We start from the raw sequence: 144179 nt of genomic DNA on the forward strand, positions 1-144179 counted from the left end.
CTCTCTCTCTCTCTCTCTCTCTCTCTCTCTCTCTCTCTCTCTCTCTCTCTCTCTCTCTCTCTCTCTCTCTCTCTCTCTCTCTCTCTCTCTCTCTCAATGTGCTTACATGCAAGTTAAGCCACATGTTACTTCAATATATTTCTATGTATGAGATGCAAGTAGAGTAGTAGGAGATGAAGAGCTCCAATTGAGGTTCCATTGGGAGGAAAAATTTTGCTTGTAGGTTCTATCTTCCTATATTTGGTTTAGAGAGGGAGAGTTCAAAATTGCACTTGCCATAGAGGTAACATGAGATTGAGCTTAGGGTGGTGACTAAGTGAGATTGGATAATTTTCATGCATATCTTCATTGGAGCACACATTCTCATGCTTTTCTGGTCGCCACAAGTTTAGATTTTGTATCCTCTTTATGCATGCATGTGTACTACTAGTTGACACAAATGCTCAAGTTGTTCCCAATCTTATGTGCCAACCTTACAATGATTCCAAACCCTTTTTTGTGTGTGTGTTTTAAGTGCACACACAATCTATGCACCTCATGCTCTTCTTGATGTTAGGCTATGCTCTCTCTCTCTCTCTCTCTCTCTCTCTCTCTCTCTCTCTCTCTCTCTCTCTCTCTCTCTCTCTCTCTCTCTCTCTCTCTCTCTCTCTCTCTCTCTCTCTCTCTCTCTCTCTCTCTCTCTCTCTCTCTCTCTCTCTCTCTCTCTCTCTCTCTCAAAATGGTGTATGATCCTAGGATCATGGCCGCTATTTACTATTTACTATACCGATATGCTTGCAGAAGAACTTGTTGCCTAGGGTAGGTGTTGTGCACCCCCTATTTCATAATATCATGAACTGAATGTATCCTTTTGAATCTTTTGCAACACATGAACCAATAAATTGGACTATAACCCCTAAGTAAATAGCAAACACAATAGCTACAATGCAAGCAATGTCATGAGAAGGGAAAACCAATCACAGAGGAGGCATGAACATCTCACCAAGCAGTAGTGGGATCCAAGAAAAGTGTCAACAAAGGGGTTGTGATGTGGCATAATTACACATGTCATAATTGGCATGTGGAGCTATCCTAGGTCTTCTACAAAAATCCAAGAAGATGTGTCCATGAGAAGAAATCTTAGCAGATAGGCATCTATACTTCTTTATAATTGTCACACATACTAGGGTTGTTCCCAATCTAATGTGGTTCCCTTAAGTGATTCCAAACCTCTGTGTGTGTGCGTGTGCGTGTGCGCGTGTTTGGTGGTGGTGCATGATCCTAGGATCATGGCCACTATCTCTTTTAGCTATATGCTTGCAAAATAACTCATCACCTAGGGTAGGTGATGCGCACTCCCTATTTCACAATATCATGAACTTAATCTATCCTTTTGAATCCATGGTAACACATGAACCAATAGATTTGACTGCAACCCATAAGTAAATATCAACCATAATAGCTATAGTGCAATAAATGTCATGAGAAGGGAAAACCAAGCACGAAGGATGCATGAGCATCCCAACAACAAGTAGTAGTGGGATTCAAAAAATAGAAGTGCAACAAAGGGGTTGCAATGCAACATAATTACACAGAGGCAACAGCTCGCATGTGGAGCTATCCTTGGTCTTCAAGAGAAATCCAAGAAGATGTGCCCATTAGAGGAAATCTGAGCAAATATGCATCTATACTACTTTATAATTAACACAAATACCCAAAATGCTCCCAACCTTACACTAATTCCAAACCTCTCTCTCTCTCTCTCTCTCTCTCTCTCTCTCTCTCTCTCTCTCTCTCTCTCTCTCTCTCTCTCTCTCTCTCTCTCTCTCTCTCTCTCTCTCTCTCTCTCTCTCTCTCTCTCTCTCTCTCTCTCAATGGTGTATAACCTTGGGATCATGGCCATTGTTTATTTTAGCATTGTCGTGCCACTATGCATACACCATGTGAAAAACTCTAGAGTGCAGTTTTCTTATTGTTCTAGAGAGCCAATGCAATTTTAGACATTAGTGTTAGTGTCCATGGTTCAAAAATATTATATTTTGGGACAAGTTTAGCCACTTTTTGAAATTTTAGATATTATCTCTTGTAAAAATCCAAGAACTATAGACAACTAGCTTTCAATCATTTTGAGAGAATTTTATATAAAAAGAGGGCTTGACAAAATCGTGTGACGCGCGATCACTGTTTTCAAGCAGTGAACAACACTCCGAAGTGGGAGATGAAGAAGGAGTGATCTGTCAGAATTCTGGTTAGGTGTTCTAGTATTTTACCCCCCTTTTGGAGCCAATGGAAGCATCAGATTGGCGATCTAAGCACCATAGAGAAATGTATTTTTTTATGTATGTTTTTGTCTAAAAAAGTTTTATCTTCTCATAATGCATAAATAATTGACAAGCTTCATCTCTGTGGGTATTCTTTTACATCTTCTATTTCTTTGAACCCCTCTCTTCCGTCTACTCCTCTCCCTGAAGCTCCCTTCACCCTGTTGTCTCTTACCCTTGCACTAGACTTTTGACCCCAAATGCTCCGCGATAGTGGTGAACCCAACGTTAAAGTGGACAGTAGAGGTGTGTAAAAATGGGGGATTCTGCTACATCAAGTGGTGGTGATGCTTTACAACATATGTTTATTGCTTTTTTGCAACAACAACAACAACAACAGTAGTTGTTATTACAACAACAGATGCAAACTCGACAGGAAGTAGAAAGAATTGATTCCTTAGCTGTGAATGCATTGCAGGCAGTGGGACAAGAATTGAAGTAATTTAAAGGTCAAAATGTTTAGGCCATCATCCGATTGTATGAAGATAAGATGTTGTTTCATGGAGTACCGCAATATGCATGGAGTCAGTATTTCTCTCGTTTGGCCATGTATGCTTTGCATGATTGGATTGATGAGTTACATAGAAGAGATACTGATTGGGAAGCTTTTAAGAAAGCTTTGAGAGAAGAGTTTTTCTTGGAAGATGCAAGATTGGTAACTAAAAAAGCATTTATAGATTGGATTGAAAAGCCCAATAAAGGATTGGTTGCTATAACTTTGCTCCATGAATTTGAAAGTCAATATGCGCAATTGGATGCTGATGAGTAGCAATCATTGGAGAGTCAAAAATTTGATTTGTTTCAGAAGGCTACAGATCTTGTCTTGCAGGAGAAGCTAACTGATCATTTAGAAGATGGCTCTTTTGAAACAACCAAGCTGAAATCAAATTGGGCTAATGTAACTGAAGCAATGCATATTTTGGTAAAGAGAGAGTATATGAAATTAAGATGGTGGGGTACAGGCACCACACCTGCCAGTGCTTAGAAGGGGACCAAAATTGCAGCCAAAGACGCCTATAGCTATGGTGGAACAACCAACTATACATGTTGGTTCTGCTCTTAAAGGTGATGCTCTGGATGAATTAATCAAAGGTATGTGTGATTTGAGGCTAAATTTGACAGAAATCTATGCAAAGGTCAAAAAATTGGATGTCAAGGTAGAAGAGAAGGGTCGGGCAACAGCCCAAAGGCCATATAAAGAAGGATACAAGAGAAGATGCATTTGTGTGACAGTTTACATCATGAAAAGCAAGATTGTACAACTTACCATGAAGCAGAAGCAAAAAGAATAATCTTTTGGAAATATGGAAAATACATGCAATAGAAACTGGTCTTCTGATAGAGCCAAATTTTGGAAATGGTGGCATGTAGAAGAGGTTGAAAGATATGGATGCAAAGACAGCATTTATTACCATAGATATAGCCACACATGGGTTGAGAATTGAAAGGATTCATAAAGCTCATAAAGGAAGCATTGCTGAAACAAAATCTCGCATTTGGATACAAGCATTAGGTTGCATGGAAAAGTCTAACTTGGCTGATGCAAGTCAGAGTATACAAGAAAGAACTGGATGGAGTGCACCAATGGATTCATTTTTAGCCTATGCTTATTTGGCTGAGGTTCATAATCAAGAAGCTCTTGTGGAAGAAAAGAGAAGAAGAGATGAGGATACTGCTGGTCCTTCCTCGTCATGCCCATCTAAACGTATAATACGAAGTAAAATGGAGCAACAAAAAAAAGCTAAAAAAGCCATACATGAGCATGTTATGGAGGATGCATCTCAAGAAGGAAAGAAAAGGGGCAAGCATCTCGGTTATAGGTTACAATCGGATCTTGAGACTACCATAAACCTTAAAAGGATCTTAGAAGATCACATACTTGGTAGTAGAGTGGAATTCGCACTTGGTGAAGTTTTTAGAATCGCAAAGTGTGAATTTCATGATGCAATCATTGATATGTTGAAATGAAAAAGATAGTTTGATGGTGAAGTTTTGCAAGCATTGATGCAGGTTGACAAAGACATAGAGAATCAATTTCATAGGGAATATGATGATGCATGTGATGCTGATTTGAAGCACCCTGATGTTGAAAATAAGGACAATATAGACAACAAGCTTGTTTGGTCTTATGGTGGGTAGCACCAAGCATAGAGAGAAGGCTATGTATAATGGGGATGTCCATCAACAAGCACATGAAGAAGAAGATGCTCATTTATTCCAAGCAGTCATTATTCACGAACGCATTGGGCTTGTGCTACAATAGAGACAATTATTAAAGTGGGAGAAAGAGAGATGCCTTGCATAGCTCTCTTGGATCATGGTTTTGAAATCAATGTTATGGCACGCAGTTTGTATGAGAATGGAGGATGGCTGCTTGATGTAGATCCGAGATGGCACATGCGGGAAACAAACAATTCATCAAGGGATCTTTATGCGGCTTATTCGAATGTACCGGTGACTATTGGAGATGTTAGGGATGAATATCATTTTTTTGTGCAGGATTCATGTAGTTATCTAGTGATTTTGGGGTAGCCCTATATTTCAGAGCTTTGGGTTGTAGTGATAGCCCTTAAGTGTGATAGGCAGTATTTTATGGGAGCTCATGTAGTGGTAGAGACTAATTGTCTATCTCTATTGGGCATGATAGTGAATTGCTCAACTCCTAATATTGCCATGTTACGATGGATTGCATATATAAAGTCACTTAACCTTGATTTTCAGCATATTGTAGGTAGAGAAAAACCTGTGCTAGTTGACATACTTTCACAAGCAAGGTTTGAAGATGAAGAGGAGCTAATGGAAGATGAAGAGGATAATGTGATAGGTGTTGAAAATGACTTTACAACAGCAAGAAATAAGCATGTTGTTATTGCAGGTACAACTATTGTAACAGGGATTTCAGCAGTAAAAAAAAAACTTACAACCATGAAAAAGAAATGGGCAGTAGAGAGAAAGCATTGTCATTGTTATGCTTCAGTGAGAACACAATTTTTGGAAGAGTTGTATGAGGATGATTGGCTGAAAATAGGCCAATATCTCAGTCTCATGACAAAGAAGACTGAGTGGTCTAAAGCTTAATTCAAAAGGATTAAAAGAAAAGCTTGTGGGTTTTTCTTGAAAGACGGATATTTATGGAAGCATGCAAAGAAAAAGAAAGGAGCTCTAGTACATATATTGGGAGATACAACTTCTCAACAACAAGTGATGCAAGAGTTTCATGAAAGCTTATGGGCTGGACATAGAGGAGTTTGGGGGACATTTGCCAAGATCAAAGAGAAGTATTGGTAGCAAAACATGTATAACTATGTGAAGCATTATGTGGAATCATGCAGTGTCTATCAGATGTATTCCATGGTAAAGCATAGAGATGGGTTGCAACCAACCTATCCATTGTCTATGCATTACAAGTGGGTAGTTGATTTCATTACTATGCCTACAGGTTTATGGAATATGAGATATCTTGTGCTTGCACAAGAAGACTTGACAAATCAAGTGGAAGGTCAAGCTCTTAGTACAAAGACTACTCAAGCAGTTTGCATGTTCTTATTGAAGAAGTCTAAGTGATTTCAAACCTCTATTTGTGTGTGTGTGTGTGCGCGCGCGCTGTTGTGTTGCTACGCACACACCGTGTAAAAAAATCTAGAGTGTGGCTTCCTTTTAGATTTAGAGAGCCAATGCCACTTTAGGCATTAGTATTAGTGTCCATGGTTCAAAATATTAGTTTTTTTTTTGGACAAGTTTTTAGTCAATTTTTTATATTCTAGATAATATCTCTTGTACAAATCCATAAAACTATAGATAACTTCTAGATTAGGAGGACATGTAAAAGAAAGCATGTAGCTTTCAGCCAATTTGAGAGGATTTTATGTAAAAAAAGATATTAGAGAAATCGCGCGGCCCAATCGTTGTTTTCAAGCAGTGAATAGCACTCCGAAAGTGGGAGATGAAGGAGTGATCTGGCAGCATTCTGGCCAGGTGTCCTAGTATTTAATCCCCCTTTCAAAGCCATTGGAAGCATCAGATTGGCAATCTGAGTAGCATAGAGAAATGTATTATTTTGTACACGTTTTTGTCTATTAGAGTTATATTTTCTCATAATGCTGAAAGAAACTGACAGGCTTCATCTCTGTTAGTATTCTTCTATATTTTCTAATTCTTTTTGGGAGTATTCTTCTACATCTTCAATCTCTTCAAACCCCTTCTCTTTCGTTTACTCCTCTCCTTGAATCTACCTACACCCTGCTATCTCTTATCTTCAAGAACTTGGCTTGAAACCTTCAACCCTTCTCTTATCTCTACCATCTCTAAAGTCTAAGCTCTTGAACCCCCATACATTCTTCTCTTGCCAAACCCTTGTGGTGACCTTCAACCCTACGCGCTGCGACATTGGTGAACCCGACGTGAAGATCGGTGTAAGAGAACTCCAAGATGGGGGATTCTTCAAGAGATACTCTACAACAATTGGTACGCATACTGCAGCAGACTCAGCAACAATAAATCCAAATATTACAACAACAACAACAACAAAGGCAAGACAAAGAGAAGATTGATTCCATAGCTATTAAGGCCCTAGAGGAAGTTGGGCATGAATTAAAATAATTTAATGGTCAAAATGTCTCTGTTTTTATTAGATTATATGTTGGAAAAATGCTCTTCTTTGGTGTATCACAATATGCATGGAGCCGTTATTTTGCCAAACTAGCCAAGCATAGTCTTCAAGAAAGAATCCATGGTCTTTTTCAACAAGATGCGGATTGGGCTGCATTCAAAAAAGCCCTACGCGAAGAATTCTTCTTAGAAGACTCTGGCTGTGGGAGCCTTCGCTCTACCGGCAAGACCCACTGACCGCTTATTGTTTCAAGCATTCCAAGCGAGCTTTAATGGCTATCTCTCACCTAGCCAACGCGCCGTCAATCCTACGAGTGTAGTAAGCTTACCTTAGTGCCGATATGAGTTACCTCCTCTCTCACACATGCCGGTAGCTCCACGATCCTAGATGCAAGCTCAAGCATCCTCAAGCCTCCACCTCCAAGCTCCATCCTCTATAACCGAGCACGCAAGAAGAGAGAAGAGAAGAGAAGAAGAGAAGAGGAGATGGTGAAGAGCTTCACCCTCTTGATCCCTTACTCTCACACACTCACTCCCTCACACTCTCACACTCCCTCTCTCAAGAGCACACACAAGCAAGAAGATGAGAAGGAGAGAAGAAGAAGAAGACTCTTGTTGCCACACACCAAAGAATGAGCTCTTATTCACTTTTTGAACTTTATATATACAAACCCTAAAATCCCATGGGCACCCATCCCTTTTTTACATGATCGGCCATTGTGGCAAGGTCATTTTTTCCATTTCCCTCTTCTAGCCTTATGCCTGTAGCCTACACCCATCTAATATTTTACAATTGGCACAGAAGGAAGCTTGGCGCTCTTTTACAAGAGTTTTTCGAGTTTTTTGAGGCGCCTTTTCATTTAAAGTTGCGCTTTTTGCCTTGGTTCATCTTTAGAGGCTGCCTGCGTGTCTTTGCTCTTTTTCCATCTTCCTTTTGCTTTTTCCTTCATTTTTCCGCCATCTCGACTGGCCTAATGACAAAGAAAAGTTTCACTGAATGGGTTGAAAAACCCAACAAAGGTTTAGCTATAATAGCTCTATACCATGAGTTTGAAAGTAAATTTGAACAACTTGGTGCTGCCCATGAGAGAAGGCTTTAAGAGGCGCTATATTTGGTGTGACAACCAACAACATGACAAGAGGGAGTGTTCTGCCTTCCGTGAGGTTGAAGCACAAAAGCTCGTCTTTTGGAAAGACAGAAAAATTCATGCAGCTGAAAAACTAGTCTTTCACTGGAGCCAAATTTTGGCAATGGTGGAATGAAGAAAAGATTAGAAGATTTAGTTGTAAAGAATGTCTATGTAGCAATTGATGCAACTACCTATGGGCTGCAAATTGAGCCAATCAAATCAAGTTTGAAAGCATGTGCAATCTAAAGTATGGATGTAGGCACTAGATCAAATGGAACGTGATAAAGTAGCCAAAGAAGATTTAGCTAACGCCAATCAATATATTCGAGGAATAACTGGTAGATTCTTTTTTTGCCTTTGCACATTTGGTTGATGTCAATCATAAAGAAGTCTTGATTGAAGAAAAGAGAAGAAGAGAAGATGAACCAGGGCCTTCCTCTTTTGGCTCTCCGAAATGGGTAACTAGAAGAACGCCTGAACAACCAAAGCTTGCTGAAAATATAACCCCAGATCAAGAGATAGAAGATGTGCCACAAACAAAGAAGATTGAAGGAAAGAAGAAAGGCAAGCAGCCAGGCTACAAATTCCAGTCTGACATAGAATTCGCAACCGATCTCAAATGAGTCCTAGAAGAACAAATTCTAGGAAGCAAAATTGAATTCATCTTAGGCGAAATTCTTGGAATTGCCAAACGTGAATTTCGTATTAATGTAATCAAAAGAAAAAGACAATATGTTGGTGATGAAGCTGAAGAAACAGTGCATGCTTTTTTGCAAGTTCTTCGAGTTTTTGTGCAGGATGAAGAGAAGCTGACTTCACAAGGAATTCAACTTGAAGCAGTTAAAGAATCAATTGCAGCAATTGAAGCTAAAGATAAAGAAAACATGAATGCAAAAATTAAAGAAGTGAAAGCTGAAAATGTAATGGTCGGCTGGTCCAAACTAGTTGGGCAGCCCACCTCTCAAAAAGAAGGCCGTCTACAACACATGCATAAGGAAGAAGAGGCTCGGTTCATTCCAAGCAGTAACTACTCCCGTACACATTGGGCAAGAGCAACAATGGAGACAGTCGTCGAAATTGGAGAAAAAGAAACACCGTGTATTGCACTCTTAGAACATGGCTCGAAGATAAACGTCATGGCAGGAGTCTATGAAAGTGGTGGATGGCCCATAGATGTTGATCCAGGATGGTGAATGAGAGCTACAAACAACTTTTCTAGAGAGTTATATGCTGCATGTCCTAATGTGCAGGTAACATTGGAGACATAAAAGACAATTTTCATTTTTTTGTTCAAGACTCTTGTAGGTACCCTATCATTCTTGGCCAACCTTACATTTCTGAAGTCCGCATGGAAACGATAGCTCTTGATGATGGTTCTTCTTATGCTTGAATCCGAAGCAAGGATAATAATGAGCTATCCAATTTCTTACTGTGTGTTATAACCATCATCGAAACAGAGATCGACTGCATGATTATCCTGTGCCTCCTAATCCCCAAGAATTCAAGGGTTTTCAGGCTATACTACTATAAAGGAGGCTATGGTAGTGCATCATGTAAAAAGATTGAACCTCCTTATGCTACAGAAACTGTGTCTCTAGAAAATTTGTATATATGTACAGCCAATAGTATGGGTTGTTATAAGTCTCTTCCGGCCATGACTAAGGCTGAAAGAAAATATTTATGTCATGTAAAAAGGGAGCTGAAAACTTATGAGATGATGGGTGAAAATGAAGATTTTGGGTTTTTTTTAAACTGATTACTACTGACACATTGGCTGAAATATATGCAACTGCTCATGTAGAAAATTAGGCTGGAAATCAGTCCATAGAAGTATGTACATTGAATTTTTATCAAACAATTCAAGAATTTGTTGAACAGGAAGACAATGGTTTACTCAACAAGGCTGAAGCACAAGTGGAGACAAAATACAAGACAGTGGATAAGAAAGTCAAACCTGTGGTAGTCCCGCTACCTCCTAAAAGTGAAGGGCTCGCTGATAGGGCAGCAAATCAGCCAAGTCTTCGTGATCCTCCCAACATTGGTCACAAGTTCACATTTGAAAGTATAAAAGAGCTCAAAATAGGTGAAAATTATTTCCTTTCATCGGCTGAAAAACACTCTTTTATGCAAATGCTAATGAAACATGGAAAAGCTTTTGAATTTCAACCAAGTGAAACAGGTTGTGTAGATCCAAATATTATGGCTCCTATGGTCATTTTTACGTTCCCGCATGTGCCTTGGAACCTCAATCCCATTCCCGTTCCAAGGCTGCATCTGCCCAAATTATTGGAACTTCTAAATGAGAAGATCAGAATGAAGATTTTAGAACCTTCTTCAGCACCTTACCCAAACCGATGGTTTACTGTGCCTAAGGAAAATGGATCTTTACGATTCATTCAAGTTCTACAACCTGTCAATCGTGTCACAATCCGAAATGTTGGTTCGTGTCCAATTGTTGATGAGTTTGCTAGAGCTTTGGCAGGTAGAGCAATTTATTCTACGGGTGACCTATATTCAGGATATGACCAATTTTAGCTTTCATTAGAAAGCCGAGACATTACCACAATGAAGACACCTCTTGGATTGGTCCTCATGTGCACTCTACCACAAGGTGCAACAAACTCTGTAGCCCATATGATGAATGCCATGCACAAAGTCGTAAGGGACTTTATTCCACAACTTACTCTTCCATTTCTTGATGATGTACCTATCAAGGGATGTGAAGTCAATGAAAAAGAATAAGGACATCTTACCCTTTCTAGAGCTAAGTCAATTTTTGGAGTAGAAGAAGTCCTAGTGGTCGGTCATCTATGTTGCCCTTATGGATGCAAACCTTCTCCAATCAAGATAGATGCCATCAACAGAATGCAAGAAAAATACACAAATATTTCAGAGGTGAGAAGATTTCTTGGTGCATGTGTATTCTATCTCATATGGATACCACATTTTTCTCATGTAGCCAAAAATCTTTATCAATTATTAAGAAAAGGCCAAAGATTCTCTTGGAATAAAGAGCATACTCTCACTATGCGTAAATTAAAGAAGCTATTAATTTTAGCCCCTACTCTCAAAAGGGCTGACTATTCAAATGGTCAACCCATCATCCTTACTGTGGATACAAGTCCCATTGGGATAGGATGGGTTGTTGGCCAAGAGGATCTTGAAGGTAACAGGTATGCAATTCGTTTTGGAGCAAAAGTTCTCAATGAACATCAAAGAAGGTATGCACAAGTAAAAAGGGAATTGTGGGAAGTTGTAACAGCATTAAAGTGTGATCATGAATACTTTATAGGTGCTTTCGTAGTGGTAGAAATTGATTGTCTTCCACTCTTGGGCATGATTGCCAACTTCTCTACACCCGACATTGCTATGCTAAGATGGATTGTATATATTAAGTCTCTCAACCCCGAATTAAAGCATATTGTAGGAAAGGCGAATCCAGTTGCTGACATACTATCACGTGTAAGATATGACAATGAAGAAGAGCTGATGGAAGAAGATGAAGCTGAAGAATCTATACTTGCTAAATTTCATTCCATGGCTGCTAAAAATACATTTTCAGTTACTGCACATACTGGTCCAAAGCTGAAAACAATAGGATGGTCAACTACAAGCCAACATGCTCATTGCATTGCTCAAGTTCTAGTTCATTTCCTTGAAGAAGATTGGCTATTTAAAGATCGGCCAATATTTGAGCACAATGAAGAAGAAGGAGACTTGGACTGATGAGGAGTTCAAGCATATCAAGAGAAAAGCTTATGGCTTTTTTCTTAAAGAATGACATCTATGGAAGCACACAAAGAAGAAGAAAGGAGCACCTCCCTGAGTTTTAGGTAACAAAAGATTGCAACAATAGGTAATGAAGAAATCTCATGAAAGCTTGTGGGTTGGCCATAAAGGCATATGGGAAACCTTTAGTAAAGTTAAAGAAAAATATTGGTAGCAAAACATGCATCCGAACATAGCACATTTTGTTGAAACCTGTTATGTTTGTCAAATGTATTCTATGGTCAAGCATCGAGATGGGTTACAACCAACTTATCCTTTGTCTATACATTATAAATGGGTTATTGATCTTGTAACCATGCCTACAGGAATATGAAATATGCGGTATTTAGTGCTTGCAAGAGAGGATCTAACCAATCAAGTTGAAGGAAAAGGCTTAACAACCAAATCTACTCAAGTTGTTTGTCATTTTTTGCTTGAAGAAGTGTTTTGTAGATATGGTTGTGTGGGTAAAGTAACTGCAGATAGAGGAGAGTTGGATGTTGATGAGGCACACAACTTCTTTGCTCAATTGGATATTAAGTTGGCTTTAACATCATCCTACAACCTTGATCTCAAAGCTCTAGCAAAGTCTTGTAAAGGAAATATCAAAGAATGGCGTAAAATGCTACCTTTTGCATTATGGGCTAACCAAACTACTCACAGTTTAGTAACTGGCTATATGCCAGTTGAACTTATGCATGGACAACAACCAATTATGCCAATTGAAGAATCTATTCTCACATGGAGTCTTCTACCTTGGGAGGAAGGCATCAGTAGAGAAGAGTTGCTGACTTTGCGCATATGGCAGCTAGAAAGAAGGCCTAAAGATGTTCAAGCAGCTATTGAGAAGCTAAAGACAGCAAGACTAAAGAACAAAAGAAGATTTGATAAGTAACATTGACTTTGGTTAAGAGCAATTCAAGAAATGACTAGGTGCTTATCTATGACAACAGCCTAGACAATCAATACAGTGCTTCTAGGAAGATGGTAAAGCATTGGTTTGGCCCATATGTGGTAAAGGTCGTTCATGACAGTGCCACATATTCATTGGCTGAATTGGATGGAACAAGCATGAAGATACCCATAGCTGGAAAAAGAATCAAGCTCTTCAAACGAAGAGAAAGTTCAACATATGAGCTAGAAGACTTGAATATAATTCAAGGGCATGAAGACATAGAGGAAGAAGAAGAGGCAGAAGATGAAGACATTGACATGGCAAAAGATACTTCTTCTGACACTGCAAATCTGCAAGACTTTGGCACATGCCAGAGGATATGCAGGTTAGGAGGGGGTGGTTGTCATGCCGCTACATGCACACCGTGTAAAAAAATCTAGAGTGTGGCTTCCTTTTAGATTTAGAGAGCTAATGTCACTTTAGGCATTAGTATCAGTGTTCATGGTTCAAAATATTAATTTTTTTTTGGTTTGCTGTTTGTAAAGGAGAAAGGCTGTGTTTTCAGCCTTTGGTAATAGACTTTGAGTTTTCAATGCTTCGGGCAATTGGAACAAGTCCAAGACACGTAGAGCAACGGTGTTCGAGACAAACATGAGATTTCAGCATGACAAAAGTTTGCATTTTTAGTATTGGAAGGTTGGACCCAACAGTCAAGTATAGGAAAGGAGAGCTCTTGTAAAAATCCATAAAACTATAGATAACTTCTAGATTAGGACATGTAAAAGAAAGCATGTAGCTTTCAGCCAATTTGAGAGGATTTTATGTAAGAAAAGAGATTAGCGAAATCACGCGACACGCGATCACTGTTTTCAGGAAGTGAACAACACTTCGAAAGTGGGAGATGAAGAAGGAGTGATATGGCAAGATTTTGGCCAAGCGTCCTAGTATTTACCCCCCCCTTCCCCCCCCCCCCCCTTTCGGAGCCATTGGAAGCATCAGATTGGCGATCTGAGTAGCATAGAGGAAGGTGTTATTTTGTATACGTTTTTGTCTATTAGAGTTATATTTTCTCATAATGCTGAAAGAAACTGACAGGCTTCATCTCTCTTAGTATTCTTCTATATTTTTTAATTATTTTTTGGAGTATTCTTCTACATCTTCAATCTCTTCGAACCCCTTCTCTTCTGTCTACTCCGCTCCTTGAATCTACCTACACCCTGTTGTCTCTTATCTTCAAGAACTTGGCTTGAAACGTTCAACCCTTCTCTTATCTCTACCATCTCCGAAGTCTAAGCTCTTGAACTCCCATACATTCTTCTCTTGCCAAACCCATGTGGTGACCTTCAACCCTACGCGTTGTGATACCACGTGTGCACCTGTGTGTGTGCGTTTGTGCGTGCGTGCGTGCGTGCGTGCGTGTGTGTGTGTGTGTGTGTGTGTGTGTGCTTGTGCATGCGTGTGCGTGCGTGGGTGGCAATGGTGTATGATCTTAGGATCATGGCCACTATCTATTTTAGTTATATGCTTATAGAAGAACTCATCGCTTAGGGTAAGAGATGTGCACCCCTTATTTCACAATATCATGAACTTAATCTATCCTTTTGAATCCATGGCAACATGCGAACCAATAGATTTGACTAGAACCCATAAATAAATAGCAATCATAATATCTACAATGCAAGAAATGTCATGAGAAGGGAAAACCAAGCACAAAGGATGCATGAACATACCATCGAGTAATAATGGGATCTAAGAAACAAAAGTGCAATAGAGTGGTTGCAATGTGACATAATTGCATAGAGGGCATAGCTAGCATGTGGAGGTATCCTTGGTATTCTAAAGAAATCCAAGAAGATGTGCCCATGAGAAGAAGTAGCTATGCAACTATACTACAACATAAATACTGAGGATGTTCCCAATCTTATGCTGCAACCGTATAGTGATTCCAAACCTCTCTCTCTCTCTCTCTCTCTCTCTCTCTCTCTCTCTCTCTCCCCCCCCACTACTGCCACTTAAATGTGCCCTTCGTGTCAAATTGTTCTATGTGTGTGTCTACATGTGTGCACAATTAATACACCCCTTCTTGATGCCAAGCTATAGTCTATGTGTGCATGTGCGTGTTTTTGTGTGTGTGCATAATTAATACACCACACCCACACACATATACATGTATTTATGGCAATGGTATATGATCCTGGGATCATGGCCACTATCTATTTTAGCTATATGCTTGCAGAAGAACTCCTCACCTAGGTAGGTGTTGTGCAACCCCTATTTCATGATACCGTGAACTTAATGTATCCTTTTGAATCCATGGAAAAATGTGAACCGATAGATTTGACTACAACCTTGTTGGGGTCTAAAGGCCACCTTTTCCCACCTATATTTACTTGTATATAGACCCACACACTTACACACTGCAGGTGGTGGGTTCACTTAATTATTTATTCTTTTAGTGACAAATACAATAATGGAAGGCATGTCACACATTGTGAATGTTGGTGTTCCCACACATTGATCTCTCTTCTTCTTGCTTAAACCTCCATAACTCTTGCACTCTTCTCAATTCCACTCATGCTTCCACCTTTTGATCACCTTTCAACTAGTTTCAAAGCCTACCATTCAAATAACTTTTTCTTTCAGTGGCTTTAGTCTATGACAAAGCGTCAACTCAAGGTTTCATGGCAGCCATTGCTTCTTCTTCTTGAGGTGTGCATTGGTTCTCAGTTCACTCTAGCCTGCTCAAGTCTTGTTCAAGCCCTTAAGGGGGACCATTTGAGCTTCAAGAAGTGCTCCATTGAGCCATAACCAACAAGCAAGAGTAGCAGCACACTCAATTAGGTTAGTATGAATTGAGCCTGCTTTTTTAGCCCCTATCCCTAGCAATATAAATCATCTACAACCTTTGTTTGAGTTCTCAAGCACTTGGCTATCATTAGATATCTCTCCAACATTGGGTAATTTCTTTTGGTGTATTTTTTTAAATCTCCCTAACCTCTATCATCGGTGTTATATGTAGCAAACCTATTGTATACAAGTCTAGGATAGTTGTCCTTGGAGCTCACCTATGCTTCTATCGGTACTCATATGCTCATGTATTGTTGTTACTCGGATGCTTGGATGATGTATATGAGGTGCTTTGGGGACATATTTGCACTTGCTTGGCTCAATTTTGTTAGGGTACTCATTGTTGTAACTATGTGAAAAACAAGCTTTTTCATTGAAAAGGTTAACACCTATTGTGTCTACTAGTCCTTCAGGTATGCTACATGTCTACAAGGATGTTCAACATTGATGTATGCACCCAAATATACTCATGGCATGCTTTGGAACTTTGATTCAACTTATCTTTGATGAACTTAGTCTTTGGTTAGCTACTTTGAGCTTCATTGTTTACTCAATTATAGGCATTGAAGATACTTATACTCCCAAATGTTTCTTTGATGCGCTTGGGCTTCTCGAATGGTTTGATGTATATGGATCGAGCTTGGTTTGCTCACTTATCATTTTGGATTTACTTCTAGTGGGAGATACTTTACTTGGCAAAGCTTGGTTCCTTAAGATAGTGGGACTCGCATTATGTCTACACTCTCATGTATACTACTTGATGCAATTACTCTTGCTTGTGGGCTGATTTGATTCCATATGCTTTGGACACCAACACTTATCTCTATCAATATATGGTTTACAAACACTTGAGCTCATGATAGTCTTTGGTGCTAATGGTCTATGCCTATTCACTACTAGTTGTATTTCATATATCCTAGTTACTACCTGGATATCCTTGGCAGTGGGAGCTTGCTTTCTTATTTATTTTCTCACAATTGGACTGACATAAACTACTGCATTTATTACAATAGTGCTGTAAATTCTATTTTTGCATTCTTTTGGAGAGTAGATACTTTGTTTTGTACTCTTTTTATTGCACTGTGTGGACAACTATGCCCTCATTTATTCCCAACGTTTTGCATGCCCTTTTGGATCAATTTTGGGCTTGTTTTATTGTGATTACAATAGCCCACACTCTTTGTCATTTGCAATCATTTGGCAGGTACTTCTCATGCATCAGTTTGATGGTGCTACTTTCAACGTTGAGAAGCTTGATGGTAACAACTTCCAATACTGGAATATGCAAATATGGTAAGTATTGATGCAAAAGAGATATGTTAAGCCATTGAAAGTTAGAAGGTAGATGATTGGGCAAAACTTGATGAGCTATGTAAGTCCACTATAATTTTGTCATGATCAAAGCAGGTGTATTTCAATGTCATTGATTTTCGAGGGTAGTGCTTATGCATCGTGAAAAAAGATTTGTGACCTTTATGATAAGCAGAGTCTTACATATTAGTTGTATTAGTTAAAGAAGCTTGTGGACCTTTGCATAAAGGAGGGCACATCTATGTCTACTCATTTGAATGAGTTCCACTCTATTTTCAACTAGCTTATCTCGCACAATATCAAGTTTGAGGATAACATAAAGTATTTGTTATTAGTTATCACACTATTTAAGTCACGAGATACTTTTTGTACTGCTATGAGTGCTTATCCCCTTTAAGGGTGGTTTTAAATGCAGTGATGTAGAGAGTGCTCTACTGATAGAAGAAGTAAATATGACGAATATTAATGCATCCTGCACTTCTCATGTATTAACTATTGGAGGCGTAAACAATGGAAATGGCAATAACAACCATGGTAGAGACTCCTAGCCTAACAAGGGCAAGTCTCAATCTTATGAGCAATCTTGTAGTAAGTTTCGCAGATGTAAGTCCTCTTTGACATGTCATTGTTGTGGATTGCATGGTCACATTATGTCACAGTGCCATAAAATACACGATGAGAAAGGCAAGAGGGGGGGGGGGGGGGGGGGGAGGGTTTACAAGAAAATGCAAAGTCCGCTATATATTGTATCTGCATTTAGTGTGAAGACAGAGGAGATAAATGTATTGGGAGTATAATCAGATGATTATATTTTTGCAACTTTATCTCTTGATGCTACCCAATTGATTGATGCACTCTCCGCTTATTATCAGTGTTGGCTTCTTGATTTGGGGGCTTCATTCCATGTAACCCCGCATTGCCATTGGTTTTATAGCTATCATACTATTACAGGTTTTACATAAGAAGTCTGGTTTTACATGTGTGGATGAGCCTTTGGCTTTTGTGCATTTAGATATTTGTGGTCCCATGTCTTGCCAGTCCTTCGGTAGTGTAAAGTACTTTGTTACACTCATAAATGATTTTTTGCATAAGGTTTGGGCCTATCCCATTAAGTAGAAATAGGATGTTTTGCCTCCGCTTTAGTGCTTTCTTGCCATGGTTGAGCACCATTCTAAGTATAGGCTAAAATGCCTATAGTCTAACAATGGGGGCGAATATATCTCTATGGCTTTTGAACAGCTGTGTGATGAGATGTATTAAGTGTCAGTTGACAATACACCCCACTCCAGAATGGTATTGTAGAGTACATGAATGGGAATATTTAGGAAAGGATCCGTTGTCTGAGGTTTTAGTCGAAAGGTTGTATCTAGTGGGGATTTGAGAGAGAAGGAAGTAGAGAATATGAGATAGAAGAGAAGAAAATAATAATAGACAAGAGGTACACAAGATAAATATAAAGCTCAATGAATCAAAGCACTATGTATTGATAGAACTTGAGAATATGAACAAAATCCTTGTTTGGGACTACTTGGAAGCAATTTCCAAGCATTAGATCTATTGGAGCTCATTGGTAAACGAAAAATGTGCACCAAACATTAACTTCTTCTCAGATGCTCATACCACAAATCTGATGGTTCTGTTGGCTCCAAAAGGGAGATAAAACTCCAAGACACTTGTTTAGAATTCTTCCAGATCAATTCTTCTTCTTCTCCCCATTTGGAGTGTTGTTTGGTGCATGTAAACTGCAATTGCGTGACATGTGAATTCGCAAGCCCTTCTTTTTGCATGAGATCTCCCAAATTGGTTGATTTGTCCAAGTTTGATTTGTTGTAGAATAACCGTACATGGAATGTAGTCCAAGTTTGATTTGTTGTAGAATAACCGTACATGGAATGTAGTTTCCTTGCTTGATGGAAAGTGTGCATTGCCATGCAAATGGGTTGACAAGTTGAAGAGTATCCTTGATCACCACCACAAGCAAGTATATAAGACCAAATTGATTGCTAAGAGCTTTAAGCAAGAAAAGGAGGTAAATTTCAATGAGATTTTCTCTCTTGGGGTCAAGATGACTACCCTACACCTGGTCTTGACCTTGGTTACTTTGTTGGATTTGAATCTTTATTAGATGGATGTTAAGATGGCTTTTTTACATGGGGACTTGCATCATGATTTTTATATGCAACAACTTAAGGGTTTTCTGGAGAAAGGCAAGGAATGCCTAGTATGCAAATTGAATAAGAGTCTTTATCGACTTAAGCAAACACCTAGGGAGTGTTACCATAAGTTTGATACTTTTTATGCATTTGCAGACGTATTCCCACAATGATATGGATCCGTGTTTATACACGAAGAAGGCCCATGGTGGTAGCCTTATTATTTTGATGAATTATGTTGATGGTACGCTTATAGTTGGGAATGCTCATGTTGAACTAGATACCTTCAAGACTTGGCTCAATAAGAGCTTTGAGATGAAGAACATGGGATAGGCTTCACACATACTTGGTATGCACATTACGCACAATCACTCTGACTTTTCTACTTACCCTAAGAGGAGTTCATACATAGAGTACTTGAGTGATTCCATATGTAAGATGGTATGCCTATAGCTTATTCTTTACCTTCCCATATGAAGGCTAGTCAGGCCGATTGTCTACAATCTATTGATGATGAGGGGCTTGAGATGGCCAAGGTTCTATATGCATCTGCAATGGATAGTTTTATGTATGTCACGATAGCCACTTGTCCCGACATAGCATTTGTAGTGCGAGTTGTGGTATGTTATATGGCTACACTTGGTAGGCAACATTGGGATGCCATAAAGGGTATCATGAGATACATTAAAGGCACAATAGATATGTGCATTTGCTATGGCAGATATAGGATACATGAGTTTTGGGTTACACTAACTTAGATTATGTAAGACATGTGGACAGTAGGAAGTACAAAACACATCGAGGTGCACTATCACGAAGGTGGTAGAGGACAAGTCCATTGAGCTTGTCAAGATCCCTGTGGATACGAATCTTATAGATTTGCTCATAAAAGTGTCCTAGTGTAACAATATGCCCTCCTCAGGAGGCTGATGGGCATAGGATGGGATAATGCCTTTTCTCATCTTGTTGTGCCCTATCTACATGTTGTGTTTTTCTCTTTTTCTTTTACTCCTCACTAAGGCGCATTTGCCTTTAAGTGGGAGGTTGTTGGGGTTAAAGGCCACCTATGCCTAGCTGCCTATGTTTACTTGTATATTGACCCACCCACATGTACATTCCAAGTGGTTGATGCCCATCACTATCACTTTGCTTTTTCTTCTTTTAGTGACAAATAGAATAAGGGAAGGCATGCCACACATTCCACACACTAGTCTTTCTTCTTCTTGCTTGAACCTCCATAGCTCTTGCACTTTTCTTTCTTCCACATAGTTCTCCTCCTCCTTTGACTTCCTTCACCTTAGACACAACCATCACTCTCCTCGACCACATCAATCAATGAACACCCTATCCCATCCTAATACTACAATTGTCATCTCCATCATCATTAGCTTTATTACCATATTTCTATTGAGAATCTATACATTGGTGCTCAACTCTTGCATCTCTCACAAATGGAATCTATTGTTTATCTTCCATTTAAGTTATTTGGCCGATTTCACTTTTTAGTTGAATATATATCAATCATATTTAGAAACACTACTCTTTATTAGGTAATTGAACTGATGTAATGTTTAGTTGTTGGCTATCATAATATATAGAAGCTTAACCTTTGCTTGAAATTGCATGTGTATACTAGAATTTTGTGGTCAAGTTATCAATTCGCCACATTGCTTTCTATTGCTTGTGATAGAATTATCAACACCCACCTCCACATTCACAATGAAGTTGGTTACAACTTATTAAGATAAAGTATTCCCTTCTCTATATTGCTTTTGTTTTCTTTGTGAGTTATTTTCAATGTTTGCTAATTGTTAGCTGTTGTTTGAAGTAAGGTTATGTTGATGAGACTTCATCAACGTAACATTATTAAATACAATGACACAAGTAGGATACTTTAATTGCTTTAAATAACTACTCATCCAAGTAAATGTATGTGCTAAGAAATACCATCACATTTTGGAAGATTTACAATTTCAAAAGTTACATGAACACATTGATAATTTGAAAAGTTTGAAAAGTTCATAGGAGGTTGAGGAGGGAGAGGGTAATTTGCACAAGCTCACATGTTATGGATTTACTACTCAGGTAAATGTTATGTACTGATCATATGGATATTTGTTATTGTGTGTGTGTGTGTGTGCATAAGAGGAAGAGTTTGCATCTTTTAAATGTCTTCATTATATAACATTGATGCATCTATACAATGTAGCCCCCAATGTGCATGTGTTCTTATGGAAAGAGATTGTCTTGAAGTTGATGGGATTGACTCATTTGAGCTTTGGCTATTGGTTGTAAAAGATTGTAATAACTTGTGGATCCTTACGTATATAAGAAACTCATTGTGATCACACACACACACACACGTGCGTGCGCCCACGCACACAGAGAGAGAGAGAGAGAGAGAGAGAGAGAGAGAGAGAGAGAGAGAGAGAGAGAGAGAGAGAGAGAGAGAGAGAGAGAGAGAGAGAGAGAGAGAGAGAGAGAGAGAGAGAGAGAGAGAGAGAGAGAGAGAGAGAGAGAGAGAGAGAGAGAGAATCAATATGTTGCTATGTGGTTGGTGGAGTTAAGCCACTAAGCTTAGTATTCATACATTATGTGGATTGGTTTCACTTAGGCCAAATGGATAAAAGAGAAACAATGAAAAGAGATGAAAGATGAGTGCGAAAAATAGGACCATGAGTTATAGGTATTTAGGTATTTTATGGTACTTTTTGCTCTTATTAAGAAACATATAACAAGGCTCTATGTGTGCACATGCATGTCTAAAATAGTAAATACTTTATAGTACATATTTCTAGGATGATGAAATAGTTCAACATGAGTTTTTTTTTCACATAATATCAATAGTCCATTCCTACAAAGCAAAGCAGTATGTCATGGAGTATCGTAGCATACTATTTCCTGGATGTGAGCTCTTATGACTTTCTAAAGTTTAGAAAAGGGGCTACAAATTGCATGACTTATATGCATGTGAGTGTGAATCCACTTTGCCATGATGGCTTCAAGTTTCTAAACTTTTAGACCTAGCAATATGAGTCAATAAAATTAATAAATATCTAGACCATACCATGAAATGAACTTTAGAGTTAAGCCATGTCTTATAGGATATGGGCTCTTCTTTATGTCCTTGTTGACCCTAATATTTATCGCATATATGCAAGCTTTTATGACTTTGTGAAGTTTAGAAAAGGGACCACAAATTGCACAGCTTATGTACGTGTGAAATAATATTGTGCATCCATTTTGGCATGGTGGCTTCACGTTTACGAAACCATGAAAGATAGTGTGTGTATTACACCATCAAAGTATTTGGATGATGCTAGGTGTATTCCATATAACATGTAGCACTTTCACTTTTCAAGTGAACCTTAATTTTTGCATTATGTTTTATTGCGTGCATTGCATGATCTTCGTAATGAGATGCCAATAGATCAAGTCCGCTTTTCAAGTGAACCTTAACTTTCACAGTGTATTTTATTGTGGGCACCACACGATCTTCATAAGATGCTAGTAAATCAAGTCTACTTTGTATGGTAACCATTCACTTGCGGACTAATCAAAGGTACATTACTAATCAAAGGGAAGCATACATCAAAGTTGTTTCTCTTTGCTCACAAAAATAGAAGTGAGTGAGGCATAGCCTCATGCGCTTTGTAATGAGCCAATCACATGAGCATGGTTTGAAACATTGTGTGTAATAAGATTTCCAAGGTTGTATACAAGGACAATGGAAAAAGAGTAAATATTCAAAAGATACTAGATATATCAAAACATCTTGCATTGTATCCCAATTCATCCCAATTGTTTGTCAACTTAGTTCATCTTCCATGTGTGGACTTGTTTATGTTTTCATAAATTGGTGAAATGGACGCGAGGCCAAGCAACCAATTGACAAAAATCACGAGCAAGTAGCAAAACCTTTTGATGTATTGCATGCTAATTAAAAAAGGCACAATAATGAAATAAAGCAATGAGCTAATTTTAAGAGTTGGTACATGCAAGTTTCTTTGTGCGCATGTTGCTAATGTGTTAGGTTGCCACCTAGCCAAACATGTGCATGTGTGCACAAGAGAGAGATATATAAAAGTGAGAGGGAAGAGGTATTTGCTTCAATGTAACCTTGTTATGTAAATGTGAAAGAGTGAGAGAGAGACACACACACAAACAAAGTATAGCATTTCATAGAGACTACTATGTATGTATCCACATAGAGGTGTTTTTCAACCACATTATTATAGAAATGTGTGTCTGCACGTGCATGCATGCACATATGCACACACACAAAGGTTCGAATGATGTGTTTATGTAGGTATGAGAGATGAATTTCACCATTATTTTATGGCACAAGAAAACTGGAGCTACTATAGACTACTAAGGTGGGCCACTTGCTTCCATTGATTTGGTTCACCCTCTCTCCCCAATGGCATATGTATTGATGTGATATATGGGTTTATTGCCGAACCCCTTTGTATAGCATGATTGCATGAAATGAAAAATTTCATGACCTCTCTCTCTCTCTCTCTCTCTCTCTCTCAGACTATAAACAATGGTCTTAACCATTGTTGGTAGGGCTAGCTTGATCAACGCTATCTTCATTAAGGTTTTGAGCCCAAGTTGGACTCATTAGAGCATGCTTATATGTCAATCCTTTGAAAGCATCATTTATGTTAATGTCTATTTGGCCTAATTAGAGAGTTTGCAATTGTGAAACTATAACTTTTTCTCTTGAGTTTGGTGCTGTTTTACATAACATTATAATTTGGAGTGCGTTGTTTGTTGTGTGCGAAGTGCACTATATTCGTCTTGTTTCTCTTTGGTCTCAAAGCGCAACTTCTTTCCTTTGCTCACAAAAAATGTGAAGTGAGCAAGACATAGCCTTGTGGGCTTCATAGGCATGCAAAATCATTTAACACGAGGTTAGTAGGCCAATCGAGTGAGCTAGTGTGAACCAAGGGTCATTTCAGACTTTGCCCCTATAGTAAAGGTGCATAGTCCTTCTAAACAAGTGGGATAGGTTGAATAAAAAATAAGTCGGCATTTAGATTTGTTGGCTTGTTATTGGTGGGTTAGTTATTACAAGGTCAAACTATCCCAACAATGATCTTATCCGCACATTCATAAGATCTCTTTAAGCTTGGGCATGGGAGCTATGGTGGATGAAATTATTCTCATGCAGGCAATTTAGTAGCTTCCTATGCAGGTGGGGTGCATGTGAATCCAGCCTAAAAGTGCAAGTGTATTTTGGTAATTTTGGATATTGGAGATGTAGTTTGAAATATCACATAACAAAAAGGAGGGGGTATGTTGGTAAATTTCCATATTGTTAGGCTGGATGAGAGACATCAATAATCAATAGTTGGATCTGAAAGTGTTCAACAGCCAAGACCAGGAAAGTGTCTGCGTGGAAGTAAAGCTTTGTTAGGGGACCATAGAGGAGCTTCTGTCCTGTGTCGTCCTCTCCCCTTCCCCTCCTCTCTCTCTCTCTCTCTCTCTCTCTCTCTCTCTCTCTCTCTCTCTCTGTGCCTGTGTGCGCGTCTCTGTCTGTCTCTCTTTCTTTAGCTCACAGGCTTTTTCGCTCATCGATATGTCGGGAGGAATCGCTCGAGGCCGCCTCACAGAAGAGCGCAAGTCCTGGCGCAAGAACCATCCACACGTAAGCTCTCTCTCTCTCTCTCTCTCTCTGTGCGCTTCTTCTTTCTCCGTTCAGTTGTTTTCTGTCGCATGATTAGGTCTAACGGTGGATCAGACAAAAAACAAATTTTAGAGAGTCTCTCCCGTCGACCCCTGCCCTTGCTTCTCGGTGTCACATTTTTTGCCCTTATTGCATTTGAGCTCCGTATGTTCCATCGTTATGGGCTGTTTAATGCAGTTATGTGGCCCCTGATTCGTGTACGTTCGCCGTTGGCAGGGTTTTGTGGCTAGGCCTGACACGCAGCCCGATGGCTCCGTCAATTTGATGTTGTGGCAATGCAATATACCAGGCAAAGTTGGAGTAAGTGTAGAGAGAGAGAGAGAGAGAGAGAGAGAGAGAGAGAGAGAGAGAGAGAGAGAGAGAGAGAGAGAGAGAGAGAGAGAGAGAGAGAGAGAGAGAGAGAGAGAGAGAGAGAGAGAGAGAGAGAGAGAGAGAGAGAGAGAGAGGTTATGTCTCGCTTCTCAAGTTAGTGATAAATATTGTGTCTCTACTATGAATATACATTGAATGGTGATGCTTTTCAAACACGCAAAGCATCAAGATGCCTTCTGTTTGGGCCCCTCCTGCATTTGGAATGGGACTTTGACTCAGATGGTTGACACCCTTTAAGGGGGCCACTTGACATTGGAAAGCACCGACAAAGTGACAGAAGTTAGAGCAGCAACACCTTGTCTTCTGACATTTAATCTTTTTGTAGAAGGGTTGCTGATGCAAGTGAATCACATGGTAATCGCTGTTTGCCCTTAGGGTTGTTTGCACAGGAAGTGCCCCTAGATGAATAGTGATGCCCTTGTAGATGCTGGTGTGAAACAACGCCAGGGCAAACACAGAGAAATGCAACAGTACAATAACACGATAAACACAATCTGATGAATGCTCAAATAGGGTATAGAGATGATGATGATACAAGGAACCTTAAACCGCTATGTCTAAAGGACTGGGCCAGAGCTGAGCTGAGAGTACTGTTAGAGATTCTGGGAACAGCTTGAAGAGTGCGTTGTGCTTGAGATGGATCCCCAAACACAGCTGCAGCAGCCCACCATGTAGGTTGATGGTACGGGCAGCAGTGGAGTGAGTCAAACACAGTCTTTTGAGCAGTAGGATGTCATTGTAGACTTCTGGCAGTGGTATACAAGGCTTAATAGTTGAAAGATAATCACATCAGTTGTCAGTCCCTCAGGGCCAGCAAAATGCAGGCTGCAGTAATTCAGGAGTGACAGGGCTTGAGAAGATCAGCAGGGCTGTAGCTGGGTGGTTGGAGTGATATCTCCAGATGGCTAGTGATGGCTCAGAGAGGCTGGCGACAGCTTCAGTAGGTGGCAACAAGGCTGGCAGCAGTCCAACAGTAGGCAATGACCTCTAGATGACAGTGACTGCACCTCCAGATTGCATGGGCAGGATGGAGTCTAGGCGATGGCTGATGGCTGAAGTAGCTTGAAGGGATCGTGTAGGATGCCCACATCATGTCCTTTTGTAGGGTTTTGGACATTTGATCTACTCAGTAATATAAGTACCCTTGTCATAAACAGAAAATTTTGGGGTGGTTTTTGAGAAGTGAAATAATGTCAGAATGTACGATTATTTAAAGAAAATGTAGGCATCAGTTTTTATGCCTTAGTAATTAGTTGCATGTAGCTGTGATGTGATATAGGCTTTTGGAAAAGTGCAAAAGAAAGAAAATAGAGAATTACGATATTAATGATTGTGTTTGCATGGATGGACTGTTTCCATTTGGGCAGGAGATGTTGACTATTGGAGGCTGACTATGGGCTAATGTTTTGTGTTGGGTTTGGGTGCTGTTTCATGGGGCAGCAAGAAGCAACCCATGATGGTCCTTTCTTCTATAGAGACGAGTATTGTGTGGTGTGTATTACCTCATGAGGCAGTGTGGCTTTATAGATTACTAAGTGAGCTTGGTTGTTCTTAGAGTCATGCTACTATCATTCTGCATAGCTATTGCTTGGAACGATTTTCCCTGTAGGACCAAGCATATAGAGATCCAATATCATTACATTTGGGAGAAGATATTGGATTTTATAGTCATGGTGGAGTATTGCAAGATTGAAGACACCTTGGCAGACCTTTTCACTAGGGCTCTTCCTCCTCAGGCTGTGTTACATCAGCACTCCAAATCCCTTAGTCGCATGATCCATCTAGGATCTGAGAGGGGGTGTTGAGGAACTGTTCCTATTTGGATCAATCGGGCAACATTTGTGAACAGGCAGATAGCCTTGCTGCACAGTTGGACAACATCTATGGCAATCAAACAAGTGTGCAGCAGGTTGGCAGGTCAGTCTGCAGCATTTATGATTACTCAATTTCTGCTGCAGGTTGGACCGGTTTACAGGTTTGACCTGATCATGTTCATCCTGTATATAGCCTGCTTTTCTGTGGCCAATCTACTCTATACATTTGTGATTCAGTCTGTGAGAGATTGAATAGCTGTGTGAGGCTCTTAGAGAGAGAGATTGTCGTACTCTCTCTTGTACATATTTTACTCTCATTATTCAATATGGAGCTTTCATCTTTTCAGAGTTCCCCCATGTTTCATCCTTTGTCCCAGCTTGTGTATCGCTTTGTAGCACTCTTGACACACACTGTGCATAGACTTGCATACCCCCACACCCACATCCAAGTTCTTAGCATTAATATTAATATTTTGATAATGCTACTTCTAATTTTCAATAGTTTCTTTTAGCAATTGGATATAGAAACATACATTTTATTATATGTCAGGATCTTGTGATGATGCATCTTTTCCTTGCTTCCCCCTTTCAAAAATTACCCTTTTTGTTTTCTAGTTTTTCATACTTGTTCTTTGGTTGCAATGCCTATCAAGCAATGAATCCAAGGCTGCAAGCTCTTTGACTCTGCACACGAGAGGCAATCATAAATCAAAATGTGCTATTCCACGAGGTTTCTTTCCTACCTCTTACCTCTTCTTATTTTGATGGTGTATCTTCTTTCAATGGTCTCTCATTTTCTTCTTCAAATTCCTCTCCCCCACTAGACCTCTTCCTTCTAGGTTACTTCCTTATCTCTTGACTTTACAAGTTTCTTTTGACTCGTGTCTTACTTCGGAGCGGGATTTAGACTTTGGCGAGGAGATCTTCCTAGATATAGAAGATTTAAAGGTTCTTGAGGATAGTCCATCTATAAAGAAATACTCAAATGAAGAGAATGAACTCAAAAGTGTGTGATAATAACACAATGGAAATAGTAGAACTCAAAGGTGAAGAGTAACACAGAGATAATGGAAATAAATAAACACACACACAGAGCTAATTTAAGTACAATGACATCAAACCTTTGTGTCTTGGATGAAGGTGGGCAGAGATGAGCTGAATAGTGTGTTGTACTCTAAAATAGATCCCGAAACGCTGTAGGCAGCCAATGGACGTAATCAATTGTTATAAATGTAGATTGTGAGGTCCAAATGGTTTGAATCAGGGAATAGGCCAACAAGACTATGTATAGTGCAGAAATTGCAGGGTAAATCTGCGCTCCACAAGATGGCTGCAGTCAAAACGCCACAGCTTCAGTTAGGGTGACAGCTCTACGATGATGATAGATGGCTGGGCTGCAACAGTATGCTGCAAACACAGCTTTAGATGACTCAAAACAGGCTGTGTGGCAGCATATAGGATGATATCAATACAAAGAAACTCGAAACAAGCTGAAAATGCAGTCCATGTAGGTGAAAACTTTTGGATGCTCTTGGAAGTGTGCTGTTAGGTTGAGTAAATGTAGGTTGAAGAGCAAAGCTGATTAGGTTGCCAAAATTGGAGGCAAGATGGACTACACCATGAATTGAGATGACCATTGGGAAGGGGTGTGAACAATAGTGGAATTAGGCACTAGCAGGAGGAGTGTTGGAATTGAGATGACCATTGGGAAGGGTTGTGAACAATAGTGGAATTAGGCACTAGTAGGAGTGTTTGAATCTCCAAAACAAGGATTGTTGATGGCTATGCAACCCCTTTAATTTACAAATGAGAAACTAAGCAAAGCTTGTGGGTTTGCTTATGGGACATAGAAACTTTTTAGCATTTTGAGTTTTAGGGCTGCTTGAAATAAGCTAATTAAGGTTTAAACGAAAATGTAACTTTTTTAGTTTAACATCCCCTATGAGGCCCAAAATTGGAACCTAGGAGGGATTGCAAACCTAGCTCACCCTAGATTACCTCAAGAGGTTCAACCCTAGAGTAGCTTGGGTGTTGCTCGAGGGGTGCACAATGGATACCCTAGAACCTACCAAGACTATTTGGAGTCCAAAGGGCCAGCCCAAAGAGGCCAAGGCATTGGAAAAAGGGTGCTTATCAGTTTCTCAATGGCCTCTCAGGACCTACAAATGTGATGTGAAACCACAATGGATACCCCTAGAATCTACCAAGTCTATTTGGAGTCCAAAGGGCCATCCCAAAGAGGCCAAGGTATTGGAAAAAGGGTGCTTATCGGTTTCTCAATGGCCTCTCAAGACCTACAAATGTGATGTGAAACCCCTTTAAATTGTCAGTTCTTTCCTTTTTTTTTCGGTTGCTATTTTCTTATAAATTTATGTACATTGGGGAATAAAGGGATGGTAGTTCCTGAATCCTAACATTACAAAATAGATAGGCTTACACAACCATTGCTAAGGTGTTGGGGATCCAAGAATATATAGGTATATGCTGTATATTACCGTAGGGATTGCCATAGGATATGTCTTGAATATGGTGGATCTAGACCACTTTGAGATTAAGGAAAAGGAATAGTATACATAAATGCAAGGAGATTTATATCCTTGGATGGGCACTTGCAATTACAGGTTTTCCCTTATCCTAAGCTCTTTGTTCATAAAAATACAATTGCAATGCAAGATTTATGCAAGGGGTAAGGCAAATTGTCATGCTCAAACAGAGTGCTTATGCAATGGTCTCACTTGAACAATGTCCTTATTGAGGCATCGTTCACTTGTCCAAGGGCCCCTTTTACAATCATGATCATTGAGATGCAAATGGATAATTATAAATGTAGTTGAATGAACAGTGGCCAAAATTTATAATCACCAAGAGGGCCTATCATTGATGATTGGACGATGGAAGGGAAAGCTATGGGAATCTCCTCGCCCCATCATGCTGATGTCAAAGGGGAAGAAGCATCCCTTTCTTGTGAAAGGAGATATTGAAGGATTGGGGACCCCCATATACTTCATCTTCGAACTGATGATGGAGTTGCTAGCAAGTGCTATCACACACCATAGGTGCTTGTGGAGCTTTGTTGTGATCAGCATAGAGTGAGCCATGTTTATCACAGTCTCATTTCTATGCTGTACTACTTTGTTCTGAGAGGGGGAGTTGGTAGAGGTGAGTTAGTGTTGAATGCCATGTTCTCGTAAGAATTTAGAGAACTTATGGAAAACAAACTCACCACATTGTCACTTCTTGGTATCTCAATATGAATACCCATTGATTTTGTACTTATTCCACCCATGAAGAGAAATATGAGAAGACTTCAGATTTAGCCTTTAGAAAGTACACACGGATATCTCGAGTAATTGTCCACTAACAGGAAGAAGTATAACACAACATTTAAGATTGCAACGGATGTTGGTCTGCTAAGGTCAACATGAATCATTTGGTGTCCCTCAACTTTGTTTGTTGAGGGTATGGTGACACACACAATGTTGTTTTTCTAGTTGGTATGCTAGCATAGAAGCTATGCTTATCATGGTCTCATTTCTATGCTATACTAGTTTGTTCTGAGAGGGGGATTTAGTAGAGGTGAGCTAGTACTAAATGCCATGCTCTTGTAAGAATTTGGAGAACTTGTGGGGAAGAAACTCACCACCAATGTTACATGGTATTCCCATATGGACATTTGTTGATTGTTAGGTTAGGGTTGTAGTAGCACGTGCGTGTACACACACTTATAGTGAACAAGTGAACAAGAAGAGAGGAAAGTGCTTAAATGTCACACCCACTATTTGAGAATGATATGAAAGTACAATCCCTGAGGAACCATGAAACCGATCTATGACTAACATAAAGCGACAGTCCCTTCAATTAATACTTGGTCTTTTCTCACACACACAAACAGAGACCTCACTCCTTCGCTCAACATCAGATTGGCCCCAAAGATTGGCGCCCCTTTCGGTATTTCTTTATCGATTAAAAGATGGAAGGTTACCAAAAAAAAAAAAAAGAAATGTTCCAAAGTATAGAACTTGTGAATAGTTGGCTTTCATCTTATCTGAGTAAATTTCAGCTGCATAAGGACATTACAGCATATCTAGAACAACATCTCAAGTAGAAAAACACTTTCTGTGACCAAAACTGAATAATTGAAGTGTAGAATTGCAATTTGTAAAACTATGTATTTATTGTTTTTCACTTGTTTCTTGACCTGTTCTCAGCCTTATTCAATTCCAGATTTGTTCCATATGAGTTGGACTACAAACCCTTTGATCGTGGCATCATTCCAACAATAAAACAGTTCCACAAACAGCACTAAATCAGAGCTGAAAACCCTGTTCCTGTGTGGCGTGGTCATCACTTTCTTTATTTCCTGTATTGGAGAAGCAATCAACTGCTCTTGAACGTGGACAGTGAGGCTCTTGCCTCAGCAGAAGAGCAAAGAAAAACAGAATTGTACATTCGATGGAATCAGCCCATTATGCAGAGTATTTTCTTTGAGAATAGAGAGAGAGTTGACTCAAGGGTGCAAGCTCTACCTCCGTACATGAGTCAAAGACTAAGAAGTACTCTCCATAGCAGATGTACTTGCAGCAATCTGCTCTCAGCCCTTGAAACTTCACGCTCAGATCTGTCTCTCTTACATATTACGTTTTTTTAAAATGCTCTCTCTTTTGGGAATTTGTGCCCAAATTGTGACACATGGCATACATGTAACAATTTTTGCGTTTAAACCTTTCGATCTAAAATTCTCCATGATCGGTGCAAAATTTGACCTCTACATAGACTAGAAAATTAATCCTCCTGCAAAAACAAAGATAATGATGCGAACAGATTCTCGGGTCCTAAAATAGTAACTCTCTAAATTTCAGAGATGGTGACCCTTGCATTCCTCAAGTTGTTCTGAGCAACTTTTATCATTGCAACCACATTAAAAAGTGTAAAGTGGCTTAGTTACGGTGACTTTTATTCCGCGAGCATTTTGACATGTGCATCTTCTGTCTTGGTTAGGCTCATTGCCCTGCACTATCTCCAGTGGCTAAGCACACAGTCCCAAACCATTGGCATTCTATTCTTCAATGCCCATTCAATCTGGTCCCAAGGCTTAGACAAACTGTTAGTCGAATTTGTCCAATGGCTGTCTCTTCTGGCCATGCAAAGATCCTAGCTTTATGCAAGAGAATTCTGGGGAAAGATCCTAGCACAACTAAAGAAAATAAAAATAAAATATTTATATAAGTAAATAAGAAAAGCAACTGCAAAAAGTATCACTACATGGTGACATACTAAGTACCACACTGATGGGTGTTTCCATGGGAAAAAACCCTTCTCCAGCTAAAGGTAAAAATTGCTCATAAGGGAGCATTCACACCAGAACTTAGCAGGAATATTATAAGTGTATTAAACCATTCTTGAGTGAATGATGTGAACTTATATGGGGGATAGACAAATCAATGATTAATCCCCACATGGTATCAGGCCTAGAGCCTTGTGAAAGTCTTCAAATCTCTCTCTAGAGAGCTGTCATAAACACATCTTCCAAGTCATCTTGTGTAGGGACATAAGCCAAGTCAATCTCCTCTTCATGGAGTCTCTCTTTGACATCATTATAATATACTTCAATGTGCTTAGTGAGAGCATGAAAAATTGGATTCCTCGCAATTGTCGTGGCATATATGATTATCAATAGGGAGAAGTATTACATGCCATTTAAGACTACAATGGATGTCAGTATGCAAAGGTCAATGTGAATTATTTAAAGGGGCTTCTCAACTCCATTTATTGAGGTTATGATGTGTGATGTTTTTTCAGTTAATATGCTCAAGGTATGGAAGGTCTCTAACCATTGGGCCGTATGACAGCTCAAAGTGTCATACCTAGGGTGTTCTAAGTCGAAGCGTTGAAGCAATAGCTCATCTATAGGATTCCTGGTAGTAGCTAAGCCATGAAGTTGATGCAATGCGGCATAGTTATCTTCGTAAGTTTTACTAAAAAATGAGCAATTTTTTACCAATTTTGTATCAATTATCATGTTTATTATCATAATTCCAAGCCTCTCTTACACGCACGCGTGTACACACACACACCCACACACACTCTGTGTGTATGTGTGTCTCATCTTCCAAGCCTCTTTCTCACACGCATGCACATGTACGCGCGCTTGCACATAAAAGAATGAAGAACCTCTCTCTCCATCCATCTTACATTTCACTTTTTTTGTATGATGTATGATGTATAGTCACACGGGTATGTAGAATTTTGAGATGCTTTAATCTTGTTGATAACATTTGATTAATATATTAATCAAATGTGTAAGGTGGTTTAGCACATGTGATACATTGGTAGTTATTTCATGGTGCAATGTCGGATCTGGGCCTAGACCTATTTATTGGCCACTAATATGAGTGGTAACATTAGAGACTAGGTTAATCAATTAATGCCAGTCCAAGGGTCAACAATTGCTTAAGGATACTTGGGAGACAAATTGGCCTAGCCAATTTAATTATTGGCTAGTAAAATTAAAATTTTGAGCACTAGAATAGTTGTTAAATTAATTTTCAGAATTAATATTTTAAATATTAATTTAATAAGCTGAATAATGCTAAAAAACGGGATTAGAAGACTGCCACTTGGCAAAACTTGCCCATGTAAGTGGAAAAAATGTTTCTAGGAGCTCGTGGTAGTCTATTCCAGCAATTGCAAGAGAGGGGGAGGTTGTTAGAGAGTAAGGAGAGTATGCTAATGTGATTTGCAGTCATGAGGGATTAGTCATACAACACGTGACATTCTCTCTTATTCCCTAGCTATCTCTTAGGTTATCTTACCAAAATCCAAGCATTTAAGTTATCAGATGTGGAGATATTGAAAAATCTCTGCTATAAATTCTAATTTACAGCAGAAATTAGAGTTTGACAGCTACCTTAGGATGTGCGCTTAGAATTGAGAGCCTAGGACTTAAATTCCAATAGTTAAAATTGAAGAATTTTAGGGAGATTCAAGAGGCCAGCCAACCAATATTAGATTTGGGGTTGATTTTGTCTTTCAAGGAGTAGGGTAAAGGCGAATCCTTGAGCAAACCAAGGTGCAAATTGGTTTGGAGGCTTGCTGGTCAACATTTCTCAAAGTGGCTATGATTGTATTGCCTCAATCTTTGCAGGGTCCATGCAAATACCATCACCTGATATTATAAAAGTGGGTTTTATGCTAAAAAAATTTACTTCTCGTCATTGATAACTGCCTATACTTATGTAGTTCATTGAACACGATGGACACACAATGTGTATGCATTTTCTATGCTCTGCCTTATTCTTTGAATAGATAATCATGTCATTAAAGAAAGTGCCCATGAATCCTCTATGTGGTTTGAAAATGCAATCCGTTATTTGATTTAGAGTGACAGGAGCATTCGTAAGCCCAAAAGGCATGACAAGAAACTTATATAACCCAAAAGATGACTTGAAATCTATCCTAGGCACATCCTTCGGTCTAATGCACATATGATGATACCTACTTTTCAAATCTATACGGTTGAATATGGCTGCTCCATGCAATCTATTCATTACATCATCGATTCCAGGAATCAGAAAGAGATTCTTTATTCTGATCTTGTTCAGAGCACGATAATCAATGCACATGCACCATGAACAATCCTTATTTTGTACCAAAAGCATTGGAAAACTAAAAGGAGATGAGTTGGCCTGAATCAGCCATTTTTCTGACTGCTTATTCACTTGACTCATAATCCCCTCTTGCTAGGCTGCATTGACTCTGTAGGGTGGCTTATTAGGTGGGTTACTTCTAGGGATAAGATCTATGCCATGATCTTCAAGCCATGCAAGTGGTAGCTGCCTTGGAAGTGATTGAGAGAAGCAATCAATGTACATTTTCAAAAATGACATGCGATCTTTCTCTAACTTAGTGATGTTTCTAATATTCTCACTACTATCCTTAGTAGAAACCAAGTATGTTGAAAGATGATTATTTATTACTTTAGAAATGATAGTTGTAGATGCAACAGGGAATATGTACATGTGTTTGTTGAAATTGCAACTCCATTGCATTTTTTACAAGAGAAGAATGTGCCATTTAGATAGATAACAATATAAATTCAGCATTTAAAAAGTTAAAGGAAAGACGAGCTTAGATCCTAGGCTTGTGTTGCCCGATCTAAGAAAGTCATTTGTCGTGCAATGTGATGGATAACAACATTGGGGTTCTTTTTTATGTAGGATGGTTGTGTTGTGGCTTATGAGAGCCGATTTCTCCACGGTGCAGAGAAGAATTTGTAAGTCTATGAGAAAGAGCTCTTGGCTGTGATTCATGCACTATCTACGTCGAAGCATTATTCGTTGGGGGTTGATTTTACAATGTAGATAAATCATTAGACTACTGTGAGGTACTTTTTGACAAAGAGAGAGTTGTCAAAGAAGCATACGAGATGGGCAAATTTTCTCTCAATGTTTTATTTTTAGATTGTATATATTGATGGTAAAAAGAATGAGATGCTGATTCAGTGTCATGTAAGTCACAAATTTCAGCTGTCAGCATGGTTTATCACGTTGAGTTGGATGCCGTGAAAGAGCAATATGCTATTGATTTGGACTTTGCTAATGTTTAAGATAAACTTTGCAATGGCTAGAGGCATGAGCACTTTGTGCTTAGAGATGGATTTCTGATGATGCATGGATGACTATGTGTAACAAAGCAGTTGAGGCCTAGAGTTATCATTGAAAGTCATACTTCTTTGTAAGCAAGACATAGAGATATTGATGCCACATTCAAGGCAATGGAGCATTTCTTTTATTGGCTAGCTTTGAGGCATGATGTAGAGCAGTTTGTTAGGATATACATCATATGTCAGAAGGTAAAGCATGATAGGCAAAAGATGTCGGGCTTGTTGCAGCCCTTGTCTATTTTAGATAGGCCTTGGTATAGCATTGCAATTGATTTTATATTTGAGCTTCCTAGGACGTCTATAAGGAGTTATGGGGTATGAACTATCATTTGTAGGTTTAGAAAACAAGCCCATTTCATTCCGGCGAGGAAGAAAATAAAGATTGATCATATGATACGATTATTTTTGTAGCATATTTTTAAGTATTATGGTGTACTAGAGTCGATTGTCAGTGAGTAAGAGTCTCAAATGACTAGTTTATTTTGGAAGGGGTTATTTGAGAATATGGGTATCATGTTGAAATTCTTGTTATTCTTCCATTTGCAGATAGATGGTTAGTTTGAGGAAGCCAATTCTAAAGTGTTGGATCTTTTGAGGTACCATGTTTTAGATCACAAGATATAGTGGGAGTTATATTTGTCATTAAGTGAGTTTGCATATAACAATATAACACATAGTTCCACTGGCAAAGCGCCATTTAAGGTGGTTGAGGGTGGCAAGAAGGTACCACCTATTTTATAGACTAAGGATAAGATCTTTGAGGCTGATCCTTATGCGGGAAACTTGGATGCAGCCTATGCAAAGATAAAATATGCACTTCAGAGATAACGAGAAAAACAAAAGAATGCATCTAATCGCCATAGACATGCTTTGTAGTTTGCAAAGGGTAATTATGTATTGTTGCATTTGAAAAGGTAAGGCTGAAAAAGATAAAAGAAAGAGAGAGGTTGTATCCGAAGTTGAGTATAAGATACTATGGGGAAAAGATTAGCTATTTGGCATATTGGTTGAAATTGCCTCCACATTGACGGATACACAATGCGTTTCATGTTAGTTTATTGAGGCCTTTTCGTGGTGATGTGCCAGAGGATAGGTTTGTTGAAATTCAGCCTGAGGTTGAGGAGCTAGATGAGATGTTGGTACTTGAGTTGATCTTGATACATAAGGAAAGAAAGGTTAGAGATAAAAATTTCAGAAGATATTTGGTGAAGTTTTTAGAATTATTCAACAATGGATGTACAATGGATGGGCAAGGATGGCTTGGTAGACCATCCTCAATTATTGTAGCTTTATCTAGATGCCTTTTAGTTAGGTCAACTTTAGTTGGGTTGAGTTAGGTTTAGTAGAGTAGGGGTTTGAAGTATTGCCTGATGTTGAAGGGAAAGGTACCACTTTCACTTCTCTAGTTGCGGATAGCTCTCATAAGTTGTGGATCTCGGATGTTTACAGTATGTGTCCGATGTACAATGCTGACATTATGTTTGCCATGGGCTTACTATTGAGTGTGCTAGTCATTGTGAGATGTATGGAGATGAGTATCGTTGTTACCATAGCTTTGAGACTGTACTTTTGTATCAATTTGGGATTAGTTCATGATTAGTTGGGCATGAGCTTTTGCCTCAGTTTTGAGATCAAATTTTGCTAAGTTTCAGTTTAGTTTTTGATCAGTTTGATAACCATTTATGGTCACTTTGGTTTCAATTTTGGATCAGTTTTTGCATCAATTGTTGATAAGTTTTTGCAATGAGTTTGCGATTAGTTTGGGATCACATTTGCAATAGTTTGCGATCGGTTCTCAAATTAGCAAATGATCAGTTTATAATTAAATTATGCTTTGTTTTCAATAGTTTATAGCTGGTTCCATGGACAACAGCATGTTAGTAAATGCCATTGATAGTTTCAGCCATGGTTTATGTTGAGAATATGCTTTACTATGGTTGTGAAGTTAGAATAATTGAGAAGCATGAGTTATGGATGCATCCAATTGGTTTCTAACAATAGTTCCAGGTTGTTTTTCAGATTTATATCATGTTTATGTTGGTTGGAAATTTTCAGCAGGTTTGGGGCATGTGGCATAGTTAGACAAGAATGGCCAATGTTATGATTGTGATGCCTTATTGAAATTGGTGTGTAGTATGCTTTTCCTTGGGCACAATGTAGTGCAATTGAGGATGATTGTAGGGATTTAAAGAGGGAGTTTTGTCATGGGGGTATGTGAAATATACAAGGTTGTTTAGCACGTGATACACATGGTAGTTATTTCATGGTAACAATACAAGGACCTCGAGGATGCAATGGGTATTAAAGGCAAAAATTGTGATAAGTTATGCCAATTGGGTTTTGGTGGTTAGTTGGTGTCAGTTTTATCCCTAGGATAGTTGTTTGGTCAATAAGTGACAGTAGTGACACTAGGGACTAGCATTAATTAATTTATTAATACTAGTCTAAGGGTCACTAGAGATTGGGGACTACTCCGAATTGCAAATGGCCTAGCTAATTTAATTAGTTTTGGGCAGGATCAGAAGGGCTGAAATTTAATTTTAGGATTATTTAATTTTCAAAATTAATTAAATGATTGGATAATGCTGAAAAATGGGTTTAAAAGGTTGCCACCTAGCAAAAATACCTATGCAAGCTGAGAAAATGTTTTTGAGGGACATTTAGTCAATTTGTAGCTTGAGAGAGAGAGAGAGAGAGAGAGAGAGAGAGAGAGAGAGAGTTCATTTTCTAATCAAAGAACAATAATTGTAAAAGATGGTCATCTAGGGGCCTCAACAAGCAAGGCACAATAGGAAGACACCTTCTAGGGGTTGACAATAACTTTGTTGATCAGGTGACATCATTTTGGAGGTGCCTCACAGTTAGTGATTGTATTAAATGCAAGCTAGAGGAGCCGTCAGGCAGATTTTAGGGTTTTCTTTTGAAAAAAATTGGATTTCTCTCTCATCTTGGCTTTCTCTTACGTTTTCCAATCCATTTTAAGATCTCAACATTTTCAACAAGTGAAAAAATCTCCACCAAATTTGGTGGACAACAGAGGAATCTCTTTTGTAAACCTTGAATTTTTGCAAAAATTAGGGTTTAGGTGAAACCGATCTATAACTCACATAAAGCGGTAGTTCCTTCAATTAACACCTGGTCTTTATACACACATATATAAGCAGAAACCTCGCTCCCTCGCTCAATACTAGATTGGCCTCGAAGATCGACGTCCCTCTTGGTATTTTTTAATTAATTAAAAGATAAAAAATTACAAAAATGATAATGTTTCAAAATACATACTCTGTGAATAGTTGGTTTTTATCTCTTCTGAGTAAATCCCAGCTGGGTAAGAATAGTACAGCATGTCTAGATCTACATCCCTTTTAGGAAAGCATTTTTTGTGACCAAAACTCAATGATTCCTGTGCAGAATTGCAGTCTGCAGATCTCTGAATACACTGTTCTTACTGTCTAGTATGTCTAGAATTCACTGTTCTTACTGTCTAGCATGTGCAAAATTCATTATTTTTACTGTTCAGCATGTGACCAAAACTCAATGATTCGTGTGCAGAATTACAGTTTTCAGATATTTAAATTCAGTGTTCTTACTGTCCAGCATGTCCTACACTTTCTGTGACCAATGTTCAATGATTCATGTGCAAAATTTCAAAGAAAACATAGAATTGTACCTTCTATGGAATCAGCCCATCATGCGAAGCATTTCCTTTGAGAATAGAGAGAGAGTTGATTAGAGGGAGCAAGCTCTACCTCCGTACTTGAGTCAGAGACGTGAAGTACTCTTCGTGGCTGATTTTTTTGCAGCAATCTGCTCTTAGCTCCTTAAAACTTCATTCTCCCATCTGCCCCTTATGCCTATTACGTTTTTTTTAATGCTTGTACCTTCTATGGAATCAGCCCATCATGCGAAGCATTTCCTCTGAGAATAGAGAGAGAGTTGATCAGAGGGAGCAAGCTCTACCTCTGTACTTGAGTCAGAGACGTGAAGTACTTTTCGTGGCTGATTTTTTTGCAGCAATCTGCTCTCAGCTCCTTAAAACTTCATTCTCCCATCTGTCCCTTATGCCTATTACGTTTTTTTTAATGCTCTCTCTCTCTCTCTCTCTCTCTCTTTCTTTTGGGAATTTGTGCCACATAGCATACATGTAACAATTTTCTCGTTTAAACCTTCTGGTCTAAAATTCTCCATGACCGGTGCAAAATTTAACCTCGGCACAAATCAGAGAATTAATCCTTGTGCAAAAACGAAGATAATGACGTAAAGAGATTCTGGGGTCCAAAAATAGTAACTCCCTAAATTTTAGGGATGGTGACCCTTGCATCCCTTAAGTTGTTATGAGCAACTTTTATCATTGCAACCACATCAAAAAGTGTAATGTGGCTTAGTTACGTTGACTTTTATTCCGTTAGCATTCTTACATGTGCATCTTCTGTCTTGGCCAGGCTCATTGTCTTGCACCATCTCCAGTGGCTAAGCACACAGCCCAAACCACTGACATTCTACTCTTCAGTGTCCATTCAATATGGAATTGGTCCTAAGGCTCAGACAAACCATTAGTCCAATTTGTCCCTAATGGTTGCCTCTTCTGGCCATGGAAAGATCTCGGCTTAATCCAAGAGAACTCTAGAGGTAAAAAGCAACAACAACTAGAGAAAATAAAAATAAAATATTTATATAAGTAAATAAGAAAAGCAACTGCAAAAAGTATCACCACATGGTGACATTAGTAACCAAATCGAGACCCATGTCAATGGGAGAGGATATCGTACACTAAAATCAACACTTGCGACTTGTTGTATTGCCAATGATTTTAGATGCCTAGCTACGCATTGTAAATTTTGGGCAGTATTTGGTGGGTTAGGGTCTAGCTAGTGCAAGTCTTGGGTGAAAATCAAGGGGTAAATTGCCCAATTTTTTTTGTTGGTCATTGGATCAACAAGAGGCTTTTGGAACAGCCAAGGAGATTGTGGAATCTCAACTTGTAGTACATCCATTGGAATGAAGTAAAAGAAATACTGAAAGGGGCGTCAATTTTGGGGCCAATAGGGTATCTATTGTCCAAGATTTTTAAGGTAAATTGTGCATTTCAATTTATATTTATTTGATGATTTTTGTAATTAAGTGCTTGATCAATGAATCACCACCCTTTCCAAGAAGAAAGACTGGTTTTATATATCCACTTTCATCTATCTATTTGTAGCGTGTTGTATATGAGGTTTTGGCTTGTTAAGCTTATGCGTTTATGATATAAACTCCAGTAGCATTGTCATTTCGATTGTAAACATGTATTTTATCATCTGAAGTGGGCAAATAAAATTTTTTGTACTAATATCGTACCATATCTTATAAAATCTTAAGGTATCAATTAGTATGATATTTCTATCATACTCTATAGTATTGTATCTTTTGTACCTTACAACTATAGAATGTGGAGCCCTCAATTGTCGGTTGGGATAGACATTATGATATTAGATAGAGACCATTAGGTTATACCTCATTGCGAGCAATGATTAAACTAGTCTTGGCATCAAGAACCTTGACTGTGGTTGCTTTAAAGAAAATTGTTGTCTCAAAGCGGCAAATTGAATGGATGGAGTAAACATTGTTCAATGAAGCAAGATATGAGGCTTTGCCAGTATCAAACTCCACACAACCAATGTCTTGGATCTTGGCAAAGGAGTTGCTACTCTATTAGACATTCCTAGCCATAGGGCTACGGGAGAATAAGACGATACCAAGCAAGGTCATGTGATACATAGCATTACTACTCGCAATCCAAAGGGTTGTATGGCCCATTGTGTCGAGTGGGTCTATATGGTAGGCTTTATTTGTGGGCAACTTATGGATATCGACCAAGCTCTCAACCTTGGATGTCTCTACATAGATGAGGTGGGCCTTATGAAGGTATATTAGGGTTTGCACAAAGAAAATGTGAATATAGGAACATAACTAAAACACAATAACTTAGACAATCTTGCAATAAACGCAAACCCAAAACTCAAAACACAAAACACAAGTAGAAATAGAGATAAAAGATAACTTTAAAGTGAATGGATTGATGCCGTAAATGAATGGAAGAGCTTACAAAATGCTCAAAGGCAAAGTAGTAAAGGAGGTTGGAGAGTGACGTCTACTAGAGACGAATCCCGAGTATTGTTGCCACTAGTGAGAGCTAAGGGAGTGCTGAATGTGGAAGGGTAGCAGAGTGGTCATCAAAAGAAAGCATTTTGGAGGTTGAAATCTAGTAAACATAGTAGTGTACTACTCGAACAAGCTGAGTATTGATCACCAAGGTAGAGAATCGTCAAGCGACAATAGGAGATGTGTGTGGTGATGTAGGCTTACTGGATAGCAAAAATGCAGATACTACTACACTTTGTAGTGGAAAAGATGATAGTAGCATGCCACATAGCAATAGATGCTGAAAACGCTAGTTGATAAGGTGCTATGATGACACAATGAATGGACATCTCCAAATGATAGAGTGATGCTTGGAAATAGACTACTTGGGGCTAGATGGCGATGGGCTGTAGTTGATGATGGTTGGATTGTAGATGACAAGTGGTTGTTGGGTTGAATCGTGGGCAACTTGTCTATTTATAGATTCAAAAGAATCCTATTAAATTAGGGTTTTGCTAATGGAACACAAAAACTCTCTACGACAGCTCACAATTTAATGGAACTTTTGGTTACATGTTTTGGGGTTGTTTCAAAGAGCTAAAAAGTTTATAATGCATTTTTAGCTGAACATCTCTCTATCAAGCCCAAATGGCGGATGGAACCACATTGAACTTTTTTTTGGGGAAGGGTTTTAAATCATAGTGTTTGTCCTATTGAGTAACTCCACCTGGAAGGGAGAATGAGAGAGATGGTTAGATTCAACATATCACAAAACAAACAAGCTATTTAAAAAAGAGTCGATATCACGTTGAGAGGGAAACTAGCCCCTTTCCCTTTTTAGGAATTTATTGAAATAAAACCATGGGCACAAAGTGCCTTAACCATATACAAAAGGGCTTACTTGTTACAATTCTGAAAATTAGGGTTTTGAAAACCTAATTTCTGCGAACTTCGGGTAGCAAGTTGATATTTTTCTTTAGTGCTTGGATTAGATTAATCTAAGTAGAAAGTGTCTCTTGGATGGGAGATAGATAGGAGAGTGCAAAGCATGAGGCTGAAATTTCAGCATGAGAGCTTCTTTCAAATGAAGAGAGAGGCCTCCAATATATATAGGTGTGGGACTTTGGTGTTCAAAAGGAGAAAGTAGAAATTATAAATGACAAGTGTGTGTTGAAAATGACAATTGTAAGGACACTTGTCTCTTCAAAATGATACGTCCTTTTCTAGATGCCACATGTGGCTTTTCTAGAGAAAGAAGCTTCTAAATCTTCTACTCAATAAATCTCTCAAATGGTTAAGAATTTGAGATAGCTACTGAAGATAAAATTGTTCCTTGCAAAATTTTGGAGTCTTTGATGTGAATAGAATTTCCATTTGAGCAACTTTAAAAAATAGAAACCTTCTAAATTTTAGGAGTTGCTAAATTTAGCTTTGGAAGAGCTTCATTATATAGGTTTATGGTTCCATGGTTTGTCCCTTTAATCATGAACATTTGATTTCACTTTCTGAAACCACTCATTATATAGGCTTCTAGTCAATGTGACTATCTAAGTGTAAAAGTCTTAGTCATTTGAGCTTTCTAATCAATCTGAGCATCCAACTAAACTTTTTATTTCTCTTAGACGTCTCGTTAATTATAAAAAGTATAATTATAGAAAGATGAACATTTAATCATATTTTGAAACACTTAAATAATACAATTCACCTTTCAAAGTACATGAGCATCAAATTAATTTGGAATCATTGAGCCAATATATATTGATAACAATTGATATATCAAAGGTTTGTTAAATTTCCAATGAGCTGTGTGATGGGCTCTGCATGGCTTTTACATGCCATTCTAACTTCCCCTGTGGGTCCCATCTCATTCTCTTTGATGCCTAGATGGGTCGCCATGCTTACAGAGATGAAGTTGCTCATCACTAACAACATTAGGTACCAATCCCATTGATGTTTTGTGCTTTTTTTCTTTAGAATCTCCTTGATTTTTTGATTTTCCAACTTGCTGTCTATTGGGAGAGTCCCTTGCAATGTGATCCTCTTGTTCACAAATAAAACATTTATTTGCAACCATCAATTCTCTATATTGTGCCAATGTTTTCGGGCCCTTTCTTTGTTGTTTTGGTCTCTTTACAGGTTGATTTTCAGATTTGCCCCTTTTCTTAGCATTTTTAAACTTTTTATTCGGCTTCTACCCCTCTCTAGGGAGCTTGAATCCTTTCCATGCATCAAAGCATTTGCTGTAGCAGTAGTCTCTATGAGCTGAGACATATTAGAGATAGTGGATTTAATACAAAAATCCTTGATTCCTTTAGGCACTCTCATAAACATTATTTTTCACTTGCTCGTGAAGAGATACGGGGCAATAAGAAGTGATGGGCAGCAATGCATTCCAAAACTTCTTATTGTATTGCTTCAAATTTTTACATTCCTTAGCATCTAGCTTATTCCAAGCTGCCATGATGTTCACCTCAGAGGTACTTGTCAACAAATTCAATGCAAACATTTGCTTGAATTGTACCTACATTGATGGTGGTTTAGCTTGCATCAAATGAGTAGACCACCACTCTAATGCATTCCATTTCAAGAAAGTAGCTGCCTTTTAAACCTTTGAGTACTCGATGAAGCAACACTCCCTCCGCGTGGAAATAGGATGCATCAAACTGCTGAATGAAATTCAAAGCTTTCAGTCTATCTTGTGCACCATTGAAGAACTCAAACTTGATTGCATTTCCACCCTCATCATAGTCTTTTGCCGCCCCTTTGGGTGTAAGTTGTCATACATCAGCTATTGGAAAAAGGGTGCACTTGCTGAATTTACATAAAAAACAACACCAAACGGAGCATTTGCCTGACCAACATTCATTCCTTGCCCCATAAGCATTCATGGATGCATATGCATTACCAAACATGCTACTTTGTGTCCGAGGCATCAAGTCAATGTTGCTATAGATAGGGTTTTGCATGTATCTGAATACATTAGGCCTTGCCAATCCAACAAAGAGATTTCCTGTTGTCCTCATTCGATTCTTGAATTGGTCATCAAATTTCTTTTCACTTTGTTATTCATTAGTCTCATTATGGTTTGAAGGCTCTACAACTTGCCCAACAACAACATTTTTGGCTTGCTGTCTATAGTTTGAGCTTTGTTCAAGATCAAGAATTGCATTTTCTTCATTTCCATGTGAATGCTCATATTGAGAGGCATCATCACTACTTGATTGCATCACATTGTATGAAGACATATTGCTGTAATTTTTCAGCCAAGAGTAAATGTTAGCACCAGCACAAAGCTTTGGCATGCAATCAAGCGCCTCAAGCCCGCCAAATCAAGAGATTGAGTGCTATCTTGGCAATGGAGCTATGAAACTAGCTTGCCTTCTTGGAAAGGGTGGTAATTTCTTGATTAAGTACTTAATTACAGCAATTAACAAATAAATATAAATTGAAATGTACAATTTACCTTAATAATCTTAGACAATAAACACTCAGTTGCCCCCAAAACTAGCATCCCTTTTGGTATTTTTAAAACTTGATTATAATGGAATGAGTACTAGCTGAGATTCATAATCTCCTTTGCTATTTCGAAAGTCTCTAATTGTAGCAAGAATGAGCAATAAATTCGGGCCGATTGCCCCTTGATTTTTTACCGGAGACTTGTACAAATGGAACCACCAGCTGGCCAAATGTTGCCTCAATTCCCAATGGATGGCTTGGCATTTGAAATCCTTGTTATTTCCATGAATTTTAGGTACTAATTTTAGTGTATCATACTTTCTCTTATTGGCACGGGCCCAAAGGTGGTTGCTAAACTCTAAACAATAGAGCTTTCTTTGGTGTCCATTAAATTTTGTTGAGATCTACTTAAAATGGTTGAGAAATGCTGAGATCTCTTGAGAATGGTTGGAGAAGGTTAGAGAAAGCTAAGATGAGAGAGAAATTTGATTTTCTTAAATTCTACTTGTTACTTGCTCCAGCTTGCATTTAATGTAGTTGCCAGTTACTTGCAAAATGCTGTCACTTGATCAACAATATTGCTGCTGTTGGGAATAAAGGCCTCGTGCCTTTTAAATGTGCTCGATTGTGAACACACCCTTAGTACTTGTACTTACACATATATATCTATCTAAAAAACATAAAGGTACACAGGTCATTGTACTTGAAAACGTACTCACTCTCTACTCTGCTCTCGCGTACTCTGTCTCTCACTGCGCGTAACGATTGTTTGCCTCAATCTCCGTGCCTAATTGGTCCCTACAAATTGGTATCAGAGCTCAGAGTGCACGCTCCTCGAGGTCAAAGGCAGCTTACGTACAACAACTAAGGCAGCTCACGTATAGCAGTTGAGTGTGTCCGTTTTAAGACAGGACAGAGGAAACAATCGTAGGTGACTAATGATACGAGTAGAACCATGCGACTGGTCCAGCGTGGACCAGTTGGACAGAGCGGGCACAATGGGCAGTAGAGTTGGCGAGGAATAGCGGAATGTGATGAGGACAGAGCGTAATATGACAGTCGGGTGCAGGCGTGGACCAACCGTTGCGACCAGGTCAGGCGGCGTGACGGTCGGGCTGCACAAGTGACAAGCCGTCACGCGACGCGACCAGTGGGCGATAGGCAAGGCGGGACGACTTCTACTGACGGCGATTGTAGCGACTTCTTTTGATGGTGACTGCAGCGGGCCGTTAGTCACGCGGCGTTTGGTGGGTCAACAGATCCGTCAGAATTTTCTGAAAAATTCAATCTTTTTTTGAAATTTCTTTTACCCGTTTCTTGACGGGGTTTTGCGTGTGCAAGCACAAAATCTTAGATTTGTGCAAAATTGGCCTTGAAATTTGGGGCTTTTCCGGAATTTGGGGATCTTAACGCAGAATTGGACAATTCGACTCAGAAATTGCAAAGGCGGTGCACATTTGTCCGGGAATTTTGGGGCTTTTTCACATTTTAGTGAAATTATTGAAATTATTTTAATTTCACTGACTTGGAAAATTTGGGGATTTGTCCAGATTTGATGCGAGTAAGATGCAATAGTGATATTTGTCTCAGAAATTGCAGGAATTTGTGACATTTTGTCCCCGACATTTGGGGCTTTTAATGTACATGCGCAAATTGGGCTGAAATTTACCCAATTTCTCGACATTGATGCACATTGGATCCCGTGCAATTTGGGGCTTTTGCAGTTTGGGCAAAATTTGTGCAACATTTGGTCATTTTATGTATATGTAGGTTGAACTCCGTACAATTTGGACATCAATACTTGGTAAAATTTGGGGATTTTGCTGAAATTGCTATATTTTGGCAAAACTAGCTTGTCCTATGCATGACAGAGGCAATGCAGATGTGTGTTTGATGCTTTGAGCACAAAAGTTTGGGGCTTTTGACCGTTCATGTCAAATTTTAAGCCCGTGGATACATGTACATCAGAAGTTGCAGCTGAAATTTTGGGATTTCTCATGTAATGTGATGCATATGCCCTTGGAACAGCTGTAATTAGTTGGATAATGCTGTAGCACATGGTTTGGTGCTCCTGAAAATTTAATTACAGATATGAAATCTGTACTTTTGCGTGGTCATTTATTGCTGATTGGTACTTGTTTGTACCTTGGTCACTTGGGTGACAGTTTGGGCCTGCATTTGCTGGTTTTTTGGTCACATTTGGGCTGAAAATCATGGCTAGCAGTAATGACAGCAGTAATTTGATGCACATAAAGAAGCTTGAAGGGGCACATAATTTTGCAGTTTGGCAAAAGCAGTGCTACAATATCTTGTTACAAAAGAAGTAGACAAAGTTGATCAAAACCAAAGGGGCAAAGCCCGCGGACATGGATCAGGATGATTGGGATGAGTTGAATGAGCTTGCACGCTCAACCATAGAGTTATCAATTTCTGATGCCTTGCTCTTCAACATTGAAGGTTTGGATTTTGCATATGCTATATGGACTAGACTGGAAGAACTGTATGCATAGAAGAGTGCTGCAAGCAAAGTGTATTGGCTGAAAAAGCTTATGGATTTGTGTATGAAAGAAGGTACAACAATGTCTACTCACTTGAGTGAGTTTAACTCCATTTTCAGCCAGCTGGTTGCCTTGAAGTTCATGATTGATGAGGAATTTAAGGCTACTTTCTTGCTTTGCACTCTACCAGAGAGTTGGGATACATTCAGGATTGCTATGAGCAATTCTAATGTAATCTTGTTGTATGCTGATGTAGAGAGTGCTCTACTTATAGAAGAGATGAATCGATAGAACAATGCATCTAGCAAGTCTTCCAGTGCTTTGCATACTAGGGGCAGATCACAATAAAAGGGCAAATATGATGGCAAGGGACGCAGTAAATCACGTGGCAAAGATGTTGAATGCCATCATTGTGGAAAGAAGGGTCACTTTAAATGTGGCTGCTACAAATGGAAGAAAGAGAAAGGAAAAGGCAAGAAGACAGATGATAGCAAGGAAGAGAAGAATGCCAGTCAGCCTAAGAAGAGCAGTTTAAAAATTGAAGAGGTGAATGTAGTCACTCATGACAGTGACAGTGGGAGTAATGTACTCTTTGTCTCTTCACACTTTGGTGCACATGTTTTACTTGCAGATACAGATGATGACATGTATACTTGGATTCTTGATTTAGGTGCTTCCTTTCATGTCACCCCTCATCGTGAGTGGTTTTCCGCCTATACAAGGGATCGACATGGTGTTGTCCATCTTGGGGACAACTATGCATGTGAGATTGCAGGTATTCGCAGTGTGGAGTTACAGTTTCAACATGGCTCTGTCTTTACACTTTAGCATGTACCGCATGTACCTCAGCTCAAGAAGAGCTCGATTAGCACAGGGCAGCTAGATGATGATGGTTTTCATACCACCTTTGGTGATGGAAAATGGAAGATCTGTAAGGAATCTAGGGTTATTACCAGAGGTTGCAAGAGTGATACTTTGTATCCACTTCATGTATCTAGTGTGCATGACCATGTTGTTGTGATCAAGCAGCCAAGCATTTCTTTGTGGCATGGCCGGTTGGGACACATGAGTCAAACATGAATGAAAGTGCTTTCTCGTTTGGGCTACTTGTCTTGTCTTCGTTATGCTGATTTTGAGGATTGTGATCATTGCATTTATGGCAAACATGCACAGACGTCTCACAAAAAGTCTATTTCTTTGAAAACTTCTTCTCTAGAGTTAGTACATTCGAATGTATGTTGAATGCTAGGATTATCTTTAGGGGGAAAGAAATATTTTGTCACCTTTGTCGATGATGCTATACGGAAAGTATGGGTTTACCCTATTTGTAGCAAGGATGAAGTGCTTGATAAGTTTAAAAAATTCTTGGGATTGGCTGAAAATCAGACAGATAAGACACTTAAGTGTCTTCGCTTTGACAATGGTGGGGAATATGTGTCCAAGCCCTTTCAGGCATTTTGCGACAGCAAAGGGATAAAGAGGAAGCTCATTGCATCTTATAATCCGCCCCAAAATGGAGTTATAGAGCGAATTAATCGGACCATACAAGATAAGGTCCGTATGATGCTGTCTCATGCTGCACTAACCCATAGTTTTTGGGCAGAGGCTGTTATGTCAGCTGTTCACTTAATTAATCGGTCACCAAACAGGCCTTTAGGGGCGGGGAGTGTCCCAAGAAGCGTGGTCGGGCAAGCCACCTTCATATGCTCATCTGAAAGTGTTTGGCTGCGAGGCTTTTGTGCACATTCGTAAAGAAAAACGAAGCAAACTTGAGCCAAAGTCCTGCAAATATATTTTCCTAGGATATGGTGACGAGGGTAAAATGGGTTATAGATTGTGGGATCTCGAGAAAAGGAAAGTAGTACGCAGCAATGACGTTATCTTCCAGGAAGATCGCATGCACAAACAGTCTGAAAAGACCGAGGAGGTCTGTAGGGTTGTATTCCAGGAAGAAATACCTTTTGGACAACAAAATGTGTCCGTTGTACAGCAACAAATACCTGCTGTAAATGAACCCATAAATGCAGGAAATGATGCTGGAAGTGATCAGCCAGCTATTGCCCATGCAAATGAGCCATTACATGTGTAGTAACAGCCAGGACAACAAGCTGTTAATGCTGATTTGCAAGTTGAAATGCCAGGACAGCATGCTGAAAATGGAAATTTGTAGGAACAACCAACAAATAATGACCATCGGGTTAGGAGATCGTCTAGGGCTACTAGACAACTTGATAGATTTGTTCTTGGTGCAATTGACGTGGCTGATTATGTCATGTTGACAGATTGTGGTGAACCTTCTTGCTTTAAGGAAGCAATGGATAGACAGGACAACCAAAAATGGTATAAAGCCATGTTATCAGAGATGGAATCTCTTGAAAAAAATGGCACTTGGGACTTGGTGCAGTTGCCTAAAGGGTAGAAAACCCTTCCATGCAAATGGGTTTACAAGATGGTTACTTCTGGTTCCTCACTAAAGTACAAAGCAAGATTGGTTGCAAAGGGGTACAAGCAGGAGCATGGAATTGACTTTGATGAGATTTTCTCTCCTGTAGTCAAGATGACTACATTGAGAACCATTTTGGGCTTGGTTGCAGTTGAGGATATGGAGCTTATATAGATGGATTTAAAGACTGCGTTTTTACATGGTGATTTGTATGAAGACATATATATGCAGCAGCCTGAAGGGTTTGTTGAACAAGGAAAATAAAAAATTGTATGTAAACTAAAAAGGAGTTTGTATGGGCTGAAACAAGCACCAAGAGAATGGTATCATAAGTTTGATACATTCATGCAGTTCCAAGGCTTTCATAAGTCAAGTGGATCATTGCTTGTACACCAATAAGGCAGCAGATAGCAGCTTGATTATCTTGGTTTTGTATGTTGATGACATGCTGATTGCTGGCAGGGATACTCATGCCTTGGATTCATTGAAGCAAAGTCTTCATGGTAGCTTCGACATGAAGGATCTTGGTGATGCAAATCACATTCTTGGCATGCGAATACTCAGAGATAGATCGAAAGGCTTACTCTATCTATCTCAGCAAGAGTATATCTCCAAAGTTTTGCAGCGTTTCAATATGGAGGGGGGGGGGGGGAAACAATTGTGGTTTCATTGCCTCCATATGTGAAACTTAGTGCGGAGGACATCTCTACATTTGATGATGAGAAGGCTGAAATGGCCAAGATACCATATGCTTTAGCTGTTGGCAGTTTGATGTATGCTATGGTTGCCACATGTTATGACATTGCCTTTGCAGTGGAAGTGGTAAGCAGATACATGGCAACCCTTGGCAAGAAGCATTGGGATGTAGCGAAAGGTATTATGAGATGCCTCAAAGGCACAAAGGAGTTGTGCATTTGCTTTGGAAAGCATAAGGCATTTGTTGTTGGCTTTATTGATGCAGATTATGTTGGTCATGCGGACTGCAGGAAGTCCACTTCTGGGTATACATGTACTTTCATAGGAGGAGCAGTCTCTTGGATCTCTAGGCTACAAAAAGTGTATTGCATGGTCTACTATACAGAGGCAGAGAATGTGGTTGTTACTGAGGCATGCAAGGAGGCTTTATGGCTTTCACGTCTGGTGGGAGAGCTTGGCATCATAGAGTTACATGTTATCCATTGTGATAGTCAGAGTGCTATCATGCTAGCACGGAATCCTGTCTTTCATGCAAAGACAAAGCACATACAGGTGAAGTACCACTTCATAAGAGATGTACTTGACAGCAAAAGCATTGAGCTTGTCTAAGTGCATACAGATGATAACCCTACAGACCTTCTCACGAAGGGTCTTTCAGCAGAGCGGTTTGCTCATTGCCGACAGATGATGGGAGTTGGATAGATATATATATTTCAGCTTTGTACATACCTAGACTTAGCTGATTCTTTTCTCCTCTTAAGGCACATTAGCTTTAGGTGGGAGGTTGTTGGGAATAAAGGCCTTGTGCCTTTTAAATGTGCTCGGGTTTGAACACACCCTTAGCACTTGTACTTACATATATATATCTATCTAAAAAACCTAAAGCTACACCAATCATTGTACTTGAAAACGTGCTTACTCTCTACTTTGCTCTCTTGCACTCTGTCTCTCACTGCGCATAATGACAGTCTACCTCGATCTCCGTGCCTAATCGGTCCCTATAGTTGCTAGCCCTTGGAAGGTGATTTCTTGTTGGCTCCTACCTACTTAGGTCCTTGGATGGTTGTGTTTGTAGCAAATTGGTGTTCTTTAGTTGAAAAATGGACTAGCAGCTCTCTCTTTCTTCCTTTCCCAAGCTGTAAATTGATTGAATGGTTGAGACCTTGTCCCCAAAAACGTTTTCTTAGTTTGCATAAACCTTTTTTGCAAGTGGTAGCCTTCTAAACCCAATTTTTAGCATTATCTATCCAGTTAATTAGTTTTTAAAATTAAATAATTTAAAAAATTAATTTTAGCTCTTTTGACCTTGTTCAAAATTAAATGTGTCTATCCATAATTAAACTGGCTAGGCCATTTGCAACCTGGAGTGGCCCCCAACCTCTCTAGATTGTGTCAACATTGACATTTATTGAACAAATAACTGTCCTAGGGTTAAAATTAACACTGAATGATCCTCAAAATAGTTGATATAACTTATCTTAACTTTTGTCTTTAATATTCTTGCATTTTGGGCTCCTTGGCTTGCTACTATGAAATAACTGCCATGTGTGTCACATGTGCTAATAGAACTTTGCACATTTGATTAATAACTTAATCAAATGTTATCAGTAAGATTAAAGTATTTGAAAATTTCATGTCGTCGTGACAAATCTCAATTGTAAGAGCAAGGTAGATGTTACTTTAATGATAGCATTAAGAAAGTTGTTGTACAATCTGCCTTGGGAGGAAAAGTATCGGTTTGTTGTGGTTTCTTAGGTGAAAGATCTCGGGCCTTAATGTGACACTTTACGTCCACATGATCTAATCTTTGGTAGCATGTGCAAAACTTATTCTTTTTAGGAAGTTACTACAAGAGGGGTTTGTTTTCTTTGGTTTTGCTTGATGAAGGGGTGCCACTCTTGTTTTGAGTTACCTTTGTACCTTGAGAGTTCTTGCCCCCTTAGTTTTTTCCTTGAGAAGAAGATGTGATTAGACTCCTCTCTAAATAAGAATGTGGGGAGTTTTTTTTGTGGACTTGATCATATAGTCTCGTGTAATGCTAGAACTGATATAGAAGGTTGGCAATTGGGGCAGTGAGATGATGTGTTGAATGAAGAGCAGAAGCAGAAGCGGAGGCAGAGAGAGAGAGCATGTATAATAGTCGAGGTGCTTAATAGTATTGAATTGAACAGTGTTGAACAGTGAGATAGTGTGAGAGTGAGTCGACGGATAGATGTGTACCAGTGTGGTATACACAAAGAATAATAGAATGTATTTATACTTAGGGTACTGTACACTTACACCCGTTAGGGTGGGTTTACATGTGTAAAGTAATATATGCACAAGAGAGCACGTAAAGGGCCTTTATACCCAACAACCTCCCACTTAAAGGTCCGGAGTGAACATTTAATCAACTCCCACAAGTTTGATGCAATGCTTATGTGGAGCCTTTGCAAGACTTTTAGTGAGAACATTTGCAGGGTTATCTTGTGATTTGATCTTAGTCAGGGTGACTAGACCATTATCCAGAACCTATCTGATAAAATGATACTGAACATCAATATGTTTGGTACGTGCATGAAACATGGCATTTTTAGCCAGGCATACAACGCTCTGGCTATCACATCTAAGTACAGGTGTTTTGGTAGGCAGCCCAAAATCCTTGACCAAACGACCAAGCCAAACAGCTTCTTTTTAAGCTTCAGTCGAAGAGTGGTCATTTTGACAACAGGAGAAAACACTTCTTGAAAATCAATGCCCTCCTTTTGTGTATAGCCCTTAGTCACAAGTTTGGCTTTGTATTTGGGTTTGCTATCCATACATTTGATGTTATAGACCCATTCGTTAGGAATGGCTTTTCTATCCTTGGGCAATGTAACCAAATCCCAAGTATCATTCTGATACAATGACTTCATTTCTCCATGCATAGCTAGATCCCACTTTTTCTTTAACTCACATGATAAGGCCTCTTTATACGTAAGAGGCTCACCTTCATCTATGAGTAAAATGCAACCCAAAGAAGGATCGATTCTATAGGTCTTGTGACACATGTAGACCTTCTTACCCAATGATCTGTGTTATCAGGTAATGGATCCACATCCAAGGGAATGCCAATGACCTCAGGTTGCTGTAATACAATTTCAAGCTGTTGTAATTCATTTTCAGCATGCTGATTTTGGTGCTCAAGCTGATGTTTAGCATCCCCTTGCTGCCCATTTTCATCTGGCTCAATAATGATATGTTGATTGTCATAATCAGCATCAAAAGGAGCTGAATTTTCAGTGGTAGATGGCTGCTCAAGGAACTGATCATGCTGAAATTTAACTTTCTTTGTGTTTGAGTCATTAGATGTGACATTTTTCAGCAGCTTTGACTCGTTAAATACCACATCTTGGCTGGTAGCACCTTTTTTATGCTTGGAACCCAAACTCAATAGCCCATTTCACCTTCATCTCCATAACCCATGAAGATGCCTCTATGAGATTTTCTTGTCAAGTTTGGTTTTGCTATCAATAGGTACATGTACATAGCATTTGTACATGTACCATAGCATTTGTAGCCAAAGACTCTTAAGTAGTCATATGAAGCAGGTTTGCCAGACCAAACCTCTTCAGGGATGCCACTTTTAGGTGCATGATGTGGAGATCGGTTGCAAATATGCACTGCGGTTTTAAGTGTTTCTTCCCAAAACGATTGCGAGAGATTAGTTGTGGATAGCATGCACTGAATCTTCTCACATTATGTGTGATTCATTCTCTCAACCACACCATTAGATGATGGATTGTAAGGAGTTGTAAGCTCTCATTTAATCCCATTGTCATCACAAAACTTATTGAATTCTTTAGACACATACTCTCCCCTATTATCTGTTTTTATGTATTTTAACTTTAAGCCTTTTTGAGTATTAACCAGTGCATAAAATCTTTTAAAAGCATCCAATGCCTCACTTTTGTGCTTAAGGAAGTAGACCCATAGCTTTCTAGAATGGTCATCAATGAAAGACACAAAATAATGGAAACCACTATGAGTTTTTGCATAGTGCAAACATCAGAATGGACTAAATCCAAGATACATGCCTTCCTAGAGGCTCCATGAGAGTATGGACTCTTTACATGTTTACCAAAAACACAATCGTCACAAAAGTCAAGCTCTAAGTTTTTCACATGAACTCTTTCAAGTGAAGAGAGTGCTTGCAAACCCTTTTGGCTCATATGTCCAAGACGCTTGTGCAATAACTCCATGTGTGATTGTACTTCAGCAACTACAATAAACTTTCCAGGAAGTGCCTTGCAGTAGAGATAATACAGAGTCCCGTTTTTACCACCTCTAGTGACTAGCATAGATCCTTTTTATATTTTCCACATACCACCATCAAAAGGAGTGAAGTAACCTTTGCTGTCTAGCTGCCTAACAGAAAGCAAGCTCTTTTTGATGCTAGATACATACCTAACATCATGAAGAATCAAATCCTAACCATTTTCTAGAGCCAAGTGTATGGTGTCCATTCCTTCAATATCACATGCACGATTGTTGCCAAGGTGGACTTTTCCAAGATTACCTTCTGCATAAGTAGAAAAACACTCCAAAGATGGAGTTACATGAAAAGAAGCACCGGTGTGAACAATCCACGATTGTGACGAACCATCATGAAGAATCAAATCCTAACCATTTTCTAGAGCCAAGTGTATGGTGTCCATTCCTTCAATATGACATGCGATTGTTGCCAAGGTGGACTTTTCCAAGATTACCTTCTGCATAAGTAGAAAAACACTCCAAAGATGGAGTTACATGAAAAGAAGCACCGGTGTGAACAATCCACGATTGTGACGAACCATCATGAGCTGACAACAAAGCATCTAACACATCTGTTTTAGTGATATACATGTCCTCCATTGTCATAGCAAGCGGATCTGAAAATGCAACCAGCAAATTAGCATCTTTATCATCTTCTATTTTCTTAATAACAACACTAGATACCACATTTATTTTTTCTATCTCTTTGGAGTCAGAGTTGCCATCCTTGTCATTCTTTTTGCCTTTTGCATTAACCTGCTTCTTGCGTTCTTGTTTCTTTTTAAAGTACTTGCAATCAGGCTTTTTATGCCCTTTGCGACCACATTGATAACAAGTTACATCTTGCTGTTTTTCCTTGCTTTTGCTGCGATTTTTGTTTTTATTTGTAGTATTATATCTTTTTTTAGTTCTTCCTCTTACATTGTAGACTGATCCATTGTTTTCCCCACTTGCCTTGCGTCTAATCTCTTCATTCAGAATAGAACCAGACACACCATCAAATGTCAAGTTGGGGTTATTGCTCAATGACACAACCAATGCTTCCCATGAATTAGGCAAGGTCATGAGCAAGAAGATAGCCCTCAATTGAGGATCAAAAGCTATGTCCTGTAACTGACTCAAAATACCAGTGAAAGCATTCAAATAGGCTTGGACTCATCAAGCTTCAAGTTGACAAACTTCCGCATGAGATATACCTGGTTGATAGGAGTTATATTCTCATAAGTAGCCTTGAGTTTCTCCCAAACTACATAGGCAGTATCAAGCCCCTTTATATCAATCAAGTTATTATCTATGATGGCCATTTTAATGTAAGTAATGGCCTTTTTATTCATATTGGCCCAATCCTCATCTGACAAAGTAAGATGCTTACGTTCTTCTAAAGCATCATCACAATCCATCAGAAAGAGTATACCCTGCAGATGATCTTTCCAAAGATCAAAACCATTTCCGTCGAATTTATGAATCTCAAAGAGATTCTTTGTGTTAGATGTAGATGCATTGCCAGCCATCTTCAGCAATACACAACTGCAATAAGGGCTGAATGCTTTCAGCCAATAGCAAGGTTTCTGAATTGTAACAATAGTACACACTCTTATACTTCCAAGGTGTCCAAGAAGCTGATGTTTAACTGCAAATTTGAGTCTCAAGTACTGATTACAGCATATGCACGAATCAAATTTGATACATTTACATTAAGGATAGCTCCCACTTTAGTAATACATCACCAAAATTCCCAAATGCAATGATCCAAATGTTGTATTTACCACTGTTTCACTGCATAATGAGTATTCAGCAATACATGTACCAAGAGAAGCTGCCCTTTTTCAACATTTGAAGCATCCGGTACTCAAAAGACTCCCACTCAGTTGTGAATCTACTGCAAATTTCACTGTCCAAACTCAAAACGACTCAAAAATACATCACCAATGTGAAAAGTCCCAAAATTTCTGCAGGAGTGAATCTACTCCAATCACATAAATACATCTTCCTAAGCATAAAGTACGAGTAAATGTTGCAGAAAGTTCACGAATTCAGCAAAAACCCCAATTTTCGGGGTCCAAGAATGCACAAATTTCCAAGAAATTGGCTCAACCAAGCGAAAATTTCACTTGAATTGGAAAATCCCCAAAATTTCTGAGACTCATGTACTCATTGTCTGCAATTTATGGTTTAGAAATCACTAAATCATGTGTCATTAAATTTGGGAAAAGCCCCATATTTTGAGAAACAGATTCGCACAGATTTGTACTTTGTGCTTGTATGTGTGAACACCCGGTAGAGAGGGAAAAATAAGATGAAGTAAAAATAAGAAAATGAGCCGTTGACCTTTTGCTCGTCGTCTGTGTGGTGTGATGGCCTGTTGATTGTCACGCGGTAGTCTTTCGTCGTGACGCTCGCCTGTCGAATCTACTGACATGCCGTAAACCTTTGCGACGTATAGGTTCGTCCGCATGCCACGCCATGAGTTGATAGCACACTTGTTCACAGCGTATGTGGTCCACTTGTTGACTGAGTTTGCCCCTTTTGCACTTGTCACGAAGTCAGTCAGCACTTGTCGTGAAGCTGGTCAGGCCGCCAGTCTGTCCATATGCACCTACAACAACACCGTCGCCTCTGCAACTTGGCATGATGACTATTTTTGATCACAACTAGTGCCTGTGCACCGATTGTGACTGTTTGTGAATCAATGTCTCTAATACCAGTTTGAAGAGCACGAGCAAAAGCAGAAACGGAGGCAGAGAGAGAGAGAGCATATATAATAGTTGAGGTGCTTAATAGTACTGAATTGAACAATGTTGAATAGTGAGATAGTGTGTGAGTGAGTCGATGGATAGGTGTGTACCAGTGTGGTACACACAAAGAATAAAAAAATGTATTTATACTTAGGGTATGATATGCTTACACCCGTTAGGGTGGGTTCACATGTGTGAAGTAATATATACACGGGAGAGTACGTAAAGGGCCTTTACACCCAACATTGGATGAAGTGGAAATACATTTTAGGTAGCTTGACAGTGAAAAAAGTAGTTTGATTGTCATTTGACTTCGATGAGGTAGTAGTGGTAAACTTAGTGAGGAACCACCCATATTCGGCCAACTTGACTCTCAAGTAATCTCTTCTTGCAATGGAAAACTTTTGAAGTTCGATGTTAAGATTGATACATTGTGTGCAATCTTGTGCTGCATAGCGGGTAATGAGATAACTCTAATGCTCAAGTGCAAGGGGAAAACGCTGTAATAGAGAGTGGAAATAAGAAAGAAATCCTTGCATTAGCTCAACATTAGTTGTAGCATTGTGGGCTCTACATTGATGGATGTGATTAGGGTGAGCCAATCGAGGGTCTAATAGAGGTTTTAGACCAATTGGACCCTAGGACCTTGAGATTCAAACACTTCTTGGATGAAGTTCGACTAAGTGGTGAAAGTCAATGCGTTAGAATGAGCTTTATTGGTGACGGCATTCTTGGTTGTGGCAACATTAGTAGTAGTACTTAGGGTGGGGGAGTCCATGGAGTACACTCGGAAATTAATCCTAGAGTGCAACCATGCATGCATGAAGTGTGCACAAAAGTGAGAATGCATTGACCAAGTATGGGCATGGTGATTAGATGAGTAGCCCATAGAGGAGCAATAGGGATATGTGCGGCAGAGGATGGAAATCCTTGGATGATCACACGAGTAGTCCAAAGGAGAAGAATAAAGATCAGTGGAGCAGAGGATGAAAATCCTTAGCAAGGTGTCACGAGGACATGAAATTTTAATGCTTTGCTTAGCATGTGATTAACAATTAATCAAATGTGCAAATGTGACTTGCACATGTGAGGTGCAAGTTAATTGTTTCACAATGTGTGACCTAGGACCTCAAGATATGATTTGGTGCCAAAGGCAAAAAGTTGTAATAAGTTATGCTTGATAAGCAAGCACTAGGTGGTACTTGGTGTTAAAACTTGGCCTAGAAGATTTAATATTAGCCACTAGTGTTAGTGGTGACACTAGAAAATTGGCTAGGTTTGGACTAATGAGTGCTCAAGATCACTTGGGTGATAAATTTACTTAGCTAGTGTAATTGTTGGTGAGCTAGGTTATTTTTTTGAGCCATGAATAAGTATTAAATTAAATTTTAGCATTAATATTTTAAAAATTAATATAATAAGTTGAATAATGCTGAAAATTGTTTTGGAAGGCTACCACTTGGTAAAACTTGCTCGTGCAAGTGGAAAAGAGATTTTGAAAAATGTCCCCCTAGGATCCAACTTACACATGAGACATGATGTGAACCAAACTCATCGTAAAAGGGAATGGACATCAGACTCACCTCTTAGTCGTAGAGACAAACTGACTCACCTCCGAGCTTAGGAGCTAGTAGCACTTTGGGTTATGGTCGCATTCCAAGAGCTGGCATCCCATACCACTAGCCTATACCATCCAATAGATGTGTCGACTTATAGGCCAAGAGTCCAAGAGTGGTGATCACACAATGAATATATACAATAGAGCCTAGAGTTCTATAAATAGGATTTGGTTTTCCTAACCTTGAAGTATCGTTATTGCATTCACACTTAGTTACTTTGTAACCATACAGACTAATGCTACTAGTGTCCATTTGGATGTCCAAGAATGTAACACTTTCCCTTGATGAATAATTATTATTCTTAGGAATATCCTTAAGAACGAAGTGAGAAAAATGACTCTTTAATGAATGCATCGATTCACGTAGATGGTTTTTTTGCTTGATTAAATACTCTAGATAAATGGTGTGATGGGATTGTTTAGTCCTAAGATCAAGAATCAATTCGGGTTCGAGTGGAATATAATGAGCAATATTCTCAAGCCATAGAACTTTCTCAATTGAAAAAGCTTTGCTTATCTTACCCCAGTTGTTCTTTCAAATGACTCACGTGGAACACAAGTGAACTCATAAGATATGCTACTTAGCTTCTTGATAATTTGAAAAGGATCGCAATACATCGAAGACAAATTATAGCACTTGTTGGTAGTCATTGAATCAAAGTTTTTTTCAGACTTCAAGGTAAACCGCATGCCTTCTTGGAGCTCCCTTGGAGTATGATGTTGGTTAGCATAAAATGTGGCACGATTTTGGGCGGTTTTAATGCTTTTCCTAGCAATTGTCAACATTCCCTACATATCGTGCAAAAAGGCGACTGTGAATAATATTTTTACCCCCTTGAGCTTTGTGGCAATTGGTGGTTTCGTCTCATAACCGTACATAGATATAAACGGACTAAAACCAGCAGCCCAATGCTTAGCATTATTATAAGGAAACTCAGTTTGAGGAAGAGAATACTTCCTATCAAGTTGTCTATAAGAGACATATGCATGGAGCATATCCTCCATGGTTTGATTTGTCCGTTTGGTTTGCCCATTGATTCCAAGTACGACATGGACAATTGAGTTTTCAGTTTTTGAAAAACTTGATTTTTATAATCAATATACAAGGAAGAGTATTTTTCAAAGAACCATGGCATGGCAAGAATGACATCAACATGGTCAAGGTTCATAAGTTGAAAATCCATGATCTAATGATATTGTTGGATGGAAAGTTCCAAGTTTGGTACAAGGTGATCCCAACGATTCACCATAGGGTCCTCTGCATGTTGGACACGATAAACTAAGTTAGTGGGTACTGCGTGGAGTCATAGTCTTTGCATCAAGTGACAAGAAATAAATTACTAGTTAAACAATTATAAAATAAAACTGTAACCTCTTGGCTATTTATATGTCAGTGACCTTTAGAAGATCATACATGCCAAAAACAGTTTTAGTAATGAGACTATTGTTGCTTTTGTTATCATTAAAAATATATTCTTCGAATAAAATTTTAAAAGAAATACTTGAGCTTTAAGAGTATTTATCGAAGTTCAGGAAGTAGACTTCGCCTTCTTATTTTAGAGGCACTCGCAAGACCACTATGAAAATGACCCTTTAGATGGTAGATGAAGTAGGAGCCCTTTGAGTGATCCTCACTGCGAGTGACTTTATGTGTGTTGTCCTTTTCCTTATGTAACTTTGAAGATGGTGACGAGTTGCTGTTGGGGTGGACAACTTCTTTGACTTAAAGATTGAGGCTGCTCGATGGAAATTCCTAGTTGATTGGCTGCCTCTACATGCAACCAATGTGTTATTAATTTTTTTATAGATACATATAGACGTCCTCCAATGAATGAAGAGGATTATAAAGCCCTCCATTTTGGTAGTTCTACGACAATCCAAAAAGGTATCACATGTAGGGTAGTGCTTGAGGATCGTCCAAGGCCTTTGTTTTATGTATTAGACCTTTATGTTCTTGAGAGTACGCATCCAAGCTTTTTTTTCCTATATGAAGCTCAAATAATTTTCAGAAATTTTCAATCCAATTGTTGACCACATGAAACATTTTGAAAAAATGGATTGAAAATCTGCCCAAGTTAGTGGCTTAGGGCATAGGCTTGCTACCAAGCATATGTTTTCCCTTGCAACATGATTTGTATCTTCCCAATGTGTTGGGTGTAATCAAATTGATACAAATCAAAATATGCTGTCCATTTGGCTAGCCGTGAATCGATGCTCGTCTCATCACATTCCTTCTCCCGTTTAAAGGGATCAAGTTAGAATTCAAGAGGCAATGTCCTCACGGCTGTGGGCACAAATGGAAAATGGGGAGTGCTGAGCTTGACTAATTACTTTTGTACTTTTTTTCTTTGAGCTCGGAGACTCCCCATCTGGGACAAATCTCTTTTTGATTTGAACGAAGATGAGGCTTCGGAATGTTGCTTGTGTGTGTGTTCAGGCTCCGGGGGAAGTTGAACATGCATCCTTAAATCAAAGGGAGATACTTCGCGAGTAGGCATGATATCATTAAGAGGGGAGCTTCTGGAGAGAGAGAGAGAGAGAGAGAGAGAGAGAGAGAGAGAGAGAGAGAGAGAACAATCTGGAGCTCAAGGAGTGCAAGAGAGGAGAGTAAAAGAAGTAGAAATAGTCTTGATTTAATCCAAAATTGGATCTTTTTCTTGGGGGCGATAGGAAGGCAGCTGTAAGGCCTTTTCAAAAGTCCTTCACAAAAAGAATGATTAGAGAATGATGTTTTCGTGGCTAGGTTAAAACAATATTAAAAAAGTTAAAGAAGAAGTGGGATGCTTCACGTGCCATGCTGACTTGCTAGACGGATGGATCAATCAATGGGAAGGCTCCCCCCCATTAAAAAAAAAGTCGCCACATCGACTTGAAAGCTACTACACCAAGCGATTTGAAAAGGTTGAGACTTCTATGCAAACAAGGAGTAGTCTATTTGATGCAACCATAATCCGTTTGATTGATGGAAGACTGTTCGATTGCCGTGGTTCTTCGCTCACTGCTGATGGCCCCCCTTCACCCAACAATGATATGTTTCTCTAGTTTTCCATCTCTCTCTTTCCAATTGATTGCAGAGAAGCAATAGCTCTCTAATTGCAATCATTTTTCTCTTTGTCAAAATTGTTTTTTTTTCCATGATTGCAAAGATAATATTTTCTCTCTCTGTTGCAAGGAATTGGAGTTCTAGGCGATCATGGACAGGAAGGTGCTTGTTCTATCGGCTCTTCCATTAGATCGGACGCTTGATGGTGACAATTACCGCATCTGGCGGGTGATGATCTTGGTATTCTTGAGTTTTATGATTTGGCGGAGCTTGTGATGGAGGAGATTAATAGGCCCTCAGTAAGAGATGAGTTCAAACTCTCTTCCAATGCTCGTGCGGAGTTGACCAAGGCCCAGTCTCATTGGGACAAACTGAATGCCAGGATTCGTTCTTTTTTTTTTTTTTGTCTTACACTATAGTTGTGATACCTCACATCGAGCACTTGACGGTGGCTCACGAGATATGGTTGGAGCTCGACTAGATGTATAACCAGATGACCTTGATGAAGAGGGTTTCTTTAGAGGTGCAGATGCGGACCTTTTCGGTAATGAGTCTTCTTCGCTTCGGGAACACATTAACAAACTTCGGCAGCTTCAGATGCAGGTTCAAAATGCGGGGAAACCTATTTTCTCCGAAGACATGGCGATCACTTTGTTGTCCTAGTTATTGCTATGATTCGGTATCTTTTATGCTGCTCTTATTGCATCATGGTGGGAGTCGACTCTTCGGTGGGAAGAGTTGGTTTCTATAGTCTTGGACTAAGAGGAACAATTGAAGGGATAGAATGCTTCCAAATCGGAGGCTTTGGTTGGTCAAGCCTCTTAAAAGAAGGGGAAGGACCAAAAGAAGAAGAAGGAGGATACCAAATCCAAGAAGGACAAGGAGAAGGAATCGACTTGCTATATTTGTGGTAAGACCGGTCATTGGAAGAAGGATTGCCCCGACAAAAACAAGAAGAATACCAAGAAGAAGGTCACGAAGGATTCTGGAGTGGTGGTTGCATCCTCATTAGCTGCTTTTCTACACTTAGTAGTCATTGAGGACTCTACATGGAAGACTTCTGATGCTGCGCTGATAGCTCCTTAGGCTTGCGAGTGGATCGTGGACAGTGGTGTCTTACAACACATGACTTCTCCTGCCGTTGGTGTTGCCCATTTGCGACTTTCACATGGGCAGATTCTCATTGGAGATAGCTCTTCTGTGTTTATATTGTCGCGCGGGGTGAGATGTAGCTAATTTCAGATGGACGTGGTGATACCCACACTTTCGAGGTGTTGCATGTGCCAAGTTTGGGGTATCATTTGCTTTCGGTTCATAAGATTTGTGCTCTTGGCCTCTTGGTGGAGTTTGATAGTGATACTGTTTGAGTCCTTGATCGTGGATCGAGGAAGGTTCTCTCTGCAGGGTATGAGGAGAATGACATCTACAAATTGAAGTCTTCTACAGCTCTTACCTCTCTTCTTCTTACCTGTCAAACACAGTCCGAGCTATGGCATGCTCGGTTTGGCTATATGAACTATAAGTACCTTCGGAAGGCGTTGCGAGGATCATTTGTCCAAGGTTTGTCGGACATAGTGGTGAGCCATCAGCCATGTGTTTCCTATATTTGTGGGAAACTACATCAGGATGCGATTTCCAACAAAGCTTCGAGGTGGTCTACTTCACCTTTGGAGCTTGTATCTACTGATTCGTGTGGCTCAATGAGGACCGAGTCCTTGCAGGGGAGCTTGTACTTCACGTTGATCGTAGATGACTACAACAGGATGACTTGGGCCTATTTCTTGACATTGAAGTCGGAGGCTTTCTTCCACTTCAAGGATTGGCTTCTCTTTGAGGAGAACCAATCCGATCGGCAACTGAAGACCTTGCGTTCAAACAAGCGCGGAGAAATTATGTCTAACGAGTTTGCTTGTTTTTGTGCAGATAGGGGGATTCACCAGGAGTTTACTAACACCAACACTCCTCAAGAGAACGACATCTCGGAGCGAAAGAACAGAAGTGTGATCGAGATGGCGCGCACCATGATGGAGTATCGACAGACAGCTAAGTTTCTGTGGGTTGAGGCCATGGCTACTGCAATTCACATCCTTAGTTGATCTCCCACTTTGGCCGTTGACAGGATGGCATCTTTTGAGGCTTACTTTGGGACTAAGCCAAATGTCTCTTACTTCAGGATCTTTGGGTGTGACGCTTATGTGCACATCTCGAAGACGCAACGTGACAAGTTAGAGGCGGCTTTTTGATAACAGGTTTTTGTTGGCTAGAGCTCCCAGTCCCAAGGTGATCTGTTTGATCCCATCAAACGGGATGTCTACACAAGCCGACTTGCGCAGTTCATGGAAGTTCTGGCCACAGAGGGGGGTGAGGAGCACCCCGTCCTTGGAGATCTAGGGGAGAGTTGAACTCCGAGACAGTTCCTTTGGAGCTAGAGCCTTTTGATAGAGATTCTTCTTCTGATTCCGAGTCTTCCCTTCCACTGGCCACCGTAGTGGAGCTTCCGCCGGTGGATGTACTCGAGTCTTCAGTAGATGGAGAGTGACAGAGAGAGGTTTGGCCTCCTCCTTTTTGGGCCCATGAGACACTCCGAGATTCAAGGATCGAGGGGGTCCTTGAGGAGTGGGAACCACAGGATGGATTGTGGAGATCACGGAGGACTCAAGCACATTCTACGGAGCTTGTTTGCTCTAACTATTGTTTGATGACCCGTGTTATGCAGGATCAAGAGCCCACTTCAGTGAAGGAGGCTTTGCAGTCTGATCATTGGTGGAAGGCTATGGAAGCCGAGCTGGAGGCTATTGAGAGGAATGACACTTGGTCTCTTGTGCCTCGTCCCTCTCACAAGCAGGTGATTGGCGTCAAGTGGGTCTTCAAGACCAAGTACCTTAGCAATGGTTCTTTGGATAAGCACAAGGCTCGCCTCTAAAGGTTTTGCTTAGCGCCCAAGCTTTGACTTCCATGATACTTTTGCCCCCACTGCTCGTATGGTGACTATTCGAGCTGTTCTTGCCTTGGCTGGCCATAGGAGATGGCCTGTCTATTAGTTGGATGTGAAGTCGGCCTTTCCTAATGGTGACTTGCAGGAGGAGATCTATGTTGAGCAGCCTCCTGGCTTTGGATGCTCGGATGGGAAGGTTTACAGGTTTAAGAAGGCCTTATATGGCCTCAAGCTAGCTCCATGTGCATGGAACGAGAAGATCAGCTCATTTCTTCAGTCGAAGTTGGGATATCGACGCTCCAAGGCTGATCCGTAGCTTTATGTGTACACTTCTGCGGTTGGTCGTGTGTTGTATGTTGATGATTTGATTCTGACAGGGGACCGTGCACAGAAGGTCCAAGAGACCAAGACAGCTTTACATTAGACGTTCAAGATGACAGATTTGGGGCTTCTTTATTTCTTCTGGGTCACAAGATTTATCAGTCTTAGAGGGGGATTTTCATCTCTCACTAGTGACATATTCAGGAGCTCTTGGTGACTTTTGAGATGGAGACTTGTCGGATCATTTCTACTCCTATGGATCTGAACTAGAAGGCCTCTTTACATAGATTCTCCCTTGACGGATGCTTCCCGCTACCATCAGTTGATTGGATCCTTGATTTGGCTACTCAACACTTGTGTTGATCTTTGTTTTGTTGTGGGTCTTTTGGCAGGGTTTATGAGTGAACCCAAACAGGTGCATTGGCAAGTTGCCCTAAGGATTCTTCGGTATTCGCGAGGGACCTCTGACTTAGGGATTTCTTATTAAGTAGGTACAGATGCTTCAGATCTTATTCTTGCAAGTTGGAGCGACTCGGATCGGGCTGGCGATGTGGACCACCGGTGGACTACTACATGCTACTGCTTTACCTTGGGTACAGGTGTTATCCCTTGGAGTAGCAAGAAGCAGCCGACGGCAGCCCTTTCTTCTATTGAGGCGGAGTATCGAGCTACGTCTTCCACCACATGTGAGGTTGTGTGGCTTTGAAGATTGTTGGAGGAGCTGGGCTGGCCCTAGACTTGTCCTACTCTTCTGCGGTGCAACAATGAGAGTTGTATTGCTTTGGTACAGAATCCTGTATTTCGTACCCGGATGAAGCACATTGAGATCCAATATCACTTCATACGTGAGAAGCTTCTGGATTGGACCATTGATGTGGAGTACTGTAAGACGGAGGATAATCTTGTAGATTTGTTTACAAAGGCGCTTTTCTAGGCTTCTCTTCGACAACATTCTAGACCCCCCAGCCTTTTGCCTTGTCCAGGATTTGAGAGGGGGTGTTAGAGAGTCATTCCTTGGCCATGTCAATAGTACGGACAACGTAGGAGCCACGTCAGCGGCCCAGGATGCCACGTCAGTAGAGACGGACAACACTCGGGCTGACGGAGATTGAGGTTCTCAAGGCGTAGACACGAAAATATTTTCTTTGCACCCGTGTATATTTTTACACTCTTATACAACATATTACATTGCAGATTTTCTGCATTACACTGTCTCCTTTTCTCTCTCTCTTCTCCTTGTGTTCACTCTCTCTCAGTCTTTGTCTTGCACTTCCGCATCGCTGCACTCTGACACTATCATCAATTTCTCTTTTCTCAATTCCTTGCCTTGATTCCCAACATCGATAACAATATGTAAGTAACATTTAAGGCTAATGTTAAAGTTAAAATAAATTCTAACATTAACTATTAAAATATCGATAACATCTAATGTTACATTGATATTTAATTTAATAATACCATTAATATTAAATGCTAAAGCAACATGAATTCTTGTCAATGAAAACGTTGATACTTTTTAGGATTGCAACATATCGGTCTTTGCAACTTCTCGGACTCCAATCGTCAGAACTATTGAAAACTCTTGTGCACAAGTATCGCCTCGACACAAAACCTAAGCTCAAACACAAAACAAAGGACATGCCTTGCTTTTGTACCCATCACTTGCAACATGTGTTTGCCATGCATGCCTCTCCATTAGTAGTGTCCCATACCGTCCTTAATGAGATGAAGGCGTACTTGTTAGCCGTGAACCATCACGATTCTGCGGGCAAAAGTGGTTTTGTGTACATCATTGGAACTTGTGTCCAATTGCAGGTTGGTCACTCTAACACCAATGAAGCGTGTTCCATAGGATCCAACTTGCATATGAGACTTGATGTTGAGAAATCCTTCACCCTTCACCCGCGTTTCTGCGTTTTTGTGTTTTTGCGTTTTGTGTTTAGGGTTTGCAGCCCCAAAAAGGGACATCATCCTAGATTGATTGTGTCTATTTATAGGTCACTCTTTCATTCATTCCTCACGGCTGATTCATTCAGTCCGTCACCTCTTCTCTCCAGCCTCTCCACTACCCTCACACCCCTTCAGGAGGACATTGCGGTTCGTGGTTCGTGGCTGTCATCATCATCTTCCTTGTGCTATGGCACCCTTGGTCCCTTGTATCACATTCACTCCATGATTCGGAACTTCATCATTTCATTCATCAGAGTTTCTTCTCTCTTCTCTTCTCTTCTCCATGTTTGCCGAGTTCACTCCATGTTCCTCCCCGGCAACCTTATTGTCTCGTTGGTATGTCATCTTTTGCCATGGTATTAGAGTTGGATCTGCTCACCTAGTAGCAAAGATCCTCCACTCTAGTGAATGCAAAGACCGGTGGCAGGTTCAACATCCACTTCTCTTCTTCTTCTGCTGCATCAAAATCTCGTTTTTGCAGATTTCAAGTGTTTCAGCTTGCTGCCCACACCCCGTTCGCGGAGGACATCTTAGCTGAAGCTGTCCATTGGTGTCTCTATCAGTTGCCGCCTGATTTTCAGCCCTCTTCACGCAGTTTGGAGCTGATTCCAGCTAGGCGACTGCTGTTCTTGTGCAGACCTGCTGCTGTATAACTTGCTATGTCATCATAGTCGTGCCGTCTGCGTTTTTAGTCTCTCTCTCGTGTTGCTTGCGTTTTTAGTCTTTCTCTCTCCTGCAGGCTGTCTTGCCTGCGTTTTTAGTCTTTCTCTCTCTTGCAGACTGACGTGTCTACGTTTTTAATCTTTCTCTCACTTGTTGCCTCCGTTCTCTCTCTTCTCACTTGCGTTTTTCTACTGAGCTCTTATTGTTGGTCACATGCTCCTCCCACTGGCAGCTCACTTCCAGCCCTTCCACTACCCTCCCACTCTTTGAGGCGGACATTGCAGTTCGTGCTTTACAGCGCCCTTACACCCCTTAAGGCGGACATTGTGGTTCGTAGTTCATGGTGGTTGACGTCTTCCTTCTTAAGCAAGGCACATTGATATCCATGGCTTCTTTACCAACAGATGACCAGACTACTGGGTGCTACTGCTGTGGCATTACCGAGCATACCACCGATGCTAGCCGACTTCGACCTTTGCTTCCTACCCCTCCGGAGTACATGCGTTTTCCATTAGACACTCCTTGTGCCGCCTCTCCTTTCTGGACCACAGAGACCGTTTTGCATCGGCTATGAGTAGTATGCTCAAGGCAATAAGACGCATCCGATATGCACTAAGTCCTTTCGAGCACATGGAGGATCGATTGGCGCTACGATCTCTTCGAGATCGTTGAAATGCTAGCAGCACTCTTCTCCCACTTATTTTTAGGTACAATGGCTTCCACGACCTACGGATTTGCAGTCTGCTCCATCAAGAGACAGTGGTTGTTTGATACCATCTCCTCGTCAGTCTACTCCTTCGAGAGAGAGTGGCTGCTCGACTCCTTCCTCTTCTTCGGCTACCCAGTCTGCTTCACTAAGAGACAGCGACTGTTGCCCACCTGTTGCTCATTCTGAGCCCCACCCTTCCCCACCCTCGCCTACTTAGGTTCGAGAGGCTACCTCCAGGAGCTCTTCGTCACCCTAGATACCTTCTTCAGCACGACTAGCGGCACTTCCTTCGTCATTAGATATTTCGGAGTCCGTGATCCATGAGTTTTTGGATTTCCTATCTACTTCAGAGGGGGATTCAAAGGGGGATGTTATTTCTTTGCCCTCATTGGGGGCATCTACTTTTTCTTCAACTTCAACGGGGGCCCCTCCACCTCCCACCTCAGAGGGGGAACCTACTCCACATGAAGTTCTTCATCCATCCTACACTTTCTTGGGGTGGATGTCTTCGACCAATCATCTCTTCTACTGATACCCAAGATCTTCAGGTTTTCTTGAAAGACAAATTTCTTGGGTTGAACCTTGAAAGACAAATTCGGCCCTAAATCTAATATTGGCTCGCTGGACTCCTAAATCTCCTTGAAATTTCTTGATTCCAGATTACAACTTTTGCCTTTCGTATCAACTGATATCTTGGGGTCCTCAGCTTGTTATCATGAAATAATTGCCATGTGCATCACATGTGCTAACAACCTTGCACATTTGATTGATAACTTAATCAAATGTTATTGGCAAGATTAAAGCATCCCAAAATTTCATGTCCCCGTGATATAACCTCATCGTAAAAGGGTTTGGACATTAGACTCACCTTCCAATCATAGAGCCAAAGAAGCTTACCTTCGAGTCTAGAAACTAGCAGCACTCTGAGTCACGACCATATCCCAAGAGATTGGCATCCCGCCATACTACTAGCTCACACCATCTTGGTGTATAGATGTGTTGGCTAATGGACCAAGAGTCGAAGAGTGGTGATCACACAATAAATGTGTACAATAGGGTCTTAATTCTTATAAATAGAACTCAGTTGCCCTAACCTTGAAGTGTCGTGAGTGCATTTGCACTCAATCATTTTGTAACCGCTGTGACCAAAGTTATTAGTGTCCATCCGGATGTCCAAGGACATAACACTAGGGGTGAGAGATAGAGAGAGGAAAGAAAGAAAGAAAGAAAGAAAGAAAGAAAGTCATATTAATGTTTACGGGAAATTGAACTTGACCTATGGGGCATAGATGCTTCCATTTGCATTCCACTTGGCCCTTTGGGGTTCCATTTGGGCGGACATGGTCTATTGGAGTTGAATTTGTAGAAGTTGAGATTTAACAATCTCCTTTGTTGATCGAAAAGCCCCTTGTGCTATACAAAAAACACAAGCAATTTGGGCCAATTACCCTTTGATCTTCATCCAAGGCTTGCACAAATGGAATCCCAAATTGACCAAATGCTGCTGCAATTAACAATGGATGAGTTGACATTTGAAATCCTTGACAATTCCTTGAATTTTAGGTGTTGATTTTAGTGTACAATGCCTTGACTGATTGCACGGGTTCCATGATGGCTGCTAAACACTAATTATTGTAGAAATTTAGGGTTTATAGCAAGACTCTCATTGTTGTCTACCAAATTTAGTTGAGATCTGCTCCAAATTGTTGAGAATTGCTGAGATCTTCAGAGAATGAATTGGAGAACCTCTAAAAATATTTTCTTGTAGCAGTTGACTGCCTCCAACAAGTTTCTATAGTCTCAAACTCTGATTAGTAGCACCTTCTCTTTCACCCACAGGTTGCTAACTACTGAACCAACCTCCACTACTCTCAAAAACGTTTTTCTCACTTGCATGGGTATTTTTGCCAAGTGGCAGCCTTTTGATCTAATTTTCTAGCAATTCTAGCCATTAAATTAATTTTAAAAAATAATTAATTATGAAAATTAATTTCAGCCCTTTTAACTTTGCCCAAAATTAAACGTGCCCATCCATAATTATATTGGCTAGGCCATTTGCAACGTGGAGTTGTCCCTTACCTCAATCAATCCTTAGCTTGGTATTAATTTATTAATTAATACCTCACTAGTGTCACCACTAATAGTTCTGTGCACAGAATCTAAAGGAGAAAACTCAAGCTTACTTTCAACCTTCTGTTGAGCCCTATGTATTAGGATGAGATTATACTTGGTGGTAGAAATCTAATATGGTCTGTGGACTCCATGGTAGTCTAGTGGTTCTCCACCCATGTAAGATCGGGCAGTAGGCCCACTCTTGATTATTTCTGTCCATGTTTGACTGTGGAGATTGGATCAGAGTTGTGAATGTGTTTAAAGTTACTTGACTCTTCTATTGTTCTTGCTTTTGAGCTTTCCGATCAAAGGCCAAGGTTTCTCAGATAGTACCTAGCTCTAATACCATATGAAGAAATGCTCTAAACGCAAAAAGCATGAAACCAATCGTACGACAAAGCACAGATTGATAAACTTGGAACACAGTGAGAGTTAGGGTTAGGGTTAGGGTAACTTAGCGATAGTAAACACAATGAATAATAAAGTGAATGAATAATGAATATACAATGCTCATGTAACACACACACTATGCAGGGAATATTGAACCTCGATCTCTCGTCTCTCTAGGATCAAGGTAGAGGTTATGAGCTGTAGAGTGTATCGTACTTCGAGTAAATCTTGAATCGTAGCAAAGACAGCCTCTCCAGTGTTGAGCTCTATTAAACATAGCCAAGGAAGGTTGGATTTGATATAGACGACGTTGCAGAAGAGAGAAAGACTAAAAACGCAGGTACTAGAGAAGAGAGAAAATCTGCATAATAGTTATTAGATGCAAATGCAAATGATAGAGGTGAGAGAATGTTAGGTCGGCAACCAAGAATTGCAAACACAACATTTAGAGGAGATAGAAAATCCTGGCGATAGCAACCAATAAGTGGCAATATGATCCAACTATAGGCGACACCAATCAACTATAGGCAATAGCCCCACAGGCTTGGCGATATCAGCAAACATGTGTAGAAGGTTGAAATCAGATGCCAGATGGTAGCAGATGGCTGTTGGAAGCTGTGACTGCAATGTCCTCTGTGAATGGAGTGTAGGTAGTAGAGTAAAGGCTCCTGAAATCTGTAAAAACGAGATTAAGGAAGAGTGGTGGACTACATTCATATTTATAGAAAGTTTGGGATATCTAAATTAGGGTTTTGCATGTGGGAGAGAATAACTCTCTAGGATCGTGTTTCTTTTTAAAATAAAATATTTTCTTCATTAATTAAGCATGTTTTGGGATTGTTTTAAGTCAGACTAATGCATTTTTAGCTCAACTATATCACCTGACACATCACCATGAAAGGCCTCAACAAACTAATGTGAAAGGCATTGTAGATTAGCCACATCCTTGATCTTATCCAACACTTGGAAGGATCCATAGTATCTCATACTTAACTTTGGATACAATCTCTCTCTTTCTTTCATCTTTTTCAGCCTTGTCTTTTCAAAATGCAGCAATACATTATTGCCCTTTGCAAAGTGTAACGTACGTCTATAGCAATGAGTTGTCTTCTTTTTCTTTTTTTGCAATCTTTGAAGTGTATACTTTACCTTTATATAGGTTGCATCCATTTCACATAGTGATGAGTCTCAAAAATCTAATCTTTGGTGTGCAAGATAGGTGGTACCTGATTGCCATCCTCAACCACCTTAAATGGAGCTTTGCCAATGGAACTACTATGCACCGTGTTGTTGTATGCAAACTCAACCAATGGAAAATATTACTACCATTGTGTCTTATGGTTTGAAACATAGCACCTCAAAAGATCTAACATTGTTGAATTAGTCTCTTCAAGCTAACCATTTGTTTACGCACGGAAGGATGATGAGGATTTTAGTGTGATATTCATATTGTCAAACAACCCTTCCAAAATAAACTAGTCATTCAAGGATCTTGATTACTGAGGATCAACTTTGGTATACCATGATACTTAAATATGCGTTGCAAAAGGAATCGTGCCATATGATTAGCTTTTATTGGAATGAATTGGGCATGCTTGCTAAACTTGTAAATGATAGTCCATTTTCCATCACTTCTTGTAGGTGTCCTTGGAAGCTCAAAAATAAAATCCATTTCATTATTTTGCCAAGGCTTGTCTGTAGGCAAGGGCTACAACAAACGCGACATCTTTTGCCTATCACACTTTTCCTTCTAACATACAATGCATGTGTTGACAAATTGCTCTATGTTACTAAAATGAAAAATGAATTTAATGATGTAATTAAGCTTCATGAAGTTTTTAAATTAAAATTAAAATAAACTTTAGTTTTGTTATCTCTAGCTCTTGGTTTGGTGAGCATTGCATTGGCAGTTAGTAAAGGATTTGATAGTAGGGCATGTAATGCTCAAGACTCTACAGCTGATTAGAGGCTAGTAGTGAAGGTGTCAAGGCCATTGTGCATCCACGGATTAGCTATGTTATGAGAACTCGTTGAAATACAACCATTTGTAACAAATTTCGAGCATATTTTTGTAATTGAAAGAAATATTAAAAGGGACACTAAGCTTTGGGATCGATAAGTGTCAATTTGTGTTGTAGGAGTACTCTAGCTCCAATTGTGTGTGGAGTTTTCTTTTCAAATTTATTGTTAAGCTGAATCAAGTGTTTGCTAAAATGTGGTTTATTGTCCTTTGGGATTCCAAAGGCCGGTTTCACTCTAAATTATGCCTCAAAGTTGGCCAATAAAAGAGGTGTTCCATTGCTTTGAGTGTGAAATCAATATCTCTATGTCGTGCATATGGAGGAGCATGACTTTCAGTGATCACTCAAGGTCTCAATTGCTTCGTGACACACAGTTATCCATGTATCATTAGAAATTTGTCTCTTATCACAAAGTGCTCATGCCTTTGGTCATTGCAAAGTTGATTATAAACATCAAGAAAGTTTGATTCAGCAGTATACTGCTCCTTTATGACATCCAACTTAGTGTGATAAACCATGTTGATGGCTGAAATTTGTGGCTTATGTGATAGTGCATTAGCCATAACATTTGTTTTACTATCAATGTGCACAATCTAAAAATATCTGTATGTTGTGTATATGGAGGAGCATGACTTTCAGTGATCACTCTAGGTCTCAACTGCTTCGTGATACACAGTTGTCCATGCATCATTAGAAATTTGTCTCTTAACACAAAGTGCTCATACCTTTGGCCATTGCAAAGTTGATTATAAACATCAAGAAAGTTTGAATCAGTAGCATAATGCTCCTTCATGACATCCTACTTAGTGTGATAAACCATGTTGATGGTTGAAATTTGTGGCTTATGTGATAGTGTGTTAGCCACAACATTTGTTTTACTATCAATGTGCACAATCCGAAAATGAAACATATAGAGAGAATTTGCCTATCTCATATGTTTCTTTGTCTGTATCAAAAAGTATCTCAATGTTTGATGATTTGTTTGTTTTGTAAATTCAACCCCTAATAAATGATATTTCCAAGTAGACAATGCATAAATTATAGCCAAGAGAGCTCTATCACATAGACCTGTAAATTTCTTTTTGTGGCATGGGTAACATACGTACATGATTTGAAGTCATCTTTTTCTTTAACTTTTCAAATGCTAAAATTTCCATAGTCTATCTAAATGGCACATTTTTTGTTTGCAAAGTATCCAATGTAGATGCAATTTTAGGAAACCAATGTATATATTTTTTCTAGTAAGAATATAAACCCAAGAAGTTGTGAATCTCATGTACATTCTTCAATGGTAGGGCCATGGGTGTATTGCCTCGATCTTTACAAGGTTTATACGAATACCATCAATCAATACAATGTGCCTCAAAAAGTGGATTTGATACTAAAAGAATTCACTTTTCTTGTCATTAATGACAAGCATATGCTGATGCAGTTCATTGAACACAATGCCCAAATGCTTTCTATACTTTGCCTCATCCTTTAATAGACAATTATGTCATCAAAGAAAGTGTCCACAAATCCTCTATGTGGTATGAAGATGCGGTTTATCATTTGATTAAAAGTGGCAAGAGCATTCATAAGTCCAAAAGGCATGACAAGAAATTCATGTATTTCAAAAGATGACTTGAAAGCTATCTTAGACACATCCTTTGGTCTAATGCGTATTTGATGATATCCACTTTTCAAACCTATACGGTTGAATATGGTTGCCCCTTGCAATCTATCCATAATATTGTTAATCCGAGGGATGTGAAATCGATTCTTTATCAAGATTTTATTCAAAGCACCATAGTCAATGCATATATACCATGAATCATCGTTTTTTTACACTAGAAGTATTGGAGAGTAAAAACGAGATGAGTTGGGTTGAATTAATCATTTTTCTAATAACTTATTCACTTGACTCATAGTCTCCTCATGCTTGGTTGCACTGCCCTATATGGTGGCTTATTAGGTGGGCTACTTCTAAGGATAAGGTCTATGCCATGATCTTCAAGCCGTTCAGGTGGTAGCTGCCTTGAAAGTGACAGAGAAAAGCATTCAATATACATTTTCAAAAATGAAATGCGATTATTCTCTACATTATGATAAAAATGACAGTAGTCGATACAACATGGGCATATTTTTCTTTCAACTTTATATCAAGTGTATGGGTTTTGCCCTCATGTTGAAAAGTGACACTTTTGCATGTGAATCAATTATTGCATGCACACGGTGGCACCGGAGTATACAAAGCAAAACATCACAACCCTCAAGTGGAGCAATAAAGAACCCTTTGTTGTCGACATATCCTTGAATGTGCAACAAAAGCTTTCTAATGAGGGGTGTGACAGGCTTTACATGGCCTTTGTATGTCATTTCAACTTTTTCCATTGTTTTTATCTTTTATACTCTTTGGTGCCTAGACTGGTTGCCATGTCTATAGAGATTAAACTAGTTCATGCACCATTATCAAAGAAGATCAAAGCATGTTGATCCTTGATTTTGCCCCATTCTCTTTATAACTTAGTAGCATCATCATTGGGCTAATTACTAATAACATCGTGCACCAGACCAACTGATGTTTTGAGCTTCTTTCCGTTGGATCCTGCTTTTTTTTTATAAAAAAATTTATTTTCTAGCTTGTTGCCTATTGAGATAGTCCTTTGCAATATGACTCTCCTGCTCACAAAAAAAAAAAAAAAGCAACCCTCGATTTTCTACGCAGTGGCAATGATTTCCAGCCCTTTCTTTGCTGTTTTGGCCTCCTTTTAGATTGATTTGCAGATTTGTTCCTTTTCTCAGCCTTAGACAACTTTTTATTTGGCTTCTCCCCACTCTCTTGAAAACCTAAGTCCTTCCCACATAACAAAGCATTGGCCATAGTAGTAGTCTCTATGAGTTGAAACATGCTAGTCATTGTGGATTTTATGCAAAAATCCTTGATTTCTTTGGGCAGCCCACATACATACTTTTCCTCTTGTTCATGAAGGGCTATCGAATGATAAGAAGTGAAGCAACAATGCATTCCAAAACTTCATATTATATTGCTCTAAATTCTTGCATTTGTTTACATCAAGCTTATTCCAAGCTGTCATGATGTCCACCTCAAATGTACTTATCAACCAATTCAATGCAAACATTTTCTTGAATTGTACCTGTGTTGATGGTGCTCTACCTTGTATCAAGTAGTGCGAGGACCATGACTGCAATGGAAAGTTGTTGCCTTTGGGGTGGACCACCACATCATCTCATGTTCCAACAAGCATGCCCATGATTGCGATTGTAGGGAGTGACAAAATGTATTCACGTGTGAAATGATCATTCTCAATAGTTCAGTTTGAAAGTGCTTTAACAAGCTTAAATTTTCAAGAAAAAGCTCAAAATTGTGAAGATAGAAGGTCAAAGCTGAAAAATGGAACCTAGAGTCTTAATAAAAGGCCTTAAGAGGACTCAAGTGATCCAGTTAGTGCCAATACACATCTTCAGTCCTTGTCCCGACAAATTGACGTTGTCAAATGTGTATATGTGATTCAAATCCTTTTTGACTTTCACTGATATAATTTGCTACCATCTTCATTCATTGGTAAGTATGAAGATATGCTAGGGTTTGCATTGAGAAAACACAGCATGTACAACTAAGATTGAAGCACAAAAACTCTAACAGAGACAAGCAAAACTCAAACCCTAAACACACAAACTTAAAACTCAAATGCAGAGAAAAATACAGGGAGAACAAACTTTGAAGTGAATGAATGTTGTAAATGAATGTAAGATTGTACAAGATGCCCAATGGTAGAGCAATGTAGTGTTGGATAGAGACGTCCCTTGGAGATGGATCCCAAGTAGTGTGACCACTAATTGGAGTGTCAGAGTGCGGGAAACACCAAACGCTGATCACCAAATTGTGAGAGAGTTGAGGCGACAACAAGAGAGGTGTTAGCTAATGTAGACGGCCTGTTGGACAGCAAAAACGCAGGTACTGCAGTGGTTGTCTGGTGGGAGAGATGGTAGTAGCTTGTCGCCAGGCACTAGATGCTGAAAATGCAGGCTGATCAGGTGCTATGATGATGCAATAGATGGAAACCTCCAAACAGTGAGGTATGGCTAAAAACAAGTTGTCTAGGGTTGGATAGTGCTGGGTTGTAGTCGGTGATGGCTGAACAGTAGATGGCTGAAATCTGCATAGTAATGCAAGAAATCTGCACAAAAGGATCAAGTTAAATGGTGCGCAGCCTGTCTATTTATAGATGTTAAATGGTTTCCCGAAAAAATTAGGGTTTTGGGGAACTACTGAACCTCTCTCAAACCGCACACCAAATTTGTATTTTTCATAATTAATTGTGTTTTAGGGTTGTTTAAAAATGCTAATCAGCTGTAAAGTGTGGTTTAGCTCAACATGGTAAGTTCCTCCAACCCAACCTGTTTTTGCTTTGTTTTCAGTAGTTGAGGCAAAAATGGGGCATTTTACACATCAGAATTCCCTGATGTACGGCTTTATTTTTGGACCTGCCCCAGCTATTCTGGGAAGACTTTTGTGCCAGGTTCTTGATTACTGTGTTTTCAGGTCTCAGGACTGTACTTTCAGATTTATTTCAGGAACTTGAGATTTTGAGGTGTCTGGTAAGAGGGACTTGTTTTTGTTGAAGAGGGGGCTGACTAAGGGAGGATCACTTCTATTGTCTTGATTTGTTTTTCATTGTTGGAAATTTTGGCAAACGGTTTCCTGACATCTTAGTCTAGAAACTGTGTGTGGATGGTTGTCTTATTAGGGAGGTGGGCCGTTGCCAACTCGTTGCAGTGTTGAAGTGTTAGTGCAGTAATAGTGGATCAATGCCTTGAATAACCGTCTTGCAGATTAGCCTCTGAAAGACTCTTACCCCTGCAATATCTGTAAGTAGGATTAGGGTGTAGCAGAGAACCTACAAAGTGTTGCAACTCTGCAACAACTACTATTCCCCAAATGCAGGGTATCATTGTCACATGAACGGATTTTACCTTTTGAAAGATGGTGGTGGACAAGCAAGATATAGTCTTGGTATTAAGCTTGAATAAATAATTTGATGATCTACTTTGGCAATACTTATGATGCCAGTAAAGTTTTCATTTATACTTTCTTTAATTGACGGCGAGTCATTTCTTCCATTCTGTGATTTTTGGTTTGTGCAGACTGATTGGGAAGGTGGGTTTTTCCCGCTTGCAATCCATTTTAGTGAAGATTACCCCAGCAAACCTCCCAAATGCAAGTTTCCCCAGGGCTTTTTCCATCCAAATGTTTATCCTTCTGGCACAGTCTGTCTTTCTATCCTCAATGAAGATTCTGTAAGTATCATGGTTAAAGAAGTTCAAATTGCTCACTCATTCAACATTGAAGAGAGAATATATACGTTGTTTTGGATCTCTGGATTTCAGGGTTGGAGACCTGCTATAACAGTGAAACAGATACTTGTGGGTATTCAAGATCTCTTGGATGCACCCAATCCTGCTGATCCTGCTCAAACTGAGGCTTACCATCTTTTTATTCAGGTGCGTATATATTGGTAACAGAATGGAAGCTCTAGGATACTGCAGATCTTTATACTGGTTCATTCACTTATGCAGTTTTGGAGCTGGAATCAAATATTTGGATGTTGCTAGACAATTATAAGTTTCTAATTTTCTTTGAGTACAGGATCCTGCAGAGTACAAAAGGAGAGTGAGGCACCAGGCTAAGCAGTATCCCCCTCTTGTTTGAGGGCAGGCTTTCACTTCAGAGTAATTGGAACTTATCCTTCTGCACTTGGATACAGCTGGATACAGCTATATTGCACAGCATATTTGTAAAGATTTGTGCTAAGTGCTTGTAGGGATGTATGAACAAAATGTAACATATCTTGTTTTTTTGTTTTTGATGAAATTGTCATGTGAATCTAACACTTGAGCCAATGATGTCCTGGCTTTTAAACTATCAGTTGGAATTAATGACAGCATTTATGAGGAGACTTTGTAGAATTTAACATATCCTTTAGTCTGTCATGGCAGTTTTTCTCAATCTGGAGTACATATGTACACCGTTCTGAAAGTGATTTTGATTCTCAAATAAATAGCTTGGGATCAGTGGGTCATCTGTTAGTGACATAACAACGCTCAAGCTGGAGTGTCAGACCTAGAAAAAATATTAAGCATGTTATGGAAGGGTCTGGCACAAAAAAAATGACGCTGAAAGTGATGTTACTTGTCAAAGTTGAGATACAGGGTTCCTGGGTGAAAAAGTTTGAGATACAGGGGAGGTGCACCATCAATGGAGGATTTGCAATATGCTTTGAATATTTTGCTGAATACGTTAGTTCAACACTCCCTTATCTTGGTTGGTTTATTAAAAATTATTAAACATGCTAAATGCTCTAATGATCTGCTTGGAAATGTTGGCTTAGTAAGGCATTTCTTATGTGGCATTACCAAAATTATACTGACCTAATTTTCCTAAGTAAGGGTGACAAACGCCTTTCGTGAGTTTGATGCCATTGATTACTTGATCTTTTTGAGGCAACTCCTGTAATTTGTGTGAACTGTTGAAAGCACACTTCTTGCGAAATGCGGAGTGGGGTGCGGTATACGCCCATGCATAAGCCAAGTTGTTATATATGTATCAGAGAAGCAAAATTTAGTACGCAAATCGTTTTTTAGATATACTGTGCATGTTTGGGTCATCCGTATCTTTTCATGTGTAGCTCAATTTCTTTAGAGGTGTATATTTTAATTTATGTGGAGTATCAACCTTAAGGTCACTTTTGGCTATACAATTGTACCAGGCAGAGAATCAATCAGTGAATAAAAGTTGAAATGGTGTGGTTATTGACAAGAAGAGATATGCTGAAATCATAATTGTAGGATTGAAGGTGAAAAATAGTGGCTATCATTGTGCGTGGATGCTCTTTGCATGCGTGTGTGGGTGCATGTGCTTGCACTCAAAAGTACATGTGTAAAATATATACATGCAAAGTAAATCTCCTCAGCTAATCAATTCAACACCTACAAAAACATGTATTTCATTGATTCTTAGTATGGAGTGTGTTTCTATTGGTTTATTTAGTTCAAACATGCATATGCAAATATGAACGATTGTAGATGTGTGATTTAAAAGAGAAAGATCATTGAAATTGCAACTCACCATCCAACCTCTGGGGAAAATATTATATGTGCTTTAATTTTCTTATATGTTAGCCTTATTATTGTGCACCATCGAGCGAAAGCACTAGAAGCTAAACATCGACAATGTCTTTATAAAAAATTGGAGACACACGAAAGCACTTTTTACGGGAGAACTTTGCTCTTTATTTTCATGTATAGCAAAGCCAATGAGTGAAGTTTTCCTTTACTTTATCCTAGATCCATTGCAAATTTCGAAAGTAAAGAAATTGCTACACTTGTAGGATATTTTAGAATTTGAATAAATTCTATAGGGGCCAGTTTTGAATATTAAGGCAATGTAAACAAACAAACACGTAAGGGAGGTTTTATTTTTGGTTAACATTGATGCCTAAGGCTAGGGAAAAGCACAATAAGAAATTGGATCATATGTGTAAGGTTAATTTCTTGATCATGGTCAATTCAAAGGAGCTTTGTGTGTAAACCTACGCACCTCTCATATGCAAGGTGCTTAATGGATGGAGTCATAATTCATGATTCTAAGTATGTGGGGAGAGTCGGCTCACTCACATGCAAATTGTAATTGTTATGCAAAACATTTTCTTAAAGATCTACAACTATTGTGAAGATTGTAGACAATCTCTATTCTTTTTTACCTCAGATTGTGCATCTAAAAGCCAAAATGGATGTGAAATGGACAAGGACCATCATAAGCCTAGTGGAAAAGAGGTGGGATGTCCAAATTTAAGTGGGAAACTCTACTCTAACCTTAATGCATAAAAATTATAAAATTAAAAAGAGGGCTCATTGTAGTGTATGCAAACTTTGGAGATTCCACTCTTCTACCTTCGTGTTTAAACTCCTTATGCACTATTGCTCTGAGAGAGAGAGAGAGGGAGAGAATTAACACCCTTTTAGATGCCTTGAAGATGCATAGGATAAACATATAAATCAAAGTTTTCAAATTCAATCCATTCTGGGGAGCCATGCACAAAAAGGAACATGTGACAAGGCACCATTCGCACCGAAAAGAGCAACTCCTAAAGCTATTCAAGTTACTGTGTCTTTTCGAAGTTGACTTACCTTGGTTAGCTAGGCTCAAGTTTTCCCAACTTTTCCACGGGTCTTTATAGTGTTCGAAGTTCTAGAAGATAACTTCCTCTTTAGTATACACAATTTGAACTTTATTCTTCTTGAGCTAGTCCATGCCTAAGATGCAATCATAGCAAACTAGTGATAAATTTCACCAAAAGTAACTTTTTGCTTCTATGATGACTTTGCTACCTTGACAAACTGCTCATTTTCCCCAAATAGAACTTAGTGCTTAGGCTTTTTGAACTCCTATATGATGACTTTTTCACCTATATCTTGCCTTCATATTGGCAATTTCACTTGGTTGTTCTTTGAGTTGTGTTGGTGTAGGTTTATCTATGAATTAGAGTTTAATTCCCTTGAAATATTTTAATATCTTTAATAGTTCGGCTTTATCTTCCACGCTTCCAAATACTAGTTGGTTGCTTCTTTCCTTGCTTGGTGACTTGCCATGGTACAATCAACTTGAACCCTATTTCTTTCAATATTTGTTATAGTTTGATCTATAGCCTATATGACTGTGAGCCTTCTTGCCACTCTTCATCAGCTAGTTCCTCGTGTTTCTTCATGCTATTCCTCACGGAGGTCTCCTATATATGCATGGAATGCGATCTTCTTTGGTAAAAGATGGTGTCTCTTTTTGTAGTTTGATTGTTATTTTATTGACTTCATCTTCAATATTTTTATCGAGTGTATCCACTTTTGTTGCAATCTTTCCCTCTAGTTCTACTGAGCGTGTAAGCACTATGGAAAGTAAATCTTTCAAAAGCATATTCTTTGCTTTTAGTTACATAATCATTGATATAAATACTCCTTTATTGAGCTCGCCTCAAAACTTTGCTTGGGTGGTGATGCCATAACCATTGAGAAAGTCATTGGGTTCATCTTGTTGTTAGGGAAAGAGCTTAAGCTTAACCCTCACCCCTAGATATTGCCCTTACATCCTAGAAGGAGGTGATGAGGAAGATTAAAAATCGGTCAACCCATCTGTGTAACCAAGCCTTTATATGGAAGGGGAGAATATGTGGATGATAAAGAAAGGATGAGAAAGAAAGAAAGGGATAAATGTAACTTAGAAATTCAAAGGAGGTATGGTTGTTGAGAGAGTAGAAATGCTGATGAGTGGAGACTAGTATCAAAATTGAAGAAAATACTGATGGACTTATGCTATCAAACTTGAGAGTCAAAATGCTGATGTTGCTAGTGCAAAAGTGAATGTAGCAGAGATAGACTATAGTAGAAGGAGAAATATTGAGCTGGAGAAAAGATGATTGTACTAAGAGCATGGAGAGAGAGAGAGAGAGAGAGAGAGAGAGAGAGAGAGAGAGAGAGAGAGAGAGAGAGAGAGAGAGAGAGAGAGAGAGAGAGAGAGAGAGAGAGAGAGAGAGAGAGAGAGAGAGAGAGAGAGAGAGAGAGAGAGAATGTGTGTGTGCACGCGTGCATGTGTAAGCTTGTGCAAGAGTGAGCTACCGGTTAAGGAGAAGCTCTTCTTTTTTGTCTTCTTCTCCTATCTTCTTCTCTTGATGATGGACCTTCTTGATGTGGATACGAAGGAGTTAGAGAGGTGGCTTGAGGAGTGCACCACCCGAATTATGAGACCGCCTATGAGACTTTAAGCTTTCAAACTACAATACTAGAAGGTAAGTAGGTATGTCTACTATTTTTCAAATATCTTGCTTTCTTGCTTGCGTAGGGAGTATGAGGAGAAGCTTCATGGTTGAGAGGAAGAGTATAAGTATTGGGTTTCATGCTTTATGTGTAGGACTTAAAGACAAACTCTTATTATTTCAAGACCCTCAACCACATATAGATTGGCTAACTCTCACATAACCACTCTCATGCTCCCCTTAAACTGATCATACACACCTTTCTTATTGTATAAAGTGATAAATGTAAAATTGAGATTGAGATATAATGAGCACACAAGTTACCTATTGTGTTGTAGTCTAAACTCCAAGGCTAGTTGAATGCTCCACAATCAATAAAATGCTCCAAGTGTTGATCAGTGTACTCACCACAACCTTCATACATTGTGTAGAGAGGAGATGATGGAGAAGAAGAGGAGAAGAAAAGTAAGAAAGATATTCACAACATATCCCCCACTCTCTCTCACTTAATCTCACACATTGCCCCTCAACTTCACCTCTCCCCAAGAGGGTACATAGGGTTTTAAGTTTAGAGTTCCCTCTAAAAGTTGGGCACCCTACCCACTTCTTGGGCTCTTGATTAGTCATATTCAATTTATGCATACACCTTACATTAAGTGGAGCAATACAACCAAAAGTGATTAGAAACCTAGTTCTCACAACCTCATGTAGTTGTGGGTCTTCCTATCTGATCCCGTGCTATCTTAAAATTTGTATAGGAGTGAGTCCGACTGTCAAATTATAGTAAAGAATAATAGTGCAATTGTAACAAATAATCCAGTTACACCATTGTTGCACATTGTGGATGACATTGCCTAAATAATATAGTGTAATCCAAAAATATAGTCATTCCTAAATTAATTTTAGTACACTATGCTTTTGCTAGATTTTACATTCTTTTTCGCTGTTTGAGCTTAACATTACCTCCCTCCTATATGAGGGCTAGTCTTGTGGTGCTCATGATCATCAATATCATGCGTCAAGTTGCATCAAAGTTGTGGAATGCTTGGGACAACAGGGTATTGTGCTTGGAGGAATAGTGGTATTTGTTGATGAAGAGTACTAATTTTGATAATAGTCACGAAGTGGTGATTGGTGACAAATTTGCTAAAGAGCTTAGCATTGTTGATGCTGTTATACTTAACTAGTGGTCCTCTTATTGGGTAAGGCTTGATTGGACACTAGAGTTGGTAGGTTGCATATAGAAGAGTCATTGCCTAAAGATACATGTTGGTTTAGGATTCTCTACATCTTGTGTTCTTGCAATGGAAAAGCTCATGTTCTTTCTCCTCAGGGAAAGTGGTAGTATTGTTTTTAGTGTATAGGACACAAATTGTTGGTTTGAGAGAAATGTCAAACTCCAATTAAGCTCAGAGTGTTGTCCCACATTTGAGGACCCAAATCCTATATAGGTTACTGTGTAAATATTATGTGAGTGCATGTGTATACTTAGGTATATACTTAGTTAGAAGATGGCTCTAGTGGTTCTTTGTGGTAATGTAATTAATCAAGCAACAAAACTTGGTTGTTGAGTATAAAAAGAATTGTTGATGTTGAGGAAAAGTGTGCTTGGAGAATATCATGAGGACATTAGTAGGTTGGAAAAAGCATTGAATCCAAGCTGAGTGATTTTTAAGGACAAGGTATCTAGTGGTTTCCATTGCACACAATAGTTAGGGAACTTGATTTCTTTTTGAAGGGTCTTCTCACCTTAGTTTAGTTGTTGTTGTTGTGATAGCATTGAGTTAAATGACAAGTAGATAGAAAAAGTGGGAGTGACTCAGGGAGACATGTGAGTTGAGCTCCCTAAGCATGACTTGCCTTTGATAGGCCCTAAGCAAATGTGGGAAAATTGGAAGAGAGGCTTGAGGGTAACCAATCGATGCCACTAGGTGTACCTAGCTTGAAGACTAGTGCAGTGAATATATGTGCATATTTGTTTCTTTTTCCAATTTCTTATTTTTTTTAAAAAAGTAAATATATGAGTGCTATACAATGAGGGTTTTAGCCCTACAAAAGTGAATGTTATTATTGGAATATTGAATATGATAGAAATTTTGGCTCTTTGTATAGAATAGTTGGAGAAGCCATTTCGCCTCCTTTTGGGAAAGTAAAGAACTTTGAGAATTTTTGAGTTATGTGCACATACATGTTTGTGCTCCTTTCATGTCAATGGCCATTCTAGAAACTTCTCATGTTCCTCAACCAAACATTCAAGGTTGACATGCACGCCGTGTATGAAAGCAATTTTATTCTATTATCAAGTTCCTTATGGAACTCCATTATTGTTCAATTTTCATTTTGCACTATTTCTTTTGCCATTTCCATAATAGATCCTTTTGTTTGTTTGGGCTTTAAGTTTGCTAGAGGTTCTAGTTGAGAGGAGCATATATTAGTTAGAGCTAGGTTGATGGTGTTTTCAAATTTATTGCTTATACCTTGTTTTGTTGGACCATTATATGTTTGTTCCTAGGAAAAGTTGGTTTTCTAGTCACAACCACAGAGAGCCACTATTGGGGTTCCACTTCTTTTTGGGATGTAGTAAATTAAAGGGTTGACAATAGTAGTTGAGGGAAGCCACTTAATAAGATTTGTAAAATGATCGAAAGTATTTGGAGGTTTAGTTGTTTCAAATGTGCCATTGACAACACTTTTGACTTGTTTCTCTTTCTTGTCCAAAACTTGTTTTCCTTTAAGATCCTCTTTGATGGCTTGAGTAGTAGCATGGGATTGATGTTGTCATGTTTTCCATTTCTATTTGGGTAACAAAGGTTTAGAGTTAGGAGGCTTTGGGTTCTTGATCGAGTTAGCAACTGGGATCACTTTGCTTGTCCACATTATGCTTGTCGAGGTTTTTTAGATGGACTAAGTGATAATGTTGGAACTTGGAACTTTTGTCTCTTTGTCCAAGGAGATAACTTCTCAAACCCCTTTGATTTCTTTTGCAAAAGTCAAGCGCTAGGTGAGGCTATTGCTCCTTCATAGTTGTAAGCTATGGGGTCCTTCTTTTGATAGAAAAAAACTTGTCTTTCCTTAGATGGCTTGGGTATTCTTGATTCTAATGTTCATTTTGCTAGCTCTCTATTGATGCTTATGAGTGTTATCTCTAGGTCTTCTCTTTCATTTTGCTAGAGCTGTTGATGTTTGGTTGTGCCAGTCTTGGAGGTTGTGTTTGTGCCTTTGGTCATGTTGGCCACATTGTCTGCTTTTGGATGCATCATGCTAATTGATTTTTGCTTCTTCACTTTGCAATTTAAGTAGCTCATTGAGCACTTTCTTGTTTTCCTCAATAGGCTTTGCATGTGATTCGAAGGTTGATTTCTTTCCTTATCCTTGGGAGTTTGCAAGATCAACCTTACTACAAGCTATAGTTATCTTGACATTTGGCAATATCAAGAGTATGTCATACATTCTGATCAACATACATTTAGTTGAAAGGATTTCCAAGTATGACTTCTTTTCCTACATCCGTCATTGTGCAACACATAAAACATTGTTGGTACGCTTTCAATTTTCATACCCATCAAGATCTTGGTGGTATGTTTTAAGTCTCAATACCCATCTCAATCTTACATTTTCCTAGGAGGGAATATGGGGAACCTCCATATGGGCCAATTTTTGTGTTGGTCATCGGCACAAGCTCGGGATGTTTGATTTCAATCCATGCATGATAGGTTAGGATGCTATATCTCCTTGTCAATGAGAGACTCGATGAAGTGGTCTCATTTTGTAATCAGTTTGACCCTAAGATGGGAATGTGGTATTAGTTCTTTGTCTTTGAGGTGAACATTTGTGGCCTTAACATTTTGAATCAAATGTTGCATCCTATAGATCCATTTTAGCTACTTTTGGATGCTTAAAATTTAGGAAAATCTAGAGAAATATGTGTGATTTAACACGATAGATATCTTTAGTGAGCTTCATTCCCTTGGGTTGCTCTTTCTTTTGAGGACACCTTGTAGATATATATTCTAGTTGGGGCTGTAAGTCCAATAGGCAATGGTTTCCAAGGAGTCTTGCACTTACTTAGGAAGTCTAACTGGATAGGTGGAAGCACCCATGGCACTTGAATGGGATGATTCTTGATTCACTAGAGCTATGACTTGGGTAACGAGGTTCAATATTGGAGCGATTTCAATGATGGATCTCTAAGTCAGTCTCTTGGGGCTAGGGTTCCTTCCTCTTTTGGGGTCAGGATTATACAACCACTTCTCAAGTGCATGCACTTGCAATGTTTCTAGGATCTTCTCTAGCTATATAAATTGACATATAGTTTGATTTTCTTACAAGTTTTGTCATTGGTTTTTGTTTCATTCTTGTTTCCAATTTTCATGTATTATGGCTTTCTTGTCTCTTGGTGTTCTCTAGCCCTTAGTGTGAGCTAGGTTTTCAACAAATTTCTTAAGATCAAACAATTTCTCCTTAGTGACACAACTTAGTGCAATCATGACTCATGTAAACAATCAAGCTCTCTTTTTCCAAAAAAATGGGAATTAATTGTGCTTGAGGTGACCATTATTCTCAACCAGCTTTCATTATTCCAAACACAAAGTGTGGTACTGAATTGATGTGATGCGATTTTAACATTGTTCTCTTTTGGCTTCAATTGTTCTTAGAGTAGTTCTGATGATGTGACTCCTACATGCAACCTAATTATCCTAATCCTAAGGTGAATGCCCTAATCCCTAGGTGGTTATGTACCATAGTGATGCACTTACGATTGTACCCTAACTGATGGTAAATCCTAAGGTTTGGATGACATGAGTTTCTCTAAATTATGTGACCAAAGAGTGGGTTGTTTGGCTTGATCCTTAGGGAAAACCCTAAGGACTAAACTTGAGCCAAGGACTCATAAGGTCTATTGGATAGACAATGCTATGGTGGCTATCCTTAAGGCATGATGTCCCTCGATGAATCTACTCATTGTGCGGTGATACCCTACTTAAGTCATAGTGGGATCTTAAGAAAATACTAAGAATTTATGCATGCCTAATAAGCTAATTTTTTTTCATGCCTAGGTTTGTGATACAATGTGTGTGTAAATGCAGTATGGATGACTTAACCCTAGATTTGGTATTAGTTTGTGGCTCTTATGGAGGCATGTCTTACAGGTAAGGAAAACCTAGTCTACTTGGTGTGCACTAGGAAAATGAATACAATGCTTATGTATTCTATCTTGGTTGTTGGTGCTCTCTCATACTTGCTTGTCTTACCCTAATGTGTGTAGGTGCTTATGTTGTCTAGGCCATAGTGTTACACATTACTAATAAAAAACCAAAGTTCCAACTAAATCTAGTGTGACCCCTAAGACAATTGAGTATGCCAAGGCATGATTTAAAAAGGTGAAAACTAGAGACTCCTAGCTTGTTTCACAAGTAAGATGAAAAAGTTAAGGTGTAGCCTAAGTTTGCACATGTAGAAGGGTACATGCCTTTATGATGTGTTGGAAGTTTTAAATTCCTAAACTAAGGGTTTGAATGTGTATTAAGGTGATTAATGTTCAACTACCTAATCTTTGAAGTGCATTTATTAGCCCTAGTAGCTACTTATGGAATGGTGCCCTACTTGATGCCTACATGAACTTGTGAATACAAGGGTGGCTTCTTGGCCTTGAGGATATATGTTCTTGCAAGAACATTCGAACATACCCTCCTAAGTTGTGTGTGAGGTGCTACCCTTAGCTTAGCCAAGTGTCGTAATTTCCTTGTGCAAGAGTGTCCTAAGCCATGTGCATGAGTACTTAACCAGGGTGCACAATTGAATATGCACTATCGATATATACTAGTGGTGCTAATCTATTAATGGCTAAGTGTAGATTATTACATGCACTAGTGTAAGAGTGTTTAACTAGTGCCTAGTGTGATTGTGCTTAACTAGTATTGCCTAGTGCACACATGTGCCTATTGTGCGCATGAGTGTGCTATATTCCTATTATGTCTAAGTGCACTTATATGCATAATGTGCTAGAGTGACTTGATTTCTTAAGGTGCAAGGGTATGTGTGTATGGGTGCTTAATTTCTTTGCATGAGTGGTCAATTCAACTTAGGTGCATGTGTGAAGACTGTATGCAAGAGTGTGTGCACATGGGCACTCAATTCCTTTGCATGAGTGGCGAATTCAACCAACTTGTGATAGAATGTATGCAAGTGCTTGCTTTTTAATATATGCATGAGTACCTAGTTCCTAATGTGCACGAGTGATCTTGATGTGGCTAGTCTTATTCAATGCCCATGTATAGGGTGAAAGCATGGTTTGATGGTACACAAATTGTACCCATTTTTAGTTTTCCCCTTTGTTTCTTTTAGGAAAACTTGGAGGGATTTTGGAGTTTCTTTTTGTGCATTTGAAGAAATGTCAAAAACTTTCATAATAGAAAGTTGAAATTAAAAAATAGGGTAGGGAGGCTCATTATAGTTAACATTTAATAATCAAACATGTAGTGGTAGTTGCATGTGAACTTTCTTTTAGTTTATTAAAAAAAAGTGATACAAGGTTTTGCGTGGGAGTTCTTTACCAACATCGGTCCAATTGATGCTCTCTTCTTCTAGCTTAGAGGTTCTAGGGTTCCACTTGCTCAAGATTGTTATGTAGCCTTCCTAAAGGCTTGAAGATTTTAGGCTCTAGGGTTTCATTTTCTTAACACTATTGTGAATGCCGCTTGAGATCAGGACACAAGTGCACAATGTGTACCTAAGACAAAGCTGCTATGTAGAAACGATCAAAGTTAAAGGCGACCAAGATGAGCACTAGTAGCCACAAGGCCCTCGTAGCACCAAGAAGGAGTGATTGAGTTTTTCAAGTTGGATATGAAGGCTGTTATATCCCTTGCAATCCATCTTAATCATATGAAAGTCTACTAACTCAACTTGCAAGGATTAACTTAGAAATGGATGAAGATGTATGCATTGGAATCTTGCTTAAGCATCAAAGCATCACTTCTTAAAGAATAGAAAAATCTCAAAGGTAAAGAAGAAGCAATCACTTCAAAGAAAGATCACCTACTCTATATAAACAACAACTATAAAGGAAAGAAAGATCTTGTTTGTGACTTCTACAAAAGAACTGGGCACCTTCTACAAAAGAAAGATCATAGAAGGTCTACTTTGCAACTATCAAAGAAGAAGAAGACCATGAAGAAGAAGAAGAAGAAGAAGAAGAAGACACTCAAGAGTAGAAGAACAAGCCTCATCAATCCTTCTATTCCCACTATTCAGACTAAATTTTTTATTCCTTTTATGTACTTGCATTAATGCTCCAATCATAAGCCTTGTAACCCTCATGTAACCTATGCACTACAGTCTTTGCACACTTAGTGATGCCTTGTGACAACCTCTAGCTTTATATGGTTGGTTTTTTTGCATTCTATTATAATAGTTGTCTTTGATTGATTATCTTCTACAATATGCACCTAATTATATCCACTGGCCTACCACCATATTTCAATATCTGCAACTACTCCTTTTCCTCTAGTATACATAGCAGCATTCATTACAGGAATTTGAGCATCTAAAGTGAACATTCGGCCAACTCTACTTCCTTTTGCGACCAACCTGCACTTATCATTAAAGTCTTATACAAAACAACCTTTTGCATTGAATTGGACCTGCAACCCTTGCTCTATCATTTGGCCAACAGACACTAGATTCTTTGTAATTGAAGGCACATGTAATACATTTGTCAGACTCTTTGTCTGGCCATCATACAAGGACAAGGGAACCTTTCCAACGTGTGAAATTGGGTGGCATGAATCATCACCCATCTACACATAACCTGGGTTTTGTAAGTCCTGCATCTCTCCAAACCATTCAACATGACTAGTCATATGATTAGATGCACCTGAATCCATCACTTGGATGAAGGCATCCAAAAGGGAGTTTTTCTTAGAGGCCTACAACTAGAAGTTCATAAGTTTGTGAATTGAGAAGACTAGTCAACCTGCAAAAGCTGCACTGGAAGGTGCAATACTATATGATGAAGTCAAAGCAAGGCTGTTGATGACTTCACAAAGAGGAGTCTTACCTCCTCCCATGCCAAGAATGGTATATCCATCAAATGCAGTCCTAGGGATTGTTCCCTATCCCTACCCTTAGATGCAAGCATTACCACAATACAATATACCAAATCCACAGTGACTACATACAATAGTACCTCAAATAATAATTCAACCACAGCAAGAGTGACCTTAAATAGTTCCCCCAATGGCAACTCAACAACAACAATGGAACCCTACCAACTGGAACCAACAACCACTAGTCTCATAGGAGCTTTGAATTAGAATCAAAACAGAGGACCCTATGGATCAACCCAACTAGTCTATGTAGTGATTACAAATGATTCCTAAAACCCTATTGCAAGTACTCCAGGAGGAGAAAATTTGAAGGATTACTTGTCTAGTTTAGTTGCAAGCATCAAGAAGGAGCTGATGGATATGATTATAGAATAGCTATAGACGCTGAAGGTGAATACCACCAACATATCTAGTCTACAGGAAGTGGAAGAGATGTGATGCGATCTAATACATGGTGCAAAAAGTGCTATCAAGCGGGATATTTAGCCACTGAATGTATCCAAAAACCAACTATCCCTAGAGCATTTTGTTCGTACTATTTAATGAAGAACTATACGTCAAAGAATATATGCTCTTTGAAGGAGATACATGAAAGAAGGAAGAAAGATGAAGAAGCAAGAACTATACGTCAAAGGATATATGCTCTTTGAAGGAGATACATGAAAGAAGAAAGAAAGATGAAGAAGCAAGATTCAACTTGTTGGAATCTAAGATGATGACCCAGGATATCAGAACAAAGCCTAGAGAGTTTGGTCCTAATTTTGGCCCAAAGAGGTTTCCCTCTTAGAGTTATAGAGGATAACAATCTAACGGTGGCCAAAGATAAGAAGTGGAGTGTTATAGATGTGGAGAAAATGAACATATCTCACCAAACTTTCCAAACCCTAGAAGATCCATGGACTACAAACCCTTATGTAGTAGATGCAAAGGAGAAGGTGACATTGCAAATGATTGTCCTAGTCTAGCTCCTATGAAAGCTACCACTAATACCCAATAGAAGACCTAAGAACCTATTAAATATATGGGAATAGAGCATGGCAGATGCGAAAGCTATGGAGGTTGAAATGGAAAGTAGAAACTCATGAAGACATTAACCTTGACAAGACAAATTGTCACACAAGTGAATTAGGTTCCAAGATTGAGACTTGGACTCATAAACACAATCTTGTGTGTGGAAAGTGACATAGACACTTTATTGGAAAGAAAAGAATACTATCATTGCATTAGAAAAGAGTGCAAGTACAATGCTTTATAGAAAGTGAATAGTAGCACTTCTTCTACTGTGCATATGGGATTCTAGTCATGAGCCCTCACTGCTCTTTACAAAGGGATTGAAGTAGGTGCGATTGCAAATATCTCAACACCCCTCCTCAATCACAACCAAAAGTACAAAGTGTGTAGAGGCTTTAGTGAGAGAAACTCTTGCAAAGTGTAGGCAAACCATAAACATGGCAAAACTCCAGAGGCTTTCGTAGAAAGGGTAAGTGTGGGTACCACAAACATGATGGACATCCAGGGGCTTTAGCGGGGGCCTCACAAAGTGTACAGAGGTTGTGGTATAAGGCTAACTGAGGAGTTTACAAGTTTATGTCGGAAGCATTAGGGCTAGGCAATACAAGGCTAAAACATCCTACCATAATAGAATGACTGATGAGGTTTGTCCTTCTCCTAGTGGTCTTCTTCTTCTTCTTCCTTTGCTCCATTTTCTTCTTTTTCTTTGACTACAACTAGATAGGCCTTTTGGGACCTCTTTCTGGCGTGGCAGAACTTCTCAATGTGTCCAATCCTTTTGCAGAAGTCATAGAAAAGTTGGTCCTTCTTACCTTTGTACTTGTTGCCAACATACAATGCATGTTTATCTCTAGAGGTGCTTGGTTCCTCCTTAGTTTTTAGCTTCTTTTCCTCCTCTAATAGTGATGCCTGGATATCAACAAGTTTAGATTTTGGCATGCTGATTAGAGTTGTTGATACATTATTATATTCAGGAGACAGACTTTTAAGTATAACACTTATGCAAACATCTTATTCCATTTTAATGTTGATTCTTGCAAGTTGGGTTAGAAGTCCTTCTATGTAATTTAGATGTGTGGCAAGTGATGTGCTGGACTTCATTTCAAGCCTAAAAAACTCAATCAAGAGACCATACTTTAATGACTTACATTGTGCACCAAACAAAGTGTCAAATCTCTTCCATGTATCCTGTGAAGTATCATAGTTATCCACGTGGTGGATATAGCTATCATCTAGCTCTTGTTTAATAATGACCTGAGCTTTATCATCATTATTTTGCCAAGTGACTGTCAGGTCCACATCATGAGGCTTATTTTCTTTTCTAGTGGTAATGGCCCAGAGGCCCTTCTTCATCAGGACGAGCTTGATGTGGGTTTGCCAGGTGTGAAACCCAACTCCTTTGAAGTAAGCAGTTGGAGAGTCTTTGCCCATGTTAGAAAATTCTCAGATTTTATCAATGGATGAGTAGATTACAGTGTGTCAAGAGACACAAGTAATGACAGTGTGAAAACACACTATGTAACGACTATGTCTCCAAGTTTATGTTAGAACTTGAATCTTCTTAGTTCGGGGTCGTTGATCTTCCGTAAATTAATCCAGGTTCTTCCCCTCCTTGATTTAATGTTGGGATAGTAGACTGGAGTGGCAGTGGGTTGTTCCAAGTGTAGTAGGAGAGAGAAAATCATGAGATTTTTGAGCTTTGGTGAAGTTTTTGACTATGGCTTCTTGGATTAGGTTTTTGACCCAGCCTTGATTTTTTGCTGATTGTTGAAGAGATCTAAGAGCTGGAAGGAGGATAGGTGCAGGGTGGCTATGGCTGCCACAAGGTCAAATGGAGAAGAAGGAGTGGGAGATGAGGTCATGAACTCAAGCTGAGCTGGGAAAAGACAAAGAGAAGCTAGAAGAGCAGAGAGGAAACTAGGCCATGCCCGATTGCTCTGATACCATGTTAAATATACGGGATCTAGAGCATGGTAGATGCAGAAGCTATGGAGGTTGAAATGGAAAGTAGAAACTCATGAAGACATTGACCCTGACAAGACAAATTGTCATACAAGTGAATTAGGTTCCAAGATTGAGACTTGGACTCATCAGCACAATCTTGTGTTTGGAGAGTGACATAAACACTTTACTAGTGGAAAGAAAAGAGTACTATCATTGCATTAGAAAAGAGTGCAAGTACAATGCTTAATAGGAATTGAATAGTAGCACTTTTCCTATTGTGCATATGGGATTCTGGTCTTCCTGAGCCCTTACTACTCCTTACAAAGGGACTGAAGTAGGTGTGATTGCAAATATCTCAACAGAACCTGTCTCCAACTTGGTGGAATTAGAAGTTTCCACAATAACATGTGCCACTAAAAGAGAACCCAAAGTTTTAAAAGAGAACGTTTCCTCTACCAAAATGGTGAAGTTTAATCTTTCTAAGGAGAAATAGGACAATACAGAACATAACAATATAGTAGAGAGCCATCCAATAGTATAGAAGGACACATAGATAGTTATAGAGATAGGACTAGAGGTCCAAGAGATAGAGGATGTAGAAGTACCTCCAATAGTAGAAGGAGTGCAAATGTTGCCACTTCTAGAGGAAATATGAAAGATAAAAGTGGGTGTTGCCCTATTCTCTAGTCGATTAAAGAAGCATGCGGATCCTATCAAAGGATATGACTTGGTCAAAGACCTAGATGCCTTCAAACCAAACCTAACATTCCGATAGTTGTTAATATTGTCTCCTAGCTATTGAAAGAAATTCAAAAGCATACTAACAAGAAGAAGAGGCCTAAGCATTGCTCTACCACTGCCCCTAAGTTCAATAAAGCCCCAGAGCTTGTGAAAGAAGTGGATGTGGCTAACGCCTTCTTGGATCCTAGTACCTTAGAGATTGGTGTGTGGATTGAAGGATATTTTATAGTAGACACATTGATTGATAGAGGTTCATCAGTGAACATAATGATGGACGTGACAATGAAGGATCTAGGCTTGCAAGGTATGCAACCTACACAGTGGCTTATCAGACTGGTAGAACAAACCAGAATTAAGCCTTTGGGCATTCTTCCATATGTAAAGTTAACCCTCATAGGAACAAATTATTGACTGAACTATTTGGTGGCAAAACCAAATTTCTACAGGACCTCATATCCTCTATTGTTGGGAAGAACATGACTTTTTGAAGCAAGGGCATGGGCAGATTGGTTCAAAGGAACCCTAACCCTTGGCAAAGGACTCAACAAAGTGGTGCTGAAGTTGTGTGGATCTCAAAAAGGTAATGGATCCACTTTCATTGAAGTTTTAATAGACTCTTTTAATGAAATAATAGATGGCACATTAGGAGATGAAGAAGCTGTCAAATAGATATTTCCCAAGAAAATAGAAGCACATTCCCTAACATTGGGCACTATAAGACAACTTCCAAAAGAAATTAACTCTTTGTCAATGGGTGAATACATCCTGCTAACCCAAGAACGATTTTGGAAATCACTTTTGACAATGAGATAAAGGCATGGATATACTGTTCTCCTTGTTACATGGCTGTGATAGAAGCAAGGACAGAGATAGAGATAGAGGCAAAGACAAGAGCAGAGACTGATGTAGAAGCAGAGGTAGAGGATACAACATAGAAAATGTTCTTCTCTTATATAGTCCCTAAAGAGGTGGAAACAGGGTCTGAAGAGGATGATGATGATAGTGCAAAAGAAGATTATAAAAGAGCATTGGAAAAATCCATCCAACTTGAAGAGGATACAAATGAGGAAGAAGTTTGAGAGGCTATAGAAGCCAAAGATCCCATATTGCTAGATAGAATGACTATGTACCCTTTGAACTGACTAATGAGTCACATCATATGCAAAATATCCACAAGAAATGGATTAAGCAGAGTAAGCCTTCCTTCAGTAGTGGCTCTTATTGCCCTAAGTTACCCTTCTTAAGAGAGGATGATAATGATGCACCTTGCAAATAGCCACCAGTCCTATAGCCTAAGAAGAACTTAGAAGGTTTATGTTGTGTGATGTTCCTGGATGCATCCTCGAAAGACAAGTCCTCGAGCCAAGAAGTAACTAATTTCCAAACCAAACCCAAAATAACAATGGTACCATTTTAGCATTCCAAGGAGTAAGCACGATCCTCATTGACATAGGAAGTCGGTTTCAATGGCGCATCAAAAGAGAAGACTGCTCCCTTGAAGGAGTTAGATCTGTACCCAAAAGCAGTCCGTGGGACCTTCATCCACAAAGTGGAGGGAGAAAAGCAATTAATGCTCATGGATGATGATGGTATTGAACATGTCCTAAAGGTGGATATCAGTCTTCTAGAAGAAGAACTGTTGGTTCTGCATGACCTTCTAAAGGAGAACTTGGACATGTTTGTACAGTTGTACAAAGATCTAAAGGAGATTGATCCCATGGTGTGTCAACATCACATCGACCTCGAGCCTGATGCCAAGCTTGTGAGGCAAAGATAGAGGCGCATGAATCCAAATTACTCTGCCCTAGTGAAAGCTGGATTATTGAAGCTCCTTGAAGTTGGGTTTATCTATCCAATGGCAACTAATGATTGGGTTTCGCCCATCGTGGTAGTACCCAAGAAGAATGGAAAGCTACGAATATGTGTGGACATTTGAAAGCTAAACTCCAAGACTAAGAAGAGTCATTTTCCTATTCATTACAGAGACCAACTATTGGATACAATGGTTGGACATGAGCTCTATTCTCTCTTGGATAAATTTAGTGGATATGACCAAGTCCAGATCGCAAAAGAAGATCAATCCAAAACAAGCTTCACAATAGAACGGGAAACCTATACTTACACATTGATGCCTTTTGGGCTCTATAACAAGTTTCACAATAGAACGGGAAACCTATACTTACACAGTGATGCCTTTTGGGCTCTATAACGCTCCTGTTATCTTGCAACAACGAGTGATGATAGTCACATTCCAAAATCGTCTGCATGATTCCATTGAGGTATACCTAGATGAATTCTGTGTCTATAGCCTAATCCATGAGCATTGAGGACACATGAAGTAGTAAAGTAACTGATCGAGAAAGAAACTACACAGTGATGGAGCTCGAATGCCTAGCAATAGTGTTTGCCCTAGAGAAGTTTTGACATTACCTACTATCAACTCACTTTAAATTCTATGTGGACTATGAGGCCCTATCCTTTTTTATGAACAAAGTAGATGTGAAGGGAAGAATGATGAGAAGGCTCCTTTTGTTTCAAGAGTTTGACTTTGAAGCGATTACCAAGCCTGGTCACTCCAATGTCCTGGCTAATCATCTGTCGTGGATCCCTCAGAGCGACGAGGAGTAGGATGACCCTGACCTCCTTGATGCTTCCCTTTTTCTAAACTATAAACCCATAGTATACATACATAGGCAACCTCTTGGCAATGCAACAATATCCTCATGGTATCTCCAACTAGGAGAAGAAGAAGCTTTTGTTGGAATCAACCCCCTACACCTTGTTACGTGGCGCTCTATATAAGAAAGGAAAGGATGAAGAACTATGAAGATGTATTGCAGGAGAGAGATTGGAATAGTGTTGAAAGCATGCCATGATGATTCCTATGGAGGACACTTTGCAGGAGAAGTGACAGCCAGAAAGGCCTTACTAGTAGGATATTGGTGGATGACCCTCCACAAGGATGCCTATGACTATTGTAAACATTGTGAGGCTTGTCAACGGATGGGAAAGCCTAACAAATCTAGCGCTATGCCACTACAACCCATCCTTTCCCTAAAGCTATTCAAGAAGTGGGGAATTGACTTGTGGGGTCGATCGATCTGCCAATTAGAAGGAAGCAAAACATATACATTTTGGTCTGTATGGACTTTATGACAAAGTCGTGTGAAGCGAAAGCTCTCAAGTGGGATGATGGCAACAATGTTGCCCTGTTCTTGTATGAGAGCATCAACACCCGTTTTGCTAGTCCCCTAGAGCTAGTAAGTGACATATGTACTCACTTCCTCAACAAGATTATGGAAGAATCGATAGAGTTGTACAAGATCCACCATTGCAAGTCCACACCTTACTACCCTAGAGACAATGGCCAAATCAAAGTTACCAATCACATCCTCTATTCGATTTTGACAAGGACGATTGCTGCACATCATGGTGATTGGGACGATTGACTTATAAAGGCCCTCTGGGTGTATAGAACCTCCTATAAGGCTATTACAGGAGGATAGACCACTTTTCAGCTGATGTATGGCATAGAGGCCCCGTCTTCCCTATTGAACTGGAGTTGCCTTCTCTGCACCTGGCTATCAAAGAATGCCTAGGCCATGACAAGTCCCTGTAGTGCTATCTCTTGCACCTGGAATGTCTGGTTGAGACTCACCAAGATGGATCCTGACAATCTCAATCAATCGATCCTTTTCCCTCTGGGCGTCGCACTGATTCTCATGCTACTACTGATAATCATCATGCTCTTTCTGATGAGGTGGCCTCGTTTTGTTAGCCCCTCACTGTCGCCTCCCACCCCTATTTTGTTCTCTTCACATCTGATCTAACAAAAGTGGTGCATACGGTTTTGATACATGATACTCTTGACATTCTCCTTTTTGAAAAAAAAAAAAAAAAATCGATCATGGAAGAAAAGGACTTTGATCCCTATCATTCGGTCCCTGTCATGCCGACCTAGTCTTTGAGAAAAGGTGGAAACATCCTCGAGAGCAGGAAAAAAAAGAAAAAACAAAAGAAGAAGAAAAAAGAGAAAAAATCAAAACTGTTATGGGAGAAAATGAAGAAATTCCTGTCATAACAGGCCTCGTTCCAAGAAAAGATGGCACATATCCTTGGATGGAAAGCTAGCTGTGGAAAAGGTGGTAACACCATGCAGTCCATGATAACTGAATCATTAGTTGATCTTTCAAGATGCAGTTCCAAAGCCGCCTACCTTGGTGTGTTGTATCCTGCAACTTCCTCAGTGCATTTGACTCCTATAGCAGACCACATTTTCAATATGAAATCCAAGTACCAGACTTGTTGGCTACCTCCCTGGGTACACCTCATCCTCAACACCTTGATGTTAGCATCAACATGCAATTTTTATCGATAATATTTTTAGTGATATGAGCTTTCATCCTAATCAAATGGGGATGTAAGTGTGGTCTGCCCTCTGTATCAATCAAATTAATGTGAGACAAAGGGTGGGCTGAACAATTAGTCCTTGCCCTTTATATTCAAATGAGAGGTGAGATGTGTGAATGGAGTGTTACATGCTCTGGCTGGGGCTCTCAATGCACAAAGCACAATTTGTTCTTGTGCACCGCACTATAAGGCTCCATGGCCTTCCTTCTCGCATTGTACGTTGGCACAAGGCATAATGCACTGTTGCACCATCAATTGCGCATAAGGCATACAACCTTTGCACAAGTGACAGTGAGGATTACATCAATGGGGTTCAGGAACGGGTTGCCCTGTTGTATTTATCAACATAGTGTGGGATAGGGGGGTGAGTGTGATTGGTGTTCTCTTCAATCAATTATTGAGAGGTGAGGTTTGAGAGATGTTACGACAATTAGAGTGAGGTATATTCTGGTTTTCTTATGCACACAAGGGATGGGCCTTCACTATCATCACTACACACTTCACTCTGTTTGGTGTACTATACGATAAGGTTCCATGGCCTCCCTTCTTGCACCTATACTAGATGGGTTGGGACGCATCGATGTACCATCAACTATGCATGTTGGCATACTCCTTTTGAACCATCACTCTTGCTCATTTGTAAACCAGGTGTGAGATATGGGTTTCAATTATTATCCATTGAGTCATGTGAGTCATGTGAGCGGTGAGTGCCTGATCTATCATCTTCACATGAGCAATTGCTGAGATGAGTGCTATATTCTTCATCATCGACAACACCTGAATCAGAGCTTCATTGATAATGCTACCTCCCTAGGTGATGCTACATGGTCCCTACTGTGCTAGATGAGTGTGATGTGCCGAGCTATGGGACCTCTTGCCAATGACTATGACCCTTCACGTGTCAATGACGGTTTATCTTGACCAACTACAAATCAGGCCAAGTTTTTCTAACCCTATCCCTTTTGTTCATAAGTTTAGTCCAGTTTTAAGTGTGGGGATGTTAGATTCCTAGTTGTCATCAAATCTTAGGTTCCTATTGCTTAGTACGCCCTCCTCGGTAAGGTCTTCAGTGTGAGGACACGTTTATGTGCATCAATTTTGCATACCCTCATGGCAATACCCCTATCAGATCATTCATGTATACCATGTCCTCATTTTTCTATGATGGGGTTCCTTTCCTACCCACCCATCCTATTTTCAGGCCGTCCTCGGGGCCGTTCCTTGTTCGTTTATCTTTATTCTTTATTTTGCCTCTTTTCCATGTGAATGCATCCTATGTTCACCAAAATCCATATCCCACTTTATCATACACTTTGTCCCTTTGACTTATCCATTTTTTACTTTTTTGGCCCCCTTTTTTTACCATTGGTTTTTGAGTTATTAATTTTTGAAGAATTTTACGCGATGAGGATGTGTTTTCATGTGAACGCACCCTTTTTGCAACGAAATTGTGATTTGATGTGATAGCTCTAATCTTTTACTTTTCTCAAACACATTTCCTTTTTATAGCCCCTCTTTTTGATGCACAGATTGGCCGTTATTTTTTTTTTTGTATTTACGGGTTTATTTTGTATGCGTTTTTTTTTGTTTTTTTCATGTGAACACACTCTATTCTCATTGGAATGCCAATCTATGTGGATAGCCTTGAGCTATTCATCCACCTGGACATGCTTTCTTTTTCCTCCATCTCGATCAGATCATCCAATTTTTGTTATTATTTTTTAATTGTGTTTTCTTACTCATTTTTGCCCTTTTTTCATGTGAATGCACATTTCTTGCCCCGAAATTGCATTTTGACTTGACAACCCTGTCGTCCATCATTTCTTGAATATTTTTTATTTTTCTTGCCCCTTGCTTCAACTTACAGATTGTTTGGAATTAATTTTTGTTCAGATTTTTGGGTGTATTGAACAATACATCCATGCCTCTATCTCATTGCCAGAGGTGATTTCAAAAGTCATTCCTGGTTGAGGTAGGAGGTATTCACCCATTGACAAGAACTTTGCTTCTTTTGAGAGTTGGCTTGTAGTGCCCACTATCAAGGAATGTCCTTGTTTTCTCTAGAAAGTTCTGTTTGATAGCCTCTTCGTCACAGCTGATGTGCCATATGTAACTTTGTTAGAGGAGTCAGTTAAGATTGATTAGAATTGTTAGAGCAAAAGAAAATACAAAGCTCAAAAAATAACAAAAAATGTAAATAAAAAATACAAAGCTCAAAACCATTTTTTCCTTATGAACGGATCCTATTCTCATCAACTCTACGTTCTGCCATGACATCCCTGTCCATTACCTCATCCAGAACATTTTTTCTTCTTTTTGCATTTTGTTTCGACTGACGAATTTTGTGAAATTAATTTTTGTGTGATTTTTTGTGGTCGATTTTACATCTTTTTCCATGTGAACCCCCTGTCTTTGCTAATAAACGTGTTGTCCTTGCCATTCTTTTCGTCATCTTGCCCATTTTTGCATTTTACAACATCTTCATTTGATGCCGCATTTTACAACATCTTCATTCAATGCCCGGATCTCTTCGAATTAAATTTTTTGTTCCATTTTTAAATTTTCGCTCCCCATATGTTGCGTAAAATGACCAACTTTTGCCTTGATATCCTACTCAACTTTTGCCGTGTGGCATTCAATCACGCGGATTCTTACTCACCCCTGAGCATTCCTATCAATGCAAAATTTTTTATTTCCCGCTCGCGGTTGTGCGTAGGATGGGGGATACACTTTCATTTTTTCAATTAAGAAAAGAAAACAAATAACAACCATTTTTTTTATAAAAAATTCCCCTTCCCAACCATCTCCCTGTCCCTCTCCTCCTTTTCTCCCTCTCCCTCTCTTTCTCTCTCCCCCCTGCGTGTGTTCCTTCCCCTTTCTTCCTCTTTCCTCCTCCCTCCTCCCTCCTCCTCCCTTCCCCACACCCCCCCCCCCCCCCCCCCCCCCCCCCCCCCCTTCCCCTTCCCCTTCCCCTTCCCCTTCCCCTTCCCTCCTTCCTCCTCCCCCCTCCTCCCTCCTCCACCCTTCTGCCTCTTCCCTGCCCCTCCACCCTATTAGTGGCTGCCCTAGCCGTGCCGCCTTGTGGCCCCTCCACCCTCCACCCTCCACCCTACCCCCTACTTGCTATGCTACCCCCCACTACTCCTACTCGCCCACCCAAAAACATTAATCCTCCCCCATTCATTTTACACTACCACCCTTCTTCTTACCCTCCACGCAAATGCTCTCTCAACCCCATGAACGGCCTGCGTGACAGACAGGTATGTGTTGGTCATTGATCTCTTCGAGGTTTCATACTTGTGTAACTGGCCTTCTATCAACCGCTGTCATGCGTATGGTGGTCTTACTCTTGCTATTGTTTGCATGTGGAAACATGCGTTGTATGCCCCCATTTACGTGAGAGGATGCGCCTCCCATTTCGTTCGTGCCGTGGAGTTGCTGGTCACACATAGTCAAAACACAGTATGTGCATGGATACCCTCTTCCCAAAATTTTAAATTCTGAAAAAATCCTTAAAATATAAAAAATTTCCAAAAACCATAAAAAATTGAAATTAAATGAGAAAAAGTACAGATAAAATTTGATTTTCTTGGAAAATTTTGATACTCTTTCATCAATTGAAAAATTGCCAATTAAAATCGAAAAACATAAAACAACATCGTAAAATTTCAAAATTTCATAACAACTTAATAAAATCCTTACAAAATTATAAAAATTAAATTTTAAAAAAGAACAAAAATTTCACAAAACTCCCATAATTATGGCACATTGACATGAGCTGGAACATTTCAAAACAAACTGGAAAATATTTATTAGAATAGGAACTAACTCCTGAAATGAGAAAATTCTTTTCAAAATTAAGAAAATAGCTTTAAAAAGTACTAAGAATTATCAAAAAATAAAGTGGATTTCCATGTTTAATTTTTAGCCAACATTTTACTGATTGAAATGAATGAAAAATAAAAATTGAACATAACCATGCCAAAATAGCATAACAAGGGAAATAAAAATAAATACAAATCTCAAAGCAAAGAAAACCCAAACACAACCCAAGATAATGTGATTCCAATTGTTACAATCCACTAATACACATGCCATTTATTTAACTTTTTTATTTAAAAAACCTAAAATAAAAACATCCAAATGCATTGAGAATTTTTAGACATGGTGTTTTGGTACATTTTTAAATTATGATACCATTTTTCAACTGCTTGGATTGCTTTTTGGATTGTGTTGTGGTTGTGGTTTTTCTCGTTACGTCAGTTGTTGAGTACACATTCAAATTCATTTGCATTCACACCCCCCTCCAAGTACCTTGTTCCTATTCTTATTTTATTTTTTACACCAAACATCACAAATAATTGCTAAAAGGAACCAATTAACTACATTTTCCATGTGCATTCACGTTGAACACACATTTTAATTAATTAAAATAAACCAACAGTTCACGTGGCACACACTTCTTGTACCAAACACACATTTTAAATAAATAATAAAATAAACACGCTATCACAAGTACACACACCAACAAAATGAAAAAGTGCTATATACACATTAATTAAAAAAATAAACTTGCATTTAGAGACCTTGAGTTGAGATGTAGTCCGATGATATTAACAAGCATTGTAAAACTTACTAAGTTTTTTTAAATGGATAAAATCAACCACAATTTTCTTATTAAGGTTTATCACCTAATAAAAGTTCATTTCTTCGTTAATTAATTTGTCAAATGAACATTCAATTTAATTTTCCCTTTTCTCTCACATTGCACCATTCCCTTTTTCAATGAAGTGCTACATGGAATGGGTGACGTGCTGACCGGTTTGAGTCTTCATTGAGCATTCAAATCATTTGTGGTCTAGTCATTAGTGTGTTGTGATTTGGATTAGTCCAATATTTCTTTGGTTATGTTGCTCTGAGTCAAGTTACAGTGTGTATTCTTTTTCTTTTCTGCATACGGGGATATTGGGTGCTTGTTTGTATGCATTTCATGAAGCTTTCTTGGTTGCATAAGTGTAAAGGTCATGCTGGAATTTTCCTAGGATGTGGATTGCTTGGGGTGGTTAGTTAGTCGGTTAGGTCCATGTGTGTTTTTTGTAGTTGATATCTTATATCTACTAATATTTAAGCTGTTTTGCAAGCATTCCTTGTGATTCTACGTGTGTGTGTGTGTGTGTGGTGTGTGCAAACAATCAGAATGGTGCCTTGTAGTCCTCCCCTTGTCCAATATATTCCCTTGGTGTCACATCATTATTCACAGTTGTTGGATTCAGACCTTATTGCTTAGGCTGAGTTATCCAAATTTGTGACTCTTCCACTGCCACTTGTCCCATATGACTTTGACATGTCACACATGACTTTTACATGCCCCACATGACTCTGACATGTGTGATAAACTCTTAACCTCTTAGAACAAGAGGTCTGACCTTGTTCGTGGTACAATTATCCTCATGACGCCTAAGAGCTTGGGCAAAGCTCTTTCTTTACCATATCGTGGGGAACCTTTTCCTACTGCCCATCAACTATTCTCCAATGAGGATATTTTGAAGTTGTTATAGAATCAGACCTAGGGTGTATTGGATCCTAAGCAGGTTATCACTACTTCAGGAGTTAGTGTGTCCATGATTTCCAAATCTTTTTGGAACCATTTGTGCTAGTTCCTTCAAGACAAGTTTATGCCTGCTAAAACCCCTTCTAATTATCTTTCAAAGGAGTTATTTACAACTTCCCCCATGATGATGAAAGGTATCACCATTGATTGGAGTTCATATCTCTTGCCATGAGGGGTAATGTGACTAATGTCACATTTGGTTCTTACCTATATGTTTTCTTGACATATGCTACCCTTGTGTAAAGGAAATTCCCACACTACCAATTGATCCTCCAAAGGTTCCTCCTCCTCCTCTACTGAAGATGATGATGTTATCATTGAGGATGTTGATTCTCCCCCTTCTATGGTCATTCAAAGGAAGCGTCTTAAGCAAGTGACTAAATCAGTACCGGTTTTCACTCCTCTAGTTTCACTTCTCATTCAATCTTGCAATACATTGCCTGCTTTTCTTACAATGCCAAATCTTTTTAAAGCACATAGAGATGGTACTCTAGATATTTCCATTCCTTCTGTGCAACATTTGGTGATAGGAGATGCAATTCCCTTTTTGCGCAATGACATCTAGAGCTCTATTGAACTCTCAGTTTACTGCTTGTATCCAACAACTTTATTCTTCTTTTTATGAAGAGGCTCAACGCTCCTCCAAGGAGGAGTTAAATAAAGCTAATGGTGAACTAGCCTTTGCCAAATAATTTTTTTTTGACCTCTATACACAAATGGAGTAATAGACTAAGGTCATTGATACCTAGAAAGAGGAGATCTCTACTTTGCAAGCTCAACTGGTAGAGACTAAATCCCAAGTTGTTATTGTGATTGAGGAGAGGGATAGGCCGTTGAAGGAGGCTAAAGAACTAAAAGCTTTGATAGCTGTTCAAATAGAAAGGCTCAAATCAACTACAACTATCCTAGACCAGAGCAATACTTAGATTCAACAACTCAACAAGGAACAATTGGCTTCACAGAGTCCTTCTGTGCAATCTGTTCCTTCCTTATCCCCTGCAAATTGATCTATCCTTCAAAGAAATGACATATTATGCCCTTTATTCCAAGCCAAGGTGGAAAGGCTTCAGTCAAGAATGGACTTGTTGTGGTCTTCATTTGAATAGTTCCAAGAGTTTGTTCCTATAGATCACTCCTTCTTTATGCATTATCAACAATATAAGTTGGCATATTATATTAAGCTTTCCATGATGGATTTGCCTCTTCTAGAGGATGGTTCGAATGGAGCTTGGTTTTCTGATTTGTTGATTGAAGTGGTCAGAATGGTTTTTGAGGATTCTGTGCCTACATATTATGTCTTTGTCAGAGAGAGAACTAGGGAGAGAGAAAGAGGAGAGAGAAGACTACAGAAGAGAGAGAAAGACTACAGGAAGAGAGAGAATAAGAGTGACGAGGAGAGAGAAAGATTAGATTTAGATAGAGAAAGACAGGAAAGCAGGGGAAGCCATAGAAGCTGTGAGCAAGAAGGGAGAGAAAGTCTGTAATTGTATTATTATGTCCAAAAAGATCTGAAAAATTAAATCTCCTCTCCTTTTATACCAATGCCAGTGTGACATGGCATAATATCAATGTTATTACACTAATTTGTTATTCCCAACTTCTTACAATCCATCCCTTCCCAAAAGTTTTTGTCCTAAAAAGCAAACCTGATAACGTCTAGAAAAAGATGGATAGAACAGAGTACTACTCTGTTTTTACAGCTTTACAAATGGGAATTGAATGAAATATGATCACTACATGAGCTGAAATTGAAGAACGAAAGTAAGCCCCATCTATATACAGGATTTGGAATACTTCAGAAACAAATGGAGCCATAAAGTCTTCAACAAATAATCCCAAAACAAAGTAGACAGCTTGCTGAGTAAACAGACCCTGTTGGACCAAATCTGCCATAACTTTTGATAGGAGTGTCCAAATGTGACGTACCATATATCAAAACAAAGCTCTTGAAGAGTACTTTAAGCCCATATAGATAGCTTAACTCTGAAAATTATACACGATAAAAACTGTTCTAAAACAATGTGCTGTCCTGAACCAGTCTGCATCATTACTAGCTCCATAAGCAATATGCTTCAGCACCAATGTCTCCCTCAAGTATGGATACTCATCCAATATAGAATCAGGTCTCAAGAAGCCTCTTCAGGTGGTAAACCTCTCCACTTGATCAAATATTCCACAATAGAATGTGATCAAAGCTTCTTTTCACGCTGACCTATAACAGCCTCTGGGATGTACTAAATAAGACCATCTTCATCAATGGGTGGCAGCTCATCAACTATATCCACTGGATCACCATAATAGGGCTTGAGCTGACTAACATGGAAGACGTTATGAATCTTTGTAGAAGAGGGAAGCTCTAGTTTGTATGCCAAATCTCCAATTCGCTTGAGGATCCGGTAAGGGCCATAAAACCTGTGGGCAAGTTTATTACTAGATCCATGTTTTAACGTAGAGTACTTGGATTTGGGCACCTTCAACAAAACCAGCTCTCCTTCTTGGAACTCTAAAGGCCTCCTCTTCTCATCAGCATACATCTTCATTTGATCTTGAGCCTTCCTTAGATTCACCTTGCATTACTGAAGAAGGGTCTGCATTCTTTCCAACTCCTCCTTCCCATGAGGATTGATCTTTTCATTAAAGATGACTGTGGGTAAGGGCACCTTGTAACCATATAAAGCCTCAAAGGGTGAAACTCCTATGCTCGCATGAGTGTAATTGTTATAAGCAAACTCAGCCAAGTGTAACCAAGAATCCCATGAGGTTTAGACATCATAGCAAAAATGGCGAAGATAAGTCTCCAACCATTTATTAACCCTCTCTGTCTGTCCATCAGTTTGAGGATGATAAGCTGTAGATGGAGCCAATTTAGTGCCCATAGATGTAAATACCGCCTGCCAAAAGTTACTCATAAATTTTGAGTCTCTATCATGGACAATCACTTGCGGTAATCCATGTAGTCTAAAAATATGCTCCATAAACTGGTTGGCCACTTGAGAAGCAGTAAACTGAATCTTGGTTGGAATAAAATGAGCTGCCTTGGTGAGTCTGTCTACCACCACATAAATACTATTCCATCCCTTATTGGTAGTAGGTAAGCCAGTAATGAAATCCATAGTAATATGAGTCCATTTACCCGTAGGAATAGGCAATGGCTGTAACAAACCTCTTGGCTTATGGGTGCTTTCCTTATTTTGTTGACAAGGTATACACTTCATAGCAAAGTCCTTGACATCTTTCCACAGTCCTTTCCAATAAAAGCTTTTACTAATCCTGTCATAGGTCTTGAAAACTTCTAAGTGTCTAGCTAGAGGCAAAGAATGTAACTCCTCCATAATTTTCCACTTAAAAGAAGAAGTAGAGGGAATAACAATCTTGCCTTTCCACCAAATAAGACCATTTTTAAGCTGGTAATGCGAGTTTTCTTCCATAAGACCTTGCTGTAATTTCTAGAAGATTTGGCTGAATTCCTCATCTAAAAGATAGGCCTCCTGTAGTTCCTCAATCCAGTCATTATGTAATTCTGTCATAGCTGAAACTTTGCAGGCCCACATACGAGAAAGAGAATCAGCTACTATGTTATCTTTGCCCCTTGTATGAGTGATGTCAAAATCATAATTCTATAATGTAGCTACCCAACAACATTGCTTTGGAGTGAGATTTGATTGAGTAAGGAAATACTTGAGTACCCTGTGATCACTATGTACTCTGAATCGGCTGCCATATAAGTAATGGTGCCACTTCTTGATCGCATGCAAGATAGCCAACATCTCTTGGTCATAAACATTCATGGCCATTTCTTTATCTGTAAGCTTACGGCTCTCAAATGCAATTACTCCATGCTCCTGAAGCAAAACAGCCCTAATGCCACGGCCACTAGCATCACACTGTATAGTAAACTCTTTGGAGAAATCCGGGCATACTAAGATAGGAGCAGAGGTAAGGAGTTCCTTTAACTAGTTGAAGCTGCCATCTGCAAGAGCATCCCAAAAGAAAGCCTCCTTCTTCAACCTCTCAATCAAAGGAGTTGCAATTGCCGCATAATGCTTAATAAATCGGCAATAGAATGAAGATAAACCAAGGAATCCTCTAAGAGAGATAGTAGTAGTAGGCGTTGGCCAATCTCTTATGCATTGCACCTTCTTGGGATCAGCCTGTATTCCTTTTTCACTGACAATATGTCCCAAGTATTCCACTTCAGTCTGCATGAAAGAGCACTTCTTCTCCTTAGCAAAAAGCCTATGATGTCTCAATACATCAAAAAACCTCCTCATATGTGCCAAGTGATCCTGTAAAGTCTTGCCATAGATCAAGATGTCATGAAAAAACACCAAGACAAACTGAAAGAGGAAAGGTTGTAAGATCTTATTCATCAGGCTTTGGAAGGTAGCTGGAGTGTTTCTAAGCCCAAATGGCATCACTAAGAAATGATAGAGCCCACGATCAGTCCTGAAAGCAGTCTTGACTTCATCACCCTCTCACATGAGAATCTGATGATACCTTGACCTCAAATCAATCTTCGTAAAGAATCGAGCCCCCTTAAGCTCATCAAGAAAATCATCAATCCTAGGTATAGGATACCTGTTCTTCACTGTTATCTTATTGAGATCCTTGTAGTCAATGCACATTCGGAAAGATCCATCTTTCTTTTTGACTAACAGGACTGGAGATGCATAAGGTGAAAAACTTGGTTCAATGAATCCCATTTCAAGAAGTTCTTTGATTTGCTTGGCTACTTCCTCTCGTTCACACTTTGATAATCTGTAAGTTGGCTTATTGATTGTCTTTGAGTTGGGCTCCAAATCAATGGGGTGGTCCACTGCTCTCTTAGGAGGCAATGAAGTAGGCACTTCAAACAAATCTCTATACTCCTCAAGAAGAGCTATCAAGGATGGATGGTTTACTGAATTATTGGGCTGATCCTGTGTTTCTTTATTCAAATGCAAAACAAATATTTGTGAGCGCTTCTTATACTCTCTTTTGAGTTGTTGGATGGTGATAAGCTGAAAATATGATCTACTAGGAATCCCCTGTAAATGGATAAGCTGTCCATTGGAGATAAACTCCATATATAACTGTGAGAAATCCATAGTGATCCTGCCTAATGTCATCAACCAATCACATCCGAGTACAATATCTATAGGCCCCATTTCCAGAGTGATCAGTTTTACCTTGGCTTCAAAATTTTCAGCTAACTGTAAAGAAACCTGTGGGCAAATCTATGTGTTGATTTCTTCTTCACCATTAGCCACTTGAACTCTAATGGGCTGCTGTAAGTCTGTGGGAACACAATTTAGCTTGTCCATGATGGAATTATTCACAAAACTATGAGTACTGCCACTGTCTATCAGGATGAACACTGGCTTTCCACAAATGCTTTCCTTCATACAAAGTGTATTAGGGCTCTTAGATCTCGTCCAAGCATCCATAGAGATAGAACAATTAGTGGTAGCAAGCGACTCATCACAAGATCCACCAGGGTCAAACGGAACACTTGCACCTGGATCAAAAGGAAAAGAGTCGGCTGGATCATAAAAATACTCCTGTCCAAACTTCCTCCTCAAGATCTTCATTTTCAGCATTAAATGCCACTGCATTAGTTTCATCTATGTCATCTTCAAAATCCTCAAAAACCAACATACTCCGAAGCTTAGGTTTGGCATTTTTGTATACACACTTTGAAGCATGATCAGGTGTATACTTTTCCCCGCACTTGAAACATAAGCCTTTGTCCTTCCTTTCTTTGTAAAGATCCACAGGAATAGATTTGGAATTCGTATTAGCTGAAATGGACTTAGGCTTGCTGTCCCCCTGTTTGAAATCAACTTTTGGACTGTTTGCTATCCTGAAATTACTTTGAGGCCTAGAAGCATTAAATGGAGGATAAGTTGGTATCCGTAAGCTCCCATTGGGCACATGATTACTACCATAAGTGTTACCAACTTGTCCCTGCTTTAAAACAGTCCTTGGTTGTCCAAAACCAGGTTGAAATGAAGATTCTTTTCTATACTTCCTTCCCTAGTGCTCTGCAAGCTCAATAGTCTTAAAAAGTGAAGTAGGATTTTGTACCATAACATCAGCTGATAAAGATGGCTCTAAACCATACATAAACTTGTGAAGCTTAGCCTCATCACTGATGCTTTCCACATACATGGTCAAGTTGAGGAATTGGTTTGTATACTCTCTTACACTTAGGCCCCTTTGTTCCAAACCATACCATCTCCATGCTAACTTCTCTTTCTCAAGAGGCGAAACAAAGACTTCAACCATAAGTGCCTTGAAAGCTTCCCAATTCTCTACAAGTATATTTTCTTTCTTGATATACCTCCACCAAGTATGGGCAAATCCCTCCAGATGCAAGGAAGCAAAGTGAATGTTCATGTCATCGGTTTTAGGGTATATATCAAAGTAGGACTCCATCTTAGAGGTCCATTCCTCTAAATCAGATGGTGAAGATGACTGACCATTAAATTTGGCTAAAACAATTTTGTCCTTAAACTCCCTTTCATGAAAGGGTTGCTATCCCAAAATTGGCTGATCAGGATTACCAAGTACGAAGCCTCCAAATTGAGACGGAAATCTTCCAACAGATGGCTAAGAATTACTATGTAATCTTCCTGTTGGTAGAGCACCCCTAGAATTTTGAGTATGGAGTCCAAAAGCTTGATTATTGGCCCCATTCAAACTACCCAAATAGTCATCATGCCTTTGTGAAGCCTCTCCTACTTCATACTGACTATTTGGAATGCTTCTTCTTCCAATAATCCCATTTCCATGACCATTTTGGTTAGATGGTTGAAGTGGGCTGAAGGGCCACTGTTTGAACAAGCCTTGTCATTAGCTTCTCTTGATGCCATTTGCAACTGCATGAGCTGAGAAAATTGTGCCACAAGTTGAGCATTAGATTCCACCAATTTGTCAATAGAAGCCTGGGTTTGAGTAGTTGAATTCAACAACTTATCAACGGAAGACTTCGTTTGATCAGTAGATAAAACCATCTGCTCCATTATTGACAAAAGGGCCTCATGTCGTTCCCTATGTCTTTGTTCATGGGCACACAAAGTATTATTGATTATACTAACTTCTCCTTGTTGTTGAAGCTCTTTAGGGCTCTCTTGAAGTGAACTATCCATCATGGAATCCTTAATTCGCTGAGCATAATCTTCCTGGAACTTATTTTTGCCTTTATGTCCTGCCATATTTTTTGCAGTCCTGCAATACCCCCTGTTGGAAAAACGGCTATAACTTTTGCTAGGGAGCTCCAATTTCAGAACTTTTTTGTGCAAATCGAAGCTAAGAATGCCCTCTTTGAGATGAGCCATAGCACGCTATAACAGGTTTAGGACAAAAAATTCTATAGTTGGATTTCAGAGTCTGAACTGTCTAGTCCTGCACCCTGTCTAGACCTGTAAGTGCCCTGTTTTGACCCTGTAGTGCAAGATAGTAACCCCAAATGGCTACGAAACACTGCAAAAGGGTATATAGGACCTGTGGGTACCCTGTAGTACCTGCATCTGTGCTTTAGTAATGAAGGGTGTACTTGTAACCACCTTTGACATGGCTGATGATGACTTGATCAATGTCATATGCTTGATAGAACCTGTGGTTGTCCAATGTTGGTAAAATAATCCCCAATACTTGTTTATCCAAGACTTAGGAACAAACTTGGAGCCTCAAATGCTTGAAATTGAAGCATTAGACCCGTTTTCCCCAAATTTATGCTCCATAGAAGCTCTTGATCTTCGATCTTTAACAATTTCGTGCTTAATCCTTGCAATTTGTTGAAGAATCCTTGCTTAGATGATCCCACGGGCTAAAAGGATGAAGAATCTTCAAGAAATTGTTAAGAAATGAAAGCTTGGGTTGAAGCTTTCATGGCTACCCATGGACTGTTCATGTAGGGTTTCAAGAGAGTGAAAAGATGAAGAATATAGCCCTATTTTGGAGTAAACACACCAGAAAGTTGAAGAAATCACTGCCAGGGATCATTTAGGGGCACCATAGCTGAAGATTGACTGAGAAATGTTGGAGAGCAGGGCTGGAAAAATTAGCGCAATTTTCGGGCTGCTGTCCAGTCCACGTGGCTGTTCATTCAGGCCATAAAATGGTACTCCACCTGTTGCATTTGATGTCTAGAGTGCCATTATGCAAGCCATTGTTGATGGAGAGCAAGGATCAGTGAGTAAGGAAGAGATCTCAGCTAGAAAACTCCATGGAAGCTTGGGCAGAGCTTGGAGAAAGAGGAAAGGAATACCTCTTTTGAAAAGTAACTGTAGTTTAGTCTCTAACTAAGCCCGGTTAATCATCCTTTACCCTAGTTACCTCCATTTTTGCTTGAAGTTTGATAACGTCCTGCCATTTAGGCCATTATCTGCTATATCTGACCTTGGATATCTCCAGATGTAGTCTCTTACTAACTGTAGATGATTTGCAGCACTCCACTAGTCACTATCTTGTACCATTTTTGTCTGAAATTGATTTTGAAATAGGAAAATGGGACTGAAAATGGAAGAAAAGAATGGATCAAAGACTCAAGCTCTGATACCACTTGTCAGAGAGAGAACTAGGGAGAGAAAAAGAGGAGAGAGAAGACTGTAGAAGAGAGAGAAAGACTGCAGGAAGAGAGAGAAGAATAGTGACGGGGAGAGAGAAATACTAGATTTAGAGAGAGAAAGACAGGAAAGTAGGAGAAGCCATAGAAGCTGTGAGCAAGAAGGGAGAGAAAGTCTGTAATTGTATTATTGTGTCCAAAAAGATCTAAAAATTTACATCTCCTCTCCTTTTATACCAATGTCAGTGTCACATGGCATAATATCAATGTTATTACACTAATTTGTTATTCCCAACTTCTTACAGTCTTACATGTACTTGGAGGTGACTTGTTGATCCCAGATGATGAAGACTTGGCTTGGTATGTCAAACATTTGGAGCTGCGGATAGATCAGATGTTTCAGATATATTCCTCCAAAGTGGCCAATTACCCTAAGACTTCTTAGGATTCAATGATTGAGGACAAGTCCATTGAGCTTGTCAAGATCTCAATTGACCAAAATCTTGCACATTTGCTCACTAAAAGTTTCTTAGCTGAGCGCTTTGCCTTCCTTAGAAAGTTGAGAGGCATTGGATGAGATGACGTCTTTCCTCATCATGTTGTACTTATGTACATTTGTACTTTGTTCTCTCCTCACTAGGAACACATTCACCTTTAAATGGAAAGTTATTGGGATAAAGGCACATGTGCCTATCTGTCTGTGTATTACTTACATTGACAATACTCACACAATGTATTAGTTACCTACACACTTGTACAATGCAGGTAACGAGCGCCTATCACTGTTACTTCATTCTTTATTCTTTTGGTGACATTTGAATAAAGGAAAGGTCAGTCACACATTGTGATGGGTTGGAGTTTCCACGCCTTCTCTCTCTCTCTCTCTCTCTCTCTCTCTCTCTCTCTCTCTCTCTCTCTTTATCTCTCTCTCCCCCCACCATAGCTCTTGCTTTCGCTCCATGCTTCCACTTCATGGCTCACTCCCTTCAGTGTGCAACCATAAGGGTGAACCTTCTTATATGGAAGACCAAAATATACATAGAAGAAGTTAACTATATAGCCTTATTTTCTATTTTTTGCTCATGGAAATAAACCAAGTATTTCATTACATGTGAATGCACTCTATTGAACATATTTTTATTTTGGTGTGTGTGCATGCATCTTATTCAAATATCAAGGATGAAATTATTTTTATTTGTGAAAGAAATGACAATTTTAAATCATTTGAGTTTCTATCCTAGTTTATGTGAGCATTTAAATAATATTATAAAAGTAATATTTCTAAGGAAAATATTTTTATTGAGTTTAATTTCTTAAAATTTAAAACTTAATTAAAAATAAATTTTAATAATTATTTAAAATATTAAATAATATTTTTAAAACTCAAAATAATTTTTAATATTTTAACTAATTTTTTAAATAAGACTTTGTAAAACTAAAAATTCTAATCATACTAAGTGACTTTAATATTTAATTTAGTTTATATATTTTATTTTCATTTTACTATATTTTTATTAGAAAATTTGATATTATTTTAATTATGTTTTTAATATTAAGAGATAAAATACTAAGAAAAAAAGATAAGGATTATTTTATTGATTTAAAGGAGTTCATAAGATGAAAGTAAATAAAAATCTTATTTTGAAATATAAAATAAGAGCACCTTAAATTTGGACATAATTTTCTTAAAAATTTAGATATTATTTTTATCATTTATCAATAATAAAATTTAAAATAATATACATTGTTTGTATTAATGACTGGAATTTCAACATCATGACTACTCAAGGATCTTACTATGTTGATATATTTGTGAGGGGCCATTGTGGATGGCAAGGATGAGAAAAGAAAGGGTTTTCAGGTAAGGGGATGGTACGTAATCTGCCACTAACTCCTTTGTGGAGTGTTTTCTCACATATCTCATGTTTATCACTCCCTCTCTCACTCTCAAGAGCGGACTCATCATTGTCATATGTTGAAAATCCCTTTATTCTTCTATCAAGGCTACAAAGTCTTTGTTCTCATTCTTTTTTATTTTCATCTTTTTAAAATTTAATTTATTATTTATTATTTATTTTTTCTCTTTGTATATATATGAATATCATTTTGGTATTATTTTATAATATTAAAAAAAAACAAAAAATATGAGAAATTTTGGATAATATCAAGATTATTTGAAGAAAAATATGATTACAAAATTGTTTTAAGTATTTATAAACAAAAATAATCCTCAATAGATATAATTGAATTTATAAAAAAAGTAAAAATAATTAAAAAAACATGAGTTGAAAATGATATTTATTTAATAAAATAATTTAAAACTTAGTATTTGGTCTATTAAAATTTCAAAATAAATCTCAAGAAAAATCTAGAAAAAGGCTAATTAATTGGTTAAATTGAATCTTTATATGAAAAAACATTAATAAACCTGGCTTAATCTATTTGTAGGAAGAACATATAATGAATAAGCTTGGATTAAGTATATATTACTATGAAAATTTGGCTATATTCGAGATACCCTCACCTATCTCACATGTACAATTTGAATTTTAAGGACTGATGGGTTGCCCAGTAAATCATAACTTAATTAAAAACCATCATGAGCTTCTCAAACCTACTCAACCTATTTCAACGCACTTTAAAATACTTCCAAACCATCTAAAAACCAATAAATCAACTACAAAATCAAACAAAAATAATCCAAAATATAACAAAAAATAGCTAAAAATACAGTCATTTCAACACTCAATATATCCCCACACTTAGCTAAGGGAGTGCCCTGCAACCTTGGATAAGATAATAAAAACTCTAAAACAACCATTATTATTCATAAACTCTAGCACAAATAAATCCACAACCCGAATTAATAACCTACATTTAGCAAATAAGTTTGATGAAAGGAAAGACACCTTTTATCCATGAACTTATCCTAAAAAGATAAAATGATAAAAAAATTGTAAAGGATATAATAGGTTTTTCCTATCCATTGCAATTCCCCAAAAACAAGGAAATCACCACAGAACCATAATCTCGATCAGCTTCAACAAACCATGATCCCTTCATACACAACTCACACACCACATACACAAATATAATAGTCACCTAAATGGTGCCTCCAAAAAACATAATATATCATTATAGCTCCACAAAAATACATCAAGAATCATGGGTGTATCACAGTTAAAAGCTTGATGGTTTCTAAATGTATCTATGGAGAGAGATTCATCCACAAATGCCTTGGGAGGATTTTGAAAGAACAGTGGACATCACATTTTGTCCATCAGTACAAGATATCTACTTGAAAGACAAAGAGTATGTAAATATAAAATATCCAATATCCACATTAGCACTAAGGTACAATTTAGGTAATAGCTTCTGATGATTATGAAAATGATGATGCATATTATCAAGCAAAGTGAGGAGTCAATCTGGCTGAAGGATCAATAGATTGATAATATATTTAGGCAAACTATAAATAACTTCAATAATCATGTATAGGAGTCTTCCATTGTAACGTGCCGCCCAAGCTATTCGGCAGTACATTCTTAGTAGCCCATCAAGAGATGTCCTAGGACGTGTCATTCGAGATTTTGATAAAACCCTCGAAGTTTACTAACCAGGCTTGCTTGAGTCTACCCCACAGTGGAAGTTCAGGACACTCCCATGAGGATTGACCTGAGTTTTTATTAATATTAGCGGATTCTAAAGTGATTTGAGTTAGACTTTTTGGTTTCTAATGGTCCATCAAGTGCAATTTTTATTCCTTCTTAGGAAAGATCTCGGCTTACCGAGATCACCCAACCATAGGTCTAGATCCACTGTTAGGGGTCCATCCTCCCACTTCCCTTGATAGAGTAGTTTTAGTTATTTAATTACCTACCACATTAGGTTCAACATATAAAATTAGCTTCCTTGAATTATCTCTTGATACAAATTTGTTATACGCCCTTAATTCACAACACAAAACATAGTAAAGCAATTTCTTCTTAATAGTTCCTTTCAGAAAAATAATGACCTTTACAATGTTTTCTAGTTAAATATTCTCTCCAATTTCCATTCCCCAACTAGTATTGGAACTTCTAGACACAGTTTAGAAATTGAAGGGTAGTTGGCAGTTCATAAGAGCCTAAGGAGTTTATGACCAGAGCCCCCTGGTATCCTTACCTCCTCTTGTCGACTATAGTTCCCTAAGACAAGACCTTTTGCCTCATGATTGGTCTAAACTCACTAACGCAAAACAAAAGAGAAAAAACCCCTAGGAGTAGGTTTTATTCACGCTGACCTTGGGGAGGTCTAGTGCCATCAAGAACACTGCCTTAGTCAGCATTTTGTATTCACTAGAATATTGCCTCAGTCAGTGATCTGTACTCAGTCATCCATCTTTTAGCCTGAAGATCCATGACAAGTGCTTGGTTGATGGTATTTGTGGCTTCGTTTGTAATCCCCGGACTTGCCATTTTGTTTGTAGTAATTGTATCTACATCATTATTTTGGTAGCTCCTGCCTTCGTGACTTTCATAGCTTTCTTCTTCGTGGCCATGGTCTTTAATTGCAAGACCGCAAAAAAGGAAAATTTGGCGAAGGAGCTTGGGGATAATTAGATTTATGGAATTTTGATTGACCGGGGGGGAGGGGGGAGTGATCACTGAGAATTTCGAGAAATTGGGAAGAGTCTTGATTCCACAGGAAGGAATAGGATACAAGGGATGGAGGAATTGAATTTGAGAGCTTGTGGAGTACCCTTCTTGTCCTCTTACCGAGGAATTCCCATGCTCATGCTTCTCTTTCCTCACTCCCTCTTGCTCTTCTATACTCTTGATAAGGGCCTCTCCCCTCTTGCTCAGACTGCTCTCGATGGCTCCCCATGCCTCTTATCTATAGCTAAATTAGAGAGGAGGGGTTGTGGCTAAAAAGAAGAGTTCTTTATGGAGGGGATATTGGAAAAATAAGCAATTTGATGCTCAGACCACAAATCTGATGGTTCCGTTGGCTCTGAAAGGGAGTAAAACCACAGGACACCTGGTTAGAATTCTTCTAGATCATTCCTTCTTCTTCTCCTTGGTTTGAAGTGCTCTTTGACCATAAAACCTCAGTATGTCCTCAAGAACTTGGTAAGAAATACTGAAGTAGAGCTTGGTTCTTGGAACTTTGAACAAACTCTTCCAAAAGTTTGAGGGGAAGAGAGAATTGAGGTCGCTGATGATTCTTTGGGGTAATCTATGAAACCTAAAAATTTCCATAATGAAAAGCCTAGTAATATTGGAAGCCTTGTAATTTAATGCACAACCATTAATTTTTCATAACAATGACTTAGAATTGGAGTCTTCATTTTGTTGATACTTTATATGTAACAATGTTTATATGTTATGTGTGATTTCTCCATAGAAATGTCCTTAATCGAGCACTTTAATATAAAAGTGAGGGTAAACCCCATGCCATGCTACTGACTACACATCCAAACATGTTTTCCTAAATTTTTCTATTTATAAAGATTTAATTTTTTTTCTAATTTTTGTTCTATAAATTTTCTTAGAATTTTTACATATATGCTAATAATTTTTTAATTTTGATTATAAAATAGAGAAATGTAGCCATGGCAACTAGCATATATCATTTTGCTCCACACATAACATTGCTTCCACCAATTTTATTAATTATCATCATATTTCTCAATTTTATGTATTTTGTGTGTATTAGATAATTAAATTTTGCATTATGATAGCCACACATTCTAAAAATTTAGGCTTGTAGCCCTTAAAAACAACACATATTACTTCCATATCGAATTTCAACCCATATGCATCTCAATTTCATGACAAAAATAATAATATAATTGAATCTTCTTTAAAATCTCGTGACTTACCGAACAAAAACCACTTACTTTTTCATGATTTCGGAGATAGTAAGCTATCCGTTGATGCTCCATATAGCTATTACTAACCACCTTTGCACTCCCTTGCTCCATTTATTGTATCTTGTCATGATCAGACACCCCTTTCTTCTCATCCTCTTAGCCCACATGAACAATAATCATGGCGAGAGACAAAGAGGAAAGAGAAAGACTAGATTTCCAATTCTTTGCAGCATAGTGCATCTTTTGCGTGCTACAAATAGTGATATGAAGTGAAAAGTTGCTTCATCTCATGGCTAGGGATGCCCTTGCAATTCAATTGGTTGCAAATCATGGATTTGATGAGGCATTGAAAAAAATGCAACCCCCCTCACATTGAGAAAATTGAGCTTTAAGCTCTTTTAAGCTTATTTAATTACTTCACTAGCAAAAAACTCATTCACCTCTTGCTTGTTCACACTACTAACAAGTGGTTTGCTTAAAATTAGAGGCCTAAACAAACTTAGATTTGGGATCTAAAAGCACAGACATGTTGATGCCATCATTTTTTATTCAGTTGGCCTCTTGGGTAACTTTTTTTAGCTTCTGAATCAAGTAACTGCTTTTGTAACATGAAAGTTACCCCTTTTTAATTGTGCTATGTAAAGAACTCTGATTGACAAATGGATACTTCCAACGAATTTTGAGCAACCTTCTTTTGCCTAGAAAACTTTGGCACCTCTACATTTTTACTACAAATACTTTATCTCTTCGTTGTTGGTGCCTAGTTGCACTAATGCTCAAGTTGCACCTCTTTAAATGGCCATCTGACAACCTTTGATTGATAAATGGACGCTTTCAACATGTTCTTGGCCCTCTACTTTCACTTAGAAATCTTCGACGCCTCTTGATTTTTACTACAAAATCTCTATTTTTTGCTTCAATTTTGGTGCCTAAATACACATCTCATTGGCGACCACAAGATAGGGAGACATAGCCCATTGAATCCACAAATGGATCTATACACAAATAAAACATAGAGAGCATCATGAAACTTCAAACAAAATACACAACAAAACATATACCACAAATCCCACCTTATCCCTTGATAAAGATCAAAGCATGAATTCCATCAGGGATAGGCCAAGCTATCAAAGAGTTCATTCTACGTTGTGGTCTACCCTGCTACCATGATTTTAGGACAACTAGACTAGGAACTCCCACTAGAGGCGACCACTCCTATATACTAGTCCACATAAATTTATATATTTTTCTATTTTTTCACATTTTTTATTCTTCATTATGTGGTATTAGATATGTAAGAAAAAGGGAGCTGAGCGTATTGTGACCCAAGGAGAATAGGGCATCGGTATCAGGTCCCCCAATCTTGGTACCTAAGAACCTACCAAGATCTTGCAACGTGACACTAAATCTTTGTTTTTTGCTCACTTTTATTTTCACTCCAACTATCCCTATTTTCTTTTGGCTAGATGCTACCCCTATGAAGGGCAAGGCATCGGCCTTGAGTCTACTGACTCGTCCCCAAGAATCTACCAGGCCATCCCAAGGCTATAAACATTTGCTCTTTTAAAAATTTCTCTTTATATTTTTATTTCAGGATTAGAATCCCTTTTTACACATATCTAATTTCAAACACATGTATTGATTCATTCTTTTATTCGTCATGCTTTTCTAACTGCCTCATATAAGTAACATGAATTCTTGGAAATAGCTTCCTAGCAAACTAGCAAGACACGGTCACTAGGGATACTGCTAAGACAAATCTTTACATGCCTAGCAATGTCTTCACAAGAGGTGGACAACTTCCCCAAACATACATAGCCTAATCCCATGACTTCATATTGCCTTGACTGCTAGTTCCCAACAAACAAAAAGGTCCCCAAGTATACATACACGTCTTGCTTAAGGAGACAAAAGTCAAAGAGGAAAGACAACAAGGCTCCCTTTGGGTGCTTCAACAAACGTGTATGATACAATACTAAAATAAAAAACCATTAAATGCACGTGCACCAACCAAACACATGGCCCTCTTGGCCTAACAAAGTAAATCATTTCACTACAAAAGAAGTGGCTCTGTCGGCCTAACGAAATATAATATTTATATCCAAGTTACTTGGCTCTCTTTGCCTAAAGTGATAAATCAAGATAACTTATGTCGCATCCCCATTGGAGTGGTATTGGACATGCAACAAGATATTCAACTCCAAGGAGAAAATAGGGTTCCTAGCCCTAGACTGGGTGCATCAAATTATAACCCATACCTCCTGCATATACAGTAAGAGGTGTATGCATAACCTATCATCTAATGAGCCTATGGGTCCAAGATAATAATAGTACATGGGTCTCAGCTACTTTCTACATTATCCAAACTAACCATGGCCTTCCATATAAAGCATGTTTAGATAATAATCCCCATAGTTGACTAGCTCCAATCCCATCATCAAGAGATATATCTGAGCCAAGACCACAGTTGAAAAAGAGGTCTTCTTCATAAGCATAATTTGCTAATTAATCAACAAACTAGTTCCAATGTTGTGGAACCAACTAAAGAGACACTCTTTTAAACTCCCTGATCAGGTCTATAGTAGCACGATAATACATATGAAGGATGGGATTACATACTATATACATCCCATTTAGTTGATTCAATATCAAAAGGGAGTCCAGCTTTACTAATAAATGCCAAATACTACCTCTCTTAGCAATGTTCAGTCCCATTATTAGGGCTTTGTATTCTATCATATTGTTTGTAAGTCCTACCTTAAGGTAGGATTTACTAAGGTAGGTAGCTAATTTGATCATGACCCTATATCAAGGATCTCTAATGACTACCTTGATGCTCCATTTCTTATTGGGACTCCTAGATGCTCCATCAAAAGACAATGTATATGTCCATAAAGGGTTCATTGGCAATACCGCAATACCTCTACTCGTAACTATGATAATCAAAGTTCAACATATTTAAAGGGTGAAGAAAAGGCTCCATCCCACCTTCTTCATTGAAACCTACAGGTATACTTGTCAAAAGACTCATACAATGATAGTGAAAGACCTTAATTTCCCAACCAAACGTCTCATCTTCTTTGAAACCTACAAGGATGCTTGTTAGATGACTCGTATAGTGATAGTAAAAAACCTTAATTTCCCGAATAAACATCCCATCTTCTTACTCAATCACCTTATACCCTTTGCTAAGTATAATAAAATGATACCTTACAATCCACAAGTGAATGGTCAAGTTGAGAATACCAATAAGAAGCCAGTGGGAATCCTATCAAAGATCATCTCAGAAAAGAAATCTAATTGGGATAGGAAACTATACATGGCTATATGGGCATATGACACGATCTTTAAATGAGCTATTGGCCATGCTCCAATCAAATTAGTTTATGGAGAGGAATGTGTACTATCTCTTGAGATCGAGTTACCTACAATATGATTCACAATCAACCATTGTTTGGGGGATGAAGATGCACTTTTTGAACACTGTATGACCTTGGCACATGTTAATGAGCTTAAATTTCAGAGTTTATTACATCAGGAGATGGCTAAGTATTTCACGAAACAACTTTATGACATGGAAGTGAAGAAGTACACCTTTAGAAAAGGGAAATGGGTCATGTACTATGATGCATGTAGGGAACTTTTTCCTAAAAAATTAGAGCCTAAGTGGGATGGTCCCTACTACATAATAGTTAGAATAGGTAAAAATAAGTCCACATATTATTAGCAGATATACAGTGGGTGGAATTTAAGAATAAGGTTAATCTTAATAAGATTAAGTCTTATTATCTACAAGCATACTAATGAGACAAATGCCCTTGTTTGTCTATGCCATGTTGATATGAAACCTACAAGAGAGGTTAAAATAGATTTTGATGGGGTGGCCAATTTCCTATTTGGAGCACCCATACCTAGAACAAAGATACTATCAGAGGGGAGTTGGTTTGGGGTAATTAGGGTGTACATAACCCTCAAGCTATTCCATACACACTTCCCCAATCGAATCTCCATTCAAAAATGCATTTTTGACATCCATTTACCAAAGCTTCCATCCCTTAGATGGTGTCAAAGCAATAACAATTCTCACAACTTCCATTTTTCCAATCAAGCTGAAAGTCTCCTCATAATTAGGACCATACTGTTGTGCATAACCTTTAGTAACCAACCGTGCTTTGTATCTCTCTAGAGATACATCTACTTTGCATTTCTCTTTGACATATACTTGCCTGAGTATGGCATTAAAAGAAAGCTTACATGCAATTATATACTACAAGATAATGGTGTGGTAGAGAGGAAAAATAGGATGCTAATGGAAGCTATAAGAGCCATGCTAAATGAGAAGAATTTACTAAACTATTATTAGGCTCTAGTAGTTGTAACTAAATTATACATCTTAAACAGGACTCCTATAGCTTGTATCCTTGAACTTACATCGTATGAAAATTTTAAGGCTTTCTAACTCTCTCTAACCTTCTTAACTGCAATGCACTATGTGATTCCCTCTTATGAGGTGGTACATACATGCTTTGTGTAACATTTTCATGGGGCCGTGAGACCCCCCCTTTTAAAAAAAATCAAGTTAAACAATTTTTTTTTTGCCCCACGTATCCACGCTACCAACTGGAGGACAGAGGGGGGGCTGAAGTGGAATGATGGCCGTGGTGACGGCGTGTCAAGGCAACATGGGGAGCTACAGTGAGATAACGTCGTCAGAGTTGCAGACATGGCGATGATGTCAAGGACACTAATGACGGGCACACCACCCTCCCCCTCCATCATATCCTACATGGCGGCGGCCCACCTGGTCGTCTAGTGGAGATAAGGGGGGGGCTCCAAGCCACGCCATTCTCTCTCTCTCTCTCTCTCTCTCTCGCCCGCCCCCAAAAATACTATAAATTCCCCCTAGGAGAGAGAGGGTGCTTCACTTTCTCTTCCCCTGCTGTCCAATTGAATGAGAGAGAGAGAGAGAGAGAGAGAGAGAGAGAGAGAGAGAGAGAGAGAGAGAGAGAGAGAGAGAGAGAGAGAGAGAGAGAGAGAGAGAGAGACTAAGGAACAAGGAAAGAGAGAGAGAAAGGAGGGAATCTCCTTAGAAGCTTTCAAGCTTCCTCTCCCCCCCTCTTTGAGAGGGTTTCCACAGCTGTTTCCCCCTGTAAGCAGCCATGTGTGTATCTATGTGAAGGAAAGACCGAACTATACATTTCCTCCCAAGCAAAGTATGGTCCAATCGAGCATGAATCCCATATCAACTGATGGAGCTACATGTCAAGGAACCGTGACACTTGGTAACTAAGTAAATTCCATAAGTCTTACTCTAGTAGGAATATTTTAAAAAATGTAGATCGACTACATTAGGTAGGGAGGAGTATTCATGCAAAAACCCATGATAGCTAACCACCAACTAGATTGTATTATAAAATCATGTTGGGAATTGTGTTTTATTGCACTCTGGTATGTTATAGAATGAATAATTTGCACAAAAGATTACGCATTAGTGCACACTGAAATCAAGGACTTCATTGATTGTGTTCATAGAGCATTAGATATATGCACTAGGATTGGCATGCTTGAGGGGTAAAAGAAACTAAAAAAATGGGTTATCGGGTAAAAACGCTAATTCAACACTTTAGAACTAGCTATCCTTACGATGTCAAGCCCTATGAATGGGACGGTAAAGCATAATCATCATTAGAAAGAAATCATACTTTTGTAATGTCTTTAGGCCTTCTTTCTAGTTGTCTAATGCGTAGGACCAGAAACTCTTCTATATTCAAACCCTCTTCCCATGGTAGAACACTCCAAGTAGCAATAGTCTCCTCAATAGGCATGACTGGCTATTGTCCATACATTAATTCGGCAGGTATATACCCTGTAATTACACTATGAGTGGTCCTATCAACCCATAAAGCAAAGGATAACATTCTTGGCCACTCTTTCATCCTACCCTTGCATGACTTTGCTAATGCCTTAATGATAGGCTGATGACCTCTTTCACTTTTTCCATTTGCTTCACCATTGTAGGCTAAGGTTAAAGACAACTTGATACCCAATCATGAAAAGAAGTTAGGTGGTTAATGTTAACCACTAGGTAGATGAACTCAACTTCCAAGAGTTTTAGTAGCTTTGTCTTGATCAAGGCTTAATAGTTAGGATTCATGCATCTTTGATGGCCATATACACTAGCATTAAGCTCGAGATCAATGTGATGCTGGCATATAGAGTGATCAATTCTTTTTAGATCCTTGTAGGACCAAGCAAACACATCTAGATTTTCTTTCAATAGGTCATGAGGAGATAACTCTTGCTCAGAAAGAGTACTGCCCACTTTGAGATGACATTCAATCCCATCTACATCAACTAAAGTTAACTTCTCCCCTTCCCCTTCTTTGATGAAAATCACACAGATAGGTTTTGGGTATATGTCACTCCTTCAAGGGAGTTGCGTCCTCTTATGATGCTCTACTTAAACCAACATCTTTTTTATTTAGCTATGATGCCTCTGCTAGATGTTGAAATGATACAAGGGTTTTTTCCGTTTTGGTGCTAGCAATAATCACTTTTTGACTAGAGGATTCATCGTATGAGGATGCATTCATGAATGTTATATAATAAGGACCCATTTGATTTCTCTTTTGTTGCAATATTGGTTCTTGGTTGCATGGTGCATCATCATCGTCCTTTCTTGGAAAGAGTGGATTAGGGTGACAAGACCCATTGACAAAGAAAGTTTTTGTTTTCTTGATCCATTTTTGATACATCTTTTGTATGCTTCATGGGCCATTTATCAGCCTTCAAAGGGACCATTGTCATTCCATCCAACAATAAGGGATCTTTTTAGATGTCAAGCTCTACATGACCTGGCATCCATTATGCACCTTGATGATATGGTAGGATATTACTCACTGGCATGTTAAGTGATCAACATGAGGATACGCCAGCGATTCTACAGATGGACTACACCCACATAGTCCACCCTTGGTAATGGCAATTTTATTGTGCCACCTCTTCTTTCCTTTGTGGGTTCACATTGAATTACTTCATGTACATATGTTGCGGTACTTTCATATTAGTCTTTTATCATGTTGTAGAGTTAGTTCTTTTGTCTGGAAGAAGAAGATTTGAGCCCTATCACTCTATGTGCTCAAAGTCTCCATTGCTTTTGTGTCAATGCTCTTGGTATCTTCACCTCTCTCCCCTCTTATTTGTTTCATGTATCAAACCCATCCCACAATTGTGTAGATATTGATTGAAGGTTGGGGTGAAGGCATTGGAGCATGAGAGGAAGCAAGCAAGCAATGGGTAAGAAACTCTTCCACCTTGCTCTATTCACCTTGGATTATAGCCTTAGGAGGCTCCTAAGCCTAGTAGGGATGCAATTTGTGATTATAGTGAAACTTGGTGAGCAAGAAAAATAGTATATGCATTATAGATTAATCCCTTTAAGGCTTGCGAGCTATGATTTTTGGCATCTGGGCTCATTTTGACCTTCATTTTGGACCTACAAGTAGTCTTGACGATAGTTTTTGGATATATTGTAGTATTGATTGTGTCAGTTATTTATAGGTGCATAGGTTACAGATCTCAAATCTATAAGGTTTTAGGTGTTTGCTAGGTTTTCAAATATAGAAGGCATCTACATACAAATTGTAGATTGCGGTAATCATTGTATAGTTAGTAAAAAAAAGCTCAGTGTTTAGTTGTGGTACACCTAGTATCATCTTGCTTATAGATTGCAATTTTTTGCAAGTTGTTTATTTCATCAAAATATCTATTAACTTCAACCAGATATTGTTAGCGAGAAGGTTGATGAGAACAATTATCCTACATGGAAGTTCAAGATGACAAATTTCTTGAAGGACAAAGGTGCCTAAAATTACATTGAACAAGACATGGCAATAGCACATGAAGTTCTTGGGTGAAATGCTACTCCAGAATACATAAAGGCTAAGAAATATTGGGAGAAGATAGAAAGTAAATAATCATTACCCTATTCAATCATTACCCTATAGAAATCAAGTTATTTGTGATTAGTGGAGGATAAATCACAAAAAAAAACCTTTAAGGATAATGCCATTTCTTTGTAGCCAAATAGTCCATAAAAAGAAGGCTTGAATAAACATATATATTTTAGTATGCATACCATTAGTTTCAACAAAATCAGCCAATCTTTCCATGTAATGGGTTAAGGGTGGAAGGTTCTAATGATATGTTGGAAAATTTTAAGAATCTCTTGATCATACCTATGGTGCATGCATATTGCAATCTGAGAACACATTTGTTCCAGATCCTATAGTTTTTACATCTTTGAGGTAAGAACACAAACATTCTAATTTCTAAATCTTGCATGCTTGTTATATAAATCGAAATTCTAAATCAATGTTGATTCACAATTTTAATGTGCATGATTTCAGCGACTATCTTACTACTATTTTAGTGGATTTATATAATTAAAAAATGTATTGATTCAAAGAACTTTATATGCTTGATATAGCAAGCATTGGAGTCTTGATAGTTCATCAAGCTGTTCGCAAGGGCCAACTCGATTGTCTTTCCCGCCCCCCCTCCCCCCCCAATTCGTAGACTCTATCTGACCGAAAAGGCTTTAGTGGATCTTGGTGAGAAACGAGCTTATTTGCTTAGCTCACTGTCAAACATGTATACTAAACTTAGAGGGTATAAGTTTTTTACTAGTTTATTACATATTATCATTGATTTTATGAAACAAATGCTACTAAAAAAATACATAATAAATATTAAATCCATATTCAATAATTTGGAAATTTCCCATCAATATGAGAATTCCAAATCAAAATAGATTTTGTGAATTTTGGGATTTTCATTAATTTGGAACTTGGTGCAATGGAACATATTATTGCTTATGGTTGCTTCCAAGAGATTGAAAGAAACTCAAAAAGGTGATGTTAGTAAATACCTTAGTTTTAATATTCTTAAAAACCTTCAAGGAAAATCTTCAGTGGATTCCTGTTGACTTTGTTTGGCCTTCAATACAACTTTTGGGAGAATTTTAAAAATTTTGGGAAAATTTGTACATTTTTTCATCCAAGAGAAGACAATGCTATCTATTGTTTCCCATAGTTTAGGATGTTTTTTGTTGCACATCCAACATTTATCCTAACAACTAAGATACACCTCTACATGTGTAGTATTTTGACGACTAGAAATTGGTGCCTAATATTGTATATGTACCTTGTTGAATTTTTTGGAGTTTTTATTTGTATCCACCTCACTTTGTGCAATAGCAAGCCATATTGGATATACTAGATTTGAAGGTTTAGCAAGCACAAAGTCATCTTTCTTAGCATTAAGAAATAGTTCAAATGTGTGTTTGGATCATTTGCTAAGAGGACCACAATAGTGAGCATTCAACTCTTCCAATCTGATAAAGTTATTTGCATTATCTACATCTATGTTGATATCACTTTGTGTTCTTAGCCAAAAATCTACGAAAAATATATCTTCTTGGACATTTGAAGTTTGAAGAGCATAGATCATATGTTTCCAATAGTTAACCGTCTGTGTTATAAACATTGTAAACTCTCCTCTAGGTCCTTGTATATTTGACCATCTTTCCCAATACTTCAAATAATCTTCAACTCCACTTACTACTTCTTGATGATCCTTAACATACTCGAACATGGGCAACAACATTGGAACACCCTTTGGAAGAGTAGGCTTTCCTACAAAGTCTCTCCTCCATGATTCAGTGCCACCTTCTCTTGGTAACCAGTCTAGGGACATTGCATGCATCTTGTATTGCATGACAGGTGTATCTCCTTGCATATAAAACCAAAATTGAAGAGGTTTTGAGTGACCAACAAGTGTATCTTTGGAATCACACAAGTATCTCTCAATGTATCTCTTAAAGTCAAGCACATGTGTCAATAAGAAAGGTGTAGTACTTGTCATCTATCATGATTGAAAATGTTGCATAAGATGAGGAAAAGTGAAGGTCATGGTTATCCTTAGTTTCTCTTAAAATTTGTTAAATATTGTATTAATTGATTCATGTGTATGACCCACCACATAAGAATCCCAAGTTGGATCATCTTGAATGTTCCTCATGCAACAAGCAATGATAGATATGCAAAGAGGTAGTGATTTTTATTTTATGATCCACAATTATCAACTTGAAGTAGCAAGTTCTTTGGCAATCATTTGAAACGATGATGGCAATCCTATGGTGTATTATCTTCCATACATGCTTTATTTTCTGCAATACCTTGATGGTGGTCTAGTGCTTTTTTTTGTGTTGAGGGTGGCATGGAGGTTAATCTCAGCATTCCATCTACTTATAGATCGCGATTTGCATGCATGTGTAGTCACTCCAAGTTCCTAAAGCACAAGGACAATGAGGCAGTTGTGAACTTAGGATCGTGTGGCCATAGATTGGAGCCCCAAAAGGAACACCAAGGAAACAGGGTTTCTACTGCAAGAAAATCTATATTGCATCATCAAAAACCATGTCTTTCATCTTTTATATTTCCACAATAAGGAAAAGAACACCACGAACAAGAAATCTTCACGCAGCTCCATAAAAATAATTCTCCCATGGCTTTAACTTTTACAAAATCCATCATATTCTTCATATAATTCTTTGATTGACATTGAAAACACAAAATAATACTCCAGTTTGAATGGAAAGATATCACATATGATTCATCTTCAAAGTTTTCATAGCTTTCTCTCACAATCTCTCATAGATAGATACATTGTTTTTCATAGAATTGGCTATCTCTGACTCTCTCTCCCTCTCTCTCTCTCTCTCCCTCTCTCTCAATAATACATCATCTACTCACTACAATACTCAATAATCACACATAATAACCCTTCTTTTGTCATGAATACCTCTCCCAAGAGATGTGTCTGATATGAAAGGTCACCAAAGCCATTACAGTGACTCTTCATAGCTCATCATTGTCACTTCACTCCAGTCTTCTCTTGAGTCTTCAATAGCTACTTCTTCTACTTCCTTGATCTCTTTTGAACTTACATTCACCTCTTTCCAAGGCTAGAAAATTTTTCCAAAGTCTCACATACATTCCATAGAACACTTATAGAGGCAGACGAAAAATAGAACATAATAGAAACAGAGGCTCTAGAGAAGCTCAATAAAGGGTTACAAAAGGTTAATAGAAAGCATTAGAACCACATAACTCATACTAAAACCATCACAAACAATCAAAAACCATTCAATGAGATTTCAAGCATCCTCAAACTTCATCAATAATTACTCCATCCTTCATACAGAAGAAAAAAATAACTAATCAAAACCTCACAGAACTTATCAGAACATCACAGAGCCTCATATCTCTACTGAAAAACATCATGAGCTTCCAAAACATAACCAACCTCATCCAAAATACTCTCAAACACTTCCAAAACAACTAAACATCATTCAATATACATAAAAAATCAACCATTCAGGCTTCAAAAACAACATAAATCAACCAAAAAAACCAAGTTAGTTCAACATTAACATATCCCCACACTTGATAAGGGAGCATCCTCGCGACCTAGGAAAAAGGGAATTTAAGTTCATCAAAGAGCTCAACTTGATCTTCTTTAGCATCTTTAAAAAACTATCCAACCACAACCCTAAATTACAACGTCGATCTAATAAAGAATACAACAGAAGGAAAACCCTTTATCCATTAACATATCTTATAAACAACAGTAAATCATAACAAACTCATAAAGGATATAAGAGGTTTTGCATCTTTTCATCTTGAGTTATCCATCCACCATCACCATCACTGCAAATATCCAAAAATATAGCTCTCAAACAAATCGAATATTGAACCACCGCACGAACCCATCATATATAAATTAACACAACATAAACACAAAACACCCATCTAAATGGCACCTCCAAAAGAGAGATATATCATTATGAATCATGAAATATACATCTAGAGGTATCAATGAACATGATCCCTCTTGAAGGCTTGGTGATTGAAAAGATTATCCATGGATAAGGAATTATCCATAAAAGTTTTTGGAGGATTTTGGAAAAATTGAAGGCGACACATCCTCTCTAGCAAGACAAGGTATCTGCTAGGTAGACAAAGGGCATGAAAATACAATACATCCAGTTGTTGGGAATCAATGTTCACATTTACATTCATGAATAAATTTGGAATGGCCTTTGGATCATTATGCGAATGCCTATGCATATACGCTAGGTACCAAGCAAACTGAGCTGTCAATCTCACTAAAGGACCTATAGACTATGAATGTTGTTGAGCAAAATGTAGATAATTCCGATAGGCTTGACTCGCAGTCATCCACTCCCCTAGAATTAATGGCCAATTAATATGAGGTCTAGTAAGAGAATCATCTAAGCTCCATCCTCTTCTTCTAGGAATCTTTTGATCAAACCTTGCATATCCATTAACCAATTGAGGGGGTTGAGGAATAGAAGTGGTAGGAGATGGAAGAGGAACTGGTAAAAGAGGATGCAAAGATGGGCAAGAAAAATTGTAAAGTGAGGAATGATCTAAAGAGTGATTAGCTAAAAATTTAGGAGAATTTGTTAAAAAAGGTGTTAGTTGATAGGTAGGAAAAGTGGAAGGAATATGTATATATGGGGAAGGACAAGACAGAGAAGGGGAAAATACACAATCGTTAATGAAAGAAAAATAAGTAAAGATCAAAATTTGAGGGTTACCTTGAGGTTGAAAAAGGAGAGCTAAAATGACTGTTGAGTTGGATTTATAAAGAGAATAATGGCCATCATATCTATGGGCCATTTGTTGATAATAAGATAAGCTAGGAATTGATGGACCTAAGCTGGATTGTTGATGATAAGAATCAAAGAAAGATGAATCAAATGGATGTTATTTGAAAAGATAGGCTAAAAGAACCACCCTCAGTTGGTTAATGTTCTGCACATGAATATAAGCTTTATTTTGTTTTTGATTCAAGATTACATAATCAATCATTGTATGCCACAAAGTTTCAGGGCACTTAGCCACTTTGGAGGAATAACACTGAAACATCTCATTTATCCACAACTCCAAATGTCTGACATACAAAGCAGCTTATAGGACCACATCCCTAACATACCAAGCTAGATCTTCATCATTTGGAATAAGCAAATCACCTCTCAAATACATATAAGACATTAGCATTGTATTTGAAGTTAGAGAGTCTTCAAAAACCATTTAAACTACTTCAGTCAACAAGTCAGAAGACTAGGCCCCACACCATCCATCCTCTTAAAGAGGTAGATCCATTGTTGAGAGCTTAATATAGAAGGCCAACTTCTGTTGCTGATAGTGCACAAAAAATAAGTGATTTGGAGGAACATACTCTTGGAACTGCTCAAATGAAGACCATAATAAATCCATTCTAGACTGAAGCATTTGCACTTTAGCCTGGATAAAAGGGCATAATGCGGCTTGCATTTTAAGATTTGCTAAGTCCACAGCAGGGGACAAAGAGAGAACTGGCTGCACAGTAGGACTCTGTGAAAAGAAGAACGTGACTGAACCAAAGTGATCATTAAGTTTCTAAATTTGAATGTTGCTATGTCCTAGGGTGGTATTAGCTAATTTAAGCCCCTCTGTCTGGGCAGCTATCAAAGCTTGAAGCTCTTGAGATTCCTACAACAACCTATCCCTCTCCTTAGTCACATTAACCACTTGAGATTTAGTGTTAGCCAACTGAGTTTGCAAATCGAAAATTTCTACTTTCTGAGCATCAATAATATTAGTCTGCTGCTTCATCTGGATACAAAGGTTAGAAATTTTTTCTAGAGCAAAAGCTAGCTCATCATTTTCTTTAGTCATCTCTTCTTTGGTTTGTTTAACATCGTCATAACAAGAAGAATAGAGCTGCTGGATATAAGCAATCACTGAGAGCTCAATAGAACTCTAGATATCTTTACATAAGAAAGGAATTCCATCTCCTACTACCAAGCGTTATATAGGAATGGAAATCTACAGAGTACAATCACAATGTGCTCTGAAAAGATTCGGTGTCATGAGAAAAGTTGGCACTTGACTACTAGGTTGAACATGAATAGAGATTAGAGAAGGAACTAGAGCTGATTCAGCCACTTGTTTAAGGTGTTTCCTTTGAATTACCATAGGATGGATAGGATCAAGATCCTCAATGACAACATCAGTGTTTGCAGTAGGAGGAGGAGCTTTTGGTGGATCAATTGGCAAGGTAGGAACTTTCTTTGGAGGGGCAACATATTCCAAGAAGACAAAAAGGTACGAACCAAATGTAACATTAGTTACATTACCCCTTGTGGCTCTATCAAAGTGTTGATCCATCTTTGACAAAAGATAGGAATTCCAATCAATAGTTATGCCTTTCAACACCATTTTGCAAGCTGTGAAAAACTCCCTCAAAAGATAGTTAGAAGGTGTTCTGACAGGCATAAACCTATCCTGAAGAAATTGGGATAGCTGCTTCCAAACATAATTAGAGATCATAGAGACACTGATTCTTGAGGTAGTAGTAACCTTCTTAGGGTCCAACATATCCTATGTCTACTTCTATAACAACTTGAGGATATCCTTATTCGAGAACAATTGTCGAGCAGTAGGGAAAGAGTCTCCTCAATAGGGTAAAGAGAGAGCCTTGCCCAAGATTTTAGGCATCAGTTGGATAACTATTCCTCTTATAGGACCAGACCTCTTACTATAAGAAGCTAGAAATTAATCACAGATATCAATATCCTTTGGGATAAGTGGCAATGAAAGTGCTACAAACTTGGCTAATCCCTCTTTGCTAATAAGATCTAAATCTAGTAATAAAGAGTAGTTGTGAGACACTAACGAAACATATTGAGCTAGGGGAGGAGTACGAGGTGCCATTTAGATGGATGAGACATACACCACACACATAGACAATCACAACGAATACATGTAAAACAACAGGATAGGAATAAGACATCAATCATAATAACTTACACGGACTCGACCAAATAACTAACCACCCCAAGCAGTCCACATCCTAGAAACATTCTGGCATGACCTCTACACACATGCGACCAAAAGCTTCATGTGATGCAAAATAATCAGACAAATTGAATCCCAATATCAGGTAGAAAAGAAAAAGTCATACCATATCTTCAACTCGCCCATATGACCAAGACAAAAAGAGAAAATCTCAAAGAAACTAATAACATTGACATGACATTGGAATTGTTAACCACCATCAATGACAAAAGACACTAGACAAGACTCCACCATTACCCATCCCCACGAATCGCGTTCATTAAAAAGGGAATATGCAGTGTAGAGAAAAGACATATCATGAAAGATTCATTTTAATAAAGTTATCAATAATGGATAAATTTTTATTAGGTCATAAACCTTTAAAAGAAAATGATAGTTCCTTGTTATCCTTTATTTAAACTTTATTAAGTTTGAAACAGTGCTTGTTATCATAACCTGGACTTCAGACCTTGATTGATTGGGGGTCTCTAAATGTAAATTCATTCATTAAAAATTAATTGTGTGTTTAGCACTTTTTATTTAGTGTGTGCACTTGTGATGATGGGTTCATGTTTAAATAAAATTAAATGTATTTCTAGCGCACGAAGCGCATGCTAAGTGAATGGTGGGCTGATTTAATTTAAAAAATATGTATTTAGTACGAATGCGCATGAAACGTGTGTAGATTAATTTTTTTAAAATAATTAATCATGGTTTTGGGAAAACCAAAAATAAAAAAAGGAAAGAAAAATAAATACCTAATAGGGGTGTGTATACAACTAAAAACCTGGTGCACACTGATGTGATGCAATCACTCACTGAATGCAATCACAATGAAATCCAACAAGCAGGCTGACTAGTTGGAAAATTGAGGACATAAGAGAAAAAGAATAAAACACCATATAAAAACTTTTAACATGCTTTTAATGTGGTGATTTGATTTTCAACAATAGATCCATGGATATGGTATAGAATGTGTAGACTTAGATTTGAGTTTTTTTTTAATTTATAGTTTGTTTGTTTTTTAAAGGTTTGGAAATTTTTTTTTTCACTCAAGCCTCATATCGACATTCAAAGTGACGAAAATTTTTACAAAAAAATTTACCCTAGTCATCATTAAACATATCGGTATTAGGGTCTCCATAGAATTATCGCTATTAGCATCACTATTTGTGTCGTTATTTGAATCGCATTTGAGATGCAAATAATGATGCAAATAGAAATGGTTTGTGATGTAAATTGCGATGCTAATAGCGATGAGTGCAGTAAATTTGTGATGCTAATAGCGACAGTTATAGAGAAAAAACAATTTGTGGCAGGGCAGCTTATAGCACTATGTGTTGTATTTACATTCTACAAATGGATTACATGTAAAGTATACAATTGTCGTCAAAGTGAAGGAAAAATGTACTTGAACCCACAAGTCTGATACATAAAATAAATACAAGATTGCTTAATGAAAGCGCTCATGGAATCATGGCAAGATACAAATGATGATAATATGAAAGCGCTCATGGAATCATGGCAAGATACAAATGATGATAATAACATAGTGCATAGGAAATTCCTACATAAATCACACGACCAAAAAAGAAGAGGATGTACGCTCCACGAATCCAAGTGTGAGCTATAGATCCTTGCCATTCGAAAGCTCGTCCCGACGCAAAAGAGCATTGAACGGACTCTGGAAGAAAAAAAACTACACATCAATCCACCATACAATAATGCATTTTGATTAAAAATACTAACTACGTACAAGAAAGATGAGTGACTTACTGGAACGCCACATGCATACAGTCTATCAATCAATACAATGAGACTGTGTCTCTTTGCATATCAAGTCTCTAGGTCGATGGAATCACGGTTTGTAATGGAGTGCTACAAAGAAAATAAAATATAACTATTAGAAAGATGATTATCAGTAGAAGCAATATTGCAAAAAATAAGGGAGAAGAACATAATAAAAACTTACAAAGTCATCCAGATAAGTCTTGTAGCCACCACTCCCAAGATGATGGATCACTCCTACCTCCAATCGTGCCCTCGCTACCTCACGCTGCTATCTTCAATGTCCTAGAGAATATGTAGCCTCCTCCTTGAGTCGACGGAAACCTTCTGTATCTAGCCACTTAGGCTTTGAGGCCCCACTCTTAAGTGCCTTTTACATGCATCTGATCATCTATGTGACATGTATGCACACATGCATTCCATCATCGAGCATGTGGAAAACCTATATGTCGCGGTGGGTACCGAGAACTCCTCATGCAATGATGCTACTATGTAGTCCTTGCTCCCCTTAGGTATGTTTTTCCAATGATTCAAGATGTTGTGCCCAAAAACTTGTTGGCACAACTCTCTCATATGAGCCATCATCCTCCTCCCCTCATCATTGTAAGAAGTTGGGAATAACAAATTAGTGTAATAACATTGATATTATGCCATGTCACACTGACACTGGTATAAAAGGAGAGGAGATGTAATTTTTCACATCTTTTTTGATGCAATAATACAATTTCAGTCTTTCTCTCCCATCTTGGTCACAACTTCTATGGCTTCCCCTTCTATCATGTCTTTCTCTCTCTAAATCTAGTCTTTCTCTCTCCTCGTCACTCTTCTTCTCTCTCTTCCTATAGTCTTTCTCTCTCTTCTGGAGTATTCTCTCTCCTCTTTCTCTCTCCCTAGTTCTCTCTTTGACAAGTGGTATCAGAGCTTGAGTCTTTGATCCATTCTTTTCTTCCATTTTCAGTCCCATTTTCCTATTTCAAAATCAATTTTAGACAAAAATGGTACAAGACAGTGACTAGTGGAGTGCTGCAGATCATCTACAGTTAGTAAGAGACTACATCTGGAGATATCCAAGGTCAGATATGATGGATAATGGCTTAAATGGCAGGATGTCATCAAACTTCATGCAAAAATGGAGGTAACTAGGGTAAAGGATGATTAACCGGTCTTAGTTAGAGACTAAACTACAGTTACTTTTCAAAAGAGGTCTTCCTTTCCTCTTTCTCCAAGCTTTGCCCAAGCTTCCATGGATTTTTCTGGCTGAGATCTCTTCTTTACTCATCACTGATCCTTGCTCTCCATCAACAATGGCTTGCATAATGGCACTCTAGACATCCAATGCAACAGGTGGAGTACCATTTTATGGCCTGGATGATCAGCCACGTAGACTGGACAGCAGCCCGAAAATTGCATCGATTTTTCCAGCCCTGCTCTCCATCATTCCTCAATCAATCTTCAGCTATGGTACTTCTAAATGATCCTTGGCAGTGATTTCTTCAACTTTCTGGTGTGTTTACTCCAAAATAGGGCTATATTCTTCATCTTTTCACTCTCTTGAAACCCTACATGAACAGTCCATGGGCAGCCATGAAAGCTTCAGCCCAAGCTTTCATTTCTTAACAATTTCTTGAAGATTCTTCATCCTTTTAGCTTGTGGGATCATCTCAGCAAGGATTCTTCAACAAATTGCAAGGATTAAGCACGAAATGGTTAAAGATTGAAGATCAAGAGCTTCTATGGAGCAGAAATTTGGGGGAAACGAGTCTAATGCTTCAATTTCAAGTATTTGAGGCTCCAAGATTGTTCCTAAGTCCTGAATAAACAAGTATTGGGGATTATTTTACCAACATTGGACAACTGGAGGTTCTATCAAGCATATGGGATTGATCAAGTCATCATCAGCCATGTCAAAGGTACTTTTATTCAATTCTTAATCTCTCTCATTTATCCAATTGCTGAGCTTAATCCATTTGATTAAGAGATTAAAGAGTTGACCAATATTCATTAAATTTTCAGCCAACCTTTGCTTGAATCCATCTATTCATGACTGCAATGCTTGCTTAATGCATACTAGTTCCAATCAGTGAATTAGAGGCTTCAATCTGAAATTTCAGCATAACACTTGATTCCCATTGACTGAATTCATTGATTGATAAACTTGTTTACTCTAATCCAATTGATTGGCTGAATTTCTTTTGCCCAAGTTGAAATATTGTAAAAGGGTAAGTACTAGCAATCAGTGAGTCACTGAATTGCATTGGTAAGACCCTTCTCCTATCCCAAATTTTCAAAATCTCATTCAATTGCATCTCATGAAAGGCTGAATGAATATTTCAGAAATGCATATCATGCTGATTGATTAGAACACTAGCCTCTGCCATGTTGATATTCCCACCGAGGAAAAAGGTGGATGCCGGGGGAGATAGTGGGACAAAAGAGAGGTGACCCTCCCTCACTATCGAAGATCCTGAAGGGGTGCCACCAACCGACCAGGGGGGGAAACTTTGTCCACCTCCTGGTGATTCGGAGCCCGTGTAGGGAGCCTATTGTGTCGTTTTATCCCTCACACAGGTATAGAGACTGGAGAATTGAAGATTAAAGACTTTCCAAGGGCTCGAGTACCTACAGGACTAAAATAGGGTAAAACAGGGAATTTACAGGGCACTTATAGGGCACTTATAGGTGGTTACAGGTACACCCTTCATTTTTACTGAAGCACAAGTACAGGTACTACATGGTACTCACAGGTCCTATATACCCTTTTGCAGGGTTTGGTAGCCATTTGGGGTTACTATCTTGCACTACAGGGTCAAAACAGGGCACTTAAGGTCTAGACAGGATGCAGGACTAGACAGTTTAGACTCAAAAATCCAGCTACAGAATTTTCTATCCCAAACCTGTTATAGCGTGCTATAGCTCATCTCAAAGAGGGCATCCTTAGCTTCGATTTGCACTAAAAAGTTTTGAAATAGGAGCTCCCTAGCAAAAGTTATAGCCGTTTTTCTGACAGGGGGTACTACAGGACTGCACTAATATGGCTGGACATAAAGGCAAAAATAAGGTCCAGGAAGATTATGCCCCAGCAAATCGGGGATTTCATGATGGATAGTACATTTCAAGAGAGCCGTGAAGAGCCTCAACAACAAGGAGAAGTCAGTATACTCAATAATACTTTGTGTGCCCATGGACAAAGACATAGGGAACGACATGAGGCCCTCTTTGTCAATAATGGAGCAGATGGCTTTATCTACTGAGCGAGCGAAGTCTTTCGTTGATAAGTTGCTGAATTTAACTACTCAAACCCAGGCTTCTATTGACAAATTGGTGGAATCTGATGCTCAACTTATGGCACAATTTTCTCAGCTCATGCAGTTGCAAATGACATCAAGAGAAGCCAATGAGAAGGCTTGTTCAAACAGTGGCCCTTCAGTCCCACTTCAGCCATCTAACCAAAATGAAGTAGGAGAGGCTTCACAGAGGCATGATGAATATTTTGGTAGTTTGAATGGGGCCAATACTCAAGCTTTTGGACTGCATACTCAAAATTCCAGGGGTGCTCTACCAACAGGAAGATTACATAGTAATTCTCAGCCACCTGTTGGAAGATTTCCGTCTCAATTTGGAGGCTCCGTACTTGGTAATCCTGATCAGCCAATTTTGGGACAGCAACCCTTTCATGAAAGGGAGTTTAAGGACAAAATTGTTTTAGCCAAATTTAATGGTCAGTCATCTTCACCATCTAATTTAGAGAAATGGACCTCTAAGATGGAGTTCTACTTTGATATATACCCTAATACTGAAGACATGAAGATTCACTTTGCTTCCTTGCATCTGGAGGGATTTGCCCATACTTCGTGGAGGTATATCAAGAAAGAAAATATACTTGTAGAGAATTGGGAAGCTTTCAAGGCACTTATGGCTGAAGTCTTTGTTTTGCCTCTTGAGAAAGAGAAGTTAGCACGGAGATGGTATGGTTTGGAACAAAGGGGCCTAAGTGTAAGAGAGTATACAAACCAATTCCTCAACCTGACCATGTATGTGGAAAGCATCAATGATAAGGCTAAGCTTCACAAGTTTATGTATGGTTTGGAGCCATCTTTATCAGCTGATGTTATGGCACAAAATCCTACTTCACTTTTTAAGGCTATTGAGCTTGCAGAGAACTATGGAAGGAAGTATAGAAAAGAATCTTCATTTCATCCTGGTTTTGGACACCCAAGGACTGTTTTAAAGCAGGGACAAGTTGATAAAACTTATGGTAGTAATCATGTGCCCAATGGGAGCTTACGGGTACCAACTTATCCTCCATTCAATGCTTCTAGGCCTCAAAGTAATTTCAGGACAGCAAACAGTCCAAAAGTTGATTTCAAACAGGGGGACAGCAAGCCTAAGTCCATTTCAGCTAATACAAATCTCAAATCTATTCCTGTGGATCTTATCAAAGAAAGGAAGGATAAAGGCTTATATTTCAAGTGCAGGGAAAAGTATACACCTGATCATGCTTCAAAGTGTGTATACAAAAATGCCAAACCTAAGCTTCAGAGTATGTTGGTTTTTGAGGATTTTGAATATGACATAGATGAAGCTAATGCAGTGGCATTTAATGCTGAAAATGAAGATCTTGAGGAGGAAGTTGGACAGGAGTATTTTTATGATCCAACCGACTCTTTTCCTTTTGATCCAGGTGGAAGTGTTCCGTTTGACCCTGGTGGATCTTGTGAAGGGTCGCTTGCTGCCACTAATTGTTCTATCTCTATGGATGCTTGGACGGGATCTAAGAGCCCTAATACACTTCGTATGAAGGGAAGCATATGTGGAAAGCGAGTGTTCATTCTGATAGATAGTGGCAATACTCATAGTTTTGTGAATAAGTACATCATGGACAAGCTAAATTGTGTTCCCACAGACTTAACAGCCCATTAGAGTTCAAGTGGCTAATGGTGAAGAAGAAATTAGCACACAGATTTGCCCACAGGTTTCTTTACAGTTGGCTGAAAATTTTGAAGCCAAGGTAAACCTGATCACTCTGGAAATGGGGCCTATAGATATTGTACTCGGATGTGATTGGTTGATGACATTAGGCAGGATCACTATGGATTTCTCACAATTACATATGGAGTTTATCTCCAATGGACAACTTATCCATTTACAGGGGATTCCTAGTAGATCATATTTTCAGCTTATCACCATCCAACAACTCAAAAGAGAGTACAAGAAGTGCTCATAAATATTTGTTTTGCATTTGAATAAAGAAACACAGGATTAGCCCAATAATTCAGCAAACCGTCCATCCTTGATAGCTCTTCTTGAAGAGTATAGAGATTTGTTTGAAGTACCTACTTCATTGCCTCCTAAGAGAGCAGTGGACCACCCCATTGATTTGGAGCCCAACTCAAAGACAATCAATAAGCCACATTACAGATTATCAAAGTGTGAACAAGAGAAAGTAGCCAAGCAAATCAAAGAACTTCTTGAAATGGGATTCATTGAACCAAGTTTTTCACCTTATGCATCTCCAGTCCTGTTAGTAAAAAAGAAAGATGGATCTTTCCGAATGTGCATTGACTATAGGGATCTCAATAAGATAACAATGAAGAACATGTATCCTATACCTAGGATTGATGATTTGCTTGATGAGCTTAAGGGGGCTCAATTCTTTACGAAGATTGATTTGAGGTCAGGGTATCATCAGATTCGCATGTGAGAGGGTGATAAAGTCAAGATTACTTTTAGGACTGATCGTGGGCTCTATCATTTCTTAGTGATGCCATTTGGGCTTACAAACGCTCCAGCTACCTTCCAAAGCCTGATGAATAAGATCTTACAACCTTTCCTCTTTTAGTTTGTCTTGGTGTTCTTTGATGACATCTTGATCTATAGCAAGACTTTACAGGATCACTTGGCACATATGAGGAAGGTTTTTGATGTATTGAGACATCATAGGCTTTTTGCTAAGGAGAAGAAGTGATCTTTCATGCAGACTGAAGTGGAATACTTGGGACATATTGTCAGTGAAAAAGGAATACAGGCTGATCCCAAGAAGGTGCAATGCATAAGAGATTGGCCAACGCCTACTACTACTACCTCTTTTAGAGGATTTCTTGGTTTATCTTCATTCTACCACCGATTTATTAAGCATTATGCGGTAATTGCAGCTTCTCTAACTGACAGGTTGAAGAAGGAGGCTTTCTTTTGGGATGCTCTTGCAGATAGCAGCTTCAACCAGTTAAAGGAACTCCTTACCTTTGCTCCTATCTTAGTATGCCCGGATTTCTCCAAAGAGTTTACTATACAGTGTGATGCTAGTGGCCGTGGCATTGGGGCTATTTTGCTTCAGGAGCATAGAGTAATTGCATTTGAGAGTCGTAATCTTACAGATAAGGAAATGGCCATGAATGATTATGACCAGGAGATGTTGGCTATCTTGCATGCGATCAAGAAGCGGCACCATTACTTATATGGCAGCCGATTCAGAGTACATAGTGATCACAGGGTACTCAAGTATTTCCTCACTCAGTCAAATCTCACTCCAAAGCAACGTCGTTGGGTAGCTACATTACAGAATTATGATTTTGACATCACTCATACAAGGGGCAAAGATAACATAGTGGCTGATTCTCTTTCTTGTATGTGGGCCTGCAAAGTTTCAACTATGATAGAATTACATAATGACTGGATTGAAGAACTACAGGAGGCCTATCTTTTAGATGAGGAATTCAGCCAAATCTTTTAGAAATTACAGCAAGGTCTTATGGAAGAAAACTCGCATTACCAGCATAAAAATGGTCTTATTTGGTGGAAAGGCAAGATTGTTATTCCCTCTACTTCTTCTTTTAAGCGGAAAATTATGGAGGAGTTACATTCTTCGCCTCTAGCTAGACACTTAGGAGTTTTCAAGACCTATGACAAGATCAGTAAAAGCTTTTTTTGGAAAGGACTGTGGAAATATGTCAGGACTTTGTTATGAAGTGTATGCCTTGTTAGCAAAATAAGGACATCACCCATAAGCCAGGAGGTTTGTTACAGCCATTGCCTATTCCTACCGGTAAATGGACTCATATTACTATGGATTTCATTACTGGCTTACCTACTACCAAGAAGGGATGGAATAGTATTTATGTGGTGGTAGATAGACTCACCAAGGCAGCTCATTTTATTCCAACCAAGATTCAGTTTACTGCTTCTCAAGTGGCCAACCAGTTTATGGAGCGTATTTATAGACTACATGGATTACCGCAAGTGATTGTCCATGATAGAGACTCAAAATTTATGAGTAACTTTTGGCAGGCGGTATTTATATCTATGGGCACTAAATTGGCTCCATCTATGGCTTATCATCCTCAAACTGATGGGCAGACAGAGAGAGTTAATAAATGGTTGGAGACTTATCTTCACCATTTTTGCTATGATGTCCAAACCTCATGGGATTCTTGGTTACACTTGGCTGAGTTTGCTTATAACAATTCCACTTATGTGAGTATAGGAGTTTCACCCTTTGAGGCTTTGTATGGTTACAAGGTTCCCTTACCCACAGTCATCTTTAATGAAAAGATCAATCCTCATGGGAAGGAGGAGTTGGAAAGGATGCTGACCCTTCTTCAGCAATGTGAGGTGAATCTAAGGAAGACTCAAGATCAAATGAAGATGTATGCTGATAAGAAGAGGAGGCCTTTAGAGTTCCAAGAAGGAGAGTTGGTTTTGTTGAAGGTGCCCAAATCCAAGTACTCTACGTTAAAAGATGGATCTAGTAATAAGCTTGCCCACATGTTTTATGGTCGTTACCGGATCCTCAAGCGAATTGGAGATTTGGCATACAAACTAGAGCTTCCCTCTTCTATAAAGATTCATAACGTCTTCC

At 38.8% G+C, this 144179-nt stretch overlaps 1 protein-coding gene across 1 annotated transcript; it reads left to right on the forward strand.

The window, feature by feature from the left end:
• Nucleotides 1-24352: 24352 nt before the first annotated feature.
• On the forward strand, nucleotides 24353-79511 carry SCE1 (sumo conjugation enzyme 1). The gene is made up of 5 exons (XM_087689926.1): nucleotides 24353-24665; nucleotides 24921-25004; nucleotides 78683-78835; nucleotides 78926-79039; nucleotides 79185-79511. Exons 1-5 carry the CDS (start codon nucleotides 24597-24599, stop codon nucleotides 79245-79247), a joined length of 483 nt encoding a protein of 160 aa, XP_087546052.1. The 5' UTR covers nucleotides 24353-24596; the 3' UTR covers nucleotides 79248-79511.
• Nucleotides 79512-144179: the final 64668 nt, after the last annotated feature.

The sequence above is a fragment of the Lygodium microphyllum genome, chromosome 12 (assembly GCF_053477565.2).
Source record: "Lygodium microphyllum isolate KBCC chromosome 12, Lygodium_microphyllum_v1.1.10, whole genome shotgun sequence".
Taxonomy (NCBI): Eukaryota; Viridiplantae; Streptophyta; class Polypodiopsida; order Schizaeales; family Lygodiaceae; genus Lygodium; species Lygodium microphyllum.

Excerpts from the sequence above, each read along its gene's own strand:
- SCE1 (XM_087689926.1), top strand. The coding sequence starts at position 24,597 with ATGTCGGGAGGAATCGCTCGAGGCCGCCTCACAGAAGAGCGCAAGTCC. Across the intron at positions 25,005-78,682 it reads ATATACCAGGCAAAGTTGGA|ACTGATTGGGAAGGTGGGTT; the intron begins GTAAGTGTAGAG and ends TGGTTTGTGCAG. Across the intron at positions 78,836-78,925 it reads CTATCCTCAATGAAGATTCT|GGTTGGAGACCTGCTATAAC; the intron begins GTAAGTATCATG and ends TCTGGATTTCAG.